General features: G+C 45.9%; 2 protein-coding genes across 3 annotated transcripts; both read right to left on the bottom strand.

Moving 5' to 3' along the window:
- Positions 1-72100: 72100 nt before the first annotated feature.
- Positions 72101-104815, bottom strand: LOC120042588 (sorting nexin-18-like). 2 transcript variants are annotated; one of them, XM_038987412.1, is made up of 4 exons: positions 103523-104815; positions 90233-90702; positions 81912-81975; positions 72568-72675 (listed from the first exon to the last, which is right to left on the bottom strand). In XM_038987412.1, the coding sequence occupies exons 1-3, from the start codon at positions 104569-104571 to the stop codon at positions 81920-81922; spliced, it is 1575 nt and encodes a 524-aa protein (XP_038843340.1). In that variant the 5' UTR covers positions 104572-104815; the 3' UTR covers positions 72568-72675; positions 81912-81919. The 2 variants fall into 2 exon arrangements, with proteins under 2 accessions (XP_038843339.1, XP_038843340.1); XM_038987411.1 differs by lacking the exon at positions 81912-81975 and having other exon boundaries at positions 72101-72675.
- A 5485-nt stretch (positions 104816-110300) lies between these two features.
- On the bottom strand, positions 110301-110843 carry hspb3 (heat shock protein, alpha-crystallin-related, b3). The gene has a single exon (XM_038987410.1). The coding sequence runs from the start codon at positions 110841-110843 to the stop codon at positions 110301-110303; it is 543 nt and encodes a 180-aa protein (XP_038843338.1).
- Positions 110844-127595: the final 16752 nt, after the last annotated feature.

Genomic DNA, 127595 nt, shown 5'->3' with positions numbered 1-127595 from the left:
CTGTCCTTGTGCTCGTCTCCACCCCCCACCAGGTATCTCCCATCTCCCCTCATTATCCACCTGTCCTTGTGCTCGTCTCCACCCCCCACCAGGTATCTCCCATGTCCCCTCATTATCCACCTGTCCTTGTGCTCGTCTCCACCCCCCACCAGGTATCTCCCCTCATTATCCACCTGTCCTTGTGCTCGTCTCCACCCCCCACCAGGTATCTCCCATGTCCCCTCATTATCCACCTGTCCTTGTGCTCATCTCCACCCCCCACCAGGTATCTCCCCTCACTATCCACCTGTCCTTGTGCTCGTCTCCACCCCCCACCAGGTATCTCCCATCTCCCCTCATTATCCACCTGTCCTTGTGCTCGTCTCCACCCCCCACCAGGTATCTCCCATCTCCCCTCATTATCCACCTGTCTTTGTGCTCGTCTCCACCCCCCACCAGGTATCTCCCCTCTCCCCTCATTATCCACCTGTCCTTGTGCTCGTCTCCACCCCCCACCAGGTATCTCCCCTCATTATCCACCTGTCCTTGTGATCGTCTCCACCCCCCACCAGGTGTCTCCCATCATTATCCACCTGTCCTTGTGCTCGTCTCCACCCCCCACCAGGTATCTCCCATGTCCCCTCATTATCCACCTGTCCTTGTGCTCGTCTCCACCCCCCACCAGGTATCTCCCATCTCCCCTCATTATCCACCTGTCCTTGTGCTCGTCTCCACCCCCCACCAGGTATCTCCCCTCATTATCCACCTGTCCTTGTGCTCGTCTCCACCCCCCACCAGGTATCTCCCCTCATTATCCACCTGTCCTTGTGATCGTCTCCACCCCCCACCAGGTGTCTCCCATCATTATCCACCTGTCCTTGTGCTCGTCTCCACCCCCCACCAGGTATCTCCCATGTCCCCTCATTATCCACCTGTCCTTGTGCTCGTCTCCACCCCCCACCAGGTATCTCCCATCTCCCCTCATTATCCACCTGTCCTTGTGCTCGTCTCCACCCCCCACCAGGTATCTCCCCTCATTATCCACCTGTCCTTGTGATCGTCTCCACCCCCCACCAGGTGTCTCCCCTCATTATCCACCTGTCCTTGTGCTCGTCTCCACCCCCCACCAGGTATCTCCCATGTCCCCTCATTATATACCTGTCCTTGTGCTCGTCTCCACCCCCCACCAGGTATCTCCCATGTCCCCTCATTAACCACCTGTCCTTGTGCTCGTCTCCACCCCCCACCAGGTGTCTCCCCTCATTATCCACCTGTCCTTGTGCTCGTCTCCACCCCCCACCAGGTGTCTCCCATCATTATCCACCTGTCCTTGTGCTCGTCTCCACCCCCCACCAGGTGTCTCCCATCATTATCCACCTGTCCTTGTGCTCGTCTCCACCCCCCACCAGGTGTCTCCCCTCATTATCCACCTGTCCTTGTGCTCGTCTCCACCCCCCACCAGGTGTCTCCCATGTCCCCTCATTATCCACCTGTCCTTGTGCTCGTCTCCACCCCCCACCAGGTGTCTCCCCTCATTATCCACCTGTCCTTGTGATCGTCTCCACCCCCCACCAGGTGTCTCCCCTCATTATCCACCTGTCCTTGTGCTCGTCTCCACCCCCCACCAGGTATCTCCCATGTCCCCTCATTATCCACCTGTCCTTGTGCTCGTCTCCACCCCCCACCAGGTATCTCCCATGTCCCCTCATTAACCACCTGTCCTTGTGCTCGTCTCCACCCCCCACCAGGTGTCTCCCCTCATTATCCACCTGTCCTTGTGCTCGTCTCCACCCCCCACCAGGTGTCTCCCATCATTATCCACCTGTCCTTGTGCTCGTCTCCACCCCCCACCAGGTGTCTCCCATCATTATCGACCTGTCCTTGTGCTCGTCTCCACCCCCCACCAGGTGTCTCCCCTCATTATCCACCTGTCCTTGTGCTCGTCTCCACCCCCCACCAGGTGTCTCCCATGTCCCCTCATTATCCACCTGTCCTTGTGCTCGTCTCCACCCCCCACCAGGTGTCTCCCATCTCCCCTCATTATCCACCTGTCCTTGTGCTCGTCTCCACCCCCCACCAGGTATCTCCCATCTCCCCTCATTATCCACCTGTCCTTGTGCTCGTCTCCACCCCCCACCAGGTGTCTCCCCTCATTATCCACCTGTCCTTGTGCTCGTCTCCACCCCCCACCAGGTGTCTCCCATCTCCCCTCATTATCCACCTGTCCTTGTGCTCGTCACCACCCCCCACCAGGTGTCTCCCCACATTATCCACCTGTCCTTGTGCTCGTCTCCACCCCCCACCAGGTATCTCCCCTCATTATCCACCTGTCCTTGTGCTCGTCTCCACCCCCCACCAGGTGTCTCCCATCTCCCCTCATTATCCACCTGTCCTTGTGCTCGTCTCCACCCCCCACCAGGTATCTCCCATCTCCCCTCATTATCCACCTGTCCTTGTGCTCGTCTCCACCCCCCACCAGGTATCTCCCATCTCCCCTCATTATCCACCTGTCCTTGTGCTCGTCACCACCCCCCACCAGGTGTCTCCCCACATTATCCACCTGTCCTTGTGCTCGTCTCCACCCCCCACCAGGTATCTCCCCTCATTATCCACCTGTCCTTGTGCTCGTCTCCACCCCCCACCAGGTGTCTCCCATCTCCCCTCATTATCCACCTGTCCTTGTGCTCGTCTCCACCCCCCACCAGGTATCTCCCATCTCCCCTCATTATCCACCTGTCCTTGTGCTCGTCTCCACCCCCCACCAGGTATCTCCCATCTCCCCTCATTATCCACCTGTCCTTGTGCTCGTCTCCACCCCCCACCAGGTATCTCCCATCTCCCCTCATTATTTACCTGTCCTTGTGCTCGTCTCCACCCCCCACCAGGTATCTCCCATCTCCCCTCATTATTTACCTGTCCTTGTGCTCGTCTCCACCCCCCACCAGGTGTCTCCCATCTCCCCTCATTATCTCCCTGTCCTTGTGCTCGTCTCCACCCCCCACCAGGTGTCTCCCCTCGTTATCCACCTGTCCTTGTGCTCGTCTCCACCCCCCACCAGGTGTCTCCCATCTCCCCTCATTATCCACCTGTCCTTGTGCTCGTCTCCACCCCCCACCAGGTATCTCCCCTCATTATCCACCTGTCCTTGTGCTCGTCTCCACCCCCCACCAGGTATCTCCCATTTCCCCTCATTATCCACCTGTCCTTGTGCTCGTCTCCACCCCCCACCAGGTATCTCCCATCTCCCCTCATTATCCACCTGTCCTTGTGCTCGTCTCCACCCCCCACCAGGTGTTTCCCCTCGTTATCCACCTGTCCTTGTGATCGTCTCCACCCCCCACCAGGTGTCTCCCCTCATTATCTCCCTGTCCTTGTGCTCGTCTCCACCCCCCACCAGGTGTCTCCCCTCATTATCCACCTGTCCTTGTGCTCGTCTCCACCCCCCACCAGGTGTCTCCCATCTCCCCTCATTATCCACCTGTCCTTGTGCTCGTCTCCACCCCCCACCAGGTGTCTCCCATCTCCCCTCATTATCCACCTGTCCTTGTGCTCGTCTCCACCCCCCACCAGGTGTCTCCCATCTCCCCTCATTATCCACCTGTCCTTGTGCTCGTCTCCACCCCCCACCAGGTGTCTCCCATGTCCCCTCATTATCCACCTGTCCTTGTGCTCGTCTCCACTCCCCACCAGGTATCTCCCCTCATTATCCACCTGTCCTTGTGCTCGTCTCCACCCCCCACCAGGTGTCTCCCATGTCCCCTCATTATCCACCTGTCCTTGTGCTCATCTCCACCCCCCACCAGGTGTCTCCCATCTCCCATCATTATCCACCTGTCCTTGTGCTCGTCTCCACCCCCCACCAGGTATCTCCCCACATTATCCACCTGTCCTTGTGCTCGTCTCCACCCCCCACCAGGTATCTCCCATCTCCCCTCATTATCCACCTGTCCTTGTGCTCGTCTCCACCCCCCACCAGGTGTCTCCCATCATTATCCACCTGTCCTTGTGCTCGTCTCCACCCCCCACCAGGTATCTCCCATCTCCCCTCATTAACCACCTGTCCTTGTGCTCCGCTCATTGTGCTCCGCTCTCCGCTCATTATCCACCTTTGTATTTTATACCTGTTCTCTGTTTGTCTGTTGCCAGTTTGTTTTGTTCGTCAAGCCTACCAGTGGTTATCCCCTTGCTCCTGTGTTTTCTAAAGTTCCTGGTTTCTAGTTTTCCTGGTTTGGACCATTCTGCCCTCCCTGAGACTGCCTGCCGTTCTGTACCTTTTGGACTCTGATCTGGATTACTGACCTCTGCCTGCTCTTGACCTGTTGTTTTGCCTGTTTTGCCAAAATTAATATTAAATTATTTTGCAACATCTCTGGTGGACATTCCTGTAGGCAGCATGTCAATTGCACGCTCCCTCAAAACTTGAGACATCTGTGGCATTGTGTTGTGTGACAAAACGGCTCATTTTAGAGTGGCCTTTTATTGCCCCCCCCAGCACAAGGTTCACCTGTGTAAGGATCATACTGTTTTAATAAGCTTCTTGATATGCCACACCTGTCTTATCTTGGCAAAGGAGAAATGTTCACTAACAGGGATGTAAACAAATTTGTGGTCAACATTTTAGAGAAATAAGTTTTTTGTGCGTCTGGAGCATATACGGAATCCTTTTACTTCAGCTCATAAAACATGGGACCAACACTTTACATGTTGTGTTTATATTGAAGTATATAAACCCATTGTGATCCTAATAATGGGTGTATGTTGATGTTTTAGGGCTGGGTGTGTTGGGCTTATCTTGTTTGAAACATATCTCCTGGGCTTTAGTGTGTAGGCTGTACTCTTAGAACAAAGGGTTTAGAAAAATGGTTCTTCAGCTGTCCTCATCGGATAACTCCTTTTGGTTCCAGGTAGAACCCTCTGCTCAAAGGGTTTTCCTATGCCCGTAGAACCCTTTAAGGTCCTTGGATAGAACTTTTTTTTTCTTCTAACAGCGTAGTTCCACCAATTCGGTGCCTTCTTGAGATGTGCAACTTAGTAAAAAAAAAAAGAAAAAAAAGATTACATTTGGCTTCATTTTAATGTCACCTTTTTCATTGTTATATTTTTTATACATCAACAAATATTTTTGCGTTGGTCAATTTCGACCAGCCCACCCAACCAAAACATTTTCCAGCCCATCTCGCATTTGCCAGAATTGCCAGATGGCCAATCCGCCCGTGTACTGAAGCTGAAGAACATCCAGGTATGTTTAGCAGGTGCTGGAGTTGTAGGACCTAGGCACATCCAGGTATGTTTAGCAGGTGCTGGAGTTGTAGGACCTAGACACATCCAGGTATGTTTAGCAGGTGCTGGAGTTGTAGGACCTAGGCACATCCAGGTATGTTTAGCAGGTGCTGGAGTTGTAGGACCTAGACACATCCAGGTATGTTTAGCAGGTGCTGGAGTTACAGGACCTAGGCACATCCAGGTATGTTTAGCAGGTGCTGGAGTTGTAGGACCTAGGCACATCCAAGTATGTTTAGCAGGTGCTGGAGTTGTAGGACCTAGGCACATCCAGGTATGTTTAGCAGGTGTTGGAGTTGTAGGACCTAGGCACATCCAGGTATGTTTAGCAGGTGCTGGAGTTGTAGGACCTAGGCACATCCAGGTATGTTTAGCAGGTGCTGGAGTTGTAGGACCTAGGCACATCCAGGTATGTTTAGCAGGTGCTGGAGTTACAGGACCTAGGCACATCCAAGTATGTTTAGCAGGTGCTGGAGTTGTAGGACCTAGGCACATCCAGGTATGTTTAGCAGGTGCTGGAGTTGTAGGACCTAGGCACATCCAGGTATGTTTAGCAGGTGCTGGAGTTACAGGACCTAGGCACATCCAAGTATGTTTAGCAGGTGCTGGAGTTGTAGGACCTAGGCACATCCAGGTATGTTTAGCAGGTGCTGGAGTTACAGGACCTAGGCACATCCAAGTATGTTTAGCAGGTGCTGGAGTTGTAGGACCTAGGCACATCCAAGTATGTTTAGCAGGTGCTGGAGTTGTAGGACCTAGGCACATCCAAGTATGTTTAGCAGGTGCTGGAGTTGTAGGACCTAGGCACATCCAGGTATGTTTAGCAGGTGCTGGAGTTGTAGGACCTAGACACATCCAGGTATGTTTAGCAGGTGTTGGAGTTGTAGGACCTATGCACATCCAAGTATGTTTAGCAGGTGCTGGAGTTGTAGGACATAGGCACATCCAGGTATGTTTAGCAGGTGCTGGAGTTGTAGGACCTAGGCACATCCAGGTATGTTTAGCAGGTGCTGGAGTTACAGGACCTAGGCACATCCAAGTATGTTTAGCAGGTGCTGGAGTTACAGGACCTAGGCACATCCAGGTATGTTTAGCAGGTGCTGGAGTTGTAGGACCTAGGCACATCCAAGTATGTTTAGCAGGTGCTGGAGTTGTAGGACCTAGGCACATCCAGGTATGTTTAGCAGGTGCTGGAGTTGTAGGACCTAGGCACATCCAAGTATGTTTAGCAGGTGCTGGAGTTGTAGGACCTAGGCACATCCAGGTATGTTTAGCAGGTGCTGGAGTTGTAGGACCTAGGCACATCCAAGTATGTTTAGCAGGTGCTGGAGTTACAGGACCTAGGCACATCCAGGTATGTTTAGCAGGTGCTGGAGTTGTAGGACCTAGGCACATCCAAGTATGTTTAGCAGGTGCTGGAGTTGTAGGACCTAGGCACATCCAGGTATGTTTAGCAGGTGCTGGAGTTGTAGGACCTAGGCACATCCAGGTATGTTTAGCAGGTGCTGGAGTTACAGGACCTAGGCACATCCAGGTATGTTTAGCAGGTGCTGGAGTTGTAGGACCTAGGCACATCCAAGTATGTTTAGCAGGTGCTGGAGTTACAGGACCTAGGCACATCCAGGTATGTTTAGCAGGTGCTGGAGTTGTAGGACCTAGGCACATCCAAGTATGTTTAGCAGGTGCTGGAGTTGTAGGACCTAGGCACATCCAAGTATGTTTAGCAGGTGCTGGAGTTGTAGGACCTAGGCACATCCAGGTATGTTTAGCAGGTGCTGGAGTTACAGGACCTAGGCACATCCAGGTATGTTTAGCAGGTGCTGGAGTTGTAGGACCTAGGCACATCCAAGTATGTTTAGCAGGTGCTGGAGTTACAGGACCTAGGCACATCCAGGTATGTTTAGCAGGTGCTGGAGTTGTAGGACCTAGGCACATCCAGGTATGTTTAGCAGGTGCTGGAGTTGTAGGACCTAGGCACATCCAGGTATGTTTAGCAGGTGCTGGAGTTGTAGGACCTAGGCACATCCAAGTATGTTTAGCAGGTGCTGGAGTTGTAGGACCTAGGCACATCCAGGTATGTTTAGCAGGTGTTGGAGTTGTAGGACCTAGGCACATCCAAGTATGTTTAGCAGGTGTTGGAGTTGTAGGACCTAGGCACATCCAAGTATGTTTAGCAGGTGTTGGAGTTGTAGGACCTAGGCACATCCAAGTATGTTTAGCAGGTGCTGGAGTTGTCAGTGAATTCATGGAAAAATAACCCGATGAAGACGTAAGGGTGGAAAAGTTGTAATAAATCAACTGGGAGTGTGTTTTCTGTTTTCCTCCAGAGTGCCAAATAAAGTAACTTCTTAAATCAGCCATAAATCCCCTTGTGATAAGGGGGAATGGAAGTTTGTCGTACGCAACAGGGAGGGGCAATTGAATGCAAGCTTCACAATAAAAATAAATACATAGTTAAAACATTTCTAGCGTGTCTATCTATAGGCAACAGGGTTGACGTGCCATTCTCGAAGTTCTCCGTTTTCCACAACACCAGGTAATGACCAAATAGAGTCATCACCTGTTTTTACACTGGGATTTCACTATTTGATGTTCAATGTTTCTTTTGGAGAAAGAATCTTCACCATATTAAAGCAACTGTTCCTAGGCCGTCATTGAAAATAAGAATTTGTTCTTAACTGACGTGCCTAGTTAAATGAAGGTAAAAAAATTACAATATAAAATAAAAAATAACAATTGTTCAGTTCAAGTAACAGGGTAGACTTTAAAATAAGAGATAGATGTAAACGAATCATTAAATCACATTTTAATAAATCATCTTGAGAAATGACTTAGTTTAAAGCAACAAAATAACTAGGGTTTTACAATGTTGGTGAAACTTGGAGAGAATTTCGGGAGGTTTTAGATGGGTTAAAATCTGAATTTTGGCATTTTAACAAGGCTTTATTAATATAATTCTCAGATGTATTGAATTCTCTATGTGGTCTATATTAAAGGGCACTCCATTTAATATAACAGGATTTTAAAACGTTATACAGGTGTACAATTTCTACTGAACTTATTAAAGGGACGCAAAAGGCACTATTTTCGTGGAACGCCCCTGTAGTGTTTTTTGGGAAAGGAGTGGGCAGGGCTGCTCTGTCGTTTGACCCGCGGTCGGTTAAGGTCTGCCAGTGTAAATGCATTACCTCATGGGAGCCAAAAAACCCTGGACTGTGTCCCAAATGACACCCTGTGGGCCCTGGTCAAATGTAGTGCATTAAATAGGGGATAGGGTGCCATTTGGGACGTAGGCCTGCTTGTTTGACTAAAAGGCTGGTCACATCCTGCTGGCCAAGAACTGTTTATAATACTAATTAAAGAACAAAGTAATAATGTGTGTAGGGGTCTGGGTGTAGCTGGTGCAGAGGAGTCAGGCGCAGGACAGCAGAGACGAGTAACACAAGTAACTTTACTCAAATATTCCAATAACATGTTGTAATACCGAGCCCACAATAACGGACCGAACATACATAAAACAATCACGCACAAAAACCATGGGGAAAACAGAGGGTTAAATAATGAACATGTGATTGGGGAATTGAAACCAGGTGTGTAAAACAAAGACAAAACAAATGGAAAATGAAAAGTAGATCGGCGATGGCTAGAAGGCCGGTGACGTCGACCGTCGAACGCCGCCCGAACAAGGAGAGGGACCGACTTCGGCGGAAGTCGTGACAATGTGACGAGCTAGTACTTTCCTTTACTTTAGTACGGAAGTCCAGAGAGAAAAAATAACAAATTCCCTTGTTCTGTTGATCTCAACTTATTTATCTCATCGCTACAGAACAAAAGTTGTTTTGTCTAGATTAAGAGATAATCAAAAGTACCACGCATCATCTGTTCAGATGCAGGATACCTCCTCATCATGGAGCCCTGTGGCTGCAGGATAACCACCTCATCACGGAGCCCTGTGGCTGCAGGATAACCACCTCATCACGGAGCCCTGTGGCTGCAGGATAACCACCTCATCACGGAGCCCTGTGGCTGCAGGATAACCTCCTCATCACGGAGCCCTGTGGCTGCAGGATAACCTCCTCATCACGGAGCCCTGTGGCTGCAGGATAACCACCTCATCACGGAGCCCTGTGGCTGCAGGATAACCTCCTCATCACGGAGCCCTGTGGCTGCAGGATAACCACCTCATCACGGAGCCCTGTGGCTGCAGGATAACCACCTCATCACGGAGCCCTGTGGCTGCAGGATAACCTCCTCATCACGGAGCCCTGTGGCTGCAGGATAACCACCTCATCACGGAGCCCTGTGGCTGCAGGATAACCACCTCATCAAGGAGCCCTGTGGCTGCAGGATAACCACCTCATCACGGAGCCCTGTGGCTGCAGGATAACCTCCTCATCACGGAGCCCTGTGGCTGCAGGATAACCACCTCATCACGGAGCCCTGTGGCTGCAGGATAACCACCTCATCACGGAGCCCTGTGGCTGCAGGATAACCACCTCATCACGGAGCCCTGTGGCTGCAGGATAACCACCTCATCACGGAGCCCTGTGGCTGCAGGATAACCTCCTCATCACGGAGCCCTGTGGCTGCAGGATAACCTCCTCATCACGGAGCCCTGTGGCTGCAGGATAACCACCTCATCAAGGAGCCCTGTGGCTGCAGGATAACCTCCTCATCACGGAGCCCTGTGGCTGCAGGATAACCACCTCATCACGGAGCCCTGTGGCTGCAGGATAACCACCTCATCACGGAGCCCTGTGGCTGCAGGATAACCTCCTCATCACGGAGCCCTGTGGCTGCAGGATAACCACCTCATCACGGAGCCCTGTGGCTGCAGGATAACCATCCTCATCACGGAGCCCTGTGGCTGCAGGATAACCTCCTCATCACGGAGCCCTGTGGCTGCAGGATAACCACCTCATCACGGAGCCCTGTGGCTGCAGGATAACCATCCTCATCACGGAGCCCTGTGGCTGCAGGATAACCTCCTCATCACGGAGCCCTGTGGCTGCAGGATAACCACCTCATCACGGAGCCCTGTGGCTGCAGGATAACCTCCTCATCACGGAGCCCTGTGGCTGCAGGATAACCTCCTCATCACGGAGCCCTGTGGCTGCAGGATAACCTCCTCATCACGGAGCCCTGTGGCTGCAGGATAACCTCCTCATCACGGAGCCCTGTGGCTGCAGGATAACCTCCTCATCACGGAGCCCTGTGGCTGCAGGATAACCTCCTCATCACGGAGCCCTGTGGCTGCAGGATAACCTCCTCATCACGGAGCCCTGTGGCTGCAGGATAACCACCTCATCACGGAGCCCTGTGGCTGCAGGATAACCTCCTCATCACGGAGCCCTGTGGCTGCAGGATAACCTCCTCATCACGGAGCCCTGTGGCTGCAGGATAACCACCTCATCACGGAGCCCTGTGGCTGCAGGATAACCTCCTCATCACGGAGCCCTGTGGCTGCAGGATAACCTCCTCATCACGGAGCCCTGTGGCTGCAGGATAACCTCCTCATCACGGAGCCCTGTGGCTGCAGGATAACCTCCTCATCACGGAGCCCTGTGGCTGCAGGATAACCTCCTCATCACGGAGCCCTGTGGCTGCAGGATAACCTCCTCATCACGGAGCCCTGTGGCTGCAGGATAACCTCCTCATCACGGAGCCCTGTGGCTGCAGGATAACCACCTCATCACGGAGCCCTGTGGCTGCAGGATAACCACCTCATCACGGAGCCCTGTGGCTGCAGGATAACCACCTCATCACGGAGCCCTGTGGCTGCAGGATAACCTCCTCATCACGGAGCCCTGTGGCTGCAGGATAACCACCTCATCACGGAGCCCTGTGGCTGCAGGATAACCACCTCATCACGGAGCCCTGTGGCAGCAGGATAACCTCCTCATCACGGAGCCCTGTGGCTGCAGGATAACCACCTCATCACGGAGCCCTGTGGCTGCAGGATAACCACCTCATCACGGAGCCCTGTGGCTGCAGGATAACCACCTCATCACGGAGCCCTGTGGCTGCAGGATAACCTCCTCATCACGGAGCCCTGTGGCTGCAGGATAACCTCCTCATCAAGGAGCCCTGTGGCTGCAGGATAACCACCTCATCACGGAGCCCTGTGGCTGCAGGATAACCTCCTCATCACGGAGCCCTGTGGCTGCAGGATAACCACCTCATCACGGAGCCCTGTGGCTGCAGGATAACCACCTCATCACGGAGCCCTGTGGCTGCAGGATAACCACCTCATCACGGAGCCCTGTGGCTGCAGGATAACCACCTCATCACGGAGGCCTGTGGCTGCAGGATAACCTCCTCATCACGGAGCCCTGTGGCTGCAGGATAACCACCTCACCACGGAGCCCTGTGGCTGCAGGATAACCACCTCATCAAGGAGCCCTGTGGCTGCAGGATACCACCTCATCACGGAGCCCTGTGGCTACAGGATAACCTCCTCATCACGGAGCCCTGTGGCTGCAGGATACCCTCCTCATCACGGAGCCCTGTGGCTGCAGGATAACCTCCTCATCACAGAGCCCTGTGGCTGCAGGATAACCTCCTCATCACGGAGCCCTGTGGCTGCAGGATAACCTCCTCATCACGGAGCCCTGTGGCTGCAGGATAACCACCTCATCACGGAGCCCTGTGGCTGCAGGATAACCTCCTCATCAAGGAGCCCTGTGGCTGCAGGATAACCACCTCATCACGGAGCCCTGTGGCTGCAGGATAACCTCCTCATCACGGAGCCCTGTGGCTGCAGGATAACCTCCTCATCACGGAGCCCTGTGGCTGCAGGATAACCACCTCATCACGGAGCCCTGTGGCTGCAGGATAACCTCCTCATCACGGAGCCCTGTGGCTGCAGGATAACCACCTCATCACGGAGCCCTGTGGCTGCAGGATAACCTCCTCATCACGGAGCCCTGTGGCTGCAGGATAACCACCTCATCACGGAGCCCTGTGGCTGCAGGATAACCACCTCATCACGGAGCCCTGTGGCTGCAGGATAACCTCCTCATCACGGAGCCCTGTGGCTGCAGGATAACCACCTCATCACGGAGCCCTGTGGCTGCAGGATAACCTCCTCATCACGGAGCCCTGTGGCTGCAGGATAACCTCCTCATCACGGAGCCCTGTGGCTGCAGGATAACCTCCTCATCACGGAGCCCTGTGGCTGCAGGATAACCTCCTCATCACGGAGCCCTGTGGCTGCAGGATAACCTCCTCATCACGGAGCCCTGTGGCTGCAGGATAACCTCCTCATCACGGAGCCCTGTGGCTGCAGGATAACCACCTCATCACGGAGCCCTGTGGCTGCAGGATAACCTCCTCATCACGGAGCCCTGTGGCTGCAGGATAACCTCCTCATCACGGAGCCCTGTGGCTGCAGGATAACCACCTCATCACGGAGCCCTGTGGCTGCAGGATAACCACCTCATCACGGAGCCCTGTGGCTGCAGGATAACCTCCTCATCACGGAGCCCTGTGGCTGCAGGATAACCTCCTCATCACGGAGCCCTGTGGCTGCAGGATAACCTCCTCATCACGGAGCCCTGTGGCTGCAGGATAACCTCCTCATCACGGAGCCCTGTGGCTGCAGGATAACCTCCTCATCACGGAGCCCTGTGGCTGCAGGATAACCTCCTCATCACGGAGCCCTGTGGCTGCAGGATAACCACCTCATCACGGAGCCCTGTGGCTGCAGGATAACCTCCTCATCACGGAGCCCTGTGGCTGCAGGATAACCTCTTCATCACGGAGCCCTGTGGCTGCAGGATAACCTCCTCATCACGGAGCCCTGTGGCTGCAGGATAACCTCCTCATCAAGGAGCCCTGTGGCTGCAGGATAACCTCCTCATCACGGAGCCCTGTGGCTGCAGGATAACCTCCTCATCACGGAGCCCTGTGGCTGCAGGATAACCACCTCATCACAGAGCCCTGTGGCTGCAGGATAACCACCTCATCATGGAGCCCTGTGGCTGCAGGATAACCTCCTCATCATGGAGCCCTGTGGCTGCAGGATAACCTCCTCATCACGGAGCCCTGTGGCTGCAGGATAACCTCCTCATCACGGAGCCCTGTGGCTGCAGGATAACCACCTCATCACGGAGCCCTGTGGCTGCAGGATAACCTCCTCATCAAGGAGCCCTGTGGCTGCAGGATAACCACCTCATCACGGAGCCCTGTGGCTGCAGGATAACCTCCTCATCACGGAGCCCTGTGGCTGCAGGATAACCACCTCATCAAGGAGCCCTGTGGCTGCAGGATAACCTCCTCATCAAGGAGCCCTGTGGCTGCAGGATAACCACCTCATCACGGAGCCCTGTGGCTGCAGGATAACCTCCTCATCACGGAGCCCTGTGGCTGCAGGATAACCACCTCATCAAGGAGCCCTGTGGCTGCAGGATACCACCTCATCACGGAGCCCTGTGGCTGCAGGATAACCTCCTCATCAAGGAGCCCTGTGGCTGCAGGATAACCACCTCATCACGGAGCCCTGTGGCTGCAGGATAACCTCCTCATCACGGAGCCCTGTGGCTGCAGGATAACCACCTCATCACGGAGCCCTGTGGCTGCAGGATAACCACCTCATCACGGAGCCCTGTGGCTGCAGGATAACCTCCTCATCACGGAGCCCTGTGGCTGCAGGATAACCACCTCATAAAATGTACCATCCGTTAGCGTAGCAATCAATAAAAACGTATGCACTGATCCACCGTGGGGCTCTGATCCACCTTGGGGCTCTGATCCACCGTGGGGCTCTGATCCACCATGGGGCTCTGCCTCCTCAGTCATACTGTCAATCTATCATCAACTCTGATCCACCGTGGGGCTCTGATCCAGAGAGTCTAGTCAGTGTGTGGGTAGAGTCTTGTCATTGTGTGGGTAGAGTCGTGTCAGTGTGTGGGTAGAGTCGTGTCAGTGTGTGGGTAGAGTCCAGTCAGTGTGTGGGTAGAGTCTAGTCAGTGTGTGGGTAGAGTCCAGTCAGTGTGTGGGTAGAGTCCAGTCAGTGTGTGGGTAGAGTCCAGTCAGTGTGTGGGTAGAGTCCAGTCAGTGTGTGGGTAGAGTCCAGTCAGTGTGTGGGTAGAGTCTAGTCAGTGTGTGGGTAGAGTCTAGTCAGTGTGTGGGTAGAGTCCAGTCAGTGTGTGGGTAGAGTCTAGTCAGTGTGTGGGTAGAGTCTAGTCAGTGTGTTGGTAGAGTCTAGTCAGTGTGTGGGTAGAGTCTAGTCAGTGTGTGGGTAGAGTCCAGTCAGTGTGTGGGTAGAGTCCAGTCAGTGTGTGGGTAGAGTCTAGTCAGTGTGTGGGTAGAGTCTAGTCAGTGTGTGGGTAGAGTCTAGTCAGTGTGTGGGTAGAGTCTAGTCAGTGTGTGGGTAGAGTCCAGTCAGTGTGTGGGTAGAGTCAATTCAGCGTGTGGGTAGAGTCCAATCAGCGTGTGGGTAGAGTCCAGTCAGCGTGTGGGTAGAGTCCAGTCAGCGTGTGGGTAGAGTCCAGTCAGCGTGTGGGTAGAGTCCAGTCAGCGTGTGGGTAGAGTCCAGTCAGCGTGTGGGTAGAGTCCAGTCAGCGTGTGGGTAGAGTCCAGTCAGCGTGTGGGTAGAGTCCAGTCAGTGTGTGGGTAGAGTCCAGTCAGCGTGTGGGTAGAGTCCAGTCAGCGTGTGGGTAGAGTCCAGTCAGCGTCTGGGTAGAGTCCAGTCAGCGTCTGGGTAGAGTCCAGTCAGCGTGCGGGTAGAGTCCAGTCAGCGTGCGGGTAGAGTCCAGTCAGCGTGCGGGTAGAGTCCAATCAGCGTGCGGGTAGAGTCCGGTCAGCGTGCGGGTAGAGTCCGGTTAGCGTGCGGGTAGAGTCCGATCAGCGTGCGGGTAGAGTCCGGTCAGCGTGCGGGTAGAGTCCGGTTAGCGTGCGGGTAGAGTCCGATCAGCGTGCGGGTAGAGTCCGGTCAGCGTGCGGGTAGAGTCCGGTCAGCGTGCGGGTAGAGTCCGGTCAGCGTGCGGGTAGAGTCCGGTCAGCGTGCGGGTAGAGTCCGGTCAGCGTGCGGGTAGAGTCCGGTCAGCGTGCGGGTAGAGTCCGGTCAGCGTGCGGGTAGAGTCCAGTCAGCGTGCGGGTAGAGTCCAGTCAGTGTGGGTAGAGCCGGTGCAAATAAAAAGGTTTCCAATGTAAATTGTCCGGGTGGCCATTTGATTAACTGTTCAGCGGTCTTATGGCTTGAGGGTAGAAGCTTGATGCTTCGGTACCGCTTGCCGTGCAGTAATAGAGATAATAGTCTATGATTTGGGTGGCTGGAGTCTTTGACAATTTGTAAAGCCTAATTTTTATGAAACTAACAGTTTGATTTCAATTATTTATGTTGAGTTAAATATGAGTGAACTGCCTGGGGTAGTAGCAGATGCTTTGGGGAACTGGGCCCTCTTGCCAGACTGAGCTTTCTCCTGTCCTCTCGCTTTCTCTTTTCAGTTTAATTCAAATCTGCCTAATTAGCATAACTGGGACTAGATAAGACAGCAGCTAGTAAGACGGTGAAACTTGAATCCACAAAGCAAATTCTCTCTCTCTCTCTCTCTCTCTCTCTCTCTCTCTCTACCTCTACCCCTCGTCTCTCTCTCTCTCTCTCTCTCTCTCTCTCTCTCGGCATGGGCCAAAATAAGTGAAATAGATAATAAACAAAAGTGAAATAATCAACAACAAAAGTGGACAGTAAACACTGCATTCACAAGTTTCAAAGAAATAGACATTTCAAATGTCATTATGTCTATGTACTGTGTTATAATGATGTGCAAATACAGTACAAAAGGGAACATCTCTCTCTCTCTCTCTCTCTCTCTCTCTCTCTCTCTCTCTCTCTCTCTCTCTCGCATTGCTGTAAGCACAGAGATAAAGTTAACTTTCAGCAGGGGTCAAAACTTTAGATTGCCAGTGTGTTTCAGGCGACGCCACAGGATATAGGTGTTCCCATTTTGACGTCGTTGCTTTTGTTTCGGTGGAACTGCCCCCATCAGGGGTATAGCGGTGCCGAGAGAAGAGGGTATACTAGGAAAGCTGCCGTGCGTTTAAAACTTCAATGAAAAGCAGTGACATACACACTGCATGACCTAAAATGATAAATCCCATATTGAGCTTTCAGAGTCAGGCCAACCCAAGCTGTACTGTGCAAGCAGGCTAATAGCAGACTAATAGCAGACTAATAGCAGGCTAATATGAGGCTAATAGCAGGCTAATAGCAGGCTAATAGCAGACTAATAGCAGACTAATATGAGGCTAATAGCAGGCTAATAGCAGACTAATATGAGGCTAATAGCAGACTAATAGCAGACTAATAGCAGGCTAATAGCAGACTAATAGCAGGCTAATAGCAGACTAATAGCCGACTAATAGCAGACTAATATGAGGCTAATAGCAGGCTAATAGCCGACTAATAGCAGACTAATAGGAGGCTAATAGCAGACTAATAGCAGACTAATAGCAGACTAATATCAGGCTAATAACAGACTAATAACAGGCCTACTATTGAAATACATAAATGAGGCTGTCAGCTGAGTCAGAAATTCACAGATTTATGTTCTTATCATTTTTTTTCAGGTTTTCGGTCTCAAAGTAACACTTTTTTTAAACAGAAAAAAACTAAAATAAATGAATGTTGTGAGTCCACAACAATGCTTAAACCACAGCAGGAGACCCCTTTTGAGGTCTGGATGAAAGAATACCTTTTAATTCAACTGCACAGGCACCTAGCACTGTTTGGTTACCAGATGTTTTCTTTAGCACACACGAGATAGAGTTTGCGAAACAAAAAAAATATATATAATTCTGCCAGGTAGGTAATAGGCTACTTTGTACATAGTTAACATTTTTAAACCATTTCCATCTAATGTACCAGAAGACAGTTAGGACATTAGCGTCGCTATATTTTTCCAGTCCTTTATCGTTTGAAACCTGGACGTTTGTCTTCGTATTATGAGGCATGTCTTGCCTTCTTCAAAGTAGTTTATAGCCACAATCCCACCATATAATTATTTTATAAAGACTTCCTCTTATTCTCTCTCCTGTTCTATTGGTTTTCAAATCAACTTTTCTTTTCATTATCTTGCAGCCAAAGGCATTATTATCCTAGTCATACTATCAACCCGTGATAGTTGTCGCACCGTTTTAGAACGGGGTTTGTTTTCCGCGCAAATTGCATTTTGGAACATTTGCGCGTAGGACTACTACCTTGTGCACATTACTGCGGTTTAAAAAGTGACGAAATAATAATTTATCATAATTTTAAGCGAAACATTCTGATCTGTTCCATCAGACGTATTAATTGGTGTAACAGTATAACTTTAAACCGTCCCCTCTCCCCGACACGGGCGCGAACCAGGGACCTTCTGCACACATCAACAACGGTCGCCCACGAAGCATCGTTACCCATCGCTCCACAAAGGCCACGGCCCTTGCAGAGCAAGGGGAAACCCTACTTCAGGTCTCAGAGCAAGTGACGTAACCGATTGAAATGCTATTAGCGCGTACCCGCTAACTAGCTAGCCATTTCACATCCGTTACATTGGCGTATACCTCCAACCACACTAGCCGATTTTGATACACATCGTGGGGATTAAGAAATGAGTTTAAGCAATGCCCACAAAAAACAATGTGGATATATGCCATATACAGTACCTGCGTAGACCCTCCACTACACCACTATATCTCATCTAACGATGTGTGGATTCATTTAGTCTAATCTGCATCTTTGAAAATCACTAAACCTTTAGATATGCCAGTTAGCGTGAAGAACAAAGCTGATGATTCTCTCGAATCATATTTGAAATGTACTGAAGGTGGGAAAATCAGTTGGTGACACTTACACTGACTGGACAAAACATTAAGAACACCTGCACTTTCCATGCCAGACTGACCAGGTGAATCCAGGTGAAAGCTATAATCCCTTATTGATGTCACCTGTTAAATCCACTTCAATCAGTGTAGATGAAGGGGAGGAGACGGGTTAAAGAAGGATTTGTAAGTCTTGAGACATGGATTTCTAGAGGGTGAATGTGCAAGACAAAACATTTAAGTGCCTTTGAACGGGCTATGGTAGTAGGTGCCAGGTGCACCAGTTTGTGTCAAGATCTGCAACGCTGCTGGGTTTTTTGACCCATAACAATGTCCCGTGTGTATCAAGAATGGCCCACCACCCAAAGGACATCCAGACAACTTGACACAATTGTGGGAAGCATTGGAGTCAACATGGGCCAGCTTCCCTCTGGAATGCTTTCGACACCTTGTAGAGTTCATGCCCCGATGATTTGAAGCTGTTCTGAGGACCAAAGGGGATGCAACTCCATATTAGGAAGGTGTTCCTAATATTTGGTATACTCTGTGTATATAAACAGAAACTTGATTTACCCATAGTGACATAACTGCCAGATAAATGTAAGGCATCTGAATGACTCATGTGGTTTCATCCATTCTTTTCTCTCCCTAACTGGGAAACTACACAAATCAAATTGTATTTTATTGGTCACACACATATTTAGCAGATGTTATTGCGGAGTGTAGCAAAATGCTTGTGTTTCTAGCTCCAACAGTGCAGTAGTATCTAACTAAATGCTTGTGTTTCTAGCTCCAACAGTGCAGTAGTATCTAACTAAATGCTTGTGTTTCTAGCTCCAACAGTGCAGTAGTATCTAACTAAATGCTTGTGTTTCTAGCTCCAACAGTGCAGTAGTACCTAACTAAATGCTTGTGTTCCTAGCTCCAACAGTGCAGTAATATCTAACTAAATGCTTGTGTTTCTAGCTCCGACAGTGCAGTAGTATCTAACTAAATGCTTGTCTTCCTAGCTCCGACAGTGCAGTAATATCTAACTAAATGCTTGTGTTTCTAGCTCTGACAGTGCAGTAGTATCTAACTAAATGCTTGTGTAAAGGTTCTCTTCCAGGGGTGAAGGAGAGGACCAAAATGCGGAGTAGTAGGTATTCATGTTTTAATGAACAAACAACAAACACTACAAATTACGAAACTCTACAAACGTGACTAACCTGAAAACAGTCCTGTGTGGCCCAAACACTGACACAGGAAACAAACACCCACCAAATCCCAACACAAAACAAGCCTCCTATATATGAGTCTCAATCAGAGACAACGACTACCATCTGTCTCTGATTGAGAACCCACACTAGGCTGACATAGAAACAGACAAACTAGACACACAACATAGAATTCCCACCCAGCTCACGTCCTGACCAACTAAACACATACAAAACAACAGAAAACAGGTCAGGAACGTGACAGAACCCCCCCCTCAAGGTGCGAACTCCGGGCGCACCCCTAAAACTCAAGGGGAGGGTCTGGGTGGGCATCTGTCCGCGGTGGCGGCTCCGGCGGTGGACGAGGGCACCACTCCACCATTGTCTTTGTCCACCTCCTTAGCGTCCCTTGAGTGGCGACCCTCGCCCCCGACCATGGTCCAGGAACCTTCACCAACTCCCCTCTACAATAGAGGAGACAACTCAGGACAGAGAGGTAGTTCAGGACAAAGAGGTAGCTCAGGACAGAGAGGTAGCCCAGGACAGAGAGGTAGCTCAGGCCAGAGGGACAACTCCGGACTAGTGGCAGCTCCGGACTGAGTGGCAGCTCCAGACTGAGTGGCAGCTCCAGACTGAGTGGCAGCTCATGACTGAGTGGCAGCTCATGACTGAGTGGCAGCTCATGACTGAGTGGCAGCTCATGACTGAGGGGCAGCTCATGACTGGAGGGCAGCTCATGACTGGAGGGCAGCTCATGACTGGAGGGCAGCTCATGACTGGAGGGCAGCTCATGACTGGAGGGCAGCTCATGACTGGAGGGCAGCTCATGACTGGAGGGCAGCTCATGACTGAAGGGCAGCTCATGACTGAAGGGCAGCTCATGACTGAAGGGCAGCTCATGACTGAAGGGCAGCTCATGACTGTAGGGCAGCTCATGACTGTAGGGCAGCTCATGACTGTAGGGCAGCTCTGGCAGCTCCTGACTGGCTGGCGTCTCTGGCAGCTCCTGACTGGCTGGCGTCTCTGGCAGCTCCTGACTGGCTGGCGTCTCTGGCAGCTCCTGACTGGCTGGCGTCTCTGGCAGCTCCTGACTGGCTGGCGTCTCTGGCAGCTCCTGACTGGCTGGCGTCTCTGGCAGCTCCTGACTGGCTGGCGTCTCTGGCAGCTCCTGACTGGCTGGCGTCTCTGGCAGCTCCTGACTGGCTGGCGGCTCTGGCAGCTCCTGACTGACGGACGGCTCTAATGGCTCGGGACAGACGGGCGGCTCTAATGGCTCGTGGCAGACGGATGACTCAGATGGCGCTGGGCAGACGGATGGCTCAGACGGCGCTGGGCAGACGGATGGCTCAGATGGCGCTGGGCAGACGGATGGCTCAGATGGCGCTGGGCAGACGGATGGCTCAGACGGCGCTGGGCAGACGGATGGCTCAGACGGCGTTGGGCAGACGGACAGTTCAGGCGGCGTTGGGCAGACGGACAGTTCAGGCGGCGTTGGGCAGACGGACAGTTCAGGCGGCGTTGGGCAGACGGACAGTTCAGGCGCCGCTGGGCAGACGGGCAGTTCAGGCGCCGCTGGGCAGACGGCAGACTCTGGCCGGCTGAGACGCACTATAGGCCTGATGCGTGGTGCCGGAACTGGAGGTACCGGGCTGAGGGCACGCACCTCAGGGCGAGTGCGGGGAGGAGGAACAGGGCTCTGGCGATGCACTGGAAGCCTGGTGCGTGGTGTAGGCACTGGTGGTACTGGGCTGGGGCGGGAAGGTGGCGCCGGATATACCGGACCGTGAAGGAGGACACGCGCTCTTGAGCACCGAGCCTCTCCAACCTTACCAGGTTGAATGGTCCCCGTAGCCCTGCCAGTGCGGCGAGGTGGAACAACCCGCACTGGGCTATGCAGGCGAACCGGGGACACCACCTGTAAGGCTGGTGCCATGTACGCCGGCCCGAGGAGACGTACTGGAGGCCAGATACGTTGGGCCGGCTTCATGACATCCAGCTCGATGCCCAACCTAGCCCTCCCAGTGCGGCAAGGTGGAATAGCCCGCACTGGGCTAAGCACGCGTACTGGGGACACCGTGCGCTTTACCGCATAACACGGTGTCTGACCGGTACGACGCCCTCTCACTCCACGGTAAGCCCGGGGAGTTGGCTCAGGTATCCAACCTGGCTTCGCCACACTCCCCTTTAGCCCCCCCCCCAAGAAATTTTTGGGTGAGCCTCTCGGGTTTCCAGCCACTCTGCCTTGCAAGCGCCTCATAATGCCGCCTCTCCGCTTTTGATGCCTCCAGCTCCGCTTTGGGACGGCGACACTCCTCTGGCTCTGCCCAGGGTCCCTCTCCGTCCAGAATCTCCTCCCATGTCCATTCCTCCTTGTACTGCTGCTGCTGTTGCTGCTGCCCGTTGCCACGCTGCTTGGTCCGGGTTTGGTGGGTGTTTCTGTAAAGGTTCTCTTCCAGGGGTGAAGGAGAGGACCAAAATGCGGAGTAGTAGGTATTCATGTTTTAATGAACAAACAACAAACACTACAAATTACGAAACTCTACAAACGTGACTAACCTGAAAACAGTCCTGTGTGGCCCAAACACTGACACAGGAAACAAACACCCACCAAATCCCAACACAAAACAAGCCTCCTATATATGAGTCTCAATCAGAGACAACGACTACCATCTGTCTCTGATTGAGAACCCACACTAGGCTGACATAGAAACAGACAAACTAGACACACAACATAGAATTCCCACCCAGCTCACGTCCTGACCAACTAAACACATACAAAACAACAGAAAACAGGTCAGGAACGTGACAGCTTGTGTTCCTAGCTCCAACAGTGCAGTAGTATCTAACTAAATGCTTGTGTTCCTAGCTCCAACAGTGCAGTAGTATATAACTAAATGCTTGTGTTCCTAGCTCCAACAGTGCAGTAGTATCTAACTAAATGCTTGTGTTCCTAGCTCCATCAGTGCAGTAGTATCTAACTAAATGCTTGTGTTCCTAGCTCCATCAGTGCAGTAGTATCTAACTAAATGCTTGTGTTTCTAGCTCCAACAGTGCAGTAGTATCTAACTAAATGCTTGTGTTCGTAGCTCCATCAGTGCAGTAGTATCTAACTAAATGCTTGTGTTTCTAGCTCCGACAGTGCAGTAGTATCTAACTAAATGCTTGTGTTTCTAGCTCTGACAGTGCAGTAGTATCTAACTAAATGCTTGTCTTCCTAGCTCCGACAGTGCAGTAATATCTAACTAAATGCTTGTGTTTCTAGCTCCGACAGTGCAGTAGTATCTAACTAAATGCTTGTGTTCCTAGCTCCGACAGTGCAGTAGTATCTAACTAAATGCTTGTGTTCCTAGCTCCAACAGTGCAGTAATATCTAACTAAATGCTTGTGTTTCTAGCTCCAACAGTGCAGTAGTATCTAACTAAATGCTTGTGTTCCTAGCTCCAACAGTGCAGTAGTATCTAACTAAATGCTTGTGTTCCTAGCTCCAACAGTGCAGTAGTATCTAACTAAATGCTTGTGTTCCTAGCTCCATCAGTGCAGTAGTATCTAACTAAATGCTTGTGTTCCTAGCTCCAACAGTGCAGTAGTATCTAACTAAATGCTTGTGTTCCTAGCTCCAACAGTGCGGTAGTATCTAACTAAATGCTTGTGTTCCTAGCTCCATCAGTGCAGTAGTATCTAACTAAATGCTTGTGTTCCTAGCTCCATCATTGCAGTAGTATCTAACTAAATGCTTGTGTTCCTAGCTCCAACAGTGCAGTAGTATCTAACTAAATGCTTGTGTTCCTAGCTCCAACAGTGCGGTAGTATCTAACTAAATGCTTGTGTTCCTAGCTCCATCAGTGCAGTAGTATCTAACTAAATGCTTGTGTTCCTAGCTCCATCATTGCAGTAGTATCTAACTAAATGCTTGTGTTTCTAGCTCCAACAGTGCAGTAGTATCTAACTAAATGCTTGTGTTCCTAGCTCCAACAGTGCAGTAATATCTAACTAAATGCTTGTGTTTCTAGCTCCAACAGTGCAGTAGTATCTAACTAAATGCTTGTGTTCCTAGCTCCAACAGTGCAGTAGTATCTAACTAAATGCTTGTGTTTCTAGCTCCAACAGTGCAGTAGTATCTAACTAAATGCTTGTGTTCCTAGCTCCAACAGTGCAGTAGTATCTAACTAAATGCTTGTGTTCCTAGCTCCAACAGTGAGGTAGTATCTAACTAAATGCTTGTGTTTCTAGTTCCAACAGTGCAGTAATATCTGACAATTCACAACAATACACAAATCTAAAAGTAAAAGAATGAAATAAAAAAATATATATATATTAGATTGAGCAATATTAGAATGGCATTGACTGAAATACAGTAGAATAGAATACAGTATATACATATGAGATGAGTAAAGCAGAATGTAAACATTATTTAAACATTATTAAAGTGACTAGTGTTCCATTATTAAAGTGGCTAGTGATTCCAAGTCTATGTATATAGGGCAGCAGCCTCTAAGGTGCAGGATTACGTAATCGGGTGGAAGCTGGCTAGTGATGGCTATTTAACAGTCTGATAGCCTTAAGAGAGAAGCTATTTTTCAGTCCCTCGGTACCAGCTTTGATGCACCTGTACTGACCTCACCTTCTGGATGATAGCCGGGTGAACAGGCCGTGGCTTGGTTGGTTGATGTCGTTGAGGATCTTTTTGGCCTTCCTGTGACATCGGGTGGTGTAGGTGAGGGAAGGTAGTTTGCCCCCGGTGATGTGTTGTGCAGATCTCACTACCCTCTGGAGAGCCCTGCGGTTGGTGCAGTTGCCGTACCAGGCGGTGATACAGCCCAGCAGGATGCTCTCAATTGTGCATCTGTAGAAGTTTGAGGGTTTTAGGTGACAATTGTTCATTTCTAAAAGTTTGTGATAGTGTTCGGTGACAAGCCAACATTTCTTCAGCCTCCTGAGGTTGTCTGTGTTGCGCCTTCTTCACCACACTGTCTGTGTGCGTGGACCATTTCAGTTTGTCTGTGATGTGTACGCCGAGGAACATGATCCTTTCTACCTTCTCCACTACTGTCCCGTCGATGTGGATAGGGGGATGCTCCCTCTGCTGTTTCCTGAAGTCCACAATCAGCTCCTTTGTTTTGTTGACTGAGAGGGTATTTTCCTGGCACCACTCTCCCAGGGCCCTCACCTCCTCCCTGTAGGCTGTCTCGTCATTGTTGGTAATCAAACCTACTACTGTTATGTCGTCTGCAAACTTGATGATTGAGTTGGAGGCGTGCGTGGCCACACAGTCATGGGTGAACAGGGAGTACAGGACAGGGCTGAGCCCTTGTGGGGCCCCAGTGTTGAGGATCAGCGAAGTGGAGGTGTTGTTGCCTACCTTCACCACCTGGGGGTGGCCCGTCAGGAAGTCCAGGACCCAGTTGCACAGGGCAGGGTTGAGACCCAGGGCCTCCAGCTAAATGATGAGCTTGGAGGGTACTATGGTGTTGAATGCTGAGCTATAGTCAATGAACAGCATTCTTACATAGGTATTCCTCTTGTCCAGATGGGATAGGGCAGTGTACAGTGTGATGGCGATCGCATCGTCTGTGGATCGATTGGAGCGGAAAGCAAATTGAAGTGGGTCTAGGGTGTCAGGTAAACTGGAGGTGATATGATCCTTAACTAGCCTCTCAAAACACTTCATAATGACAGAAGTGAGTGCTATGGGGTGATAGTCATTTAGTTCAGTTACCTTCGCTTTCTTGGGTACAGGAACAATGGTGGACATCTTGAAGGAAGTGGGGTCAGCACACTGGGATAGGGATTGATTGAATATGTCCGTAAACAGGCAAATTATAATGGAGGTCACGCTGCTTGTACCTCTTCCTCCCTCGCTAGTTCACGCCAAGACCAGAACCTGGGACCTGTGCCACCACCATAGTATGGAACCTCAGTTATGTACTTGTGTTATTGTTGGCATTAGAAGTGTGTCCTCATTCCACAGTCAGCTGGAGCAGAGAGATTGCAACCTGGTCCCAGATCTGTTGGTGCTGTCTAGCCAATAGCCTGGTCCCAGATCTGTTGGTGCTGTCTAACCAATAGCCTGTTCCCAGATCTGTTTGTGCTGTTTAGCCAATAGCCTGGTCCCAGATCTGTTTGTTTTTAGCACCAACAGATCTGGGTCCAGGTTAGAGCACTTGCAGCACACAGAGGAACTGTGTGACCGCAGCATGACTCTCATAATGACTGAACCAGAGTCTCGAGATCCTTCCTTAGATAACATTCCTGCCCCACCCTCCTATTCAACGCTACTGCTGTGAGCCAGGCAAGAGGGGAAATAAGGTGAACACAGGAGCTTAACTTTTCTCCTGGCTGTTAACTTGGGAAACTGGCCTCTGTTTTTACTGAATATGTCTGTATATCGTCAAATCAAGCTTTATTTATACAGCACATTTTAAACATGAATGCAGAAATATTTACTACTCAACTGACGTAAGAGGATAAAAAACTAAAGAATAACAATAAAAACTGACCGATTTAAAAAAGCCCCCTAAGGGAAAGCACATTTAAAAAGCCCCCTAAGGGAAAGCAAATTTAAAAAGCCCCCTAAGGGAAAGCAAAGCTAAAATGGTGTGTTTTAAGATGTCTTTTAAATATGTCCCCAGTTTCAGTCCCCCTCAGGTTCTCTGGCAGGCTATTCCAGAGGCTGGGGGCATAGTAACTAAAAGCTGGGGGCATAGTAACTAAAGGCTGGGGGCATAGTAACTAAAGGCTGGGGGTATAGTAACTAAAGGCTGGGGGCATAGTAACTAAAGGCTGCCTCTCCATGCCTCTTGGTCTCCCTCAGGTTCTCTGGTAGGCTATTCCAGAGGCTGGGGGCATAGTAACTAAAGGCTGGGGGCATAGTAACTAAAGGCTGGGGGCATAGTAACTCAAGGCTGGGGGCATAGTAACTAAAGACTGGGGGCATATTAACTAAAAGCTGGGGGCATAGTAGCTAAAGGCTCGGGGCATAGTAACTAAAGGCTGGGGGCATAGTAACTAAAGGCTGGGGGCATAGTAACTAAAGGCTGCCTCTCCATGCCTCTTGGTCCCCTCAGGTTCTCTGGCAGGCTATTCCAGAGGCTGGGGGCATAATAACTAAAGGCTGGGGGCATATTAACTAAAGGCTGGGGGCATAGTAACTATAGGCTGGGGGCATAGTAACTAAAAGCTGTCTCTCCATGCCTCTTGGTTTCCTCAGGTTCTCTGGCTATTCCAGAGGCTGGGGGCATAATAACTAAAGGCTGCCTCTCCATGCCTCTTGGTCCTAGGCTTTGGGATAGTTAAAAGACCAGAGGACCTGAGGGACATACTGGGTACATAACTTAAAAGCATGTCTGACATGTATTGGGGTGCACAATTGTGGAATGATTTAAAAACCAATAACATTTTCTTAAAATGAATTCCAAAATTCACAGGCAGCCAGTACAGAGACCTTAAAACCAGTGTAATGTGTTCTCTCTGTCTGGTCTTGGTCAGTACCCGATCAAATGGCTTTCTTGGGTAAAACAGACAGGGGAGCATTACAGTAGTCAAGCCTGCTTGTAATAAAAGCATGGATGAGTCTCTCTGTATCAGCCTGAGAGAGAAACGGCCGCACCGTGGCAATGTTTCTCAGGTGGTAAAAAGCTACACTACATGGCCAAAAGTATGTGGACACCCCTTCAAATTAGTGGAATCGGCTATTTCAGCTACACCCGTTGCTGACAGGCGTATAAAATCGAGAACACAGCCATGCAATCTCCATAGACAAACATTGACAGTAGCATGGCCCGTACTGAAGAGCTTAGTGACTTTCAATGTAGCACCTTCATAGCATACCACCTTTCCAACAAGTCAGTTCCTCAAAAACTGTAAGTGCTGTTAATGTGAAGTGGAAATGTCTAGGCGCAATAACGGCTCAGCTGCGAAGTGGTAGGCCACAGAAGCTCACAAAATGGGTCCGCCAATTGTTGAAGCATGTAACGCGAAGGAAATCATCTGTCCTCGGTCCTCAGGTTCAAACTGCCTCTGGAAGCAATGTCAGCACAATAACTGTCTGTTGGGAGCTTCATGAATTGGGTTTCCATGGTTAAGCAGCCGCACACAAGCCTAAGATCACCATGTGCAATGACAAGCGTCGGCTGGAGTAGTGTAAAGCTTGCCGCCATTGGACTCTGGAGCAGTGGAAACGTGATCTCTAGGGTGATGAATCACGTTTCACCATCTGGCAGTCCGATGGACGAATTGGATGCCAGGAAAACGCTACCTTCCCGAATGAATAGTGGAAACTGTAAAGTTTGGTGGAGGAGGAATAATGGTCTGGGGCTGTTTTTCATAGTTCGGGCTAGGCCCCTTAGTTCCAGTGAAGGGAAAGCTTAACACTACAGCATACAATGACATTCTAGATGTTTCTGTGCTTCCAACATTGTGGCAACAGTTTGGGGAAGGCCCTTTCTTGTTTCAGCATGACAATTCCCCCGTGTACAAAGCGAGGTCCATGCAGAAATGGTTTGTCGAGATCAGTGTGGAAGAACTTGACTGGCCTGCACAGAGCCCTGACCTCAACCTATTATTCCTCCTCCATGTGGATCAAGATGGTGCCAATAGAGATGGCAGCTTTGCTTCTAGTCCTTAGGAAACTATTAGTATTAGTTTTTTTAATGTATTATTTCTTACATTGTTAGCCCAGAAAACCTTAAGTGTTATTACATACATTGGATATCAGAGAGACGTTAACTTACCAACATAACCAGCACTACGACCAGGAATACGACTTTCCCAAAGCGGATCCTTTGTCTGCACCTCCCAGGGCATTTGAACTGATTCCAGAGGCCGACCCAAAACAACGCCGTCGGAGGAGAGGGTGCCGGAGCGGTCTTCTAGTGAGGCTTCGGATGCGTGCACACCACCCACCGCTTCCGAGTATATTACTCGCTAATGTCCAGTCCCTAGATAACAAAGTCGACGAAATAGGGGCAAGAGTGGCTTTCCAAAGAGATATCCAGGATTGTAACATACTCTGGTTCACAGAAACATAGCTACTTCATAAGGCTAGGCCCCTTTTTTCTCCACTTCCTGTCTGACTGACGTGCCCAAAGTAAACTGCCTGTTACTCAGGCCCAGAAGCCAGGATATGCATATAATTGTTAGCGTTGGATAGAAAACACTTTGTGGTTGTAGAAATGTTAAAATGCATGAGATTATAACAGAATTGATATGGTAGGAGAAAATCCAAAGAAAAACCAACCAGAATATTTTTTTGTTGAGATCCCTTGCTCTTCCATTACAACGTATGGAATGTTAAATCCGGCTCCCAGATTGCAATTCCTATGGCTTCCACTAGATGTCAACAGTCTGTGTTCAAGGTTTCAGGCTTGAATTTTGAGTTTTGTCACCGGGAGTCACGGTTGGAAATCAGTCTGTGGGCGCGTGACGAAGAGGACGCACACTTGCTAATTTTACTTTTCCATTGAACATACTTCTTTCCGTATGAAATATTATAGTTTAATTGCATTTTTAAGGTACCTGAGGATTACATAGAAGTAGTTTGACTTGTTTTAACAAAGTTTAGTGGTCGCTTTTTTGGATGTTGTAGCTGGGACCCTTTGGATTGCAAACAGAGGAAGATTTTCAAAAAGTAAGTGATTATTTAATCGCTATTTGTGATCTTATGAAGCCTGTGCTGGTTGAAAAATATGTTCATGTGGGGCGCCGTCCTCAATCAATCACATGGTATGCTTTCACTGTAAAGCCTATTGAAAATCGGACAATGCAGTTAGATTAACAAGAATTTAAGCTTTTAACTGATATAAGATACTTGTATGTACCTAGATGTTTAATATCCATAGTTTTTATGATTATTTGTTTGAATTGCGCGCCCTCCAATTTCACCGTAAGTTGCCGACAGGTGTCCCGCTAGCGGGACGCCTATCCCAGAGAGGCTCTAGCTGGGGACATGCTGTCGGAGTCCATACAACCAACGGGATTTTCAGTGCATCGCGCCGACAGGAATAAACATTTCTCCGGTAAGAAGAAGGGCGGGGGTGTATGTTTCATGATTAACAACTCATGTGTAATTGTAACAACATACAGTAAAATACAATATAATTACAATAGAAAACTTGTAAAAATAGACAAGATCCTGCAACCACGGAGAGGTAAATACCTGTCTATTTATGGAAAAATAACCCTGATTAACTCCTTAGTCATATCTCAGTTTACTCACTTACTTATGGTGCTGCCTACTCCTGATGATTCGTTTTTCAAATTATATTAAAAAAATATATTTCACTTTATCTGGGACGCTAAACCAGACAAAATAAAACGTCCCTATCTATATAATGAATATGAATTGGGTGGGTTGAGATTATTAAATATAAAAGCACTAAGAATTTAAGATTAGCTAGCGGAACACCTAGCCTTAAGAAGTTTTTAAGAACAAATTCTTATTTTCAATGACGGCCTAGGAACAGCCTTGTTCAGGGGCAGAATGACAGATTTTTACCTTGTCAGCTTTGGGATTCAATCTTGCAACCTTTCGGTTACAAATCCAACACTCTAACCACGAGGCTACCTGCCGCCCCAGATTATCAACACCAACGAGACAGCCTACAGGGAGGAGGTGAGGGCCCTCGGAGTGTGGTGTCAGGAAAATAACCTCACACTCAACGTCAACAAAACAAAGGAGATGATTGTGGACTTCAGGAAACAGCAGAGGGAGCACCCCCCTATCCACATCGACGGGACAGTAGTGGAGAAGGTGGAACGTTTTAAGTTCCTCTGTGTACAAACTGAAATGTTCCACCCACACAGACAGTGTGGTGAAGAATGCGCAACAGCGCCTCTTCAACCTCAGGAGGCTGAAGAAATGTGGCTTGTCCCCAAAAACACTCACTAACCTTTACAGATGCACAATTGAGAGCATCCTGTCGGGCTGTACCACCGCCTGATACAGCAACTGCACCGCCCGCAACCGTAAGGCTCTCCAGAGGGTAGTGAGGTCTGCACAACGCATCACCGAGGGCAAACTACTTGCCCTCCAGGACACCTACACCACCCGATGTCACAGGAAGGCCATAAAGATCATCAAGGACAACAACCACCCGAGCCACTGCCTGTTCACCCCGCTATCATCCAGAAGGCGATGTCAGAACAGGTGCATCAAAGCTGGGATCGAGAGACTGAAAAACAGCTTCTATCTCAAGGCCATCAGATTGTTAAACAGCCACCACTAACACAGAGGCGGCTGCCTACATACAGACTTGATATCGTTGGCCATTTTAATAAATGGAACACTTGTCACTTTAATAATGTTTACATATCTCGCATTACTCATCTAATATGTATATAATATATACTGTATCCTTCACTATCTATTATTTACTATCTATTTCATCTTAGCCGCTCTGTCACTGCTCATCCATATATTTTATAGTTATATATTCTCATCCCATTCCTTTACTAGACTGTGTGTATTAGGTTTTGTTGTGTAATTGTTAGATATTAGGTTTTGTTGTTAGATATTATCTGTTAGATACTGTTGCACTGTCAGATCTAGAAGCATTTCACTACACTCGCCAATAACATCTGCTAACCATGTGACCAATAACATCTGCTAACCATGTGACCAATAACATCTGCTAACCATGTGACCAATAACATCTGCTAACCATGTGACCAATAACATCTGCTAACCATGTGACCAATAACATCTGCTAACCATGTGACCAATAACATCTGCTAACCATGTGACCAATAACATCTGCTAACCATGTGACCAATAACATCTGCTAACCATGTGACCAATAACATCTGCTAACCATGTGACCAATAACATCTGCTAACCATGTGTCCAATAACATCTGCTAACCATGTGACCAATAACATCTGCTAACCATGTGACCAATAACATCTGCTAACCATGTGACCAATAACATCTGCTAACCATGTGACCAATAACATCTGCTAACCATGTGACCAATAACATCTGCTAACCATGTGTATGTGACCAATAACATCTGCTAACCATGTGTATGTGACCAATAACATCTGCTAACCATGTGTATGTGACCAATAACATCTGCTAACCATGTGTATGTGACCAATAACATCTGCTAACCATGTGACCAATAACATCTGCTAACCATGTGTATGTGACCAATAACATCTGCTAACCATGTGACCAATAACATCTGCTAACCATGTGACCAATAACATCTGCTAACCATGTGTCCAATAACATCTGCTAACCATGTGACCAATAACATCTGCTAACCATGTGTATGTGACCAATAACATCTGCTAACCATGTGTATGTGACCAATAACATTTGAATTGATTTGAATCAGACACCTTTGGGAAGAATTGGAACATTAGAGCCCGTCCTCACTAATGCTCTTGTGGCTGAATGGAAGCAAGTCCCCGCAACAATGTTCCAACATCTAGTGGAAAGCCTTTCCAGAAGAGTGGAGGCTGTTATAGCAGCAAAGGGGGGACCAACTCCATATTAATGACTTCCCAGAAGAGTGGAGGCTGTTATAGCAGCAACGGGGGACCAACTCCATATTAATGACTTCCCAGAAGAGTGGAGGCTGTTATAGCAGCAAAGGGGGACCAACTCCATATTAATGACTTCCCAGAAGAGTGGAGGCTGTTATAGCAGCAAAGAGCGGACCAACTCCATATTAATGACTTCCCAGAAGAGTGGAGGCTGTTACAGCAGCAAAGGGGGGGACCAACTCCATATTAATGACTTCCCAGAAGAGTGGAGGCTGTTATAGCAGCAAAGGGGGGACCAACTCCATATTAATGACTTCCCAGAAGAGTGGAGGCTGTTATAGCAGCAAAGGGGGGACCAACTCCATATTAATGACTTCCCTGAAGAGTTGAGGGTGTTATAGCAGCAAAGGGGGGGACCAACTCCATATTAATGACTTCCCAGAAGAGTGGAGGCTGTTATAGCAGCAAAGGGGGGACCAACTCCATATTAATGACTTCCCAGAAGAGTGGAGGCTGTTATAGCAGCAAAGGGGGGACCAACTACATATTAATGACTTCCCAGAAGAGTGGAGGCTGTTATAGCAGCAAAGGGGGGACCAACTACATATTAATGACTTCCCAGAAGAGTGGAGGCTGTTATAGCAGCAAAGGGGGGACCAACTCCATATTAATGACTTCCCTGAAGAGTTGAGGGTGTTATAGCAGCAAAGGGGGGACCAACTACATATTAATGACTTCCCAGAAGAGTGGAGGCTGTTATAGCAGCAAAGGGGGGACCAACTCCATATTAATGACTTCCCTGAAGAGTTGAGGGTGTTATAGCAGCAAAGGGGGGACCAACTACATATTAATGACTTCCCAGAAGAGTGGAGGCTGTTATAGCAGCAAAGGGGGGACCAACTCCATATTAATGACTTCCCTGAAGAGTTGAGGGTGTTATAGCAGCAAAGGGGGGACCAACTACATATTAATGACTTCCCAGAAGAGTGGAGGCTGTTATAGCAGCAAAGGGGGGACCAACTCCATATTAATGACTTCCCTGAAGAGTGGAGGCTGTTACAGCAGCAATGTTCCAACATCTAGTGGAAAGCCTTCCCAGAAGAGTGGAGGCTGTTATAGCAGCAAAGTGGGGGACCATCTCCATATTAATGACTTCCCAGAAGAGTGGAGGCTGTTATAGCAGCAAAGTGGGGGACCATCTCCATATTAATGACTTCCCAGAAGAGTGGAGGCTGTTATAGCAGCAAAGGGGGGACCATCTCCATATTAATGACTTCCCAGAAGAGTGGAGGCTGTTACAGCAGCAAAGGGGGGTCCAACTCCATATTAATGACTTCCCAGAAGAGTGGAGGCTGTTACAGCAGCAAAGGGGGGACCATCTCCATATTAATGACTTCCCAGAAGAGTGGAGGCTGTTATAGCAGCAAAGGGGGGACCAACTCCATATTAATGACTTCCCAGAAGAGTGGAGGCTGTTATAGCAGCAAAGGGGGGACCAACTACATATTAATGACTTCCCAGAAGAGTGGAGGCTGTTATAGCAGCAAAGGGGGGACCAACTCCATATTAATGACTTCCCTGAAGAGTTGAGGGTGTTATAGCAGCAAAGGGGGGACCAACTCCATATTAATGACTTCCCTGAAGAGTTGAGGGTGTTATAGCAGCAAAGGGGGGACCATCTCCATATTAATGCCCATGATTTTGGAACGAGATGTTCGACGACCAGGTGTACACATACTTTTGGCCATGTAGTATATTTTGGTCACGTTCCTAACATGTGATTCCAAATTGTGTTCGGAATCTAAAAAACACCCTAGTTTTTTTTTAACCTTTGAATTCAAATGTGTGGCCAGATTCTCTCTCTCTGTGTTTTGGCTCCAACAATAAGTGTCTTGTCTTGATTTAGCTGGAGGAAGTGAGCCATCTAAGTACTTAAATCACTAATACAATCTAATAATTGATTTGTGGAGCGAATAAACATTACCTCTTAGACTGAATCTTAGCATTGTTGTGTGTGTGTGTGTGTGTGTGTGTGTGTGTGTGTGTGTGTGTGTGTGTGTGTGTGTGTGTGTGTGTGTGTGTGTGTGTGTGTGTGTGCGCAAACTCACGTAATCTCTCAATCACACAAGCCCTTTTTGTTTCTTTACATCAAACCATTATTCCTCATCGCCCTGCGCTAGATCTTTTCTCACCAGAACACCTGCACAGGAAACGCTCTACCACCTGTCTCTGCCTCTCTCTCTGTCTCAAACCCCTATTGGCACATACACCCTCTCTGCCAATGGCCTTAGAAAATCACCAGGACCGCCTTTTTTCCTACTATTGCCAGACTTGATGAAGGCCTCCCAAAACTCATATTAGCGTCAGGAAACAGGAAACAGGAAACAGAGGTGGCGTCCCAAACAGGATCCTATATACTAAACTAGTACTTTTAACCAGGGCGACGTTACTGCTCTACCAAGCACAACGGCAGTGACTGCTCATAACGTAGAACTGAGAAAAATGGGCTTTAATTTACCTTGTTCTCACAGTAACTGGATGCAGTTACTGGCTAACATGACCCCCCATGTCCTCCAAAACACAATACAATACAAAACATTAATTCATAGAAAAAAATTACTATAAATAGACATCCTAAAGAATACATTTCAATACATTTCTTTAAAAAACAAAAGAATAAAATAATATACTGTATTTTGGATATTTCTTTTAGTGATTACAGGATACTTGTTCACGTGATTAAGCCTGTATTTAATACAGCAGAAAAATTACCTCAACTCATGTTCGACCAAATGAGCAGTTACTGCGTTAAAAACAAAAAACTTGGTAGAGAATAGGTTGCCATTTGGGACACCGATTTCATCATCCTCACCCTCGTATTTCTTCTTGCTTTATTGAAAGGGAGGAAGCAATGTAACTAAAACACGGAAGTCCTCCGTGGTTTTATTGAAGTGGTGTAGCAGGTATATTGTTCGTAAAGGTGTTACTGAACAAGCATACGATAGGCCTAACAATATGGAGCTAGAGTAGAGCTGTGGACAGCGTCTCAAATCGCACCCCGTTGCCTATATAGTACACGAGTGTTGACCGGAGCCTTTATAGGTCATGGTCAAAGTAGTGTATCGAGTGCTATTTGGGAGTCACTGCAGTGTTGGAGCCAGCAGACAGCTGTGTTGTTGTAGTCCAACTGCAGAATGGTATGCTCCGACTTCCTGTGCACTGCAGAATGGTATGCTCCGACTTCCTGTGCACTGCAGAATGGTATGCTCCGACTTCCTGTGCACTGCAGAATGGTATGCTCCGACTTCCTGTGCACTGCAGAATGGTATGCTCCGACTTCCTGTGCACTGCAGAATGGTATGCTCCGACTTCCTGTGCACTGCAGAATGGTATGCTCCGACTTCCTGTGCACTGCAGAATGGTGTGCTCCGACTTCCTGTGCACTGCAGAATGGTACGCTCCGACTTCCTGTGCACTGCAGAATGGTGTGCTCCGACTTCCTGTGCACTGCAGAATGGTGTGCTCCGACTTCCTGTGCACTGCAGAATGGTACGCTCCGACTTCCTGTGCACTGCAGAATGGTGTGCTGCGACTTCCTGTGCACTGCAGAATGGTGTGCTCCGACTTCCTGTGCACTTCAGACCTGGGTTAAAAAGGTATTGATTGAGCTTGCCTGGCACATGGGGAACCAATCGGATACTTAAAACGTGGCGCCCATCGGAGACAATCAGAAAGGCATCAAAAGCTCCGTTTTTTTTGGAAAGATTTCGAATACTATTTAAACCCGGGTCTTCTGCACTCAGGACAGACTGAGGCGATATGTACGGCATCTCAGATAGGACATGTCATTGAAGTAACGATAGCGAGACTAAGTAAGCAGTAACGTTAAGGCACCAAACCTAAGGAAATGCACTGATCACCTTTGCTTTCCAAATCCCAGGAGGAGTTCAGATCTTTTTACTGTGTTTTCACTGAAAATATAGACAAGGAAACTGACACCAAGGAAACTGACACCATGACCCTATAGACAAGGAAACTGACACCAAGGAAATGGACACCAAGGAAACTGACACAGTGACCCTATAGACAAGGAAACTGACACCAAGGAAACTGACACCATGACCCTATAGACAAGGAAACGGACACCATGACCTTATAGACAAGGAAACTGACACCAAGGAAACTGACACCAAGGAAACTGACACCATGACCCTATAGACAAGGAAACTGACACCAAGGAAACTGACACCATGACCCTATAGACAAGGAAACAGACACCAATGAAACTGACACCATGACCCTATAGACAAGGAAACTGACACCAAGGAAACTGACACCATGACCCTATAGACAAGGAAACAGACACCAATGAAACTGACACCATGACCCTATAGACAAGGAAACTGACACCAAGGAAACGGACGCCATGTCCCTATAGACAAGGAAACTGACACCAAGGAAACTGACAGCAATGAAACTGACACCATGACCCTATAGACAAGGAAACAGACACCAATGAAACTGACACCATGACCCTATAGACAAGGAAACTGACACCAAGGAAACTGACACCATGACCCTATAGACAAGGAAACGGACACCATAACCCTATAGACAAGGAAACGGACACCATAACCCTATAGACAAGGAAACTGACACCAAGGAAACTGACACCATAACCCTATAGACAAGGAAACGGACACCAAGGAAACTGACACCATGCCCCTATAGACAAGGAAACTGACACCAAGGAAACTGACACCATGCCCCTATAGACAAGGAAACTGACACCATGTCATATGGTGCAGTATGTTTTCACTAACCCTATAGACAAGGAAACTGACACCAAGGAAACTGACACCATGTGTGACTATTACAGGCCTCTGTTACTGATAACATCACAGTTAACCACTCTCCTTATTAAAGAAGACATCCAACACTTGCAAGTGCAGATTTGTATTATTCTGTGGAGTTAATTCAGCTGGAATGTGATGGAGTTAGCCTGCACGGATTCCACCAGGAAACAGGCTCTAGTCTGTTTTCAATTACAGTCTGTACTGTTGGGACTCTGCTGCCATTTGATGCCATAATGGAGTTAGCAGATCTGGGATCAGTCTGGGACCTACTGCTAGCCTCAGAGAGGGACCCTGGACATGGAGTTAGCAGATCTGGGATCAGTCTGGGACCTACTGCTAGCCTCAGAGAGGGACCCTGGACATGGAGTTAGCAGATCTGGGATCAGTCTGGGACCTACTGCTAACCTCAGAGAGGGACCCTGGACATGGAGTTAGCAGATCTGGGATCAGTCTGGGACCTACTGCTAGCCTCAGAGAGGGACCCTGGACATGGAGTTAGCAGATCTGGGATCAGTCTGGGACCTACTGCTAACCTCAGAGAGGGAGCCTGGACATGGAGTTAGCAGATCTGGGATCAGTCTGGGACCTACTGCTAGCCTCAGAGAGGGACCCTGGACATGGAGTTAGCAGATCTGGGATCAGTCTGGGACCTACTGCTAGCCTCAGAGAGGGACCCTGGACATGGAGTTAGCAGATCTGGGATCAGTCTGGGACCTACTGCTAGCCTCAGAGAGGGACCCTGGACATGGAGTTAGCAGATCTAGGATCAGTCTGGGACCTACTGCTAACCTCAGAGAGGGACCCTGGACATGGAGTTAGCAGATCTAGGATCAGTCTGGGACCTACTGCTAGCCTCAGAGAGGGACCCTGGACATGGAGTTAGCAGATCTAGGATCAGTCTGGGACCTACTGCTAACCTCAGAGAGGGACCCTGGACATGGAGTTAGCAGATCTGGGATCAGTCTGGGAACTACTGCTAACCTCAGAGAGGGAGCCTGGACATGGAGTTAGCAGATCTGGGATCAGTCTGGGACCTACTGCTAGCCTCAGAGAGGGACCCTGGACATGGAGTTAGCAGATCTGGGATCAGTCTGGGACCTACTGCTAGCCTCAGAGAGGGACCCTGGACATGGAGTTAGCAGATCTGGGATCAGTCTGGGACCTACTGCTAACCTCAGAGAGGGAGCCTGGACATGGAGTTAGCAGATCTGGGATCAGTCTGGGACCTACTGCTAGCCTCAGAGAGGGACCCTGGACATGGAGTTAGCAGATCTGGGATCAGTCTGGGACCTACTGCTAGCCTCAGAGAGGGACCCTGGACATGGAGTTAGCAGATCTGGGATCAGTCTGGGACCTACTGCTAGCCTCAGAGAGGGACCCTGGACATGGAGTTAGCAGATCTGGGATCAGTCTGGGACCTACTGCTAGCCTCAGAGAGGGACCCTGGACATGGAGTTAGCAGATCTGGGATCAGTCTGGGACCTACTGCTAGCCTCAGAGAGGGACCCTGGACATGGAGTTAGCAGATCTAGGATCAGTCTGGGACCTACTGCTAGCCTCAGAGAGGGACCCTGGACATGGAGTTAGCAGATCTAGGATCAGTCTGGGACCTACTGCTAGCCTCAGAGAGGGACCCTGGACATGGAGTTAGCAGATCTGGGATCAGTCTGGGACCTACTGCTAACCTCAGAGAGGGACCCTGGACATGGAGTTAGCAGATCTGGGATCAGTCTGGGACCTACTGCTAACCTCAGCGAGGGACCCTGGACATGGAGTTAGCAGATCTGGGATCAGTCTGGGAACTACTGTTCAGGTTCAGGTAGTCAGTCCGTTTCCTTACGTTTGGTGCCTTATGAATATGACCCTGCAGATCGGACTAGCCTCAGGCTGAATCCTCATTCTCAGGGGCGAAATCCAGGATGAGTCATTCCCTCAGACACTGTGTTCATGTTACAATCCAAACGGTAGGCCACAGTATCGGCACAGGCCCTTCTTTGACCCCATTCTGTATTATAGAAATTACATCCAAACATGTTGAGTCAACCAGAGCAGACCTACAAGAGCTGAACAAATGGACACTATAGCTGTGAAGTCTTATTAACGGGCAGATAAACCTTACAGGAGGTCAGTGAAGCTGCGGAGTTCAACACCACAAATCCGTTGTCACAAATCTGTTGTGACTTATCTCCAACTCGACGAATGTAAACATGTATTTAAGAGAGAACGTCTTCGAAGCCGGTGGTTTGGAGGACATATTGGCACCGGCTTCGATATCATTATCACTTTTATTCAACGGGTTAGCAACATATTTTAATTAAAACAATTATTTTAATGAATTTATTCATACTATTTCATCCTTCCACAAGATATAGTTCCGACACAAATCTAGGGTCGCTACCCAAGCCGGCTGGTCGTTCGTTCTATCAGTTCTGTGCCAGAGACGTGACCCAGTCGTTGAGTCTTTTTGTTCTGTATCTGTGGACGTGACCCAGTCGTTCAGTCTTTTTGTTCTGTATCTATGGACGCGACCCAGTCCTTCAGTCTTTTTGTTCTGTATCTATGGACGCGACCCAGTCGTTCAGTCTTTTTGTTCTGTATCTATGGACGCGACCCAGTCCTTCAGTCTTTTTGTTCTGTATCTATGGACGCGACCCAGTCATTCAGTCTTGTTGTTCTGTATCTATGGACGCGACCCAGTCGTTCAGTCTTTTTGTTCTGTATCTATGGACGCGACCCAGTCGTTCAGTCTTTTAGTTCTGTATCTATGGACTCGACCCAGTCATTCAGTCTTTTTGTTCTGTATCTATGGACGCGACCCAGTCGTTCAGTCTTTTTGTTCTGTATCTATGGACGCGACCCAGTCGTTCAGTCTTTTTGTTCTGTATCTATGGACGTGACCCAGTCGTTCAGTCTTTTTGTTCTGTATCTATGGACGCGACCCAGTCCTTCAGTCTTTTTGTTCTGTATCTGTGGACGTGACCCAGTCGTTCAGTCTTTTTGTTCTGTATCTATGGACGCGACCCAGTCGTTCAGTCTTTTTGTTCTGTATCTATGGACGCGACCCAGTCGTTCAGTCTTTTTGTTCTGTATCTATGGACGCGACCCAGTCGTTCAGGTCTTTTTGTTCTGTATCTATGGCAACCCAGTTGTTCGTTGTAAATGTTCCATTACCATACTGGCTAGCAACATTCTTATCCCTTGCTTGCTAGCTAGCCAACTATGGTTCATTTACAGTGCCTTGCAAAAGTATTCACCCCCTTGTAATTTAAATAGATTTTTATTTGGATTTGATGTAATGGACATACACAAAATAGTCCAAATTGGTGAAGTGAAATGAAAAAAATAAAAAAATAAAATCACACGATGCACAACGATGTCGTCATTGGAAACACTCCTAGAAATGTTCACACATGTTGATGTTGGTACAGGAGATGATGAATATGATGTTGAAATAGTGTAACGTTTCCCTTTATTAAGAGTATCAGTCTTTCAACCTGAAAAGCTGTAGGCTAATACCGTATCCAATCTAGCGTTGGGTGGTATCCAGACATTCATACCGACATACAGTTTCTGTGCAATACCGTGGTTATATGGTATTACCGAACGTGCACACAAGGAGCACTATTAAAAATTTTAAAAAATTAAAACACGAAACAATTCATGAAACGTGGATCTTGATCCAGGAGGGGGTTGAATATCTCTGCTGTAAACCAAGAAGCTTGATCTTGACAGCTAGCCACTTAGCTAGCAAGTTGGCAAACTAAATACATAGCCGGAGCCCTGATCTGATCTATTTGACACATCTAGGGCTGTGGCGGTCATGAAATTCTGTCAGGAGATTACTGTCATGCCAAAGACTGCTGGTTTTATGGTAATTGCCCCGTAATTAACAAACATGATGTACATCTCATTCATATAAGCTGCTGATGTCTTTGGAACATCAAAATAAATCAACTATTTATTTTATTTATTTTAAAGAAAACATTTGAAGAAAATGTATTTTAGAAGAACAGAGTTGACCTACTGTATGTTATCTGGCTATGCGCCACGCCATGGGCTGTAGCCCAGCTAGGACAGTGGATCTGGACCGAATCCGGCTGAGAGTTAGGACTCGGCAGACGTGTCATGTGGCCCGAGTCTAGGCCGCCTTCTGCAGTATTACTTATGGCTAGGATGCGGGGATTGAGCTCGGGCCAAATCCAGTGTGAGTTATCTGGCCCAAATGTATTAATTGGGGCTACTCTCTGGCAGATGATTACACAGGCTGCTTTATATAATTTACATTAAATTATTTATTTTTCCATATTTTCTCATTGTTTCTGTGATTTAAAAAATACAATTAACATTTAACTGAACTTCTATAAGAGACCTGTGTAGTATTTTCATATTTTGATACTTGCAAGGCAATTGATAAGCATTAAAAACTTGGTGGATGGAGCCTCCTGCCTGGCGCAGTGGTCTGGTCTAAGACACTGCATCGCAGTGCAACCTGCGTTGCTACAGATGCTGGTTCGGAGATCCGTGCCGGCCGCACCCGGGAGACTCATGAGGCGACGTACAATTGGCCCCGCGTCGTCCGAGTTAGGGGAGATGTTCTTGTCCTATCGCGCTGTAGCGACACCTGTAGCTAGAGAGATGAGACGGTCAGTGCTCCTGGAGAAGGAGAGAGGAGACAGTCAGTGCTCCTGGAGAAGGAGAGAGGAGACGGTCAGTGCTCCTGGAGAAGGAGAGAGGAGACAGTCAGTGCTCCTGGAGAAGGAGAGATGAGACGGTCAGTGCTCCTGGAGAAGGAGAGAGGAGACAGTCAGTGCTCCTGGAGAAGGAGAGAGGAGACGGTCAGTGCTCCTGGAGAAGGAGAGAGGAGACGGTCAGTGCTCCTGGAGAAGGAGAGAGGAGACAGTCAGTGCTCCTGGAGAAGGAGAGAGGAGACAGTCAGTGCTCCTGGAGAAGGAGAGAGGAGACAGTCAGTGCTCCTGGAGAAGGAGAGAGGAGACAGTCAGTGCTCCTGGAGAAGGAGAGAGGAGACAGTCAGTGCTCCTGGAGAAGGAGAGAGGAGACAGTCAGTGCTCCTGGAGAAGGAGAGAGGAGACAGTCAGTGCTCCTGGAGAAGGAGAGAGGAGACGGTCAGTGCTCCTGGAGAAGGAGAGAGGAGACAGTCAGTGCTCCTGGAGAAGGAGAGAGGAGACAGTCAGTGCTCCTGGAGAAGGAGAGAGGAGACAGTCAGTGCTCCTGGAGAAGGAGAGAGGAGACGGTCAGTGCTCCTGGAGAAGGAGAGAGGAGACAGTCAGTGCTCCTGGAGAGAGAAGAGTGAGGAGACGGTCAGTGCTCCTGGAGAAGGAGAGAGGAGACAGTCAGTGCTCCTGGAGAGAGAAGAGTGAGGAGAGGAGGGGTCAGTGATGTTTTACTGGAGTCAATAGAAGGACAGCACTTCTGGCAACAACAACTTGATACGCCCATTATGTGACCACCAGGTATGTCAGTTGAGAGCAAGTTCACTTACACTGAGTGTACAAAACCTTCCTAATATTGAGTTGCCTCCCCCTTTTCCCTCAGAACAGCTTCAATTGGTCGGGGACTCTACAAGTTGTTGAAATCTTACCTTAGGTATGCTGGCCCCATGTTGACGCCAATGCTCCTCACAGTTTTGTCAAATTGAGTGTTGGATCATTTTTGATACACACGGGAAACTGTTGAGTGTGAAAAAAACAAACAGCAAGCAGTTCTTGACACAAACCGGTGTGCCTGGCACCTACTACCCTACCCGATTCAAAGGCACTTAAAATATTTTGTCTTACCCATTCACCCTCAGAATGACACATATACACGATCCATGTCTCAATTGTCTCAAGGCTTAAAAATCCTTCTTTAACCCGTCTCCTCCCCTTCATCTACACTGATTGAAGTGGATTTAACAAGTGACATCAATAAGGGATCATAGCTTTCACCTGGATTCACCTGGTCAGTCATGGAAATGTTTTGTACACTCATTGCATGTGTAAACTACCGTTCAACCACTTCATCACTGATGAGATCATGGTAGATGTAAAACTGTCTTGATGGCCGAGTGCTCGACCCCAAAAAAATAGTCTCCAAATTCCTGGCATGAACGATCTGTTCCCATCGGCCAGAGAACGCTGCCCGGGCTACTCTGTAGGCATTGTTTGATCTGATGAGAATGGTTCCCGAACAGGGAACTGCAGCTAAAAATACCAAACGCATTACCGCCAAGGCTCAGTCTGGTTACCCATGTTAGGGCTTGAAAGCTGTGGACTACAGTGCCTGCATGGCTCAATAAAAATGATTTACAAACACTAAATATAGCTCTGACGTTTTTGGGCCTTGCCAGAGGCAATGAGAACGAGAGGAATGAAACTAGAAAAAGGTAATACAGAACAAATGGTTTTCTGTTTGATACTTTAAGGTCAGATATTGTTAACCATAATGCAATGCTTCTCCATCGTTTTCACAAACAAACTAATAACTAATCAAGCACCACTATGAATATTAGGTGATTTAACCAATAATATTAAGCAAAATGTTATTTACATGTCATCTTTTTTGGATTGTAAGGACTATTTTATATCAAACTGACTATTTAATTCGATGCCAAGCAGCATTGGTTCCCATGATTTAGGCAACATTTCTTAACCAGGTGTTCCCAAACTGGAGGCAATGCCGCTGGGGTTTCCGCCAAATAAAAATGTGATTCACATAAAATAAAAAAATAAAAAATGTTCTTCAGATTTTCAAACAGTTCATTTATATTTTCCAACACGGAGCGATACATTTGAGTGAGGTTTTTTTCTCTCACCTGAGTAGCCTCGTTTCACTGCCAAAAATAAAATTAAACCATCTAGTGTTCAGCGAAATAACAACACAATGTCAAATACAGGTAGCTCTAGTCAAATAATTAACATCCAATCACATTAACCGTTACTCTCTCGCGGGAAACCTCCACTCTTGCTTAAACATTTAGAAATGAAACATGACAATTTGAAAAATAAGCCACGGGGGTTTTTAGAGAGAGAATTAAGATGACTTTTGAGTAGTAAGACATGTATAAAAGCAACAGATACCATTAATAAGAAGGGGCTAGAAGTGTCTTATAAGGTGAGCTACCGAGTGGCTAGGACAGACAAGCCCCATACTATTGTGGAGGACTTAGATCTTCCTGCTGCCGCGGATAAGGTTGGGACAATGCTGGCGGAAAAGGCCAACAAAAACTATACAGACAATGCCTTCATCAAACAACACTGTTTCATGACGCATCAGTGATCTCATACAAGCCAGTGAATTATATACGTAACAGCTGGATGAGTCAACAGACGTGGCGGGCCTGGCACAGCTCCTGGTATATGTCCGTTACGTTCATGGGGGGTCAATTAAGGAAGACATCCTCTTCTGCAAACCACTGGAAACCAGGACAACAGGAGAGGATATTTTTAAAATACTGGACAGCTTTGTGACGTCAAATGGACTTTGGTGGTCAAGATGTGTTGGTGTCTGTACTGATGGTGCAAAAGCCATGACAGGGAGACATAGTGGAGTGGTAACTAGAGGGGGTACGCAACTGCATCAGTAGTAGAACATTAGAACAGCATCAGTATTATAATATTAGAACAGCATCAGTATTAGAACATTGGAACAGCATCAGTAGTAGAACAGCATCAGTATTAGAACATTGGAACAGCATCAGTATTAGAACATTAGAACAGCATCAGTAGTAGAACAGTATCAGTATTAGAACATTAGAACAGCATCGGTAGTAGAAACATTAGAACAGCATCAGTATTAGAACATTAGAAAAGCATCAGTATTAGAACATTGGAACAGCATCAGTATTAGAACATTAGAACAGCATCAGTAGTAGAACAGTATCAGTATTAGAACATTAGAACAGCATCGGTAGTAGAAACATTAGAACAGCATCAGTAGTAGAACATTAGAACCGCATCAGTTGTCACGTTCCTGACCTGTTTTCTTTTGTCTTGTATTTATTTAGTTGGTCAGGGCGTGAGTTGGGTGGGTTTGTCTATGTGTGATTTTCTATGTTGGGATGTTTGTGTTCGGCCTGGTATGATTCTCAATCAGAGGCAGCTGTCAATCGTTGTCCCTGATTGAGAATCATACTAAGGCAGCCGGGGTGTCACGTGTGTTTTGTCGGTGTTTGTTTCCGTGTTTCTATTCGTGCCACACGGGACTGTTGTCGGTTGTACTCATTTTTGTTATTTTGTTTCGTGTTAGTGTTCAGTTTCGTTTTAATAAATGATCATGATCACTACCCACTCTGCGTGTTGGTCCGATCCATGCTCCTCCTCGTCTGAGGAGGAGAACGACTATGACGACCGTTACATCAGTAGTAGAAACATTAAAACATCATCAGTATTAGAACATTAGAACAGCATCAGTAGTAGAACATTAGAACAGCATCAGTATTAGAACATTAGAACAGTATCAGTATTAGAACAGCATCAGCATTAGAACATTAGAACAGCATCAGTATCAGAACATTAGAACAGCATCAGTATTAGAACATTAGAACAGCATCAGTATTAGAACATTAGAACAGTATCAGTATTAAAACAGCATCAGTATTAGAACATTAGAACAGCATCAGTATTAGAACATTAGAACAGTATCCGTATTAGAACAGCATCAGTATTATAACATTAGAACAGCATCAGTATTAGAACATTAGAACAGCATCAGTATTAGAACATTAGAACAGTATCAGTATTAGAACAGCATCAGTATTAGAACATTAGAACAGCATCAGTATTAGAACAGTAGAACAGCATCAGTATTAGAACAGTAGAACAGCATCAGTAGTAGAACATTAGAACAGCATCAGTATCAGAACATTAGAACAGCATCAGTATTAGAACATTAGAGCAGCATCAGTATTAGAACATTAGAACAGTATCAGTATTAGAACAGCATCAGTATTAGAACATTAGAACAGCATCAGTATCAGAACATTAGAACAGCATCAGTATTATAACATTAGAACAGCATCCGTATTAGAACATTAGAACAGTATCAGTATTATAACAGCATCAGTATTAGAACATTAGAACAGTATCAGTATTATAACAGCATCAGTATTAGAACATTAGAACAGTATCAGTATTAGAACAGCATCAGTATTAGAACATTAGAACAGCATCAGTATGAGAACATTAGAACAGCATCAGTATTAGAACATTAGAACAGCATCAGTATTATAACATTAGAACAGCATCAGTATTAGAACATTAGAACAGTATCAGTATTAGAACAGCATCAGTATTAGAACATTAGAACAGCATCAGTATCAGAACATTAGAACAGCATCAGTATTATAACATTATAACAGCATCAGTATTAGAACATTAGAACAGTATCAGTAATATAACAGCATCAGTATTAGAACATTAGAACAGCATCAGTATTAGAACATTAGAACAGTATCAGTATTAGAACAGCATCAGTATTAGAACATTAGAACAGCATCAGTATTATAACATTAGAACAGCATCAGTATTAGAACATTAGAACAGTATCAGTATTAGAACAGCATCAGTATTAGAACATTAGAACAGCATCAGTATTAGAACAGTAGAACAGCATCAGTATTAGAACAGTAGAACAGCATCAGTAGTAGAACATTAGAACAGCATCAGTATTAGAACAGCATCAGTATTAGAACATTAGAACAGCATCAGTATTAGAACAGCATCAGTATTAGAACAGCATCAGTATTAGAACATTAGAACAGTATCAGTATTAGAACAGCATCAGTATTAGAACAGCATCGGTAGTAGAACATTAGAACAGCATCAGTATTAGAACAGCATCGGTAGTAGAACATTAGAACAGCATCAGTATTAGAACAGCATCGGTAGTAGAACATTAGAACAGCCTCAGTAGTAGAACAGCATCAGTAGAAGAACATTAGAACAGCATCAGTGGTAGAACATTAGAACAGCATCAGTAGTAGAACATTAGAACAGCATCAGTATTAGAACATTAGAACAGCATCAGTAGTAGAACATTAGAACAGCATCGGTAGTAGAACATTAGAACAGCATCAGTATTAGAACATTAGAACAGCATCAGTAGTAGAACATTAGAACAGCATCAGTATTAGAACATTAGAACAGTATCAGTATTAGAACAGCATCAGTATTAGAACAGCATCAGTATTAGAACATTAGAACAGCATCAGTATTAGAACATTAGAACCGCAGCAGTATTAGAACAGCATCAGTATTAGAACATTAGAACAGTATCAGTATTAGAACAGCATCAGTATTAGAACATTAGAACAGCATCAGTATTAGAACATTAGAACCGCATCAGTAGTAGAACATTAGAACAGCATCAGTATTAGAACATTAGAACGCATCAGTATTATAACATTAGAACAGCATCAGTATTAGAACATTAGAACCGCATCAGTATTATAACATTAGAACAGTATCAGTATTAGAACATTAGAACAGTATCAGTATTAGAACAGCATCAGTATTAGAACAGCATCAGTAGTAGAACAGCATCAGTATTAGAACAGCATCAGTATTAGGACAGCATCAGTAGTAGAACATTAGAACAGCATCAGTATTAGAACATTAGAACAGCATCAGTATTATAACATTAGAACATTATCAGTATTAGAACATTAGAACAGTATCAGTATTAGAACAGCATCATTATTAGAACAGCATCAGTAGTAGAACAGCATCAGTATTAGAACAGCATCAGTATTAGAACAGCATCAGTAGTAGAACATTAGAACAGCATCAGTATTAGAACATTAGAAGAGCATCAGTATTAGAACATTAGAACAGTATCAGTATTAGAACATTAGAACAGTGTCAGTATTAGAACAGCATCAGTATTAGAACAGCATCAGTATTAGAACAGCATCAGTAGTAGAACAGCATCAGTATTAGAACAGCATCAGTAGTAGAACATTAGAACAGCATCAGTATTAGAACATTAGAACCGCATCAGTATTAGAACAGCATCAGTATTAGAACAGCATCAGTATTAGAACATTAGAACAGTATCAGTATTATAACAGCATCAGTATTAGAACATTAGAACAGCATCAGTATTAGAACATTAGAACAGTATCCGTATTAGAACAGCATCAGTATTATAACATTAGAACAGCATCAGTATTATAACATTAGAACAGCATCAGTATTAGAACATTAGAACAGTATCAGTATTAGAACAGCATCAGTATTAGAACATTAGAACAGCATCAGTATTAGAACAGTAGAACAGCATCAGTATTAGAACAGTAGAACAGCATCAGTAGTAGAACATTAGAACAGCATCAGTATCAGAACATTAGAACAGCATCAGTATTAGAACATTAGAGCAGCATCAGTATTAGAACATTAGAACAGTATCAGTATTAGAACAGCATCAGTATTAGAACATTAGAACAGCATCAGTATCAGAACATTAGAACAGCATCAGTATTATAACATTAGAACAGCATCAGTATTAGAACATTAGAACAGTATCAGTAATATAACAGCATCAGTATTAGAACATTAGAATAGCATCAGTATTAGAACATTAGAACAGTATCAGTATTAGAACAGCATCAGTATTAGAACATTAGAACAGCATCAGTATTATAACATTAGAACAGCATCAGTATTAGAACATTAGAACAGTATCAGTATTAGAACAGCATCAGTATTAGAACATTAGAACAGCATCAGTATTAGAACAGTAGAACAGCATCAGTATTAGAACAGTAGAACAGCATCAGTAGTAGAACATTAGAACAGCATCAGTATTAGAACAGCATCAGTATTAGAACATTAGAACAGCATCAGTGGTAGAACATTAGAACAGCATCAGTAGTAGAACATTAGAACAGCATCAGTATTAGAACATTAGAACAGCATCAGTAGTAGAACATTAGAACAGCATCGGTAGTAGAACATTAGAACATTATCAGTATTAGAACATTAGAACAGTATCAGTATTAGAACAGCATCATTATTAGAACAGCATCAGTAGTAGAACAGCATCAGTATTAGAACAGCATCAGTATTAGAACAGCATCAGTAGTAGAACATTAGAACAGCATCAGTATTAGAACATTAGAAGAGCATCAGTATTAGAACATTAGAACAGTATCAGTATTAGAACATTAGAACAGTGTCAGTATTAGAACAGCATCAGTATTAGAACAGCATCAGTATTAGAACAGCATCAGTAGTAGAACAGCATCAGTATTAGAACAGCATCAGTAGTAGAACATTAGAACAGCATCAGTATTAGAACATTAGAACCGCATCAGTATTAGAACAGCATCAGTATTAGAACAGCATCAGTATTAGAACATTAGAACAGTATCAGTATTATAACAGCATCAGTATTAGAACATTAGAACAGCATCAGTATTAGAACATTAGAACAGTATCCGTATTAGAACAGCATCAGTATTATAACATTAGAACAGCATCAGTATTATAACATTAGAACAGCATCAGTATTAGAACATTAGAACAGTATCAGTATTAGAACAGCATCAGTATTAGAACATTAGAACAGCATCAGTATTAGAACAGTAGAACAGCATCAGTATTAGAACAGTAGAACAGCATCAGTAGTAGAACATTAGAACAGCATCAGTATCAGAACATTAGAACAGCATCAGTATTAGAACATTAGAGCAGCATCAGTATTAGAACATTAGAACAGTATCAGTATTAGAACAGCATCAGTATTAGAACATTAGAACAGCATCAGTATCAGAACATTAGAACAGCATCAGTATTATAACATTAGAACAGCATCAGTATTAGAACATTAGAACAGTATCAGTAATATAACAGCATCAGTATTAGAACATTAGAATAGCATCAGTATTAGAACATTAGAACAGTATCAGTATTAGAACAACATCAGTATTAGAACATTAGAACAGCATCAGTATTATAACATTAGAACAGCATCAGTATTAGAACATTAGAACAGTATCAGTATTAGAACAGCATCAGTATTAGAACATTAGAACAGCATCAGTATTAGAACAGTAGAACAGCATCAGTATTAGAACAGTAGAACAGCATCAGTAGTAGAACATTAGAACAGCATCAGTATTAGAACAGCATCAGTATTAGAACATTAGAACAGCATCAGTGGTAGAACATTAGAACAGCATCAGTAGTAGAACATTAGAACAGCATCAGTATTAGAACATTAGAACAGCATCAGTAGTAGAACATTAGAACAGCATCGGTAGTAGAACATTAGAACAGCATCAGTATTAGAACATTAGAACAGCATCAGTAGTAGAACATTAGAACAGCATCAGTATTAGAACATTAGAACAGTATCAGTATTAGAACAGCATCAGTATTAGAACAGCATCAGTATTAGAACATTAGAACAGCATCAGTATTAGAACATTAGAACCGCAGCAGTATTAGAACAGCATCAGTATTAGAACATTAGAACAGTATCAGTATTAGAACAGCATCAGTATTAGAACATTAGAACAGCATCAGTATTAGAACATTAGAACCGCATCAGTAGTAGAACATTAGAACAGCATCAGTATTAGAACATTAGAACGCATCAGTATTATAACATTAGAACAGCATCAGTATTAGAACATTAGAACCGCATCAGTATTATAACATTAGAACAGTATCAGTATTAGAACAGTATCAGTATTAGAACAGCATCAGTATTAGAACAGCATCAGTAGTAGAACAGCATCAGTATTAGAACAGCATCAGTATTAGGACAGCATCAGTAGTAGAACATTAGAACAGCATCAGTATTAGAACATTAGAACAGCATCAGTATTATAACATTAGAAGATTATCAGTATTAGAACATTAGAACAGTATCAGTATTAGAACAGCATCATTATTAGAACAGCATCAGTAGTAGAACAGCATCAGTATTAGAACAGCATCAGTATTAGAACAGCATCAGTAGTAGAACATTAGAACAGCATCAGTATTAGAACATTAGAAGAGCATCAGTATTAGAACATTAGAACAGTATCAGTATTAGAACATTAGAACAGTGTCAGTATTAGAACAGCATCAGTATTAGAACAGCATCAGTATTAGAACAGCATCAGTAGTAGAACAGCATCAGTATTAGAACAGCATCAGTAGTAGAACATTAGAACAGCATCAGTATTAGAACATTAGAACCGCATCAGTATTAGAACAGCATCAGTATTAGAACAGCATCAGTATTAGAACATTAGAACAGTATCAGTATTATAACAGCATCAGTATTAGAACATTAGAACAGCATCAGTATTAGAACATTAGAACAGTATCCGTATTAGAACAGCATCAGTATTATAACATTAGAACAGCATCAGTATTATAACATTATAGAACAGCATCAGTATTAGAACATTAGAACAGTATCAGTATTAGAACAGCATCAGTATTAGAACATTAGAACAGCATCAGTATTAGAACAGTAGAACAGCATCAGTATTAGAACAGTAGAACAGCATCAGTAGTAGAACATTAGAACAGCATCAGTATCAGAACATTAGAACAGCATCAGTATTAGAACATTAGAGCAGCATCAGTATTAGAACATTAGAACAGTATCAGTATTAGAACAGCATCAGTATTAGAACATTAGAACAGCATCAGTATCAGAACATTAGAACAGCATCAGTATTATAACATTAGAACAGCATCAGTATTAGAACATTAGAACAGTATCAGTATTATAACAGCATCAGTATTAGAACATTAGAACAGTATCAGTATTATAACAGCATCAGTATTAGAACATTAGAACAGTATCAGTATTAGAACAGCATCAGTATTAGAACATTAGAACAGCATCAGTATGAGAACATTAGAACAGCATCAGTATTAGAACATTAGAACAGCATCAGTATTATAACATTAGAACAGCATCAGTATTAGAACATTAGAACAGTATCAGTATTAGAACAGCATCAGTATTAGAACATTAGAACAGCATCAGTATCAGAACATTAGAACAGCATCAGTATTATAACATTATAACAGCATCAGTATTAGAACATTAGAACAGTATCAGTAATATAACAGCATCAGTATTAGAACATTAGAACAGCATCAGTATTAGAACATTAGAACAGTATCAGTATTAGAACAGCATCAGTATTAGAACATTAGAACAGCATCAGTATTATAACATTAGAACAGCATCAGTATTAGAACATTAGAACAGTATCAGTATTAGAACAGCATCAGTATTAGAACATTAGAACAGCATCAGTATTAGAACAGTAGAACAGCATCAGTATTAGAACAGTAGAACAGCATCAGTAGTAGAACATTAGAACAGCATCAGTATTAGAACAGCATCAGTATTAGAACATTAGAACAGCATCAGTATTAGAACAGCATCAGTATTAGAACAGCATCAGTATTAGAACATTAGAACAGTATCAGTATTAGAACAGCATCAGTATTAGAACAGCATCGGTAGTAGAACATTAGAACAGCATCAGTATTAGAACAGCATCGGTAGTAGAACATTAGAACAGCATCAGTATTAGAACAGCATCGGTAGTAGAACATTAGAACAGCCTCAGTAGTAGAACAGCATCAGTAGAAGAACATTAGAACAGCATCAGTGGTAGAACATTAGAACAGCATCAGTAGTAGAACATTAGAACAGCATCAGTATTAGAACATTAGAACAGCATCAGTAGTAGAACATTAGAACAGCATCGGTAGTAGAACATTAGAACAGCATCAGTATTAGAACATTAGAACAGCATCAGTAGTAGAACATTAGAACAGCATCAGTATTAGAACATTAGAACAGTATCAGTATTAGAACAGCATCAGTATTAGAACAGCATCAGTATTAGAACATTAGAACAGCATCAGTATTAGAACATTAGAACCGCAGCAGTATTAGAACAGCATCAGTATTAGAACATTAGAACAGTATCAGTATTAGAACAGCATCAGTATTAGAACATTAGAACAGCATCAGTATTAGAACATTAGAACCGCATCAGTAGTAGAACATTAGAACAGCATCAGTATTAGAACATTAGAACGCATCAGTATTATAACATTAGAACAGCATCAGTATTAGAACATTAGAACCGCATCAGTATTATAACATTAGAACAGTATCAGTATTAGAACATTAGAACAGTATCAGTATTAGAACAGCATCAGTATTAGAACAGCATCAGTAGTAGAACAGCATCAGTATTAGAACAGCATCAGTATTAGGACAGCATCAGTAGTAGAACATTAGAACAGCATCAGTATTAGAACATTAGAACAGCATCAGTATTATAACATTAGAACATTATCAGTATTAGAACATTAGAACAGTATCAGTATTAGAACAGCATCAGTATTAGAACAGCATCAGTATTAGAACAGCATCAGTAGTAGAACAGCATCAGTATTAGAACAGCATCAGTAGTAGAACATTAGAACAGCATCAGTATTAGAACATTAGAACCGCATCAGTATTAGAACAGCATCAGTATTAGAACAGCATCAGTATTAGAACATTAGAACCGCATCAGTAGTAGAACATTAGAACAGCATCAGTATTAGAACATTAGAACAGTATCAGCATTAGAACATTAGAACAGCATCAGTATTAGAACATTAGAACAGCATCAGTATTAGAACATTAGAACAGCATCAGTAGTAGAACATTAGAACAGCATCAGTATTAGAACATTAGAACAGCATCAGTAGTAGAACAGTATCAGTATTAGAACATTAGAACAGCATCAGTATTAGAACATTAGAACAGCATCAGTATTAGAACATTAGAACAGCATCAGTATTAGAACATTAGAACCGCATCAGTATTATCAATCAATCAATCAATCAAGTTTATTTTATATAGCCCTTCGTACATCAGCTAATATCTCGAAGTGCTGTACAGAAACCCAGCCTAAAACCCCAAACAGCAAGCAATGCAGGTGTAGAAGCACGGTGGCTAGGAAAAACTCCCTAGAAAGGCCAAAACCTAGGAAGAAACCTAGAGAGGAACCAGGCTATGAGGGGTGGCCAGTCCTCTTCTGGCTGTGCCGGGTGGAGATTATAACAGAACTATGCCAAGATGTTCAAAAATGTTCATAAGTGACAAGCATGGTCAAATAATAATCATGAATCATTTTCAGTTGGCTTTTCATAGCCGATCATTAAGAGTTGAAAAACAACAGGTCTGGGACAGGTGGCGGTTCCATAACTGCAGGCAGAACAGTTGAAACTGGAATAGTAGCAAGGCCAGGTGGACTGGGGACAGCAAGGAGTCATCATGCCCGGTAGTCCTGACGTATGGTCCTAGGGCTCAGGTTCTCAGAGAGAGAGAAAGAAAGAGAGAACGAGAGAATTAGAGAGAGCATACTTAAATTCACACAGGACACTGGATAAGACAGGAGAAGTACTCCAGGTATAACCAACTGACCCTAGCCCCCCGACACATAAACTACTGCAGCATAAATACTGGAGGCTGAGACAGGAGCGGTCAGGAGACACTGTGGCTCCATCCGAAGATACCCCCGGACAGGGCCAAACAGGAAGGATATAACCCCACCCACTTTGCCAAAGCACAGCCCCCGCACCACTAGAGGGATATCTTCAACCACCAACTTACAATCCTGAGACAAGGCCGAGTATAGCCCACAAAGATCTCCACCACAGCACAAACCAAGGGGGGGCGCCAACCCAGACAGGAAGATCACGTCAGTAACTCAACCCACTCAAGTGACGCACCCCACCTAGGGACGGCATGAAAGAGCACCAGTAAGCCAGTGACTCAGCCCCTGTAATAGGGTTAGAGGCAGAGAATCCCAGTGGAGAGAGGGGAACCGGCCAGGCAGAGACAGCAAGGGCGGTTCGTTGCTCCAGAGCCTTTCCGTTCACCTTCACACTCCTGGGCCAGACTACACTCAATCATATGACCTACTGAAGAGATAAGTCTTCAGTAAAGACTTAAAGGTTGAGACCGAGTCTGCGTCTCTCACATGGGTAGGCAGACTGTTCCATAAAAATGGAGATCTATAGGAGAAAGCCCTGCCTCCAGCTGTTTGCTTAGAAATTCTAGGGACAATTAGGAGGCCTGCGTCTTGTGACCGTAGCGTACGTATAGGTATGTACGGCAGGACCAACTCGGAAAGATAGGTAGGAGCAAGCCCATGTAATGCTTTATAGGTTAACAGTAAAACCTTGAAATCAGCCCTTGCCTTAACAGGAAGCCAGTGTAGGGAAGCTAGCACTGGAGTAATATGATCAAATTTCTTGGTTCTAGTCAGGATTCTAGCAGCCGTATTTAGCACTAACTGAAGTTTATTTAGTGCTTTATCCGGGTAGCCGGAAAGTAGAGCATTGCAGTAGTCTAACCTAGAAGTAACAAATGCATGGATTAATTTTTCTGCATCATTTTTGGACAGAAAATTTCTGATTTTTGCAATGTTACGTAGATGGAAAAAAGCTGTCCTTGAAACAGTCTTGATATGTTCGTCAAAAGAGAGATCAGGGTCAAGAGTAACGCCGAGGTCCTTCACAGTTTTATTTGAGACGACTTTACAACCATCAAGATGAATTGTCAGATTTAACAGAAGATCTCTTTGTTTCTTGGGACCTAGAACAAGCATCTCTGTTTTGTCCGAGTTTAAAAGTAGAAAGTTTTCAGCCATCCACTTCCTTATGTCTGAAACACAGGCTTCTAGCGAGGGCAATTTTGGGGCTTCACCATGTTTCATTGAAATGTACAGCTGTGTGTCATCCGCATAGCAGTGAAAGTTAACATTATGTTTTCGAATAACATCCCCAAGAGGTAAAATATATAGTGAAAACAATAGTGGTCCTAAAACGGAACCTTGAGGAACACCGAAATGTACAGTTGATTTGTCAGAGGACAAACCATTCACAGAGACAAACTGATATCTTTCCGACAGGTAAGATCTAAACCAGGCCAGAACTTGTCCGTGTAGACCAATTTGGGTTTCCAGTCTCTCCAAAAGAATGTGGTGATCGATGGTGTCAAAGGCAGCACTAAGGTCTAGTAGCACGAGGACAGATGCAGAGCCTCGGTCTGACGCCATTAAAAGGTAATTTACCACCTTCACAAGTGCAGTCTCAGTGCTATGATGGGGTCTAAAACCAGACTGAAGCATTTCGTATACATTGTTTGTCTTCAGGAAGGCAGTGAGTTGCTGCGCAACAGCTTTTTCTAAAATTTTTGAGAGGAATGGAAGATTCGATATAGGCCGATAGTTTTTTATATTTTCCGGGTCAAGGTTTGGCTTTTTCAAGAGAGGCTTTATTACTGCCACTTTTAGTGAGTTTGGTACACATCCGGTGGATAGAGAGCTGTTTATTATGTTCAACATAGGAGGGCCAAGCACAGGAAGCAGCTCTTTCAGTAGTTTAGTAGGAATAGGATCCAGTATGCAGCTTGAAGGTTTAGAGGCCATGATTATTTTCATCATTGTGTCAAGAGATATAGTACTAAAACACTTAAGTGTCTCTCCCGATCCTAGGCCCTGGCAGAGCTGTGCAAATCCAGGACAGCTAAGCCCTGGAGGGATACGCAGATTCAAAGAGGAGTCCGTAATTTGCTTTCTAATGGTCATGATCTTTTCCTCAAAGAAGTTCATGAATTTATTACTGCTGAAGTGAAAGCCATCCTCTCTTGGGGAATGCTGCTTTTTAGTTAGCTTTGCAACAGTATCAAAAAGAAATTTTGGATTGTTCTTATTTTCCTCGATTAAGTTGGAAAAGTAGGATGATCGAGCAGCAGTGAGGGCTCTTCGGTACTGCACGGTACTGTCTTTCCAAGCTAGTCGGAAGACTTCCAGTTTGGTGTGGCGCCATTTCCGTTCCAATTTTCTGGAAGCTTGCTTCAAAGCTCGGGTATTTTCTGTATACCAGGGAGCTAGTTTCTTATGACAAATGTTTTTCGTTTTTAGGGGTGCAACTGCATCTAGGGTATTGCGCAAGGTTAAATTGAGTTCCTCAATTAAGTGGTTAACTGATTTTTGTCCTCTGACGTCCTTGGGTAGGCAGAAGGAGTCTGGAAGGGCATCAAGGAATTTTTGTGTTGTCTGAGAATTTATAGCACGACTTTTGATGCTCCTTGTTTGGGGTCTGAGCAGATTATTTGTTGCGATTGCAAACGTAATAAAATGGTGGTCCGATAGTCCAGGATTATGTGGAAAAACATTAAGATCTACAACATTTATTCCATGGGACAAAACTAGGTCCAGAGTATGACTGTGGCAGTGAGTAGGTCCTGAGACATGTTGGACAAAACCCACTGAGTCGATGATGGCTCCGAAAGACTTTTGGAATGGGTCTGTGGACTTCTCCATATGAATATTAAAATCACCAAAAATTAGAATATGATCTGCTATGACTACAAGGTCTGATAGGAATTCAGGGAACTCAGAGAGTAACGCTGTATATGGCCCAGGAGGCCTGTAAACAGTAGCTATAAAAAGTGATTGAGTAGGCTGCATAGATTTCATGACTAGAAGCTCAAAAGACGAAAACGTCATTTTTTTTTTTGTAAATTGAAATTTGCTATCGTAAATGTTAGCAACACCTCCGCCTTTGCGGGATGCACGGGGGATATGGTCACTAGTGTAACCAGGAGGTGAGGCCTCATTTAACACAGTAAATTCATCAGGCTTAAGCCATGTTTCAGTCAGGCCAATCACATCAAGATTATGATCAGTGATTAGTTCATTGACTATGACTGCCTTTGAAGTGAGGGATCTAACATTAAGTAACCCTATTTTGAGATGTGAGGTATCACGATCTCTTTCAATAATGGCAGGAATGGAGGAGGTCTTTATCCTAATAAGATTGCTAAGGCGAACACCGCCATGTTTAGTTTTGCCCAACCTAGGTCGAGGCACAGACACAGTCTCAATGGGTATGGCTGAGCTGACTACACTGACTGTGCTATTGGCAGACTCCACTAAGCTGGCAGGTTGGCTAACAGCCTGCTGCCTGGCCTGCACCCTATTTCATTGTGGAGCTAGAGGAGTTAGAGCCCTATCTATGTTAGTAGATAAGATGAGAGCACCCCTCCAGCTAGGATGGAGTCCGTCACTCCTCAGCAGGTCAGGCTTGGTCCTGTTTGTGGGTGAGTCCCAGAAAGAGGGCCAATTATCTACAAATTCTATCTTTTGGGAGGGGCAGAAAACAGTTTTCAACCAGCGATTGAGTGCTGAGACTCTGCTGTAGAGCTCGTCACTCCCCCTAACTGGGAGGGGGCCAGAGACAATTACTCGATGCCGACACATCTTTCTAGCTGATTTACACGCTGAAGCTATGTTGCACTTGGTGACCTCTGACTGTTTCATCCTAACATCGTTGGTGCCGACGTGGATAACAATATCTCTATACTCTCTACACTCGCCAGATTTAGCTTTAGCCAGCACCATCTTTAGATTAGCCTTAATGTCGGTAGCCCTGCCCCCTGGTAAACAGTGTATGATCGCTGGGTGATTCGTTTTAAGTCTAATACTGCGGGTAATGGAGTCGCCAATGACTAGGGTTTTCAATTTGTCAGAGCTAATGGTTGGAGCCTTCGGCGTCTCAGACCCCGTAGCGGGAGGAGTAGAGACAAGAGAAGACTCAGCCTCAGACTCCGACTCGGTACATAATGGGGAGAACCGGTTGAAAGTTTCTGTCGGCTGAATGAGCGACACCAGTTGAGCATTCCAACAGCATTTCCCTCCAGAAGCCATGAGAAAGTTGTCCGGCTGCGGGGACTGTGCGGGGGGATTTATACTAACGTTAGTATCTGTACTTACTGGTGGCACAGACGCTGTTTCTTCCTTTCCTACACTGAAATTACCCTTGCCTAACGATTGCGTCTGAAGCTGGGCTTGCAGCACAGCTATCCTCGCCATAAGGCGATCGTTCTCCTGTATATTATGAGTACAGCGACTGCAATTAGAAGACATCATGTTAATGTTACTACTTAGCTTCGGCTGTTGAAGGTGCTGACGAACCATGTCCAGATAAAGCGTCCGGAGTGAAAAAGTTGAATGAGGGAAAAAAGTTGCGATGGAAAAACTAAAAATATAAACGCTAATTAAAAAGAAAAAAAAAAGAAAACGTAAAGTTGTCAGCTAGCAAAGTAAAGTTGGCAACAAAACGCACAGCAACAAAACGCACAGCAACACGTCTGCAAATTCAAGAGGAAGTGACATTAGAACATTAGAACATTAGAACAGTATCAGTATTAGAACATTAGAACAGCATCAGTATTAGGACATTAGAACAGCATCAGTATTAGGACATTAGAACAGCATCAGTAGTAGAACATTAGCACAGCATCAGTATTAGAACATTAGAACAGCATCAGTATTAGAACATTTGAACATTATCAGTATTAGAACATTAGAACAGCATCAGTTTTAGAACAGCATCAGTATTAGAACATTAGAACAGCATCAGTATTAGAACATTAGAACAGCATCAGTATTAGAACAGTAGAACAGCATCAGTATTAGAACAGTAGAACAGCATCAGTATTAGAACAGTAGAACAGCATCAGTATTAGAACAGTAGAACAGCATCAGTAATAGAACAGTAGAACATTATCAGTATTAGACCATTACAACAGCATCAGTATTAGAACAGTATCAGTATTAGAACATTAGAACAGCATCAGTATTAGAACATTAGAACAGTATCAGTATTAGAACAGCATCAGTATTAGAACATTAGAACAGCATCAGTATTAGAACATTAGAACAGTATCAGTATTAGAACATTAGAACAGCATCAGTATTAGAACATTAGAACAGTATCAGTATTAGAACAGCATCAGTATTAGAACATTAGAACAGCATCAGTATTAGAACATTAGAACAGTAACAGTAGTAGAACATTAGAACAGCATCAGTATTAGAACATCAGAACAGCATCAGTATTAGAACATTAGAACAGCATCAGTAGTAGAACATTAGAACAGCATCAGTATTAGAACATTAGAACAGTATCAGTATTAGAACAGCATCAGTAGTAGAACATTAGAACAGCATCAGTATTAGAACATTAGAACAGCATCAGTATTATAACATTAGAACAGTATCAGTATTAGAACATTAGAACAGTATCAGTATTAGAACAGCATCATTATTAGAACAGCATCAGTAGTAGAACAGCATCAGTATTAGAACAGCATCAGTATTAGAACAGCATCAGTAGTAGAACATTAGAACAGCATCAGTATTAGAACATTAGAACAGCATCAGTATTAGAACATTAGAACAGTATCAGTATTAGAACATTAGAACAGTGTCAGTATTAGAAAAGCATCAGTATTAGAACAGCATCAGTTTTAGAACAGCATCAGTATTAGAACAGCATCAGTAGTAGAACAGCATCAGTATTAGAACAGCATCAGTAGTAGAACATTAGAACAGCATCAGTATTAGAACATTAGAACCGCATCAGTATTAGAACAGCATCAGTATTAGAACAGCATCAGTATTAGAACATTAGAACCGCATCAGTAGTAGAACATTAGAACAGCATCAGTATTAGAACATTAGAACAGTATCAGCATTAGAACATTAGAACAGCATCAGTATTAGAACATTAGAACAGCATCAGTATTAGAACATTAGAACAGCATCAGTAGTAGAACATTAGAACAGCATCAGTATTAGAACATTAGAACAGCATCAGTAGTAGAACAGTATCAGTATTAGAACATTAGAACAGCATCAGTATTAGAACATTAGAACAGCATCAGTATTAGAACATTAGAACAGCATCAGTATTAGAACATTAGAACCGCATCAGTATTATCAATCAATCAATCAATCAAGTTTATTTTATATAGCCCTTCGTACATCAGCTAATATCTCGAAGTGCTGTACAGAAACCCAGCCTAAAACCCCAAACAGCAAGCAATGCAGGTGTAGAAGCACGGTGGCTAGGAAAAACTCCCTAGAAAGGCCAAAACCTAGGAAGAAACCTAGAGAGGAACCAGGCTATGAGGGGTGGCCAGTCCTCTTCTGGCTGTGCCGGGTGGAGATTATAACAGAACTATGCCAAGATGTTCAAAAATGTTCATAAGTGACAAGCATGGTCAAATAATAATCATGAATAATTTTCAGTTGGCTTTTCATAGCCGATCATTAAGAGTTGAAAAACAACAGGTCTGGGACAGGTGGCGGTTCCATAACTGCAGGCAGAACAGTTGAAACTGGAATAGTAGCAAGGCCAGGTGGACTGGGGACAGCAAGGAGTCATCATGCCCGGTAGTCCTGACGTATGGTCCTAGGGCTCAGGTTCTCAGAGAGAGAGAAAGAAAGAGAGAACGAGAGAATTAGAGAGAGCATACTTAAATTCACACAGGACACTGGATAAGACAGGAGAAGTACTCCAGGTATAACCAACTGACCCTAGCCCCCCGACACATAAACTACTGCAGCATAAATACTGGAGGCTGAGACAGGAGCGGTCAGGAGACACTGTGGCTCCATCCGAAGATACCCCCGGACAGGGCCAAACAGGAAGGATATAACCCCACCCACTTTGCCAAAGCACAGCCCCCGCACCACTAGAGGGATATCTTCAACCACCAACTTACAATCCTGAGACAAGGCCGAGTATAGCCCACAAAGATCTCCACCACAGCACAAACCAAGGGGGGGCGCCAACCCAGACAGGAAGATCACGTCAGTAACTCAACCCACTCAAGTGACGCACCCCACCTAGGGACGGCATGAAAGAGCACCAGTAAGCCAGTGACTCAGCCCCTGTAATAGGGTTAGAGGCAGAGAATCCCAGTGGAGAGAGGGGAACCGGCCAGGCAGAGACAGCAAGGGCGGTTCGTTGCTCCAGAGCCTTTCCGTTCACCTTCACACTCCTGGGCCAGACTACACTCAATCATATGACCTACTGAAGAGATAAGACTTCAGTAAAGACTTAAAGGTTGAGACCGAGTCTGCGTCTCTCACATGGGTAGGCAGACTGTTCCATAAAAATGGAGATCTATAGGAGAAAGCCCTGCCTCCAGCTGTTTGCTTAGAAATTCTAGGGACAATTAGGAGGCCTGCGTCTTGTGACCGTAGCGTACGTATAGGTATGTACGGCAGGACCAACTCGGAAAGATAGGTAGGAGCAAGCCCATGTAATGCTTTATAGGTTAACAGTAAAACCTTGAAATCAGCCCTTGCCTTAACAGGAAGCCAGTGTAGGGAAGCTAGCACTGGAGTAATATGATCAAATTTCTTGGTTCTAGTCAGGATTCTAGCAGCCGTATTTAGCACTAACTGAAGTTTATTTAGTGCTTTATCCGGGTAGCCGGAAAGTAGAGCATTGCAGTAGTCTAACCTAGAAGTAACAAATGCATGGATTAATTTTTCTGCATCATTTTTGGACAGAAAATTTCTGATTTTTGCAATGTTACGTAGATGGAAAAAAGCTGTCCTTGAAACAGTCTTGATATGTTCGTCAAAAGAGAGATCAGGGTCAAGAGTAACGCCGAGGTCCTTCACAGTTTTATTTGAGACGACTTTACAACCATCAAGATGAATTGTCAGATTTAACAGAAGATCTCTTTGTTTCTTGGGACCTAGAACAAGCATCTCTGTTTTGTCCGAGTTTAAAAGTAGAAAGTTTTCAGCCATCCACTTCCTTATGTCTGAAACACAGGCTTCTAGCGAGGGCAATTTTGGGGCTTCACCATGTTTCATTGAAATGTACAGCTGTGTGTCATCCGCATAGCAGTGAAAGTTAACATTATGTTTTCGAATAACATCCCCAAGAGGTAAAATATATAGTGAAAACAATAGTGGTCCTAAAACGGAACCTTGAGGAACACCGAAATGTACAGTTGATTTGTCAGAGGACAAACCATTCACAGAGACAAACTGATATCTTTCCGACAGGTAAGATCTAAACCAGGCCAGAACTTGTCCGTGTAGACCAATTTGGGTTTCCAGTCTCTCCAAAAGAATGTGGTGATCGATGGTGTCAAAGGCAGCACTAAGGTCTAGTAGCACGAGGACAGATGCAGAGCCTCGGTCTGACGCCATTAAAAGGTAATTTACCACCTTCACAAGTGCAGTCTCAGTGCTATGATGGGGTCTAAAACCAGACTGGAGCATTTCGTATACATTGTTTGTCTTCAGGAAGGCAGTGAGTTGCTGCGCAACAGCTTTTTCTAAAATTTTTGAGAGGAATGGAAGATTCGATATAGGCCGATAGTTTTTTATATTTTCCGGGTCAAGGTTTGGCTTTTTCAAGAGAGGCTTTATTACTGCCACTTTTAGTGAGTTTGGTACACATCCGGTGGATAGAGAGCCGTTTATTATGTTCAACATAGGAGGGCCAAGCACAGGAAGCAGCTCTTTCAGTAGTTTAGTAGGAATAGGATCCAGTATGCAGCTTGAAGGTTTAGAGGCCATGATTATTTTCATCATTGTGTCAAGAGATATAGTACTAAAACACTTAAGTGTCTCTCCCGATCCTAGGCCCTGGCAGAGCTGTGCAAATCCAGGACAGCTAAACCCTGGAGGGATACGCAGATTCAAAGAGGAGTCCGTAATTTGCTTTCTAATGGTCATGATCTTTTCCTCAAAGAAGTTCATGAATTTATTACTGCTGAAGTGAAAGCCATCCTCTCTTGGGGAATGCTGCTTTTTAGTTAGCTTTGCAACAGTATCAAAAAGAAATTTTGGATTGTTCTTATTTTCCTCGATTAAGTTGGAAAAGTAGGATGATCGAGCAGCAGTGAGGGCTCTTCGGTACTGCACGGTACTGTCTTTCCAAGCTAGTCGGAAGACTTCCAGTTTGGTGTGGCGCCATTTCCGTTCCAATTTTCTGGAAGCTTGCTTCAAAGCTCGGGTATTTTCTGTATACCAGGGAGCTAGTTTCTTATGACAAATGTTTTTCGTTTTTAGGGGTGCAACTGCATCTAGGGTATTGCGCAAGGTTAAATTGAGTTCCTCAATTAAGTGGTTAACTGATTTTTGTCCTCTGACGTCCTTGGGTAGGCAGAAGGAGTCTGGAAGGGCATCAAGGAATTTTTGTGTTGTCTGAGAATTTATAGCACGACTTTTGATGCTCCTTGGTTGGGGTCTGAGCAGATTATTTGTTGCGATTGCAAACGTAATAAAATGGTGGTCCGATAGTCCAGGATTATGTGGAAAAACATTAAGATCTACAACATTTATTCCATGGGACAAAACTAGGTCCAGAGTATGACTGTGGCAGTGAGTAGGTCCTGAGACATGTTGGACAAAACCCACTGAGTCGATGATGGCTCCGAAAGACTTTTGGAATGGGTCTGTGGACTTCTCCATATGAATATTAAAATCACCAAAAATTAGAATATGATCTGCTATGACTACAAGGTCTGATAGGAATTCAGGGAACTCAGAGAGTAACGCTGTATATGGCCCAGGAGGCCTGTAAACAGTAGCTATAAAAAGTGATTGAGTAGGCTGCATAGATTTCATGACTAGAAGCTCAAAAGACGAAAACGTCATTTTTTTTTTTGTAAATTGAAATTTGCTATCGTAAATGTTAGCAACACCTCCGCCTTTGCGGGATGCACGGGGGATATGGTCACTAGTGTAACCAGGAGGTGAGGCCTCATTTAACACAGTAAATTCATCAGGCTTAAGCCATGTTTCAGTCAGGCCAATCACATCAAGATTATGATCAGTGATTAGTTCATTGACTATGACTGCCTTTGAAGTGAGGGATCTAACATTAAGTAACCCTATTTTGAGATGTGAGGTATCACGATCTCTTTCAATAATGGCAGGAATGGAGGAGGTCTTTATCCTAATAAGATTGCTAAGGCGAACACCGCCATGTTTAGTTTTGCCCAACCTAGGTCGAGGCACAGACACAGTCTCAATGGGTATGGCTGAGCTGACTACACTGACTGTGCTATTGGCAGACTCCACTAAGCTGGCAGGTTGGCTAACAGCCTGCTGCCTGGCCTGCACCCTATTTCATTGTGGAGCTAGAGGAGTTAGAGCCCTATCTATGTTAGTAGATAAGATGAGAGCACCCCTCCAGCTAGGATGGAGTCCGTCACTCCTCAGCAGGTCAGGCTTGGTCCTGTTTGTGGGTGAGTCCCAGAAAGAGGGCCAATTATCTACAAATTCTATCTTTTGGGAGGGGCAGAAAACAGTTTTCAACCAGCGATTGAGTGCTGAGACTCTGCTGTAGAGCTCGTCACTCCCCCTAACTGGGAGGGGGCCAGAGACAATTACTCGATGCCGACACATCTTTCTAGCTGATTTACACGCTGAAGCTATGTTGCACTTGGTGACCTCTGACTGTTTCATCCTAACATCGTTGGTGCCGACGTGGATAACAATATCTCTATACTCTCTACACTCGCCAGATTTAGCTTTAGCCAGCACCATCTTTAGATTAGCCTTAATGTCGGTAGCCCTGCCCCCTGGTAAACAGTGTATGATCGCTGGGTGATTCGTTTTAAGTCTAATACTGCGGGTAATGGAGTCGCCAATGACTAGGGTTTTCAATTTGTCAGAGCTAATGGTTGGAGCCTTCGGCGTCTCAGACCCCGTAGCGGGAGGAGTAGAGACAAGAGAAGACTCAGCCTCAGACTCCGACTCGGTACATAATGGGGAGAACCGGTTGAAAGTTTCTGTCGGCTGAATGAGCGACACCAGTTGAGCATTCCAACAGCATTTCCCTCCAGAAGCCATGAGAAAGTTGTCCGGCTGCGGGGACTGTGCGGGGGGATTTATACTAACGTTAGTATCTGTACTTACTGGTGGCACAGACGCTGTTTCTTCCTTTCCTACACTGAAATTACCCTTGCCTAACGATTGCGTCTGAAGCTGGGCTTGCAGCACAGCTATCCTCGCCATAAGGCGATCGTTCTCCTGTATATTATGAGTACAGCGACTGCAATTAGAAGACATCATGTTAATGTTACTACTTAGCTTCGGCTGTTGAAGGTGCTGACGAACCATGTCCAGATAAAGCGTCCGGAGTGAAAAAGTTGAATGAGGGAAAAAAGTTGCGATGGAAAAACTAAAAATATAAACGCTAATTAAAAAGAAAAAAAAAAGAAAACGTAAAGTTGTCAGCTAGCAAAGTAAAGTTGGCAACAAAACGCACAGCAACAAAACGCACAGCAACACGTCTGCAAATTCAAGAGGAAGTGACATTAGAACATTAGAACATTAGAACAGTATCAGTATTAGAACATTAGAACAGCATCAGTATTAGGACATTAGAACAGCATCAGTATTAGGACATTAGAACAGCATCAGTAGTAGAACATTAGCACAGCATCAGTATTAGAACATTAGAACAGCATCAGTATTAGAACATTTGAACATTATCAGTATTAGAACATTAGAACAGCATCAGTTTTAGAACAGCATCAGTATTAGAACATTAGAACAGCATCAGTATTAGAACATTAGAACAGCATCAGTATTAGAACAGTAGAACAGCATCAGTATTAGAACAGTAGAACAGCATCAGTATTAGAACAGTAGAACAGCATCAGTATTAGAACAGTAGAACAGCATCAGTATTAGAACAGTAGAACATTATCAGTATTAGACCATTACAACAGCATCAGTATTAGAACAGTATCAGTATTAGAACATTAGAACAGCATCAGTATTAGAACATTAGAACAGTATCAGTATTAGAACAGCATCAGTATTAGAACATTAGAACAGCATCAGTATTAGAACATTAGAACAGTATCAGTATTAGAACATTAGAACAGCATCAGTATTAGAACATTAGAACAGTATCAGTATTAGAACAGCATCAGTATTAGAACATTAGAACAGCATCAGTATTAGAACATTAGAACAGTAACAGTAGTAGAACATTAGAACAGCATCAGTATTAGAACATCAGAACAGCATCAGTATTAGAACATTAGAACAGCATCAGTAGTAGAACATTAGAACAGCATCAGTATTAGAACATTAGAACAGTATCAGTATTAGAACAGCATCGGTATTAGAACATTAGAACAGCATCAGTATTAGAACATTAGAACAGTAACAGTAGTAGAACATTAGAACATCATCAGTATTAGAACATTAGAACAGTATCAGTAGTAGAACATTAGAACAGCATCAGTATTAGAACATTAGAACAGTATCAGTAGTAGAACATTAGAACAGCATCAGTATTAGAACATTAGAACAGTATCAGTATTAGAACAGCATCAGTATTAGAACATTAGAACAGCATCAGTATTAGAACATTAGAACAGTATCAGTAGTAGAACATTAGAACAGTAACAGTAGTGGAACCAAACAAGTACACTTGATACCAAAAAGCTTTTCCCTCACAATGTCTGACCTCAGACCTGTGGTTAGGCTTGTCTCTAAGACACTATCATAACCAGAGGTAGCCTACGGTTATACTCTATATCCACACCAGGGGTTAGGACTAGTTATCAGAGGATCAGGGGTTAGGACTAGTTATCAGAGGGTCAGGGGTTAGGACTAGTTAACAGACGATCAGGGGTTAGGACTAGTTATCAGAGGATCAGGGGTTAGGACTAGTTATCAGAGGGTCAGGGGTTAGGACTAGTTAACAGACGATCAGGGGTTAGGACTAGTTATCAGAGGATCAGGGGTTAGGACTAGTTATCAGAGGGTCAGGGTTTAGGACTAGTTAACAGAGGATCAGGGTTTAGGACTAGTTATCAGAGGGTCATGGGTTAGGCCTAGTTATCAGAGAATCAGGGTTTAGTACTAGTTATCAGAGAGTCAGGGTTTAGTACTAGTTAACAGAGGATCAGGGTTTAGGACTAGTTATCAGAGGATCAGGGTTTAGGACTAGTTATCAGAGAATCAGGGTTTAGGACTAGTTAACAGAGGATCAGGGTTTAGTACTAGTTATCAGAGGATCAGGGTTTAGGACTAGTTAACAGAATATCAGGGTTTAGGACAAGTTATCAGAGGATCAGGGTTTAGGACTGGTTAACAGAGGATCAGGGTTTAGTACTAGTTATCAGAGAGTCAGGGTTTAGGACTAGTTAACAGAGAGTCAGGGTTTAGGACTAGTTATCAGAGGGTCAGGGTTTAGGACTAGTTAACAGAGGATCAGGGTTTAGGACTAGTTAACAGAGGATCAGGGTTTAGGACTAGTTATCAGAGGATCAGGGTTTAGGACTAGTTATCAGAGGATCAGGGGTTAGGACTAGTTATCAGAGGGTCAGGGGTTAGGACTAGTTATCAGAGGATCAGGGGTTAGGACTAGTTATCAGAGGATCAGGGGTTAGGACTAGTTATCAGAGGGTCAGGGTTTAGGACTAGTTATCAGAGGATTAGGGGTTAGGACTAGTTAACAGAGGATCAGGGTTTAGTACTAGTTATCAGAGGATCAGGGTTTAGGACTAGTTAACAGAGGATCAGGGTTTAGGACTAGTTATCAGAGGATTAGGGGTTAGGACTAGTTATCAGAGGATCAGGGGTTAGGACTAGTTATCAGAGGATCAGGGTTTAGGACTAGTTATCAGAGGATCAGGGTTTAGGACTAGTTAACAGAGGATCAGGGTTTAGTACTAGTTATCATAGGATCAGGGTTTAGGACTAGTTAACAGAGGATCAGGGTTTAGGACTAGTTATCAGAGGATCAGGGATTAGGACTAGTTATCAGAGGATCAGGGTTTAGGACTAGTTAACAGAGGATCAGGGTTTAGTACTAGTTATCAGAGGATCAGGGTTTAGGACTAGTTAACAGAGGATCAGGGTTTAGGACTAGTTATCAGAGGATCAGGGTTTAGGACTAGTTAACAGAGGATCAGGGTTTAGTACTAGTTATCAGAGAGTCAGGGTTTAGGACTAGTTATCAGAGGATCAGGGTTTAAGACTAGTTAACGGAGTATTAGGGTGTAGGACTAGTTAACAGAGTATTAGGGTTTAGGACTAGTTAACGGAGTATTAGGGTTTAGGACTAGTTAACAGAGGATCAGGGTTTAGGACTAGTTATCAGAGGATCAGGTTTTAGGACTAGTTAACAGAGGATCAGGGTTTAGGACTAGTTATCAGAGGGTCAGGGTTTAGGACTAGTTATCAGAGGATCAGGGTTTAGGACTAGTTATCAGAGGATCCGGGTTTAGGACTAGTTAACGGAGTATTAGGGTTTAGGACTAGTTATCAGAGGGTCAGGGTTTAGGACTAGTTAACGGAGTATTAGGGTTTAGGACTAGTTATCAGAGGGTCAGGGTTTAGGACTAGTTATCAGAGGGTCAGGGTTTAGGACTAGTTAACAGAGGGTCAGGGTTTAGGACTAGTTAACAGAGGATCAGGGTTTAGGACTAGTTATCAGAGGATCAGGGTTTAGGACTAGTTATCAGAGGGTCAGGGTTTAGGACTAGTTATCAGAGGATCAGGGTTTAGGACTAGTTAACAGAGGATCAGGGTTTAGGACTAGTTAACAGAGGATCAGGGTTTAGGACTAGTTATCAGAGGGTCAGGGTTTAGGACTAGTTAACAGAGGATCAGGGTTTAGGACTAGTTAACAGAGGATCAGGGTTTAGGACTAGTTATCAGAGGGTCAGGGCTTAGGACTAGTTATCAGAGGGTCAGGGTTTAGGACTAGTTAACAGAGGATTAGGGTTCAGGACTAGTTATCAGAGGATCTGGGATTAGGACTAGTTATCAGAGGGTCAGGGTTAAGGACTAGGTAACAGAGGATTAGGGTTTAGGACTAGTTAACAGAGGATCAGGGTTAAGGACTAGGTAACAGAGGATCAGGGTTTAGGACTAGTTAACAGAGGATTAGGGTTTAGGACTAGTTATCAGAGGGTCAGGGTTTAGGACTAGGTAACAGAGGATCAGGGTTTAGGACTAGTTAACAGAGGATTAGGGTTTAGGACTAGTTATCAGAGGATCAGGGTTTAGGACTAGTTAACAGAGGATTAGGGTTTAAGGCTAGTTATCAGAGGGTGAGGATTTAGGACTAGTTATCAGAGGATCAGGGTTTAGGACTAGTTAACAGAGGATCAGGGTTTGACTAGTTAACAGAGGATCAGGGTTTAGGACTAGTTGTCAGAGGATCAGGGTTTAGGACTAGTTGTCAGAGGATCAGGGTTTAGGACTAGTTAGTAACACAGCAGAGGCAGAATGGTTGTCTGTGTGTTAACTCAGTGAGTTTCTCAGTCCACGCAAGAACCAACCACAACACTGACACACCAGCACACGATGTGACACTGAACAAAGACTTCCTGTCTGTTAGAAAAGCCACAACTGTCTCTGCTCTGACACACAGTACCCAACATCCCTCACTCTTGACCAAGTCCAGTACTATGATAACCCTGCTCTCTCCTTAACCCTCCTCTCTCTCCTTAACCCTCCTCTCTCTCCTTAACCCTGCTCTCTCTCCTTAACCCTCCTCTCTCTCCTTAACCCTCCTCTCTCTCCTTAACCCTGCTCTCTCTCCTTAACCCTGCTCTCTCTCCTTAACCCTGCTCTCTCTCCTTAACCCTGCTCTCTCTCCTTAACCCTGCTCTCTCTCCTTAACCCTGCTCTCTCTCCTTAACCCTGCTCTCTCTCCTTAACCCTGCTCTCTCTCCTTAACCCTCCTCTCTCCTTAACCCTCCTCTCTCTCCTTAACCCTGCTCTCTCTCCTTAACCCTGCTCTTTCTCCTTAACCCTGCTCTCTCTCCTTAACCCTACTCTCTCTCCTTAACCCTCCACCTCTCCTTAACCCTGCTCTCTCTCCTTAACCCTCCTCTCTCTCCTTAACCCTGCTCTCTCTCCTTAACCCTCCTCTCTCTCCTTAACCCTGCTCTCTCTCCTTAACCCTGCTCTCTCTCCTTAACCCTGCTCTCTCCTTAACCCTCCTCTCTCTCCTTAACCCTGCTCTCTCTCCTTAACCCTGCTCTCTCTCCTTAACCCTCCTCTCTCTCCTTAACCCTGCTCTCTCTCCTTAACCCTGCTCTCTCTCCTTAACCCTGCTCTCTCCTTAACCCTGCTCTCTCTCCTTAACCCTGCTCTCTCTCCTTAACCCTCCTCTCTCTCCTTAACCCTGCTCTCTCTCCTTAACCCTCCTCTCTCTCCTTAACCCTGCTCTTTCTCCTTAACCCTGCTCTCTCTCCTTAACCCTGCTCTCTCCTTAACCCTCCTCTCTCTCATTAACCCTCCTCTCTCTCCTTAACCCTCCTCTTTCTCCTTAATCCTCCACTCTCTCCTTAACCCTCCTCTCTCTCCTTAACCCTGCTCTCTCTCCTTAACCCTGCTCTCTCTCCCTCCAGACTGTTGCAGTTCTGGTACACTCTAGGTGAGAACTAAATCTAACCACTTACTCTCAGGCTGAGCAATCGTTTCCATTGAAGACGTGTGTTGAACTCGCTGTGGTCGAGGTTGTCCTCATCTCTAACGAGGTGGGGTCTGATGTGTGACAAGCCGGGGTAAGAAATGTCTCAAGTTACCTTTTGTTCAGGATGTGTTGAACATTTAGGCCCAGAGCTAGAGACTGTTTGATAACAATCATTCAGGTAGGTTTGATTTGACCGACCTACTGCTATTGACACTATTCTAGCTCTCTGTTCTGTTAACGGGACGGAAGTATTAGTTTAGGACTAATCAAATCAAATGTATTGGCATGGTCAAATAATAATAATCACAGACTACATTATTAGCTTACATCATTAACTGGGGAGTTTTGTAGCCGATTCAGAGACACATGGATGTGGTGCGTGTCATGGGATCGTTGACACGAGTCTTGGTTTGCACAATTTCAAAAACGTTAAAAGACCGAATGCGTGTCTCCATCTGACTTTCGGGGTTCACCGTATTTTTATTATTATTTTTTTTAAATAGATGTCTTTTTTTTTGCAGCTGCGGAGTATTAAAACTCTCCTGTATATCGTTGCTCTAAATCAGTGAACCAGAGACTCTCTCACATTCGTTCTCCTTCTCCTTCAGTTCCATTTAAATTGCATCCAAAATAGATCATCCTTTTCAAGATTGATAGATAGCCCTATACTGTGTGTGTGTGTGTGTGTGTGTGTGTTTATATATACACAGTACCTGTCACGATGTGCACAACTGGTTGAAGGTAAGTCAGGTGCAGGAGAGCAGGAGCTGGGTGATAACAGACACACTTTATTCATGCCCAAGGTACACAAACGGTACAATAAACAAAACACCCGGCGCAAACCAGCCTGATGCGAACCACACGTAACAAACAAACAATTCCACACACAGACATGGGGGGGGGGGGGACAGAGGGTAATATACATTTAGTCAGATGAGGGAATGTGAACCAGGTGTGCGGAAAACCAAGACAAAACAAATGGAAAATGAAAGGTGGAGCGGCGACGGCTTAAAAACCGTCGACGTCGACCGCCGAACGCCGCCCGAACAATGAGAGGGACCGACTTTGGCGGAAGTCGTGACCGTACCAGTGAAAAGTTTGGACACCTACTCATTCCAGGGTTTTTCTTTATTTTTACTATTTTCTACATTGTAGACTAATAGTGAAGACAACAGAACTATGAAATAACACATATGGAATCATGTAGTAACCAAAAAAGTGTTAAACAAATCAAAATATAATTTATATTTGAGATCCTTCAAAGTAGCCACCCTTTGCTAATGACAGCTAATCAATCTCATGTTTGATGCTATCCAGGTTTCTCTGTCTTTTTCTCACAGTGGATTGTATTGCTGTCAGGCGGTTGATTGGCTGGATAAGCAAGGTCAAAAAGTCAGATCTGGACCAATCTAGACCTAATAGGAGGGTCGGATCTGAGATCTGGACCAATCAGAAAGTGGCCGATCAGATCTAGACCAATCAGGGGTGTCCCTCCAAACCCCTCTCTGCACTAAGCGGTGTCGTACTTCTGCAGGGCCTCCTCCAGCTTGCCTGTGATCTTCTGGAAGAAGCCAATCTGCTCGGTTAGATACCGCTGCATCTGGGCCTTGAAGTCCCTCACCCTGACCTGGTGGAAGTGCTGGATCTCTGCCAGCGTGGCGAAGGAGATGATGTCACAGCGCTCGTTGACGCCGTCCGCCTGGGGAGCGTCCATCTTGCCTTCCTCAACGTGCTTCTGGGACTCCTTCACCTTGGTAAGTGCTCCTGGAGAGAGAGGAGAGAGGAGAGGGTCAGTGCTCCTGGAGAAGGTCAGTACTCCTGGAGAAGGAGGAGAGAGGAGAGGGTCAGTACTCCTGGAGAAGGAGGAGAGAGGAGAGGGTCAGTACTCCTGGAGAAGGAGGAGGGTTAGTGCTCCTGGAGAAGGAGGAGAGAGGAGAGGGTTAGTGCTCCTGGAGAAGGAAGAGAGAGGAGAGGAGAGGGTCAGTGCTCCTGGAAAAGGAGGAGAGAGGAGAGGGTCAGTACTCCTGGAGAAGGAGGAGAGAGGAGAGGGTTAGTGCTCCTGGAGAAGGAGGAGAGAGGAGAGGGTTAGTGCTCCTGGAGAAGGAGGAGAGAGGAGAGGAGAGGATCAGTGCTCCTGGAGAAGGAGGAGAGAGGAGAGGAGAGGGTCAGTACTCCTGGAGAAGGAGGAGAGAGGAGAGGGTTAGTGCTCCTGGAGAAGGAGGAGAAAGGAGAGGGTAAGTACTCCTGGAGAAGGAGGAGAGAGGAGAGGGTTAGTGCTCCTGGAGAGAGAGGAGAGAGGAGAGGGTCAGTGCTCCTGGAGAAGGAGGAGAGAGGAGAGGGTTAGTGCTCCTGGAGAGAGAGGAGAGAGGAGAGGGTCAGTGCTCCTGGAGAAGGAGGAGAGAGGAGAGGGTCAGTACTCCTGGAGAAGGAGGAGAGGGTCAGTGCTCCTGGAGAAGGAGGAGAGAGGAGAGGGTTAGTGCTCCTGGAGAGAGAGGAGAGAGGAGAGGGTCAGTGCTACTGGAGAAGGAGGAGAGAGGAGAGGGTCAGTGCTCCTGGAGAAGGAGGAGAGAGGAGAAGGTCAGTGCTCCTGGAGAAGGAGGAGAGAGGAGAGGGTCAGTACTCCTGGAGAAGGAGGAGAGAGGAGAGGGTCAGTGCTCCTGGAGAAGGAGGAGAGGAGAGAGGAGAGGGTTAGTGCTCCTGGAGAAGAAGGAGAGAGGAGAGGGTCAGTACTCCTGGAGAAGGAGGAGAGAGGAGAGGGTCAGTGCTCCTGGAGAAGGAGGAGAAAGGAGAGGGTTAGTGCTCCTGGAGAGAGAGGAGAGAGGAGAGGGTCAGTACTCCTGGAGAAGGAGGAGAGGGTCAGTGCTCCTGGAGAGAGGATAGGGTCAGTGCTCCTGGAGAAGGAGGAGAGGGTTAGTGCTCCTGGAGAGAGAGGAGAGAGGAGAGGGCCAGTACTCCTGGAGAGAGAGGAGAGTGGAGAGGGTCAGTACTCCTGGAGAAGGAGGAGAGGGTTAGTGCTCCTGGAGAAGGAGGAGAGAGGAGAGGGTCAGTACTCCTGGAGAAGGAGGAGAGAGGAGAGGGTCAGTACTCCTGGAGAAGGAGGAGAGAGGAGAGGAGAGGGTCAGTACTCCTGGAGAAGGAGGAGAAAGGAGAGGGTCAGTGCTCCTGGAGAAGGAGGAGAGAGGAGAGGGTTAGTGCTCCTGGAGAAGGAGGAGAGAGGAGCGGGTTAGTGCTCCTGGAGAAGGAGGAGAAAGGAGAGGGTAAGTACTCCTGGAGAAGGAGGAGAGAGGAGAGGGTTAGTGCTCCTGGAGAGAGAGGAGAGAGGAGAGGGTCAGTGCTCCTGGAGAAGGAGGAGAGAGGAGAGGGTTAGTGCTCCTGGAGAGAGAGGAGAGAGGAGAGGGTCAGTGCTCCTGGAGAAGGAGGAGAGAGGAGAGGGTCAGTACTCCTGGAGAAGGAGGAGAGGGTCAGTGCTCCTGGAGAAGGAGGAGAGAGGAGAGGGTTAGTGCTCCTGGAGAGAGAGGAGAGGGTCAGTGCTCCTGGAGAAGGAGGAGAGAGGAGAGGGTCAGTGCTCCTGGAGAAGGAGGAGAGAGGAGAAGGTCAGTGCTCCTGGAGAAGGAGGAGAGAGGAGAGGGTTAGTGCTCCTGGAGAAGGAGGAGAGGGTTAGTGCTCCTGGAGAGAGAGGAGAGAGGAGAGGGTCAGTACTCCTGGAGAGAGAGGAGAGTGGAGAGGGTCAGTACTCCTGGAGAAGGAGGAGAGGGTTAGTGCTCCTGGAGAAGGAGGAGAGAGGAGAGGGTCAGTACTCCTGGAGAAGGAGGAGAGAGGAGAGGATCAGTGCTCCTGGAGAGAGAGGAGAGAGGAGATGGTCAGTGCTCCTGGAGAAGGAGGAGAGAGGAGAGGGTCAGTACTCCTGGAGAAGGAGGAGAGAGGAGAGGGTCAGTGCTCCTGGAGAAGGAGTAGAAAGGAGAGGGTTAGTGCTCCTGGAGAGAGAGGAGAGAGGAGAGGGTCAGTACTCCTGGAGAAGGAGGAGAGAGGAGAGGGTCAGTGCTCCTGGAGAGAGGAGAGAGGATAGGGTCAGTGCTCCTGGAGAAGGAGGAGAGGGTTAGTGCTCCTGGAGAGAGAGGAGAGAGGAGAGGGTCAGTACTCCTGGAGAGAGAGGAGAGTGGAGAGGGTCAGTACTCCTGGAGAAGGAGGAGAGGGTTAGTGCTCCTGGAGAAGGAGGAGAGGGTCAGTACTCCTGGAGAAGGAGGAGAGAGGAGAGGGTCAGTGCTCCTGGAGAGAGAGGAGAGAGTCAGTGCTCCTGGAGAAGGAGGAGAGAGGAGAGGGTCAGTACTCCTGGAGAAGGAGGAGAGAGGAGAGGGTCAGTGCTCCTGGAGAAGGAGGAGAGGAGAGAGGAGAGGGTTAGTGCTCCTGGAGAAGGAGGAGAGAGGAGAGGGTCAGTACTCCTGGAGAAGGAGGAGAGAGGAGAGGGTCAGTGCTCCTGGAGAAGGAGGAGAAAGGAGAGGGTTAGTGCTCCTGGAGAGAGAGGAGAGAGGAGAGGGTCAGTACTCCTGGAGAAGGAGGAGAGAGGAGAGGGTCAGTGCTCCTGGAGAAGGAGGAGAGAGGAGAAGGTCAGTGCTCCTGGAGAAGGAGGAGAGAGGAGAGGGTTAGTGCTCCTGGAGAAGGAGGAGAGGGTTAGTGCTCCTGGAGAGAGAGGAGAGAGGAGAGGGTCAGTACTCCTGGAGAGAGAGGAGAGAGGAGAGGGTCAGTACTCCTGGAGAAGGAGGAGAGGGTTAGTGCTCCTGGAGAAGGAGGAGAGAGGAGAGGGTCAGTACTCCTGGAGAAGGAGGAGAGAGGAGAGGATCAGTGCTCCTGGAGAGAGAGGAGAGAGGAGATGGTCAGTGCTCCTGGAGAAGGAGGAGAGAGGAGAGGGTCAGTACTCCTGGAGAAGGAGGAGAGAGGAGAGGGTCAGTGCTCCTGGAGAAGGAGGAGAAAGGAGAGGGTTAGTGCTCCTGGAGAGAGAGGAGAGAGGAGAGGGTCAGTACTCCTGGAGAAGGAGGAGAGAGGAGAGGGTCAGTGCTCCTGGAGAGAGGAGAGAGGATAGGGTCAGTGCTCCTGGAGAAGGAGGAGAGGGTTAGTGCTCCTGGAGAGAGAGGAGAGAGGAGAGGGTCAGTACTCCTGGAGAGAGAGGAGAGTGGAGAGGGTCAGTACTCCTGGAGAAGGAGGAGAGGGTTAGTGCTCCTGGAGAAGGAGGAGAGAGGAGAGGGTCAGTACTCCTGGAGAAGGAGGAGAGAGGAGAGGGTCAGTGCTCCTGGAGAGAGAGGAGAGGGTCAGTACTCCTGGAGAAGGAGGAGAGAGGAGAGGGTCAGTGCTCCTGGAGAAGGAGGAGAGAGGAGAGGGTCAGTGCTCCTGGAGAAGGAGGAGAGGAGAGAGGAGAGGGTTAGTGCTCCTGGAGAAGGAGGAGAGAGGAGAGGGTCAGTACTCCTGGAGAAGGAGGAGAGAGGAGAGGGTCAGTGCTCCTGGAGAAGGAGGAGAAAGGAGAGGGTTAGTGCTCCTGGAGAGAGAGGAGAGAGGAGAGGGTCAGTACTCCTGGAGAAGGAGGAGAGAGGAGAGGGTCAGTGCTTCTGGAGAGAGGAGAGAGGATAGGGTCAGTGCTCCTGGAGAAGGAGGAGAGGGTTAGTGCTCCTGGAGAGAGAGGAGAGGGCCAGTACTCCTGGAGAGAGAGGAGAGTGGAGAGGGTCAGTACTCCTGGAGAAGGAGGAGAGGGTTAGTGCTCCTGGAGAAGGAGGAGAGAGGAGAGGGTCAGTACTCCTGGAGAAGGAGGAGAGAGGAGAGGGTTAGTGCTCCTGGAGAAGGAGGAGAAAGGAGAGGGTAAGTACTCCTGGAGAAGGAGGAGAGAGGAGAGGGTCAGTACTCCTGGAGAAGGAGGAGAAAGGAGAGGGTCAGTGCTCCTGGAGAAGGAGGAGAGAGGAGAGGGTTAGTGCTCCTGGAGAAGGAGGAGAGAGGAGAGGGTTAGTGCTCCTGGAGAGAGAGGAGAGAGGAGAGGGTCAGTGCTCCTGGAGAAGGAGGAGAGAGGAGAGGGTTAGTGCTCCTGGAGAGAGAGGAGAGAGGAGAGGGTCAGTGCTCCTGGAGAAGGAGGAGAGAGGAGAGGGTCAGTACTCCTGGAGAAGGAGGAGAGGGTCAGTGCTCCTGGAGAAGGAGGAGAGAGGAGAGGGTTAGTGCTCCTGGAGAGAGAGGAGAGAGGAGAGGGTCAGTGCTCCTGGAGAAGGAGGAGAGAGGAGAGGGTCAGTGCTCCTGGAGAAGGAGGAGAGAGGAGAAGGTCAGTGCTCCTGGAGAAGGAGGAGAGAGGAGAGGGTTAGTGCTCCTGGAGAAGGAGGAGAGGGTTAGTGCTCCTGGAGAAGGAGGAGAGAGGAGAGGGTCAGTACTCCTGGAGAAGGAGGAGAGAGGAGAGGATCAGTGCTCCTGGAGAGAGAGGAGAGAGGAGATGGTCAGTGCTCCTGGAGAAGGAGGAGAGAGGAGAGGGTCAGTACTCCTGGAGAAGGAGGAGAGAGGAGAGGGTCAGTGCTCCTGGAGAAGGAGGAGAAAGGAGAGGGTTAGTGCTCCTGAAGAGAGAGGAGAGAGGAGAGGGTCAGTACTCCTGGAGAAGGAGGAGAGAGGAGAGGGTCAGTGCTCCTGGAGAGAGGAGAGAGGATAGGGTCAGTGCTCCTGGAGAAGGAGGAGAGGGTTAGTGCTCCTGGAGAGAGAGGAGAGAGGAGAGGGTCAGTACTCCTGGAGAGAGAGGAGAGTGGAGAGGGTCAGTACTCCTGGAGAAGGAGGAGAGGGTTAGTGCTCCTGGAGAAGGAGGAGAGAGGAGAGGGTCAGTGCTCCTGGAGAGAGAGGAGAGAGTCAGTGCTCCTGGAGAAGGAGGAGAGAGGAGAGGGTCAGTACTCCTGGAGAAGGAGGAGAGAGGAGAGGGTCAGTGCTCCTGGAGAAGGAGGAGAGGAGAGAGGAGAGGGTTAGTGCTCCTGGAGAAGGAGGAGAGAGGAGAGGGTCAGTACTCCTGGAGAAGGAGGAGAGAGGAGAGGGTCAGTGCTCCTGGAGAAGGAGGAGAAAGGAGAGGGTTAGTGCTCCTGGAGAGAGAGGAGAGAGGAGAGGGTCAGTACTCCTGGAGAAGGAGGAGAGAGGAGAGGGTCAGTGCTCCTGGAGAGAGGAGAGAGGATAGGGTCAGTGCTCCTGGAGAAGGAGGAGAGGGTTAGTGCTCCTGGAGAGAGAGGAGAGAGGAGAGGGCCAGTACTCCTGGAGAGAGAGGAGAGAGGAGAGGGTCAGTACTCCTGGAGAAGGAGGAGAGAGGAGAGGGTCAGTACTCCTGGAGAAGGAGGAGAAAGGAGAGGGTCAGTGCTCCTGGAGAAGGAGGAGAGAGGAGAGGGTTAGTGCTCCTGGAGAAGGAGGAGAGAGGAGAGGGTCAGTACTCCTGGAGAAGGAGGAGAGAGGAGAGGGTAAAAGAACAACAAAATCACACTGTCAGATGAAGCAAAAAAAAAGACTAAAAAGACTAAAAAAAAGACTTCTCTGTATTTTCACTAATATTTCCTAAGTATGAAGTCATTAAGTAACTAAGTATTAGTGCATTACGGTGATGAGAAGCAGGTTTTAGAGATGAGATGTCGCTATTGAAAAACGGTACTGAGCTCTATTAAAGATTACATCATCAAAATGGCATTTTGTTAGTCCCAAACTAAAATCACAGATCTAAACGCAACTGAATAAAACCCTTTATTTTATCATTAGTAATTACGCGCTTTGTATTTTCAAAAGTTAATTTTAAAGGTAATATTTGCATATTAGTTCATGAATGCTTGGTTCTAAAAGTATTTTAGATGCATTTCTAAATTGAATGGCATCCTATGAGCAAATGGCATGATATGTGTATAAAGGATCGACATATGTGGGATGTGGACCAAGAAACATTATTGGGAAAAATCAAACAACAGTACAGGCAAGTTTCAAAACAGGTACACGTGTCAAAATGAGGGATATCTCCCTTTTCTCCCGAGAGGCGCAGTGGTCTAAGACCAGGGCGTCACTGCAGTACCTGGTTCGAATCCAGGCTGTATCACATCCGGGCCGTGATTGGGAGTCCCAGAGGGCGGCACACAATTGGCCCAGCGTCGTCCGTGTTTGGCCCGGTGTAGGCCGTCATTGTAAATAAGAATTTGTTCTTAACTGGCTTAGTTAAATAAAGGTTACATAAATAAAATAATGAGACTCTTTGCTGAAACACAAACTCCAGATTGTGGCTTTAAGTATATTAAAAAAAGGGGTATTATTATAAACCCATATTTCTTGACAACTTAATCAAATAGCTGATGTTTTACATAACATCTATACAATAGGTGTAAGCAGTGGTCCTATTAAATAATAAAAAGTTACCAGCACAGCACACCCATTGTGACTATATATTAGAATTTGTTTGTGATCATTACCGAAATGAAGGATCTTATAAGAGAAACAGACCTAAAAATGATTAGAAACGTGTATTTCGGTTGAAGTCGGAAGTTTAAATCAACTTTTGCTAAAATACATTTAAAAAACTCAGTTTTTCCCACAATTCCTGACATTTAATCCTAGTAAAACTTCCCTGTCTCAGGTCAGTTAGAATCACCACTTTATTTTAAGGATGTGAAATGTCAGAATAATAGTAGAGAGAATGATTTATTTCAGCTTTTATTTCTTTCATCACATTCCCAGTGGGTCAGAAGTTTACATACACTCAATTAGTATTCGGTAGCATTGCCTTTAAATTGTTTAACTTGGGTCAAACGTTTCGGGTAGCCTTCCACAAGCTTCCCACAATAAATTGGGTGAATTTTGGCCCTTCCTCCTGACAGAGCTGGTGTAACTGAGTCAGGTTTGTAGGCCTCCTGGCTCGCACACACTTTTTCATTTCTGCCCACACATTTTCTATAGGATTGAGGTCAGAGCTTTGTGGTGGCCACTCCAATACCTTGACTTTCTTGTCCTTAAGCCATTTTGCCACAACTTTGGAAGTATGCTTGGGGTCATTGTCCATTTGGAAGACCCATTTGCGACCAAGCTTTAACTTCCTGACTGATGTCTTGAGAAGTTGCTTCAATATATCCACATAATTTTCCATTCTCATGATGCCATCTATTTTGTGAAGAGCACCAGTCCCTCCTGCAGCAAAGCACCCCCACAACATGATGCTGCCACCCCCGTGCTTCACGGTTGGGATGGTGTTCTTCGGCTTGCAAGCCTCCCCCTTTTTCCTCCAAACATAATGATGGTCATTATGGCCAAACAGTTCCATTTTTGTTTCATCAGAGGACATTTCTCCAAAAAGTACGATATTTGTCCCCATGTGCAGTTGCAAACCGCAGTCTGGCTTTTTTTATGGCTGTTTTGGAGCAGTGGCTTCTTCCTTACCGAGCGACCTTTCAGGTTATGTCGATATAGGACTTGTTTTACTGTGGATATAGACACTTTGTACCTGTTTCCTCCAGCATCTTCACAAGGTCCTTTGCTGTTGTTCTGGGATTGATTTGCACTTTTCACACCAAAGTAAATTAATCTCTAGGAGACAGAACGCATCTCCTTCCTGAGCTGTATGACGGCTGCGTGGTCCCATGGTGTTTATACTTGCGTACTATTGTTTGTACAGATGAACGTGGTACCTTCAGGCGTTTGGAAATTGCTCCCAAGGATGAACCAGACTTGTGGAGGTCTACAATTGTTTTTCTGAGGTCTTGGCTGATTTCTTTTGATTTCCCCATGACGTCAATCAAAGGGGCACTGAGTTTGAAGGTAGGCCTTGAAATACATCCACAGGTACACCTCCAATTGACTCAAATTATGTCAATTAGCCTATCAGAAGCTTCTAAAGCCATGACATAATTTTCTGGAATTTTCCAAGCTGTTTAAAAGCACATTCAATTTAGTGTATGTAAACTTCTGACCCACTGGAATTGTGATACAGTGAATTATAAGTGAAATAATCTGTCTGTAAAAAATTGTTGTAAAAATGACTTGTGTCATGCACAAAGTAGATGTCCTAACCGACTTGCCAAAACTATAGTTTGATTAACAAGAAGTGTGTGTATGTGTATGTAAACTTCCGACTTCAACTGTATATTTCCCTCACTAACTTTAAGCATCAGTTGTCAGAGCAGCTTGCTGATCATTGCACCTGTACACATAGCCCATCTGTAAATAGCCCACTCAACTACCTCATCCCCATATAGTTATTTATCTTGCTCCTTTGCACCCCAGTATCTCTACTTGCACATTCATCTTCTGCACATCGATCACTCCAGTGTTTAATTGCTATATTGTAATTACTTCGCCACTATGGCCTATTTATTGCCTTACCTCCCTTATCCTACCTCATTTGCACACACAGTATATAGACTTTTTTTCCTATTGTGTTATTGACTGTCCATTTGTTTATGTGTAACTGTGTTGTTGTTTGTGTCGCACTGCTTTGCTTTATCTTGGCCAGGTCGCAGTTGTAAATGAGAACTTGTTCTCAACTGGCCTACCTGGTTAAATAAAGGGGAAAGAAATAAAATAAATAAAAAGCCTTCATGATTCAGCAATTGACCACATCACTAAACCCCATTCATGCCTCCGTGTTGGTTCTCTAAATTTCTCCCAATTTTAGCTTTTTTGTTGTTGTCATTTTGGTAATGAGAAGTTTAAGCGTCTTAAAGGGGATGTTTGAAAATAAGATCCTCGTTCATAATATTAAAGTCAAGAAATTAAATGAACTAAGGACTAAATCCTCTAGATGATGCATTGTGGGAGAATAAATCCGTATTTTAAAAGAAATTATTGGAGTTTACAGCAACTCTAAAAAGTGTTACGTAACGAGAAATATGTCCACAGACACTCATCACGTAATAATTATTATAGTTTAACGTAAACTTAAAGTAGTATAACATTTGTATGATTTATGGACAAACTACAGCAACATATCTAGTGTTATTTTCAAATAAATTAGGTTTCTCTGAAGTAAAAATTTATAAAATTACCTGAGAATTTAATCCAGACACATTTCGGTCATGAGAATTATTGGTGTGAAAATTGTCCAAAATTCTGCCATAAAAAAAAAAAAATGTATTTAAAATAAGACACAAAGTAGGCATCTTAGTCTTCAGAATGATAGTTATCATACCCATCATGGTTATCTAACTCAATTTACTACTGACATGGTTAAAAACTGGTTTCATGAGAAGCATCCGAATCTTCTTTTTTGCTGCCTAAAACAAATGAGGGATTTCGGTAACATAACTTTTCAGTCAGAGACACAACAAGTAAGAAATGAATACAAAATGGCTGTAATTAGTAAGCAGCTTCAGCACCACAGACAGCACAAAACACACGGTTGGTTGTGTCTGCTAACTTGCAGCTGAGTGAGAGAGAGACAAGCTGCACCAGTCACATGTGTCTGCTAACTTGCAGCTGAGTGAGAGAGAGACAAGCTGCACCAGTCACATGTGTCTGCTAACTTGCAGCTGAGTGAGAGAGAGACAAGCTGCACCAGTCACATGTGTCTGCTAACTTGCAGCTGAGTGAGAGAGAGAGACAAGCTGCACCAGTCACATGTGTCTGCTAACTTGCAGCTGAGTGAGAGAGAGACAAGCTGCACCAGTCACATGTGTCTGCTAACTTGCAGCTGAGTGAGAGAGAGACAAGCTGCACCAGTCACATGTGTCTGCTAACTTGCAGCTGAGTGAGAGAGAGACAAGCTGCACCAGTCACATGTGTCTGCTAACTTGCAGCTGAGTGAGAGAGAGAGACAAGCTGCACCAGTCACATGTGTCTGCTAACTTGCAGCTGAGTGAGAGAGAGACAAGCTGCACCAGTCACATGTGTCTGCTAACTTGCAGCTGAGTGAGAGAGAGACAAGCTGCACCAGTCACATGTGTCTGCTAACTTGCAGCTGAGTGAGAGAGAGACAAGCTGCACCAGTCACATGTGTCTGCTAACTTGCAGCTGAGTGAGAGAGAGACAAGCTGCACCAGTCACATGTGTCTGCTAACTTGCAGCTGAGTGAGAGAGAGACAAGCTGCACCAGTCACATGTGTCTGCTAACTTGCAGCTGAGTGAGAGAGAGACAAGCTGCACCAGTCACATGTGTCTGCTAACTTGCAGCTGAGTGAGAGAGAGACAAGCTGCACCAGTCACATGTGTCTGCTAACTTGCAGCTGAGTGAGAGAGAGAGACAAGCTGCACCAGTCACATGTGTCTGCTAACTTGCAGCTGAGTGAGAGAGAGAGACAAGCTGCACCAGTCACATGTGTCTGCTAACTTGCAGCTGAGTGAGAGAGAGACAAGCTGCACCAGTCACATGTGTCTGCTAACTTGCAGCTGAGTGAGAGAGAGACAAGCTGCACCAGTCACATGTGTCTGCTAACTTGCAGCTGAGTGAGAGAGAGAGACAAGCTGCACCAGTCACATGTGTCTGCTAACTTGCAGCTGAGTGAGAGAGAGAGACAAGCTGCACCAGTCACATGTGTCTGCTAACTTGCAGCTGAATGAGAGAGAGACAAGCTGCACCAGTCACATGTGTCTGCTAACTTGCAGCTGAGTGAGAGAGAGACAAGCTGCACCAGTCACATGTGTCTGCTAACTTGCAGCTGAGTGAGAGAGAGACAAGCTGCACCAGTCACATGTGTCTGCTAACTTGCAGCTGAGTGAGAGAGAGAGACAAGCTGCACCAGTCACATGTGTCTGCTAACTTGCAGCTGAGTGAGAGAGAGAGACAAGCTGCACCAGTCACATGTGTCTGCTAACTTGCAGCTGAGTGAGAGAGAGAGACAAGCTGCACCAGTCACATGTGTCTGCTAACTTGCAGCTGAGTGAGAGAGAGAGACAAGCTGCACCAGTCACATGTGTCTGCTAACTTGCAGCTGAGTGAGAGAGAGACAAGCTGCACCAGTCACATGTGTCTGCTAACTTGCAGCTGAGTGAGAGAGAGACAAGCTGCACCAGTCACATGTGTCTGCTAACTTGCAGCTGAGTGAGAGAGAGACAAGCTGCACCAGTCACATGTGTCTGCTAACTTGCAGCTGAGTGAGAGAGAGACAAGCTGCACCAGTCACATGTGTCTGCTAACTTGCAGCTGAGTGAGAGAGAGAGACAAGCTGCACCAGTCACATGTGTCTGCTAACTTGCAGCTGAGTGAGAGAGAGAGACAAGCTGCACCAGTCACATGTGTCTGCTAACTTGCAGCTGAGTGAGAGAGAGAGACAAGCTGCACCAGTCACATGTGTCTGCTAACTTGCAGCTGAGTGAGAGAGAGAGACAAGCTGCACCAGTCACATGTGTCTGCTAACTTGCAGCTGAGTGAGAGAGAGACAAGCTGCACCAGTCACATGTGTCTGCTAACTTGCAGCTGAGTGAGAGAGAGACAAGCTGCACCAGTCACATGTGTCTGCTAACTTGCAGCTGAGTGAGAGAGAGACAAGCTGCACCAGTCACATGTGTCTGCTAACTTGCAGCTGAGTGAGAGAGAGAGACAAGCTGCACCAGTCACATGTGTCTGCTAACTTGCAGCTGAGTGAGAGAGAGACAAGCTGCACCAGTCACATGTGTCTGCTAACTTGCAGCTGAGTGAGAGAGAGACAAGCTGCACCAGTCACATGCGTCTGCTAACTTGCAGCTGAGTGAGAGAGAGACAAGCTGCACCAGTCACATGTGTCTGCTAACTTGCAGCTGAGTGAGAGAGAGACAAGCTGCACCAGTCACATGTGTCTGCTAACTTGCAGCTGAGTGAGAGAGAGACAAGCTGCACCAGTCACATGCTGTCATTTTCTATTTACAGCGTGGCAGTTCCGAGCCCGGACAAAATTAATCGTAGAAAATTCTGGCTCAGTCCAGCCCGTCGGGTTCAACTATAGTGTGAGTGCATGTAGGGTCACGGGTGATAGACTGACTGGCTTTCCTGGCAAACCCTGTGGCATTTTCCGTTGTTTCCTGGCTTTATACAGTGTCTGATAGGTCATGTACCACAGTGACTGCAAACGCACGCACACACACACACACACACACACACACACACACACACACACACACACACACACACACACACACACACACAAGCACTACCAGTTGTGGAAAAACACACAAGGCATCTGTGAAACCACATGCTGCCTCCCATGTGACTTGAACAGTCAAATGAAACGTGTGTCTGTGTGTGTATATGTCTTTGTGTGTCTGTGTGTGTATATGTCTTTGTGTGTCTGTGTGTGTATATGTCTTTGTGTGTCTGTGTGTGTATATGTCTTTGTGTGTCTGTGTGTGTATATGTCTTTGTGTAAGGGAGGGTGTGTGGTGTGTGTATATGTCTTTGTGTAAGGGAGGGTGTGTGGTGTGTGTATATGTCTTTGTGTAAGGGAGGGTGTGTGGTGTGTGTATATGTCTTTGTGTAAGGGAGGGTGTGTGGTGTGTGTATATGTCTTTGTGTAAGGGAGGGTGTGTGGTGTGTGTATATGTCTTTGTGTAAGGGAGGGTGTGTGGTGTGTGTATATGTCTTTGTGTAAGGGAGGGTGTGTGGTGTGTGTATATGTCTTTGTGTAAGGGAGGGTGTGTGGTGTGGGTTAATATCCCAATGAAAACATTTCCTATTTCTCATGTAAACTAAGTCCCCTCCCTCTCCCTGTAATAAAGAGCAGCCTACAGGCTTTCATCTCTGTAACTGAATTTACAAGCTTTGCCGCATAAGTCAGGAATGATCGATCGATCAATCAGATAATAGTGATCATTCGATGATTGACAACCCAGACGATGCAAATAGTAATTTGATCACTTGGATTAATCGAATAACTGTGAACAAAAAGAAACAGTGTGACGGGCTAGTCCTGATAGACTTGCCGTGTGGCGGCCTAGTCCTGATAGACTTGGCGTGTGGCGGCCTAGTCCTGATAGACTTGGCGTGTGGCGGCCTAGTCCTGATAGACGTGGCGTGTGGCGGCCTAGTCCTGATAGACTTGGCGTGTGGCGGCCTAGTCCTGATCGACTTGGCGTGTGACGGACTTGGCGTGTGACGGCCTAGTCCTGATAGACTCGGCGTGTGACGGACTTGGCGTGTGACGGCCTAGTCCTGATCGACTCGGCGTGTGACGGCCTATTCTTATAGGCAGCCTCAACAGCCTTGGTTTCTCTAATTATTGCCTCGCCTGGTTCACCAACTACTTCTCAGACAGAGTTCAGTGTGTCAAATCGGAGGGCCTGTTGTCCGGACCTCTGGCAGTCTCTATGGGTGTGCCACAGGGTTCAATTCTCGGGCTGACTCTTTTCTCAGTATACATCAATGATGTTGCTCTTGCTGCTGGTGAGTCTCTGATCCACTTCTACACAGACGACATCATTCTGTATACTTCTGGCCCTTCTTTGGACACTGTGTTAACTACCCTCAAAACGAGCTTCAATGCCATACAACTCTCCTTCCGTGGCTTCCAACTGCTCTTAAATGCAAGTAAAACTAAATGCATGCTCTTCAACCGATCGCTGCCCGCACCTGCCCGCCCGTCCAGCATCACTACTCTGGACGGTTCTGACTTAGAATATGTGCACAACTACAAATACCTAGGTGTCTGGTTAGACTGTAAATTCTCCTTCCAGTCTCACATTAAACATCTCCAATCCAAAATTAAATCTAGAATTGGCTTCCTATTTCGCAACAAAGCCTCCTTCACTCATGCTTCCAAACATACCCTCGTAAAACTGACCATCCTAACGATCCTTGACTTCGGTGATGTCATTTACAAAATAGCCTCCAACACTCTACTCAACAAACTGGTGCAGTCTATCACAGTGCCATCCGTTTTGTCAACAAAGCCCCATATACTACCCACCACTGCGACCTGTATGCTCTCATTGGCTGGCCCTCGCTTAAAAATCGTCGCCAAACCCACTGGCTCCAGGTCATCTACAAGACCCTGCTAGGTAAAGTCCCCCCTTATCTCAGCTCGCTGGTCACCATAGCAGCACCCACCTGTAGCACGCGCTCCAGCAGGTATATCTCTGGTCACCCCCAAAGCCTATTCCTCATTTGGCCGCCTTTCCTTCTAGTTCTCTGCTGCCAATGACTGGAACAAACTGCAAAAATCACTGAAGCTGGAGACTCATATCTCCCTCTCTAGCTTTAAGCACCAGCTGTCAGAGCAGCTCACAGATCACTGCACCTGTACATAGCCCATCTGTAAATAACCCATCCAACTACCTCATCCCCATACTGTTATTTATTTATTTTTGCTCCTTTGCACCCCAGTATCTCTACTTGCACATTCATCTCCTGCACATCACTCCAGTGTTAATTTGCTAAATTGTAATTATTTCGCCACCATGGCCTATTTATTGCCTTACCTCCCTTATCCTACCTCATTTGCACACACTGTATATAGACTTTTCTATTGTGTTATTGACTGTATGTTTGTTAATTCCATGTGTAACTCTGTGTTGTTTGTGTCTCACTGCTTTGCTCTACCTTGGCCAGGTCGCAGTTGTAAATGAGAACTTGTTCTCAACTGGTCTACCTGGTTAAATAAAGGTGAAATAAAAATAATATGTAACTTTCTGTACCGTGGATGATATCAGGGTATTATGAGGACATTACCTTTCTGTACGTGGATGATATCAGGGTAGTATGAGGACATTACCTTTCTGTACCGTGGATGATGTCAGGGTAGTATGAGGACATTACCTTTCTGTACAGTGGATGATGTCAGGGTAGTATGAGGACATTACCTTTCTGTACAGTGGATGATGTCAGGGTAGTATGAGGACATTACCTTTCTGTACGTGGATGATGTCAGGGTAGTATGAGGACATTACCTTTCTGTACGTGGATGATGTCAGGGTAGTATGAGGACATTACCTTTCTGTACGTGGATGATGTCAGGGTAGTATGAGGACATTACCTTTCTGTACCGTGGATGATATCAGGGTAGTATGAGGACATTACCTTTCTGTACCGTGGATGATATCAGGGTAGTATGAGGACATTACCTTTCTGTACCATGGATGATGTCAGGGTAGTATGAGGACATTACCTTTCTGTACCGTGGATGATGTCAGGGTAGTATGAGGACATTACCTTTCTGTACGTGGATGATATCAGGGTAGTATGAGGACATTACCTTTCTGTACGTGGATGATGTCAGGGTAGTATGAGGACATTACCTTTCTGTACCGTGGATGATATCAGGGTAGTATGAGGACATTACCTTTCTGTACCGTGGATGATATCAGGGTAGTATGAGGATATTACCTTTCTGTACGTGGATGATGTCAGGGTAGTACGAGGACATTACCTTTCTGTACGTGGATGATGTCAGGGTAGTATGAGGACATTACCTTTCTGTACCGTGGATGATATCAGGGTAGTATGAGGACATTACCTTTCTGTACGTGGATGATGTCAGGGTAGTATGAGGACATTACCTTTCTGTACGTGGATGATGTCAGGGTAGTATGAGGACATTACCTTTCTGCACGTGGATGAAATCAGGGTAGTATGAGGACATTACCTTTCTGTACGTGGATGATATCAGGGTAGTACGAGGACATTACCTTTCTGTACGTGGATGATATCAGGGTAGTATGAGGACATTACCTTTCTGTACGTGGATGATGTCAGGGTAGTATGAGGACATTACCTTTCTGTACCGTGGATGATATCAGGGTAGTACGAGGACATTACCTTTCTGTACGTGGATGATATCAGGGTAGTATGAGGATATTACCTTTCTGTACCGTGGATGATGTCAGGGTAGTATGAGGACATTACCTTTCTGTACGTGGATGATATCAGGGTAGTATGAGGATATTACCTTTCTGTACGTGGATGATGTCAGGGTAGTATGAGGACATTACCTTTCTGTACCGTGGATGATATCAGGGTAGTATGAGGATATTACCTTTCTGTACCGTGGATGATGTCAGGGTAGTATGAGGACATTACCTTTCTGTACCGTGGATGATGTCAGGGTAGTATGAGGACATTACCTTTCTGTACGTGGATGATATCAGGGTAGTATGAGGATATTACCTTTCTGTACCGTGGATGATGTCAGGGTAGTATGAGGACATTACCTTTCTGTACGTGGATGATATCAGGGTAGTATGAGGACATTACCTTTCTGTACCGTGGATGATGTCAGGGTAGTATGAGGACATTACCTTTCTGTACAGTGGATGATGTCAGGGTAGTATGAGGACATTACCTTTCTGTACCGTGGATGATATCAGGGTAGTATGAGGACATTACCTTTCTGTACGTGGATGATATCAGGGTATTATGAGGACATTACCTTTCTGCACGTGGATGATATCAGGGTAGTATGAGGACATTACCTTTCTGTACGTGGATGATGTCAGGGTAACACGAGGACATTACCTTTCTGCACGTGGATGATATCAGGGTAGTATGAGGACATTACCTTTCTGTACGTGGATGATGTCAGGGTAGTATGAGGACATTACCTTTCTGTACCGTGGATGATGTCAGGGTAGTATGAGGACATTACCTTTCTGTACCGTGGATGATATCAGGGTAGTATGAGGACATTACCTTTCTGTACGTGGATGATATCAGGGTATTATGAGGACATTACCTTTCTGCACGTGGATGATATCAGGGTAGTATGAGGACATTACCTTTCTGTACGTGGATGATGTCAGGGTAGTATGAGGACATTACCTTTCTGCACGTGGATGATATCAGGGTAGTATGAGGACATTACCTTTCTGTACGTGGATGATATCAGGGTAGTATGAGGACATTACCTTTCTGTACCATGGATGATGTCAGGGTAGTATGAGGACATTACCTTTCTGTACCGTGGATGATGTCAGGGTAGTATGAGGACATTACCTTTCTGTACGTGGATGATATCAGGGTAGTATGAGGATATTACCTTTCTGTACCATGGATGATGTCAGGGTAGTACGAGGACATTACCTTTCTGCACGTGGATGTAATCAGGGTAGTATGAGGACATTACCTTTCTGTACGTGGATGATATCAGGGTAGTATGAGGACATTACCTTTCTGTACGTGGATGATATCAGGGTATTATGAGGACATTACCTTTCTGCACGTGGATGATATCAGGGTAGTATGAGGACATTACCTTTCTGTACGTGGATGATATCAGGGTATTATGAGGACATTACCTTTCTGCACGTGGATGATATCAGGGTAGTATGAGGACATTACCTTTCTGTACGTGGATGATGTCAGGGTAGTACGAGGACATTACCTTTCTGCACGTGGATGATGTCAGGGTAGTACGAGGACATTACCTTTCTGCACGTGGATGATATCAGGGTAGTATGAGGACATTACCTTTCTGTACGTGGATGATGTCAGGGTAGTTGGCCAGATGTCCCTGGTACAGCTGTAACAAATCCATTAAAGGGTCCACATCATGTCTTGGCTGCTCTGCAAAGTAGCCTCCAATAGCATCGTATGCTTCTCCTGTATACGCTATGGCCTGGTTCAACCCTACCGAGTATGCCTGCTGGTCCAGCTCAAACGCCTGCCCCAGGACTTTAAACGCCTGGCCCACTTTCTGGTACTCCTTCTTAAACCCTGTGATCTGTTTCCGGGCGAATTCGTTGGTGGTGGCGTTGACTTGGACCACGCTGTCGTCCATTTTCTTAGTGAACGCTTTGAAGCCGTCGATCTTGGACTCGACTTCGACTAGGTCCAGGGGGGGTCCGGAGGGGGTGGAGATAGTGAGGAAGAAGTTGGCCCCCACCATCTCGTCCTTCTCTGCCTTCCTCTTCCCCTGCTTCCATGACTTCTGGTCCATGCTGTTGAATAGAACACAATAAAGGTTAGAGCCCCTACAGGACCGCCCGGTAGAGCCAGTAGAGCCCCTACAGGACCGCCCGGTAGAGCCAGTAGAGCCCCTACAGGACCGCCCGGTAGAGCCAGTAGAGCTCCTACAGGACCGCCCGGTAGAGCCAGTAGAGCTCCTACAGGACCGCCCGGTAGAGCCAGTAGAGCTCCTACAGGACCGCCCGGTAGAGTCAGTAGAGCCCCTACAGGACCGCCCGGTAGAGCCAGTAGAGCCCCTACAGGACCGCCCGGTAGAGTCAGTAGAGCCCCTACAGGACCGCCCGGTAGAGTCAGTAGAGCCCCTACAGGACCGGCCGGTAGAGCCAGTAGAGCTCCTACAGGACCGCCCGGTAGAGCCAGTAGAGCTCCTACAGGACCGCCCGGTAGAGTCAGTAGAGCCCCTACAGGACCGCCCGGTAGAGCCAGTAGAGCCCCTACAGGACCGCCCGGTAGAGCCCCTACAGGACCGCCCAGTAGAGTCAGTAGAGCCCCTACAGGACCGCCCGGTAGAGCCAGTAGAGCCCCTACAGGACCGCCCGGTAGAGTCAGTAGAGCCCCTACAGGACCGCCCGGTAGAGCCAGTAGAGCCCCTACAGGACCGCCCGGTAGAGCCAGTAGAGCCCCTACAGGACCGCCCGGTAGAGCCCCTACAGGACCGCCCGGTAGAGTCAGTAGAGCCCCTACAGGACCGCCCGGTAGAGCCAGTAGAGCCCCTACAGGACCGCCCGGTAGAGTCAGTAGAGCCCCTACAGGACCGCCCGGTAGAGTCAGTAGAGCCCCTACAGGACCGCCCGGTAGAGTCAGTAGAGTCATGTTGGATCTAATATCTCTGGTGATATGTTGGTGTCTCATTCATTATGCTGGTGAAGACAGTAGTGTCTGGAGCCATGTTGGATCTAATATCTCTGGTGATATGTTGGTGTCTCATTCATTATGCTGGTGAAGACAGTAGTGCCTGGAGCCATGTTGGATCTAATATCTCTGGTGATATGTTGGTGTCTCATTCATTATGCTGGTGAAGACAGTAGTGCCTGGAGTCATGTTGGATCTAATATCTCTGGTGATATGTTGGTGTCTCATTCATTATGCTGGTGAAGACAGTAGTGTCTGGAGCCATGTTGGATCTAATATCTCTGGTGATATGTTGGTGTCTCATTCATTATGCTGGTGAAGACAGTAGTGCCTGGAGCCATGTTGGATCTAATATCTCTGGTGATATGTTGGTGTCTCATTCATTATGCTGGTGAAGACAGTAGTGCCTGGAGCCATGTTGGATCTAATATCTCTGGTGATATGTTGGTGTCTCATTCATTATGCTGGTGAAGACAGTAGTGTCTGGAGCCATGTTGGATCTAATATCTCTGGTGATATGTTGGTGTCTCATTCATTATGCTGGTGAAGACAGTAGTGCCTGGAGCCATGTTGGATCTAATATCTCTGGTGATATGTTGGTGTCTCATTCATTATGCTGGTGAAGACAGTAGTGCCTGGAGCCATGTTGGATCTAATATCTCTAGTGAACTGATGATCTGTTGTTGTCTGATTTACAGCAGGGTCTCATTAGATTTAACACAGAATGTATCAAGGTAATGAGTTCATGTTTTTGTGCATCGGATTGGAAACCAAGGCTACTGTGTTGTTATCTGATTGGACACCAAGGCTACTGTGTTGCTGTCTGATTGGACACCAAGGCTACTGTGTTGCTGTCTGATTGGACACCAAGGCTACTGTGTTGTTGTCTGATTGGACACCAAGGCTACTGTGTTGCTGTCTGATTGGACACCAAGGCTACTGTGTTGCTGTCTGATTGGACACCAAGGCTACTGGGTTGTTGTCTGATTGGACACCAAGGCTACTGGGTTGTTGTCTGATTGGACACCAAGGCTACTGTGTTGTTATCTGATTGGACACCAAGGCTACTGTGTTGCTGTCTGATTGGACACCGAGGCTACTGTGTTGTTATCTGATTGGACACCAAGGCTACTGTGTTGTTGTCTGATTGGACACCAAGGCTACTGGGTTGTTGTCTGATTGGACACCAAGGCTACCGTGTTGCTGTCTGATTGGACACCAAGGCTACCGGGTTGTTGTCTGATTGGACATCAAGGCTACTGTGTTGCTGTCTGATTGGACACCAAGGCTACTGTGTTGCTGTCTGATTGGACACCAAGGCTACTGTGTTGCTGTCTGATTGGACACCAAGGCTACTGTGTTGCTGTCTGATTGGACACCAAGGCTACTGTGTTGTTGTCTGATTGGACACCAAGGCTACTGTGTTGTTATCTGATTGGACATCAAGGCTACTGTGTTGTTGTCTGATTGGACATCAAGGCTACTGTGCGCAGTTGTGTAGGATAAGACTATTGAGATACACTCAACGCTCTTCCTATGAATTATTCTGGATATAATGACAACAAATGACATAGCTCAGTGGGCTTATTCCCAATATGATCTGGTAATGAAATAACATGACATATACCTTTTGTTTTCCATGCTACACAATACAAGGGGCTTGAAGTAGACTACCTGAACAAGTAGGCTGCTAGAAGAGGCCCACGAGGGGCTTGGAGTAGACTACCTGAACAAGTAGGCTGCTAGAAGAGGCCTACGAGGGGCTTGAAGTAGACTACCTGAACAAGTAGGCTGCTAGAAGAGGCCTACGAGGGGCTTGGAGTAGACTACCTGAACAAGTAGGCTGCTAGAAGAGGCCTACGAGGGGCTTGAAGTAGACTACCTGAACAAGTAGGCTGCTAGAAGAGGCCTACGAGGGGCTTGAAGTAGACTACTTAGAATAGGCCTATGAGGGGCTTGAAGTAGACTACTTGAACAAGTAGGCTGCTAGAAGAGGCCTACGAGGGGCTTGAAGTAGACTACTTAGAATAGGCCTACGAGGGGCTTGAAGTAGACTACCTGAACAAGTAGGCTGCTAGAAGAGGCCTACGAGGGGCTTGCCGTAGACTACCTGAACAAGTAGGCTGCTAGAAGAGGCCTACGAGGGGCTTGACATAGACTACCTGAACAAGTAGGCTGCTAGAAGAGGCCTACGAGGGGCTTGACGTAGACTACCTGAACAAGTAGGCTGCTAGAAGAGGCCTACGAGGGGCTTGACATAGACTACCTGAACAAGTAGGCTGCTAGAAGAGGCCTACGTTGAAATGCAGACATTTCTAAAGCTCTCGAGTTGCTTTTAAATTTCCCGTGATTTCATTTCTGATCCGTTTTTGTTGTTATTGTGAGAGATGTGGCCACTTCCGGTTGTTTCCCGTCGCTTCAATTGAAGGGTATTCTGTTGCGATAAAATCCACGTATGGGTTATTATGAGAACGGCAACATCTAAAATGTTGGTTTCAACTTGGCGTTCCATACAAATCCTTCCATTAAAAAAAAAAAGGGAACCTGGTTTTTGGTTATTTTTCTCATTATAAAAATAATGCTAATAACAATGCTACCGCTATTCATGGATTTTATGATGTGTTCTTGCATCAGACACACAGGCTACAGAAAAATCACCATGAACACATCCATTCTATTTAGTCAGGCAATGTCCTCATTATTCTCATTTTACAATGTAATACTAATATGCATATCGATGCATTAGCAAAGGCACACTAAAAATATATACATTATTAAAGTGGTCATGACCTACTTAAATATATATATTTTTTTGGCGTTCTACACTAGATCTACACAAAAGTATGTGGACACCCCTTCAAAATGAGTGGATTTGGCTATTTCAGCCACATCCGTTGCTGACAGGTGTATAAAATTGAGCACACAGCCATGCAATTACCATAGACAAACATTGGCTTTAGAATGGCCCGTACTGAAGAGCGCAGTGACTTTCAACGTGGCACCGTCATATGATGCCACCTTTCCAAAAATTAAGTTGGTCAATTTTCTTCCCTGCTAGAGCTGTCCCTCTCAACTGTAAGTGCTGTTATTGTGAAGTGGAAACAACAACGGCTCAGCCTTGAAGTGGTTGGCTACACAAGCTCACAGAACAGGACCGCCGAGTGCTGAAGCGAGTAAAAATCTCGGTCCTCGGTTGCAACAATCACTACCGAGTTCCAAACTGCCTCTGGAAGCAACTTCAGCACAAGAACTGACCGTAGGGAGCTTCATGAAATGGGTTTCAAATCAAATCAAACTTTATTAGTCACATGCGCCGAATACAACAGGTGTAGACTTTACCGTGAAATGCTTACCGACAAGCCTTTAACCAACAGCGCAGTTCAAGAAGAGTTAAGAAAATATTTACCAAATAAACTAAAGTAAAAAATAATAAAAAGTAACAATAAAATAACAATAACTATATACAGGGGGTACTGGTACTGAGTCAGTGTGTTTAGTTTAGTACAGTTTAGTTGAGGTAATTTGTACATGTAGGTAGGAGTAAAGTGACTATGCATAGATAAGAAACAGTGAGTAACAGCAGCGTAAAAACAAATGGGAAGGGGGGGGGGGGGTGTCAATGTAAATAGTCCGGGTGGCCATTTGATGGCCGTGCAGCAGCACACAAGCCTAAGATCACCATGTGCAATGACAAGCGTCGGCTGGAGTGGTGTAAAGCTCGCCGCCATTGGACTCTGGAGCAGTGGAAACGTGATCTCTAGGGTGATGAATCACACTTCACCATCTGGCAGTCAGACGGACGAATCTGGGTTTAGCGAATACCAGGAGAACGCTACCTGCCCCAATGCATAGTGCCAACTGTAAAGTTTGGTGGTAGAGGAATAATGGTCTGGAGCTGTTTTTCATGGTTCGGGCCCCTTAGTTCCAGTGAAGGGAAATCTTACTGCTACAGCATACAATGACATTCTAGACGATTCTGTGCTTCCAACTTTGTGGCAACAGTTTGGGGAAGGCCCTTATCTGTTTTAGCATGACAATGCCACCGTGCACAAAGCGAAGTCCATACAGAAACGGTTTGTCGATATCGGTGTGGAAGAACTTGACTCGCCTGCACCGAGCCCTGACCTCAACCCCATCGAACACCTTTGGAATGAATTGGAACGCCAACTGTGAGCACAACCTCACTAATGTTCTTGTGACTGAATGGAAGCAAGCCCCTGCAACAATGTTCCAACATCTAGTGGAAAGCCTTCCCAGAAGAGTGGAGGCTGTTATAGCAGCAAAAGGACCGACTCCATATTAAAGACTTCCCAGAAGAGTGGAGGCTGTTATAGCAGCAAAGGGGGGACCAACTCCATATTAATGACTTCCCAGAAGAGTGGAGGCTGTTATAGCAGCAAAGGGAGGACCAACTCCATATGAATGACTTCCCAGAAGAGTGGAGGCTGTTATAGCAGCAAAGGGGGGGGGCCAACTCCATATTAATGACTTCCCAGAAGAGTGGAGGCTGTTACAGCAGCAAAGGGGGGACCAACTCCATATTAATGACTTCCCAGAAGAGTGGAGGCTGTTATAGCAGCAAAGGGAGGACCAACTCCACATGAATGACTTCCCAGAAGAGTGGAGGCTGTTATAGCAGCAAAGGGAGGACCAACTCCGTATTAATGACTTCCCAGAAGAGTGGAGGCTGTTATAGCAGCAAAGGGAGGACCAACTCCATATTAATGACTTCCCAGAAGAGTGGAGGCTGTTATAGCAGCAAAGGGGGGACCAGCTCCATATTAATGACTTCCCAGAAGAGTGGAGGCTGTTATAGCAGCAAAGGGAGGACCAACTCCATATTAATGACTTCCCAGAAGAGTGGAGGCTGTTATAGCAGCAAAGGGGGGACCAACTCCATATTAATCCCCATGATTTTGCGATGAGATGTTTGACGAGCAGGTGTCCACATACATTTGGTCAAGTAGTGTATCTTACAAGGATAGACCATTACATTTTAAAATGTTAATAAAACAGTGAGTGCGGCTCCATTAAAAGAAAAGACGTACCGGTGTAGCTGGTTGTTACTGTCGACCAATCACAGTGGCGCTACAGACAGAGGCTCAATGCGTAGCAAAGTGATTTCTAATTATGGAATGAAGTTGGCTAAATGAGAAGGAGTAGGCTGTTGTTTTTATATGAGTTGGAGTTGTTGTAGACATTGGACAGGAAGTGCAGCAAAACAGCCTCAATTAGCCTTGTTCCTTTAGCTAACTTAGCCGGCTACTGCAGCTAGGCTAACTTAGCCGGCTACTGTAGCTAGGCTAACTTAGCCGGCTACTGCAGCTAGGCTAACTTAGCCGGCTACTGCAGCTAGGCTAACTTAGCCGGCTACTGCAGCTAGGCTAACTTAGCCGGCTACTGCAGCTAGGCTAACTTAGCCGGCTACTGCAGCTAGGCTAACTTAGCCGGCTACTGCAGCTAGGCTAACTTAGCCGGCTACTGCAGCTAGGCTAACTTAGCCGGCTACTGCAGCTAGGCTAACTTAGCTGGCTACTGTAGCTACTGTAGCACTACCAGATGGTATGGTGGATAACCTTTGGCAGCAACACGTTTTTCTAACTAGCACAAGTCGGTTTGGCTACTTTCTCTCTCCCCCCCCCTCTGTGCCACCCACACACTGTCACACACACCGGCCCCTCCCCTCTCTCTCCCACACACCGGCCCCTGCTCATCTCTCCCTCCCTCCTCTGTCACACACACCGGCCCCTGCTCATCTCTCCCTCCCTCCTCTGTCACACACACCGGCCCCTGCTCATCTCCCCCTCCTCTCTCAATTCAATTCAATTCAATTCAAGGGGCTTTATTGGCATGGGAAACATGTGTTAACATTGCCAAAGCAAGTGAGGTAGATAATATACAAAAGTGAAATAAACAATAAAAATTAACAGTAAACATTACACATACAGAAGTTTCAAAACAATAAAGACATTACAAATGTCATATTATATATATATACAGTGTTGTAACAATGTACAAATGGTTAAAGTACACAAGGGAAAATAAATAAGCATAAATATGGGTTGTATTTACAATGGTGTTTGTTCTTCACTGGTTGCCCTTTTCTTGTGGCAACAGGTCACAAATCTTGCTGCTGTGATGGTACACTGTGGAATTTCACCCAGTAGATATGGGAGTTTATCAAAATTGGATTTGTTTTCGAATTCTTTGTGGATCTGTGTGATCTGAGGGAAATATGTCTCTCTAATATGGTCATACATTGGGCAGGAGGTTAGGAAGTGCAGCTCAGTTTCCACTTCATTTTGTGGGCACCTCATCTCTCCCTCCCTCCTCTGTCACACACACCGGCCCCTGCTCATCTCCCCCTCCTCTCTCTCTCCCTCCCTCTGTCACACACACCGGCCCCTGCTCATCTCTCCCTCCTCTGTCACGCACACTGGCCCCTGCTCATCTCTCCCAAACAATCTTGACCTTATTTTTAACTACAGTTGAAGTCGCAGGTTTACATACACCTTAGCCAAATACATTTAAACTCTGTTTTTCACAATTCCTGACATTTAATGCTAGTAAAACTTCCCTGTCTCAGGTCAGTTAGGATCACCACTTTATTTTAAGAATGTGAAATGTCAGAATAATAGTAGAGAGAATGATTTATTTCAGCTTTTATTTCTTTCATCACATTCCCAGTGGGTCAGAAGTTTACATACACTTAATTAGTATTTGGTAGCATTGCCTTTAAATTGTTTAACTTAGGGTCAAACTTTTTGGGTAGCCTTCCACAAGCTTCCCACAATAAGTTGGGTGAATTTTGGCCCATTCCTCCTGACAGAGCTGTTGTAACCGAGTCAGGTTTGTAGGCCTCCTTTGCTCGCACACGCTTTTTCAGTTCTGCCCACACATTTTCTATAGGATTGAGGTCAGGGCTTTGTGATGGCCACTCCAATTCCTTGACTTTGTTGTCCTTAAGCCATTTTGCCACAACTTTGGAAGTATGCTTGGGGTCATTGTTCATTTGGAAGACCCATTTGCAATCAAGCTTTAACTTCCTGACTGAGGTCTTGAGATGTTGCTTCAATATATCCAAATAATTTTCCTACCTCATGATGCCATTTATTTTGTGAAGTGCACCAGTCCCTCCTGCAGCAAAGCACCCCCACAACATGATGCTGCCACCCCCGTGCTTCACGGTTGGGATGGTGTTCTTCGGCTTGCAAGTCTCCAAGTCTTGCAAACTGTAGTTTTTATGGCGGTTTTGGAGCAGTGGCTTCTTCCTTGCCGAGCGGCCTTTCAGGTTATGTCGATATAGGACTCGTTTTACTGTGGATATAGATACTTTTGTACCTGTTTCCTCCAGCATCTTCACAAGGTCCTTTGCTGTTGTTCTGGGATTGATTTGCACTTTTCGCACCAAAGGACGTTCATCTCTAGGAGACAGAACGCGTCTCCTTCCTGAGCGGTATGACGGCTGCGTGGTCCCATGGTGTTTATACTTGCGTACTATTGTTTGTACAGATGAACGTGGTACCTTCAGGCGTTTGGAAATTGCTCCCAAGGATGAATCAGACTTGTGGAGGTCTACAATTTATTTTCTGAGGACTTCTCTGATTTCTTTTGATTTTCCCATGATGTCAAGCAAAGGGGCACTGAGTTTGAATGTAGACCTTGAAATACATCCACAGGTACACCTCCAATTGACTCAAATGATGTCAATTAGCCTATCAGAAGCTTCCAAAGCCATGACATAATTTTCTGGAATTTTCCAAGCTGTTCAGTCAACTTAGTGTATGTAAACTTCTGACCCACTGGAATTGTGATACAGCGAATTATAAATGAAATAATCTGTCTGTAAACAATTGTTGGAAAAATTACTTGTGTCATGCACAAAGTAGATGTCCTAACCGACTTTCCAAAACTATAGTTTGTTAACAAGAAATTTGTAGAGTGGTTGAAAAACAAGTTTTAATGACTCCAACCTAAGTGTATGTAAACTTCCGACTTCAACTGTAAATGTTGCAATTGCGATTTGACTTGCGATTTAGAGAGAAACATTTGGGCAAACTGTTGGATGGAAATAGAATGACTATTCTAATTCTATAGTTAGAATATAATAGTGGGTTTGTGACGTTATGTAAATATTTCAGAAAAAGTGGGAGAAAACACCTGCAACCAATCCAGAACGCTGCAGCCCACCTGGTTTTCAACCTTCCCAAGTTCTCCCATCCCGCTCCTCTCCACACTCCACTGGCTTCCAGTGCCCCTACAGGACCGCCCGGTAGAGTCAGTAGAGTCATGTTGGATCTAATATCTCTGGTGATATGTTGCTGTCTGATTGGACACCAAGGCTACCGGGTTGTTGTCTGATTGGACACCACACTCCACTGGCTTCCAGTTGAAACTCGCATCCACTACAAGACCATGGTGCTAACCTACAGAACAGCAAGAGGAACTGTCCCTCTCTACCTTCAGGCTCTGCTCAAACCCTACACCCCAACCCGAGCACTACGTTCTGCCACCTCAGGTCTCTTTGGACTGGGCAGCTCCCGCTCAGCCCAGTCCAAGCACTTCCCTGTCCTGGCACCCCAATGGTTCAACCAGCTCCCCCCTGAAGCTAGGACACCACAGTCCCTGCCCATCTTCAAACAGTATCTTAAATAATCCGCCTCCATGGGATGGTTTTCAATACAGTGATTTTTAAATATTTTTTTAAGTAAATACCTTCAGTCAACTAGTGTAATACATTAGCAGATAATGTTCTTCATTTCACTCGTCATATAATTTTTCATTTTGAAGCTTACTGGTAGGCCCCAGTCACATGGTGTTTGTTAACTTCTTTGGGACTGAGGGGCAGTATTGAGTAGCTTGGATGAATAAGGTGCCCAGAGTAAACTGCCTGCTACTCAGGCCCAGAAGCTAAGACATGCATATTACTAGTAGATTTGGATAGAAAACACTCCGAAGTTTCTAAAACTGTTTGAATGATGTCTGTGAGTTTAACAGAACTCATATGGCAGGCAAAAACCTGAGAAAAAATCCAACCAGGAAGTGGGAAATCGGAGGTTTGTAGTTTTTCAACTCTTTGCCTATCCAAGATACAGTGTAAGTTTGGTCCGATTGCACCTGGTATTTGGACATAAATTATGGACTTTATCGAACAAAACAAACATTTATTGTGAAACTGGGATACCTGGGAGTCCATTCTGATGAAGATCATCAAAGGTAAGGGAATATTTATAATGCTATTTCTGACTTCTGTTGACTCCACAACAGGGCGGGTATCTGTATGGCTTGTTTTTGTGTCTGAGCGCCGTACTCAGATTATAGCATGGTGTGCTTTTTATAATTAAAAAAAAAAAATCTGACACAGCAGTTGCACTAAGGAGAGGTTTATCTATAATTCCAGAGTCTTGCTGTCTAATATTTGTTTTGCTCGTGCATCAAACTGTGAGTAGCATTTTTTGAGTTACATGTATAAAGTTATGAGCTGGAATGTCTGGTGTAAAGTTATGAGCTGGAATGTCTGGTATAAAGTTATGAGCTGGAATGTCTGGTGTAAAGTTATGAGCTGGAATGTCTAGTATAAAGTTATGAGCTGGAATGTCTAGTATAAAGTTATGAGCTGGAATGTCTGGTGTAAAGTTATGAGCTGGAATGTCTGGTATAAAGTTATGAGCTGGAATGTCTGGTGTAAAGTTATGAGCTGGAATGTCTGGTATAAAGTTATGAGCTGGAATGTCTGGTATAAAGTTATGAGCTGGAATGTCTGGTGTAAAGTTATGAGCTGGAATGTCTGGTATAAAGTTATGAGCTGGAATGTCTGGTGTAAAGTTATGAGCTGGAATGTCTGGTGTAAAGTTATGAGCTGGAATGTCTGGTGTAAAGTTATGAGCTGGAATGTCTGGTGTAAAGTTATGAGCTGGAATGTCTGGTATAAAGTTATGAGCTGGAATGTCTGGTGTAAAGTTATGAGCTGGAATGTCTGGTATAAAGTTATGAGCTGGAATGTCTGGTATAAAGTTATGAGCTGGAATGTCTGGTGTAAAGTTATGAGCTGGAATGTCTGGTATAAAGTTATGAGCTGGAATGTCTGGTGTAAAGTTATGAGCTGGAATGTCTGGTATAAAGTTATGAGCTGGAATGTCTGGTGTAAAGTTATGAGCTGGAATGTCTGGTGTAAAGTTATGAGCTGGAATGTCTGGTGTAAAGTTATGAGCTGGAATGTCTGGTATAAAGTTATGAGCTGGAATGTCTGGTATAAAGTTATGAGCTGGAATGTCTGGGATAAAGTTATGAGCTGGAATGTCTGGTGTAAAGTTATGAGCTGGAATGTCTGGTGTAAAGTTATGAGCTGGAATGTCTGGTATAAAGTTATGAGCTGGAATGTCTGGTGTAAAGTTATGAGCTGGAATGTCTGGTGTAAAGTTATTAGCTGGAATGTCTGGTGTAAAGTTATGAGCTGGAATGTCTGGTATAAAGTTATGATCTGGAATGTCTGGTATAAAGTTATGAGCTGGAATGTCTGGGAAAAAGTTATGAGCTGGAATGTCTGGTGTAAAGTTATGAGCTGGAATGTCTGGTGTAAAGTTATGAGCTGGAATGTCTGGTGTAAAGTTATGAGCTGGAATGTCTGGTATAAAGTTATGAGCTGGAATGTCTGGTGTAAAGTTATGAGCTGGAATGTCTGGTATAAAGTTATGAGCTGGAATGTCTGGTATAAAGTTATGAGCTGGAATGTCTGGTATAAAGTTATGAGCTGGAATGTCTGGTATAATGTTATGAGCTGGAATGTCTGGTATAAAGTTATGAGCTGGAATGTCTGGTGTAAAGTTATGAGCTGGAATGTCTGGTGTAAAGTTATGAGCTGGAATGTCTGGTATAAAGTTATGAGCTGGACTGTCTGGTATAAAGTTATGAGCTGGAATGTCTGGGATAAAGTTATGAGCTGGAATGTCTGGTGTAAACTTATGAGCTGGAATGTCTTGTGTAAAGTTATGAGCTGGAATGTCTGGTGTAAAGTTATGAGCTGGAATGTCTGGTATAAAGTTATGAGCTGGAATGTCTGGTGTAAAGTTATGAGCTGGAATGTCTGGCGTAAAGTTATGAGCTGGAATGTCTGGTATAAAGTTATGAGCTGGAATGTCTGGCATAAAGTTATGAGCTGGAATGTCTGGTATAAAGTTATGAGCTGGAATGTCTGTCCTGCAAATAGTTTGTCAGAGACTGTCATTTGCTATGAGATTTTACATTACATTGGAATTGCTAATCTTCTAGATTACAGAGGCTCAGTAGGGTATGAAAATAGCGCCCCTAGTGTTCAGTGCCGATTATTACCCAAACATCCAGGGATGGCACAAGGTCGATATGAAGGTGTGACAATCTGGATAGTGTTCAAACCTAATGTACAAGCAACATTTTTTCTCCAAACATATCGAAAAAATAATCATGTTATTAGGTCATACACAAGTTTTACTGCACGTGAAGTTTCAAACGTATTCTGTCATTACTAAACGTGTAACGTTATTCAAATATTTAAATCGGGTTGTCTTCCTCAAAATGAAAGTGGATGATGATGCAATATTTGCGAGAGGGAGGGAATCTGATTTCATTGGTCCTCAACTCACAGCTCGGACACTTAATTCAGGACAAATGGAGTTATCCCTGAGTTAGCCTGCCTGAGAACAGGTTCGTTCTGAAGGATTCATTGCCATTGAAAATGTACCTACCTGGCTAAAAAAGGTGAGCCACTTTCACTGTACCTCTTATCCAGAGTTGAACTCAATAGTTGATCAAAGTTAGCTTGCTAATTTCTCCAAACACGTAATGTAGTATAAGGGCTCTGGCCAACTCATTGTCATGTTTGACAGGACAATTCCATAAGGAATTGACAAGAGAATAAATAGAAACAGATTGGCGAGGAGATGAGAGCAGCGAAGAGAAACCTACCTGTTGCAAGTGAGGAAGTGCTGGAAAACGTCACATTTGGACAGGACCGGGTGACTAGTCATGTGATTCATCCACCATATCAACCCTTTCCTCCTTTTAGAGATGAAGTCGTCTTCAAACCGCCCCGTGGCCTGTTTCTCCGGGATGTGGGGCACCGAGATGACAGGGAACTTCTCCACCAGCCGGGCATAGAGCCAGTCAAAGTGTTTATACCTCCTGTTTACCTGGATCTGTGTGTGGGTGGGCGTCAGCTTGTAGGCAATGTAACTCTTCATCCCTTTAAACTTGGTCTGCTTGGTGGGGTCGTCGATGGTACAGGCGAAGGGGTACGGGTTTTCCTGCCATTCTGGACCGTATTGTCCCGTTACAACACATATCTTATCCCCATCTTTCACAAACCCAGCTGCCTCACCTAACACGAACGCTTCCCCTCCTGATTTCACAAATGTTGAAAACCTATTGAGGTTTCTACTGACCGTGGCAGAGCTCTTGGCTGGTTGAACGTTGCCACTTCTGGACATAGACGATGTTGACACGCTGTATGTAGACGATCCGTTGCCATCAAAGTCCCCCTGGTGACTTCCCCCAACAACCCCGGGCTCGTCAGCCACCGTCGAGGTGTCATCCCAGTCATCATCCCAGTCTTCATCGCTGCCCTGGCTGGCTTGGTAACCGCGCTGCTGCTGCGCTGGGGCAGGCGGTGAGGACGCTGTCAACCCAGACGATGTTGATGATTTGGACAAGTTTTCAATTTGATTTAATGTTTTATTTGAGGTGTCCCCGAAATCTCCGGTTGGAATATTGTCGTATCGGGATCCCGGGTAAGTATCCTCTGATGTGCTGTTGTTAAACGTGGACGCGGTCTCGTTATTCAGTATCTCGACGTAGGACGCGGGGAAGAGACCTCTCTCGCCTTTGCCGTTGGACCCTTCTAGCCATCCTTCAATGTCCTGTTCGCTGTACAAACTCACTATTTCATGTTCCTTTAATGATATCTCCCCTGTGTTTTCGGAATTGAAGTCGTATAAAGCCCTCGCCTTGAGCGCCATAGTTCAACAAATGACTCTGTAGTGTCTAGCGCTCCAAAACAAATAGCCAGCAAACTATTAACGGGCTAGCATATACAAACTACACTAGTTCTGTAGGCACACTCCCTCCTAAATGCCCCTCCTTAAGCGATCTACTTCGCAATCCAGTTGTCTTTTACTACTGTACATTTCAAAAATAATAACAAGTGCAATAAAATCCCGTTATTTCGTCCAAGTCTTCGCCGTTTAAAGTTGAAGGGACTAGTTGCAGTGGTGGCTCCTGCCTCACTCATCACACACTCCCTTCTCGCATTCAACAACCGCACGTAATCAGTCTGAGTAGATATGGAGGGTGATATGAGACGGAATTAAGTCTAGGCAACCGTACCACCCTGTGGCTGTCGCCTAATATTGAACGTCTGACTGACAAGACATAATACCATCATCATACCAACGTCTGTGTGACGCCTGCGTGTTAATGAAAGTCATAAGGTGTGTCGTTTTATATTTATATTATTAATTAAATCTCAACCATAAATGCTAGAAATGTACAGTTTTTCCCCGTGTAAAAAACGGAAGGGTATTTTCCCCATTGTAAAGTAATGGAGTTAGGTTAGGTTGCTAATGGTTTTACATGTAAGAGAAGGTTATTAAAATGGCGTTCAAACTTTCTGTACCTTTTTTTTCAACAACATTTTTGGATCCAATTTGTTTTATTTTCTATCAACAAAGAGTTAGGTCAGGTAATATATGTAAATATGCGATGTCACGATAAAATGTGTTAGTGTTAATGTTTGTACGAAAATAGCATTTAACAGTTTACTAGCTTGATGTTAACCAAATGTAGCTTGGCCCCCAGTAATTTAGATTTTGTAAAAAAAAATTTGGGGGAAATTGACATTGATAGTACAGTGAGTTATATGTAATGTGTAGATGTATGATGACTGCAGATTTGGATTAACGGACCAACGGGTTCTGCCATGGGCAAGTCCCTTGACAGGTTAACGGACCAACGGGTTCTGCCATGGGCAAGTCCCTTGACAGGTTAACGGACCAACGGGTTCTGCCATGGGCAAGTCCCTTGACAGGTTAACGGACCAACGGGTTCTGCCATGGGCAAGTCCCTTGACAGGTTAACGGACCAACGGGTTCTGCCATGGGCAAGTCCCTTGACAGGTTAACGGACCAACGGGTTCTGCCATGGGCAAGTCCCTTGACAGGTTAACGGACCAACGGGTTCTGCCATGGGCAAGTCCCTTGACAGGTTAACGGACCAACGGGTTCTGCCATGGGCAAGTCCCTTGACAGGTACCAGGAATGGTGGGAGGACAATCTGAAAGTATTTATCTTTGCACACAACAGCAGGGTCCAGGCCTCCAGAACACTCCCCCTATCACCTGCTGTACGGACGTCACGTTCTGACCATAGTTCTACCACGCTGCGTATTGGTCCGATCCTTGTTACACCTCTTCAGACGAAGAAGAGGAAGACAGCCGTGACAACGGACCGGAAGCCGCAACTGTTTACTGAGCTAAGCAACGCAATTGTGTATAAATTATTGCCTATACTGTAGTATGAAACATTTGTGATTGACTTTGTGTTTTTCTATTGTTGTTTTTGTATAATATACTTTATTATCACTGATACAAGTTGTTGAACCAGATCAGAATACCTTCGAGGACCACCTTCAAGCAGCGACTGAGAAGGATGTGGAGGTTTTTGACCAGGTAAAAATGTCTGCTGTTAATTTATTTTCTGTCTTTCCAAGAGATATATATAAGAGATGTATTTGTAATAACATAAAATATAATTGCATTTATTTCTATTATTAAATCAAGGTGAGACCGAACATGGAGAAGGTGCCGGAGAAACAGAATGAGAGCCACCGGAGGATAATCGAGGGGACAAAATGTTTTGAACATCCGGGCTAATGCCTTGGTTTGGAAGAAAGACAAAAGGAAGGCGAGACCTGCAAAAATTTCCTACTCTTTCGCTCCTAGCTGGGCTCACCATCCGTTTAAGGAGAATATAAAAATCTCACATTATAACTATTTGCATTTTCCTCCTCGTGGTGGGCGGCATCGCCATGCTGTTAGCAGTACCAACACTGGCCCAGGGGTTATCTCCAAATAGTCTCAAGGCCAACCGCTGGGTCACGTCAAGGCCAACCGCTGGGTCACGTCAAGGCCAACCGCTGGGTCACGTTAAGGCCAACCGCTGGGTCACGTTAAGGCCAACCGCTGGGTCACGTCAAGACCAACCGCTGGGTCACGTCAAGGCCAACCGCTGGGTCACGTTATGGCCAACCGCTGGGTCACGTCAAGGCCAACCGCTGGGTCACGTCAAGGCCAACCGCTGGGTCACGTCAAGGCCAACCGCTGTGTCACGTCAAGGCCAACCGCTGTGTCACGTCAAGGCCAACCGCTGTGTCACGTCAAGGCCAACCGCTGTGTCACGTCAAGGCCAACCGCTGTGTCACGTCAAGGCCAACCGCTGTGTCACGTCAAGGCCAACCGCTGTGTCACGTCAAGGCCAACCGCTGTGTCACGTTAAGGCCAACCGCTGGGTCACGTTAAGGCCAACCGCTGGGTCACGTTAAGGCCAACCGCTGGGTCACGTCAAGGCCAACCGCTGGGTCACGTCAAGGCCAACCGCTGGGTCACGTCAAGGCCAACCGCTGGGTCACGTCAAGGCCAACCGCTGGGTCACGTCAAGGCCAACCGCTGGGTCACGTTAAGTGACCTGGGGCGGCAGGTAGCCTAGTGGTTAGAGTGTTGGGACAGTAACCAAAAAGTTGATGGATCGAATCCCTGAGTTGACAAGGTAAATATATGTCGTTCTGCACCTGAACAAGGCAGTTAACCCACTGTTACCCAGAACACTATCACACTGCGCACATAATGTGAGCTGCACAGATTAGCTAAAAACACGAGCACCGCAAAGACTGACTGCCTGTTGAAAACCAAGTGAAAGGCTGAACTACACCTACCCTCTATTCCACACACCAGAATTCAGTATCTCAGTCTATGATGCCATGTGAGTGTACAATAAAATCTAAAAGTAAATTGATACACATGTACAAAAAAAAATATTAACATTTATATATTTAAATCTAAAATATTGCCAGATTGGTTTTTACAGCTGTTTTCATGAAGGTGTTCATTATTGTAAGTTGTAACGTATCCCTTGATGGTATTTGTTAATTCAACATTATTCATTGTTGTATCGTAGGACGTACAATAGATATATATTCAACCACAAGGGTGTGCTAATGAACTATGATTTGTTTTTGAAAAGTCATAGTAGAGGACTACTAAAATAATATTATTTCAGTGTAAATATGGGAAGACTTGTTTAAAATGAAAACATGCCAGCCAGACAAGCCAGTGTATGAATCAAATGTATTTGCCTATGAATGGAGTGGAAATTAGCTGACTTTTGTGATCTGTAAAGTAAGTCAGATTAATGTGTGGGGGGGGGAGCATTGAAATTATATATTTTTTTACCCCGATGCCTGTTTATTCATAAAAAGCAGAAGATGGTAAATAACATTTAATCGCAATGGTTCGTCTATGCAAATTAATAGGAAAATAAATACATTAGCCTAATTGGTAACAAATATGACGTGGGGGAAAAGTCAGGATTCCTAGTCAGGCTATTGTTTGTCAAATCCAGATTAAATATAGGTCTTCATGTGTATCAAATCTGTATGCGATTGTGGACTAAATCAATGACAACCAGCTGAAATGTTCAGGTTTCATCATGATCTGTGATCGAAACAGGCTGGGGTGTTTTCGCTTCTGTTTAGGCTCAGGTGGTTATGCGTAACCACGAAACTTTACTGAAATGAATAGCCTGATTCAATGGGATTCTCCTGAAAAAAAAAAAAAAGTGTTTATCTGTTAAGCTGTTTGCTCTATGCATAGACCCATACCGATTCTATCTTTTTGGTCTTTTGCTTGTAGGCATAGCCTACAAATAATATTCTAAATTGCGGAGCATTTAATAAACCAATAAACCGACTTTTTGGTCATATCGTGACATCAGTGATTTTCAGGTCAGAGAAAGATGCCAGAGTTTCTGAATTGGAATTCCGAGTTGGATGACGACCGGTCAAAGCAAAAATTAATCCCAGTCTGAGCTCGTTTTTTCCCGGGCTCCAAGTTGTCTTGAACGCACTGAAGTCGGAAGTCAGAGATTGCCGAGTTCCGAGTTATTTTGAATGCGCCACTAGATACTTCCCTCTACCTCCAACAAACAAGCCCTTTTTTGTATTGAGGTGATATGTCTATTTTAGCTAAATCGACAAATGAAATTGATTAGATTATTCTGGCAATCCATTTAATTTTTAAAAATAAAATCATGTACATGTAGACGTTTTTAAGACGTTCATGGTAAGATCGTTCATAATAAATTTACAAGCAAACTGACACTTGACGTGTCTGTGTCACGTTGCATGACGTGAACACTATGTCTACATGACGTGAACACTATGTCTACATGACGTGAACACTATGTCTACATGACGTGAACACTATGTCTACATGACGTGAACACTATGTCTACATGACGTGAACACTATGTCTACATGACGTGAACACTATGTCTACATGACGTGTACACTATGTCTACATGACGTGAACACTATGTCTACATGACGTGTACACTATGTCTACATGACGTGAACACTATGTCTACATGACGTGAACACTATGTCTACATGACGTGAACACTATGTCTACATGACGTGAACACTATGTCTACATGACGTGAACACTATGTCTACATGACGTGAACACTATGTCTACATGACGTGAACACTATGTCTACATGACGTGAACACTATGTCTACATGACGTGAACACTATGTCTACATGACGTGAACACTATGTCTACATGACATGACGCATCACGTGACATTCATTTTTTATTTAACCTTTATTTAACTAGGCAAGTCAGTTAAAGAACAAATTCTTATTTACAATTACAGCCTACTTGTAAAGCCCCCCCCTGGCCAAACCCTCCCCTAACCCGGACGACGCTGGGCCAATTGTGCGCCGCCCTATGGGACTCCCGATCACGGCCGGTTGTGATACAGCCCGGGATCGAACCCGGGTCTGTAGTGATGCCTCTAGCACTGCGATGCAGTGCCTTTAGACCGATAACATCTGATAACAATATTTATTCACATTTTTACGTCTCTTCCTTCAACAATTTCTAAACAATCTCATAAAATGTGTATTGTAAAAACAACATGATCACTGATGCTGAAAGCCTCATGCTTAACATTCCCATTGTAGTCATAGATATCATACGTTTTCAATGACTGGAGAGGAACTTCCTCTGTCTATTTACCAAATTAAATAGACACTTCATATTTTTGTTCAAATGAAACACATCATTGTTTTAATTGAGGTGAGAGGAGTTGGAGTAACATTTTAAAGCGAGGAGGGGGAAAAAAACAACGTATTTTCAGAAAATAGATTTTTAAATATATCATTACTGCTGTTATATAATTCGATAACATTAGCACCAACAGCTTTTTATAGCAAAGTAGCGTCAGATAGAAATGTTACAATAACAATGTTTAGAGAAATATTTGAAAATTTAACTTCACACGAAAATAACAGACACAATGAATCAATCAATCACTCATGTTAGTGGTACTGTAGCAGCTGATCTGGCCTCATCCTTACCTGATCAATACAGTAATAATCAATAATCAACAGTCAATAATCAACAGTCAATAATCAATAGGGGTCCTCCTCACTGTGTTGTATCCTGACAGGTGTTCTCTGCTTGGATTCCACCACCAGTATCCCATCATGACATAGCAGAGCCCTCAGATCCCCCGCATGCTGTAGTTTCTCAGGCAGTGGGTACTGACGGGTGAAGCTTCGGGTAACAAACCCATGTTCATCCATTCTGGCTCCATGCTGAGCCTTGATCAAGAGCCATCCCTCAAACACCTGAATCATGATATCCTCAGGTCTGAACTGGGACACGTCCAGAAGCACCTGGTAAACAGGCTCAGTCCGCTGGGGCTGGGATGTGGCAGTACCTTCGCAGACCGCTTCTAGCTTCACTACCCCAGGGGCAGGCCTCACTACCCCAGGGCCAGGCTTCACTACCCCAGGGTCGGGGAAGGCAGGCCCGGGCAGGGCGAATAGGTCATGGTCCTCCACACAGTCGTCCAAGTCCCTTCCTTGGAACAGGGCCTGGTGGCGGACTGGGCTGTTCACCCAGTGGGTTATAGACAGTCCCTCCATGGTTCTGCCTTCCTCCCAGTCCATGTCCCAGAAAGCCTCTTGTGTTGCTGCTGTGTGGCAGAGAGGAGTGAGCTTCACAGTCGCTCAAATCAAGGATAGAAAAGAAAGTCTCTTTCAAACCAAGGTGCATGAACAACTGAGCAAACGGAATATGAGAAAATATCCAGCAACTCTTGATAGGACACTGGAGGTTTGCTTCCAAAGTAAATCTTCTATTGTTAAAACCCAGTGCTCGTCAGTCAGAAATACTTTTCTATTTTGTTGCCATTGCAAAGCAGAGGATTGCGATTGGCGGGTCTGTGATCGTGTCGCTCGCAGTCTCTCAGTCTGAAAACCTCTTGTATATTGCTGTGGCAGAGTCACTGAGTTCGATAGTCGGTCAGATGAAATCAAGACAGGCCAGGCCTATATATAGGACAGCATGTGAATGGTCCGTGGTTGCTCTATCAGACTCCCACGTTGCTGTGGCACGGCAGAGGAGACGGTCTGTTAGTTGAAATCATGCCAAACCTGTCTATATTAAGGATGGGTTTGCACTTTTCAAACTATTTTCATTTGGTTCCATTGACCAGGCAAGATCAATCAAGCCCAGATAAAGTATTCATTTCAAAAAGTATTTGAAGCCAGGTCTGGACATAAGAGGGCTGTTTTTAGAGCTGGTATATATGTAGCAGAAGCTAAGATTGCATATTCTATAAACCATTATTTAACCAGGCAACTCAGTTAGGAACAAATTCTTATTTACAATGACGGCCTAGGAACAGTGGGTTACCTGCCTTGTTCAGTGGGCAGAACGTCAGTTTTTTTTATAACCTTGTCAGCTCAGGGGGATTCCATCTAGCAACCTTTCGGTTATTAGGCCAAAGAGCTAATGTCTCATATGTTTCCTTACACACTTAATATAATAATAAAATGACCATGGTACTGTTCTGAGAGATATGATTGGGATATACACTATGTATACCAAGCATTAGGAACACCTTCCTAAGCCTAATAGGAGTTTTTTAAAAGCATTTGTTGAACTTGCAGCATATTATTGTCTCGCCAAATCAAGTATTTTTTTTGTGTGAAGAATCTACTTGTTTATGTTAATGGAGGCAGCAACATGAGTGTAGATAGTCCTATAAAACCATCTCTCTGGCGCCATGGGAGTTAGAGTTCTACTTTAGGATTCTCTAACCCCCAGCAGAATCTACCGTCCCCCCAGTCATTCACACCTTTGGCCCGGACCATTCTGATTGGTTGCCAAGGGTGGTTACTAGGGGGTGGAGTCTTGAGAGCCCTCTGGAAAAGTGTAAGTCGCTCAGTTAATTCAATTAAAATAGATTTATTAGCGTAGGAAACATGTTTACATTGCCAAAACAAATGGAATAGATAATAAATAAAGGTGAAATAAACTATCGGAAATTAACAGTAAACATTAAAGAAAAGAGACATTTCAAATGTTAGATTATTATTATGTACAGTGGTGCAACAACGAGCAAATAGTTTAAGTACAAAAGGGAAAATAAATCTGCATAAATATGGGTTGTATTTACAATGGTGTTTGTTCTTCACTGGTTGCCCTTTTCTTGTGGCAACAGGTCACATATCTTGCTAACCATGTTGTGCTGCTGCCATGTCAAATAAAATCACATTTTATTGGTCACATACACATGGCTAGCAGATGTTATTGGTCACATACACATGGCTAGCAGATGTTATTGGTCACATACACATGGCTAGCAGATGTTATTGGTCACATACACATGGCTAGCAGATGTTATTGGTCACATACACATGGCTAGCAGATGTTATTGGTCACATACACATGGCTAGCAGATGTTATTGGTCACATACACATGGCTAGCAGATGTTATTGGTCACATACACATGGCTAGCAGATGTTATTGGTCACATACACATGGCTAGCAGATGTTATTGGTCACATACACATGGCTAGCAGATGTTATTGGTCACATACACATGGCTAGCAGATGTTATTGGTCACATACACATGGCTAGCAGATGTTATTGGTCACATACACATGGCTAGCAGATGTTATTGGTCACATACACATGGCTAGCAGATGTTATTGGTCACATACACATGGCTAGCAGATGTTATTGGTCACATACACATGGCTAGCAGATGTTATTGGTCACATACACATGGCTAGCAGATGTTATTGGTCACATACACATGGCTAGCAGATGTTATTGGTCACATACACATGGCTAGCAGATGTTATTGGTCACATACACATGGCTAGCAGATGTTATTGGTCACATACACATGGCTAGCAGATGTTATTGGTCACATACACATGGCTAGCAGATGTTATTGGTCACATACACATGGCTAGCAGATGTTATTGGTCACATACACATGGCTAGCAGATGTTATTGGTCACATACACATGGCTAGCAGATGTTATTGGTCACATACACATGGCTAGCAGATGTTATTGGTCACATACACATGGCTAGCAGATGTTATTGGTCACATACACATGGCTAGCAGATGTTATTGGTCACATACACATGGCTAGCAGATGTTATTGGTCACATACACATGGCTAGCAGATGTTATTGGTCACATACACATGGCTAGCAGATGTTATTGGTCACATACACATGGCTAGCAGATGTTATTGGTCACATACACATGGCTAGCAGATGTTATTGGTCACATACACATGGCTAGCAGATGTTAATGGTCACATACACATGGCTAGCAGATGTTAATGCGAGTGTAGAGAAATGCTTGTGCTTCTAGTTCCCGACAACGCTGTAATATCTAATAAGTAATCTAACAAATTCACAACAACTACCTGATACACACAAGTGTAAAGGGATGAATAAGAATATGTACATATAAATATATGGATGAGAGATGGCCGTGCGGCATAGGCAAGATGCAGTAGATGGTATAGAGCCGTGTATACAAATGAGATGAGTAATGAAGTATAGAGTACACTATATACAGTATATGAGATGAGTAATGTAGGATATGTAAACATTATTAAAGTGCCGTTATTTAAAGTGACTAATGACATCTTTATTAAGTGCATTTATTAAAGTGGTCAGTGATTGGGTCTGTATGTTGACAGCAGCCTCTCTATGTTAGTGGTGGCTGTTTAACAGTCTGATGGCCTTGAGATAGAAGCTGTTTTTCAGTCTCTCGTCCCCAGCTTTGATGCACCTGTACTGACCTCGCCTTCTGGATGATAGCGGGGTGAACAGGCAGTGGCTCGGGTGGTTGTTGTCCTTGATGATCTTTATGGCCTTCCTGTGACATCGGGTGGTGTAGGTGTCCTGGAGGGCAGGTAGTTTGCCCCCGGTGATGCGTTGTGCAGACCTCACCACCCTCTGGAGAGCCTTACGGTTGTGGGCGGAGCTGTTGCCGTACCAGGCGGTGATACAGCCCGACAAGATGCTCTCGATTGTGCATCTGTAAAAGTTTGTGAGTGTTTTAGGTGACAAGCCAAATTTCGTCAGCCTCCTGAGGTTGAAGAGGCTCTGTTGCGCCTTCTTCACCACGCTGTCTGTGTGGGTGGAACATTTCAGTTTGTCCATGATGTGTACGCCGAGGAACTTAAAACGTTACACCTTCTCCACTACTGTCCCGTCGATGTGGATAGGGGGGTGCTCCCTCTGCTGTTTCCTGAAGTCCACAATCATCTCCTTTGTTTTGTTGACGTTGAGTGTGAGGTTATTTTCCTGACATCACATTCGGAGGGCCCTCAACCCCTCCCTGTAGGCTGTCTCGTCGTTGTTGGTAATCAAGCCCACTACTGTTGTGTCGTCTGCAAACTTGATGATTGAGTTGGAGGCGTGCGTGGCCACGCAGTCATGGGTGAACAGGGAGTACAGGAGGGGGCTGAGCACGCACCCTTGTGGGGCCCCAGTGTTGAGGATCAGTGAAGTGGAGATGTTGTTTCCTACCCTCAGCACCTGGGGGCGGCCCGTCAGAAGGTCCAGGACCCAGTTGCACAGGGCGGGGTCGAGACCCAGGGTCTCGAGCCTAATGACGAGTTTGGAGGGTACTATGGTATTAAATACTGAGCTGTTGTCAATGAACAGCATTCTTACATAGGTATTCCTCTTGTCCAGATGGGTTAGGGCAGTGTGCAGTGTGATGGCGATTGCATCGTCTGTGGACCTATTGGGTCGGTAAGCAAATTGGAGTGGGTCTCGGGTATTAGGTAGGGTGGAGGTGATATGGTCCTTGACTAGTCTCTCAAAGCACTTCATGATGACAGAGGTGAGTGCTACGGGACGATAGTCATTTAGTTCAGTTACCTTCGCTTTCTTCGGTACAGGAACAATGGTGGCCATCTTGAAGCATGTGGAGACAGCAGACTGGGATAGAGAGCGATTGAATATGTCCGTAAACACACCAGCCAGCTGGTCTGCGCATGCTCTGAGGACGCGGCTGGGAATGCCGTCTGGGCCTGCAGCCTTGCGAGGGTTAACACGTTTAAATGTTTTACTCACGTCGGCTGCAGTGAAGGAGAGCCCACAGGCTTTGGTAATGGGCCGTGTCAGTGGCACTGTATTGTCCTCAAAGCGAGCAAAGAAGTTGTTTAATTTGTCTGGGAGCAAGACATCCTGGTCCGCGACGGGGCTGGTTTTCTTTTTGTAATCCGTGATTGACTATAGACCCTGCCACATACCTCTTGTGTCTGAGCTGTTGAATTGCTCGTGTTTGAGCCGTTGAATTACGACTCTACTTTGTCTCTATACCGACGCTTTGATTGTTTGATTGCCTTGTGGAGGGAATAGCTGCACCGTTTGTATTCGGTCATGTTTCCAGTCGCCTTGCCAATATGGATGGTGCGCTCGCCTTCTGAGTCTGACCAGCAGGCCGCTCCGTCTGCCTCTCCTGCGGCGACCATGTTGTTTTGGGCCTCTGGGATACGATCACATGTCCAGGGTGGAGGTCCGAACAAAGGATCCGCTTCGGGAAGACGTATTCCTGGTGGTAATGTTGGTAAGTTGACGTCACTCTGATATCCAATAGTTCTTCCCGGCTGTATGTAATAACACTTAAGGTTTCCTGGGCTAACAATGTAAGAAATAATACATAAAAAAAACCCAAATAACTGCATAGTTTCCTAAGGACCTGAAGCGAGGCGACCATCTCTGACTAGGGTTGCGTTTTCAAGAATAGGGAGAGGAGGGGAAGGAGAAGAGAGGACATGCGGGGATGTTTATGTTTAATATATTTGTCACTCAAACACCCTCATTAGGATCCAAGACAGACAGACAGACAGACAGACAGACAGACAGACAGACAGACAGACAGACAGACAGACAGACAGACAGACAGACAGACAGACAGACAGACAGACAGACAGACAGACAGACAGACAGACAGACAGACAGAGACACAAACACACACGTGAGCAATGAGATATATTATAAAGTATATACTGCCACATATTGTTGCCATAAAGAAATGAACATGGCTCTCCTCTCTGAGCCACTGTCCTGTAGATGGCGCTATATAGTCAGGAATGAGCGGTGTGTGTTGACGCTGTTGAAAGGGATGGAGCAGACGGCAGTGGTACATTGTGTTGGTTCCTCAGCATTGAACGTCTGGTTGTTTCATATACTGTAGGCCAGCTGAGGTAAACTCACTCAGATCAGTTGGAAGAACATCTGTAAGTGTTTAAAAGGTATTATTTGGACAATTCTGTGGCATTGTAATATATCGAGAATTCATAGGCTACATCTATAGGGTAAATTACACAATTAAAGAGAACAGTGTGATATTATATCTCAATGTGGGAAATCATACTACATTCCTGCAGGTCATATAAGGTAAAGGCTAACACATGGCTAACATAAGACATCAAAGAACAGGATAGTGATGATAGTGCCCCAGTTTCCCTCTCTCTCCTGGTGGAGGATAGTGATGATAGTGCCCCAGTTTCCATCTCTCTCCTGGTGGAGGATAGTGATGATAGTGCCCCAGTTTCCCTCTCTCTCCTGGTGGAGGATAGTGATGATAGTGCCCCAGTTTCCCTCTCTCTCCTGGTGGAGGATAGTGATGATAGTGCCCCAGTTTCCCTCTCTCTCCTGGTGGAGGATAGTGATGATAGTGCCCCAGTTTCCCTCTCTCTCCTGGTGGAGGATAGTGATGATAGTGCCCCAGTTTCCCTCTCTCTCCTGGTGGAGGATAGTGATGATAGTGCCCCAGTTTCCCTCTCTCTCCTGGTGGAGGATAGTGATGATAGTGCCCCAGTTTCCCTCTCTCTCCTGGTGGAGGATAGTGATGATAGTGCCCCAGTTTCCCTCTCTCTCCTGGTGGAGGATAGTGATGATAGTGCCCCAGTTTCCCTCTCTCTCCTGGTGGAGGATAGTGATGATAGTGCCCCAGTTTCCCTCTCTCTCCTGGTGGAGGATAGTGATGATAGTGCCCCAGTTTCCCTCTCTCTCCTGGTGGAGGATAGTGATGATAGTGCCCCAGTTTTCCTCTCTCTCCTGGTGGAGGATAGTGATGATAGTGCCCCAGTTTCCCTCTCTCTCCTGGTGGAGGATAGTGATGATAGTGCCCCAGTTTCCCTCTCTCTCCTGGTGGAGGATAGTGATGATAGTGCCCCAGTTTCCCTCTCTCTCCTGGTGGAGGATAGTGATGATAGTGCCCCAGTTTCCCTCTCTCTCCTGGTGGAGGATAGTGATGATAGTGCCCCAGTTTCCCTCTCTCTCCTGGTGGAGGATAGTGAGGATAGTGCCCCAGTTTCCCTCTCTCTCCTGGTGGAGGATAGTGATGATAGTGTCCCAGTTTCCCTCTCTCTCCTGGTGGAGGATAGTGAGGATAGTGCCTAAGTTTCCCTCGCTCTCCTGGTGGATGATAGTGCCCCAGTTTCCCTCTCTCTCCTCGCCCTGCGTGTTCATGAAGCACGGTCATTTTCACTCAGCAAAGCTGGAAACGGCCAATCGAAGCCGAACAGTATGAAACTGTGGAAATGACAACACAAACCGATCTGGAACTCAGGCTAGAAACAGATCTGAGTCGGGCTACAACATTTCTCCTCTCCTGAAGTCTGCCAGTACATCTGTTTACCTTGTGTGACTGGAGACTCTGTATTATCCACAGAGGAACACTAACAGAGGAGCCTTTGATAGCTGATTATATGTGATATGGGACAGACCCCTCTTAGAAGTGGACAGAATAAGTGTCTCTCCCGCCATAGAAACAGAAAAGATACAGAACACGGTGATGTTTGGGTCAACAGTGACCTTCATCAAGCACCGAAGTCCAGAGACTGATCAAATCAAATGTATTTATAAAGCCCTTCTTACATCAGCTGATATCTCAAAGTGCTGTACAGAAACCCAGCCTAAAACCCCCAAACAGCAAGCAATGCAGGTGTAGAAGCACGGCGGCTAGGAAAAACTCCCTAGAAATGCGTGGTCCTAGGGCTCAGGTCCTGATGACACTAACAGGTCCGAATGACACTGATACCAACTCCTTGTGACTCTGAGGAAGTCCTATTATGGTGTTGTGACCGATAGGCTTACCTCAGTGTTGAGTTGGATGCTGTGTTCTGTTCTCTGTTCTGGCATCATGAGGCAGGAAAATGATGTTGATATATTGAAGCAACATCTCAAGACATCAGTCAGGAAGTCAATGCTTGGTCGCAAATGGGTCTTCCAAATGGACAATGACCCCAAGCATACTTCCAAAGTTGTGGCAAAATGGCTTAAGGACAACACAGGCAAGGTATTGGAGTGGCCACCACAAAGCTCTGACCTCAATCCTATAGAAAATGTGTGGGCAGAACTGAAAAAGCGTGTGTGAACAAGGAGGCCTACAAACCTGACTGAGTTACACCAGCTCTGTCAGGAGGAATGGGCCAAAATTCACCCAACTTATTGTGGGAAGCTTGTGGAAGGCTACCCGAAACGTTTGTGTGTTTCTGTGTTTGTGTGTTTGTGTGTTTGTTTGTTTGTTTGTGTGTTTCTGTGTTTGTTTGTTTGTTTGTTTGTGTGTTTCTGTGTTTGTGTTCTTTGGTCCATCTCTGTCCTCCTTGAACCACTCTTGGTTTGGAATAGAGACTGTTTCCATGATCATTTACAATGCTTTGAACCCAAACATGACCTCTGAACCCACACATGACCTCTGAACCCACACATGACCTCTGAACCCACACATGACCTCTGAACCCACACTTGACCTCTGAACCCACACATGACCTCTGAACCCACACATGACCTCTGAACCCACACATGACCTCTGAACCCACACATGACCTCTGAACCCACACATGACCTCTGAACCCACACATGACCTCTGAACCCACACTTGACCTCTGAACCCACACATGACCTCTGAACCCACACATGACCTCTGAACCCACACATGGCTCTTTTCATGGATAACAGAAAATTATGTTAATTATTATGTTGCCATAATTTGAGTATTACATAACTTGTTCGTGTTAGCAATTGTTTAATCCCTATTGGTTTACAAAAACATTGCAATCATTTTGAGACATAGTCCCTGTTTCCTTCTAGTCTTCCTGGTCCAATTAAGTCAAAGACAAAGTGGGCAAATGATTGATATTGACTTGCTGATGAAGACACTGCAGTTACTTCATCAGTCTTGCCAGTCTGTGGGTAAGTGGGGTAGTCAGTCAGCAGGTGGCAGTGTTGCCCCACTGCAGTTACTTCATCAGTCTTGCCAGTCTGTGGGTAAGTGGGGTAGTTAGCCAGCAGGTGGCAGTGTTGCCCCACTGCAGTTACTTCATCAGTCTTGCCAGTCTGTGGGTAAGTGGGGTAGTCAGTCAGCAGGTGGCAGTGTTGCCCTACTCATCCAGGCACTCAACGATGACCTGTTGGTGGCATCCCGTCTGGTGTGTAGTTGTGTAGTGGTCCTGCTATTGCCTGTTCTCAGATCTGCGTGTGCTATCTAGCCAACTCCCATGGTCATTATCATGCCTGTATTCAGAAAGCATCTCAGAGTACAAGTGATGATCTGGGATCAGGTCCTCCCCGTCCATATCATCTTATTCATCATGATCTTAAAGGTGGTGGGGTGGGGTTGGGGGTTGTGTGGTGGTGGGGTTGGGGGGTTATATGGTGGTGGGGTTGGGGGGTTATATGGTGGTGGGGTTGGGGGTTGTGTGGTGGTGGGGTTGGGGGGTTATATGGTGGTGGGGTTGGGGGTTGTATGGTGGTGTGGTTGGGGGGTTATATGGTGGTGGGGTTGGGGGTTGTATGGTGGTGGGGTTGGGGGGTTATATGGTGGTGGGGTTGGGGGTTGTATGGTGGAGGGGTTGGGGGTTATATGGTGGAGGGGTTGGGGGTTATATGGTGGTGGGGTTGGGGGTTGTATGGTGGTGGGGTTGGGGGGTTATATGGTGGTGGGGTTGGGGGGTTATATGGTGGTGGGGTTGGGGGTTGTATGGTGGTGGGGTTGGGGGTTATAGGGTGGTGGGGTTGGGGGTTGTATGGTGGTGGGGTTGGGGGTTGTATGGTGGTGGGGTTGGGGGGTTATATGGTGGTGGGGTTGGGGGTTGTATGGTGGTGGGGTTGGGGGTTATAGGGTGGTGGGGTTGGGGGTTATAGGGTGGAGGGGTTGGGGGTTATAGGGTGGAGGGGTTGGGGGTTATAGGGTGGTGGGGTTGGGGGTTGTATGGTGGTGGGGTTGGGGGTTGTATGGTGGTGGGGTTGGGGGTTGTATGGTGGTGGGGTTGGGGGTTGTATGGTGGTGGGGTTGGGGGTTGTATGGTGGTGGGTTGGGGTTGTATGGTGGGGGTGGGGTTGTATGGTGGTGGGGTTGGGGGTTGTATGGTGGTGGGGTTGGGGGTTGTATGGTGGTGGGGTTGGGGGTTGTATGGTGGTGGGGTTGGTGTTTCTATGGTGGTGGGGTTGGTGTTTCTATGGCAGCAGAGCTTGGAGTTCTATGGCAGCAGAGTTGGGAGTTCTATGGCAGCAGAGTTGCTGTTTCTATGGCAGCAGAGTTGCTGTTTCTATGGCAGCAGAGTTGCTGTTTCTATGGCAGCAGAGTTGGGAGTTCTATGGCAGCAGAGTTGGGAGTTCTATGGCAGCAGAGTTGGGAGTTCTATGGCAGCAGAGTTGGGAGTTCTATGGCAGCAGAGTTGTGAGTTCTATGGCAGCAGAGTTGGGAGTTCTATGGCAGCAGAGTTGGGAGTTCTATGGCAGCAGAGTTGGGAGTTCTATGGCAGCAGAGTTTGTGTTTCTATTGCAGCAGAGTTTGTGTTTCTATTGCAGCAGAGTTTGTGTTTCTATTGCAGCAGAGTTTGTGTTTCTATGGCAGCAGAGTTGCTGTTTCTATGGCAGCAGAGTTGGGAGTTCCATGGCAGCAGAGTTGGGAGTTCCATGGCAGCAGAGTTGGTGTTTCTATGGCAGCAGAGTTGGTGTTTCTATAGCAGCAGATTTTGGAGTACTATGGCAGCAGAGTTACTGTTTCTATGGCAGCAGAGTTGGGAGTTCTATGGCAGCAGAGTTGGTGTTTCTATGGCAGCAGAGTTGGGAGTTCTATGGCAGCATAGTTGGTGTTTCTATGGCAGCAGAGTTGGGAGTTCTATGGCAGCAGAGTTGGGAGTTCTATGGCAGCAGAGTTGGGAGTTCTATGGCAGCAGAGTTGGGAGTTCTATGGCAGCATAGTTGGTGTTTCTATGGCAGCAGAGTTGGGGTTTCTATGGCAGCAGAGTTGGGAGTTCTATGGCAGCAGAGTTTGGAGTTCTATGGCAGCAGAGTTGGTGTTTCTATGGCAGCAGAGTTGGTGTTTCTATGGCAGCAGAGTTGGGGTTTCTATGGCAGCAGAGTTGTGAGTTCTATGGCAGCAGAGTTGTGAGTTCTATGGCAGCAGAGTTGGTGTTTCTATTGCAGCAGAGTTGGGGTTTCTATGGCAGCAGAGTTGGTGTTTCTATGGCAGCAGAGTTTGGAGTTCTATGGCAGCAGAGTTGGTGTTTCTATGGCAGCAGAGTTGGTGTTTCTATGGCAGCAGAGTTGGTGTTTCTATGGCAGCAGAGTTGTGAGTTCTATGGCAGCAGAGTTGGTGTTTCTATTGCAGCAGAGTTGGTGTTTCTATTGCAGCAGAGTTGGGAGTTCTATGGCAGCAGAGTTGGGAGTTCTATGGCAGCATAGTTGGTGTTTCTATGGCAGCAGAGTTGGGGTTTCTATGGCAGCAGAGTTGGGAGTTCTATGGCAGCAGAGTTTGGAGTTCTATGGCAGCAGAGTTGGTGTTTCTATGGCAGCAGAGTTGGTGTTTCTATGGCAGCAGAGTTGGGGTTTCTATGGCAGCAGAGTTGTGAGTTCTATGGCAGCAGAGTTTGGAGTTCTATGGCAGCAGAGTTGGTGTTTCTATGGCAGCAGAGTTGGTGTTTCTATGGCAGCAGAGTTGGGAGTTCTATGGCAGCAGAGTTGGGAGTTCTATGGCAGCAGAGTTGGTGTTTCTATTGCAGCAGAGTTGGTGTTTCTATTGCAGCAGAGTTGGTAGTTCTATGGCAGCAGAGTTGGGAGTTCTATGGCAGCAGAGTTGGTGTTTCTATGGCAGCAGAGTTGGTGTTTCTATGGCAGCAGAGTTGGTGTTTCTATGGCAGCAGAGTTGTGAGTTCTATGGCAGCAGAGTTGGTGTTTCTATTGCAGCAGAGTTGGTGTTTCTATTGCAGCAGAGTTGGTGTTTCTATTGCAGCAGAGTTGGGAGTTCTATGGCAGCAGAGTTGGTGTTTCTATGGCAGCAGAGTTGGTGTTTCTATGGCAGCAGAGTTGGTGTTTCTATGGCAGCAGAGTTGGGGTTTCTATGGCAGCAGAGTTGTGAGTTCTATGGCAGCAGAGTTGTGAGTTCTATATCAGCAGAGTTGGTGTTTCTATTGCAGCAGAGTTGGGGTTTCTATGGCAGCAGAGTTGGGGTTTCTATGGCAGCAGAGTTGGTGTTTCTATGGCAGCAGAGTTGGGAGTTCTATGGCAGCAGAGTTGGGAGTTCTATGGCAGCAGAGTTGGGAGTTCTATGGCAGCAGAGTTGGGAGTTCTATGGCAGCAGAGTTGGGAGTTCTATGGCAGCAGAGTTGGGAGTTCTATTGCAGCAGAGTTGGTGTTTCTATTGCAGCAGAGTTGGTAGTTCTATGGCAGCAGAGTTGGGAGTTCTATGGCAGCAGAGTTGGTGTTTCTATGGCAGCAGAGTTGGGAGTTCTATGGCAGCAGAGTTGGGAGTTCTATGGCAGCAGAGTTGGGAGTTCTATGGCAGCAGAGTTGGGAGTTCTATGGCAGCAGAGTTGGGAGTTCTATGGCAGCAGAGTTGGGAGTTCTATGGCAGCAGAGTTGGGAGTTCTATGGCAGCAGAGTTGGGAGTTCTATGGCAGCAGAGTTGGGAGTTCTATGGCAGCAGAGTTGGGAGTTCTATGGCAGCAGAGTTTGTGTTTCTATTGCAGCAGAGTTTGTGTTTCTATTGCAGCAGAGTTTGTGTTTCTATTGCAGCAGAGTTGGTGTTTCTATTGCAGCAGAGTTGGTAGTTCTATGGCAGCAGAGTTGGGAGTTCTATGGCAGCAGAGTTGGTGTTTCTATGGCAGCAGAGTTGGTGTTTCTATGGCAGCAGAGTTGGTGTTTCTATGGCAGCAGAGTTGTGAGTTCTATGGCAGCAGAGTTGGTGTTTCTATTGTAGCAGAGTTGGTGTTTCTATTGCAGCAGCGTTGGTGTTTCTATGGCAGCAGAGTTGGTGTTTCTATGGCAGCAGAGTTGGTGTTTCTATGGCAGCAGAGTTGTGAGTTCTATGGCAGCAGAGTTGGTGTTTCTATTGCAGCAGAGTTGGTGTTTCTATGGCAGCAGAGTTGGTGTTTCTATGGCAGCAGAGTTGGTGTTTCTATGGCAGCAGAGTTGGGGTTTCTATGGCAGCAGAGTTGGGAGTTCTATGGCAGCAGAGTTGGGAGTTCTATGGCAGCAGAGTTGGGAGTTCTATGGCAGCAGAGTTGTTCTTTCTATGGCAGCAGAGTTGTTCTTTCTATGGCAGCAGAGTTGGGGTTTCTATGGCAGCACAGTTGGGAGTTCTATGGCAGCAGAGTTGGGAGTTCTATAGCAGTGGAGTTGTGAGTTCCATGGCAGCGGAGTTGGTGTTTCTATGGCAGCAGAGTTGGGAGTTCTATGGCAGCAGAGTTGGTGTTTCTATGGCAGCAGAGTTGTGGTTTCTATGGCAGCAGAGTTGTGGTTTCTATGGCAGCAGAGTTGGTGTTTCTATTGCAGCAGAGTTGGTGTTTCTATTGCAGCAGAGTTGGTAGTTCTATGGCAGCAGAGTTGGGAGTTCTATGGCAGCAGAGTTGGTGTTTCTATGGCAGCAGAGTTGGTGTTTCTATGGCAGCAGAGTTGGTGTTTCTATGGCAGCAGAGTTGTGAGTTCTATGGCAGCAGAGTTGGTGTTTCTATTGCAGCAGAGTTGGGAGTTCTATGGCAGCAGAGTTGGGAGTTCTATGGCAGCATAGTTGGTGTTTCTATGGCAGCAGAGTTGGGAGTTCTATGGCAGCAGAGTTGGGAGTTCTATGGCAGCAGAGTTGGGAGTTCTATGGCAGCATAGTTGGTGTTTCTATGGCAGCAGAGTTGGGGTTTCTATGGCAGCAGAGTTGGGAGTTCTATTGCAGCAGAGTTGGTGTTTCTATGGCAGCAGAGTTGGTGTTTCTATGGCAGCAGAGTTGTGAGTTCTATGGCAGCAGAGTTGGTGTTTCTATTGCAGCAGAGTTGGTGTTTCTATTGCAGCAGAGTTGGTGTTTCTATTGCAGCAGAGTTGGGAGTTCTATGGCAGCAGAGTTGGTGTTTCTATGGCAGCAGAGTTGGTGTTTCTATGGCAGCAGAGTTGGTGTTTCTATGGCAGCAGAGTTGGGGTTTCTATGGCAGCAGAGTTGTGAGTTCTATGGCAGCAGAGTTGTGAGTTCTATATCAGCAGAGTTGGTGTTTCTATTGCAGCAGAGTTGGGGTTTCTATGGCAGCAGAGTTGGGGTTTCTATGGCAGCAGAGTTGGTGTTTCTATGGCAGCAGAGTTGGGAGTTCTATGGCAGCAGAGTTGGGAGTTCTATGGCAGCAGAGTTGGGAGTTCTATGGCAGCAGAGTTGGGAGTTCTATGGCAGCAGAGTTGGGAGTTCTATGGCAGCAGAGTTGGGAGTTCTATTGCAGCAGAGTTGGTGTTTCTATTGCAGCAGAGTTGGTAGTTCTATGGCAGCAGAGTTGGGAGTTCTATGGCAGCAGAGTTGGTGTTTCTATGGCAGCAGAGTTGGGAGTTCTATGGCAGCAGAGTTGGGAGTTCTATGGCAGCAGAGTTGGGAGTTCTATGGCAGCAGAGTTGGGAGTTCTATGGCAGCAGAGTTGGGAGTTCTATGGCAGCAGAGTTGGGAGTTCTATGGCAGCAGAGTTGGGAGTTCTATGGCAGCAGAGTTGGGAGTTCTATGGCAGCAGAGTTGGGAGTTCTATGGCAGCAGAGTTTGTGTTTCTATTGCAGCAGAGTTTGTGTTTCTATTGCAGCAGAGTTTGTGTTTCTATTGCAGCAGAGTTGGTGTTTCTATTGCAGCAGAGTTGGTAGTTCTATGGCAGCAGAGTTGGGAGTTCTATGGCAGCAGAGTTGGTGTTTCTATGGCAGCAGAGTTGGTGTTTCTATGGCAGCAGAGTTGGTGTTTCTATGGCAGCAGAGTTGTGAGTTCTATGGCAGCAGAGTTGGTGTTTCTATTGTAGCAGAGTTGGTGTTTCTATTGCAGCAGCGTTGGTGTTTCTATGGCAGCAGAGTTGGTGTTTCTATGGCAGCAGAGTTGGTGTTTCTATGGCAGCAGAGTTGGTGTTTCTATGGCAGCAGAGTTGGTGTTTCTATGGCAGCAGAGTTGTGAGTTCTATGGCAGCAGAGTTGGTGTTTCTATTGCAGCAGAGTTGGTGTTTCTATGGCAGCAGAGTTGGTGTTTCTATGGCAGCAGAGTTGGTGTTTCTATGGCAGCAGAGTTGGGGTTTCTATGGCAGCAGAGTTGGGAGTTCTATGGCAGCAGAGTTGGGAGTTCTATGGCAGCAGAGTTGGGAGTTCTATGGCAGCAGAGTTGTTCTTTCTATGGCAGCAGAGTTGTTCTTTCTATGGCAGCAGAGTTGGGGTTTCTATGGCAGCACAGTTGGGAGTTCTATGGCAGCAGAGTTGGGAGTTCTATAGCAGTGGAGTTGTGAGTTCCATGGCAGCGGAGTTGGTGTTTCTATGGCAGCAGAGTTGGGAGTTCTATGGCAGCAGAGTTGGTGTTTCTATGGCAGCAGAGTTGTGGTTTCTATGGCAGCAGAGTTGTGGTTTCTATGGCAGCAGAGTTGGTGTTTCTATTGCAGCAGAGTTGGTGTTTCTATTGCAGCAGAGTTGGTAGTTCTATGGCAGCAGAGTTGGGAGTTCTATGGCAGCAGAGTTGGTGTGTCTATGGCAGCAGAGTTGGTGTTTCTATGGCAGCAGAGTTGGTGTTTCTATGGCAGCAGAGTTGTGAGTTCTATGGCAGCAGAGTTGGTGTTTCTATTGCAGCAGAGTTGGTGTTTCTATTGCAGCAGAGTTGGTGTTTCTATTGCAGCAGAGTTGGGAGTTCTATGGCAGCAGAGTTGGTGTTTCTATGGCAGCAGAGTTGGTGTTTCTATGGCAGCAGAGTTGGGGTTTCTATGGCAGCAGAGTTGTGAGTTCTATGGCAGCAGAGTTGTGAGTTCTATATCAGCAGAGTTGGTGTTTCTATTGCAGCAGAGTTGGGGTTTCTATGGCAGCAGAGTTGGGGTTTCTATGGCAGCAGAGTTGGTGTTTCTATGGCAGCAGAGTTGGGAGTTCTATGGCAGCAGAGTTGGGAGTTCTATGGCAGCAGAGTTGGGAGTTCTATGGCAGCAGAGTTGGGAGTTCTATGGCAGCAGAGTTGGGAGTTCTATGGCAGCAGAGTTGGGAGTTCTATTGCAGCAGAGTTGGTGTTTCTATTGCAGCAGAGTTGGTAGTTCTATGGCAGCAGAGTTGGGAGTTCTATGGCAGCAGAGTTGGGAGTTCTATGGCAGCAGAGTTGGGAGTTCTATGGCAGCAGAGTTGGGAGTTCTATGGCAGCAGAGTTGGGAGTTCTATGGCAGCAGAGTTGGGAGTTCTATGGCAGCAGAGTTGGGAGTTCTATGGCAGCAGAGTTGGGAGTTCTATGGCAGCAGAGTTGGGAGTTCTATGGCAGCAGAGTTTGTGTTTCTATTGCAGCAGAGTTTGTGTTTCTATTGCAGCAGAATTTGTGTTTCTATTGCAGCAGAGTTGGTGTTTCTATTGCAGCAGAGTTGGTAGTTCTATGGCAGCAGAGTTGGGAGTTCTATGGCAGCAGAGTTGGTGTTTCTATGGCAGCAGAGTTGGTGTTTCTATGGCAGCAGAGTTGGTGTTTCTATGGCAGCAGAGTTGTGAGTTCTATGGCAGCAGAGTTGGTGTTTCTATTGTAGCAGAGTTGGTGTTTCTATTGCAGCAGCGTTGGTGTTTCTATGGCAGCAGAGTTGGTGTTTCTATGGCAGCAGAGTTGGTGTTTCTATGGCAGCAGAGTTGGTGTTTCTATGGCAGCAGAGTTGGTGTTTCTATGGCAGCAGAGTTGTGAGTTCTATGGCAGCAGAGTTGGTGTTTCTATTGCAGCAGAGTTGGTGTTTCTATGGCAGCAGAGTTGGTGTTTCTATGGCAGCAGAGTTGGTGTTTCTATGGCAGCAGAGTTGGGGTTTCTATGGCAGCAGAGTTGGGAGTTCTATGGCAGCAGAGTTGGGAGTTCTATGGCAGCAGAGTTGTTCTTTCTATGGCAGCAGAGTTGTTCTTTCTATGGCAGCAGAGTTGTTCTTTCTA

Source organism: Salvelinus namaycush, unplaced genomic scaffold (genome assembly GCF_016432855.1).
Source record: "Salvelinus namaycush isolate Seneca unplaced genomic scaffold, SaNama_1.0 Scaffold723, whole genome shotgun sequence".
NCBI lineage: Eukaryota > Metazoa > Chordata > Actinopteri > Salmoniformes > Salmonidae > Salvelinus > Salvelinus namaycush.
Note: the sequence above shows the minus strand (reverse complement) of the source record. Positions and strands in the feature narration are given on the sequence as shown.

Excerpts from the sequence above, each read along its gene's own strand:
- hspb3 (XM_038987410.1), bottom strand. The coding sequence starts at position 110,843 with ATGGACTGGGAGGAAGGCAGAACCATGGAGGGACTGTCTATAACCCAC.
- LOC120042588 (XM_038987411.1), bottom strand. The coding sequence starts at position 104,571 with ATGGCGCTCAAGGCGAGGGCTTTATACGACTTCAATTCCGAAAACACA. Across the intron at positions 90,703-103,522 it reads CACTTCCTCACTTGCAACAG|CATGGACCAGAAGTCATGGA; the intron begins GTAGGTTTCTCT and ends TCTATTCAACAG. Across the intron at positions 72,676-90,232 it reads CATCATCCACGTACAGAAAG|GAGCACTTACCAAGGTGAAG; the intron begins GTAATGTCCTCA and ends CTCTCTCTCCAG.